A 144,179-nucleotide genomic window follows, 5' to 3' on the forward strand; every position below is an offset into this window, starting at 1 on the left:
TAATATAATAGATGCTTCAGGGATATTAGAAAGACTTTTTTTCACTTGTTTCTGTTCTTTTATGTATTTTTATTTTTTAATTTTTTACATCATTGTTCATTTTTAAACAGTATTTGCTTTCCCCCACTCCCTCAAGTGTAGTGCCCATAGAGTTTCCTTCACCAATGCACCCGTGCAACATCACCTCAGTTCCCTGTGCTCCTCACTACCTCCCTCTGATCCCTCCCCCTCCTGCTCTCCTTCAATATGTCTCTGATTTATAATTGTCTGTTTTTGCTTTGTTGTGCTATGTACTGTTATTTTTTTACACTGATGTCTTTTTTGGTTCCCCTATATTCCTGCTATAAGTGAAATCATGCGATATTTTTCTTTTTCCTTCTGGCTTATTTCACTGAGCATAATTCCTTCTAGCTCCATCTACATTGCTGTGAATGACATGAGTTTATCTTTTTTGATTGCTGAATAAAATTCCATTGTGTATATATACCACATCTTTTTGATCCAGTCATCTATTTTTGGGCATTTGGGTTGTTTCCAGGTTTTATCTATTGTAAATAGTGCTGCAATAAACATAGGTGTGCAGGTGTTTTTTTGAATCAATGTTTTTGTGTCCTTTGGGTAGATCCCTAGGAGTGGAATTGCCAGGTTGTATGGTAGCTCCATTTTTAGTAGACTGAGGAACCTCCACACTGCTTTCCATAGTGGTTGGACCAGTTTGCACTCCCATCAGCAATGAAGGAGAGTTCCTTTTCATCACATCCTTACTAACATTTGTTATTGCTTGTTTTTTTGATATGCGCCATTCTTGCTGGTATAAAAAACTGTGTTTTTTTTTTTTATATGTGCCATTCTTACCACATTGGTATCTCTCAATGTGGTTTTGATTTTCATTTCCCTGATGATAAGGGATGTTGAACATTTTTCATATGCCTGTTGGCCATTTGCATTTCCTCTTTGGAGAAATGTCTTTTAAGTTCTGCCCATTTCTTGACTGGATTGTTTACTTTGTTTCTGTTGAGTCATGTGAGTTTTTTGTATATCTTTGTAATTAGTCCCTTATCAGTTGCATGGAGTGCAAAGATTTTTTCCCAATCAGTGGGGTGTCTCTTTGTTTTGGTAAATGTCTCTTTTGTTGTATAGTGGTTTTTAGTTTGATGTAATCCAAGGTATTTATCTTTTCCTTGACTATCTTTGCTTTGGGTGATGATTCTTTAAATATGTTTTTGAGATGTATGTGTTGTAGTGTTTTACCTATATTTTCTTCTATATATTTTATGGATTCAGGTCTTTTGTCCAGTTATTTTATCCATTTTGAGTTGATTTTTGTGCACAGTGAGAGATAGTGGTCTAGTTTCATTTTTTGCATGTGGTGGTCCAGTATTCCCAGAACTATTTATTGAACAAACTGTCCATGTTCCATTGCATATTCTTTGCTTCTTTGTCAAAGATCAGTTGTCCATATAAGTGTGGCTTTATTTCTGGGCTCTCTATTCAGTTCCATTGGCCTGTGTGTCTGTTTTTGTTTCAATACCAAACTGTTTTAATTATTATGGCTTTGTAGTATAGCTTGAAGTTTGGAAGTGTGACACCTCCTTTCTCCTTTGTTTTCATCAGTAGGGCTTTGGCTATCGGTGGTTTTTTTTGTGGTTCCATATGAATTTCATTAGTATTTGTTCTATTTCTTTGAAGAATGTCATTGAGATTTTTATTGGAATAGCATTGAATCTATATATAGCTTTTGGTAGGATGGCCATTTTAATAATGTTAATTCTTCCAATCCATGAGCAGGGGATGTCTTTCCATTTTTTTGTGTTTTTTTCTATTTATTTTAACAGTGTTTTATAATTTTATTTGTATAGGGCCTTCACCTCTTTTGTTAGGTTTATTCCCAAGTATTTGAATTTTTTTGTTTCAATCATAAAAGGCATAGTTTTCTTGATTTCTTCTTCTTCAGGTTGTTTGTGTATAGGAAGGCTACTGACTTGTGTGTTGATTTTGTATCTAATCAACTTGTGTGTTGATTTTGTATCTAATTTACTAAACTGGTTGATGATCTCAAGTAGTTTTTCTGTGGAGTTTTTAGGGTTGTCTATGTATATCATCATGTCATTTTCAAATAGTGATAGTTTTAGTTCTTCTTTCCCTATTTGGATTCCTTGTATGTCTTTCTCTTGTCTTATTGCCCTGGCTAGGACCTACAGTATTATATTGAAGAGCAGTGGTGTAGAGGACATCCTTATCTTGTTCCTGATCTTAAAGGAAAGGCCTTCAGCTTTTCGCCATTGAGAATAATGTTGGCAGTGGGTTTGTCGTATACAGCTTTTATCATGTTAAGGTATGTTCCTTCTATCCCGAGAATTTCAAGGGCTTTATCATAAATGGATGATGGACTTTGTCGAATGCTTTTAGAAAGAAAAAATTAATGGGAAAAGAAATCTATCATTTGTGCTATATTTATAAAACGTTGACAGAAACATTTACATATCCAAAAAAAGAAAAAAAAAGCTCTGAATAAAAACATAGAACCACATTTGTTCAAATAGTGAAAATATTCTTAAATTTTACATTCCCTTGTCCTCTGTACTTTGAAATTATGAAGTGTTGTTTGGTAAGTTTCACTCTATTTCAGAGATATTCATGAAGGGTATTCAGAAAGACTCCAAATGTGGGGAAGTCTATAAAGAGACAAGACACCTTCAACTTCAAAATTAGTTCTTTGAAGATGTCTCTCTATTGCAATTCTGAAGGTAAATGCCTGGAATAAAAGTTGAATCTTAAATTCTAATTCAACTGGTAGGTGGCAGTTGAGGAAGGACATAGAGCTGTTTCATTTATGCTTAAATAGAATTGATTTTTTATGCTTACTCACTATTCCAAAAACTTAGAACTATAAATGTAAGATCTGGACGGTATTGTAGAGAATATCCAGAACAAGTCTTCATTATAAAGATTTACTGTAGCACAATATAGAAGAGCCTGATTACACCTTCATAACCAGACAATAGCAGCCCTAAAAAATCAGGGTGTTCACTGATGCCACAGGTCTTTCCTCTGGATAATTAAGATTCATCAGAGAAGAAGCATTTGATCTCTCAGGGATGGAGATAATACATTACAGCAGGCCATTTTGTCTCAGAGAAATAAAAATGGGAAAGACAGAGGGTCCATAGTCCTGCTTGTAGATTTCTACTGTATTTCTCCTATTTCACTACCTGCTTCACTCCTGCTGCTTCTATGTCCAGTGCCTATGCACTGAGAACAACTCTGTTCTAATTTCTCCAAAGAATAAAGCTCCTCTCTCAGCCAAGGCAGAAGGAAGGGGTTGTCACTGGGGGAGGGCAGTGGAGATCTAAGGTTTCTGTGTACAGATATCTGAGCAGTCACCTTTTATCAGTGCTGCCCTCTGCACACTGGCACCTCCAGAACAGAGTCATCAAGAATTCTGCAGCAACACTTCCCCCACCTGCAGAATCTTGTCTCAACCCTGATCTGGATGTGTTTACTTCATTCAAATACCATTACCCAATCCTTTCAGAAAATATTGTCGAAATTTAATCTCTTTGATTTCTTTTCTGTTGCTTATAACCATGTTGGTTAAAACCATTTTTGTTTCCTTATCATTTTCACTGCAGTGAGACTTTAATAAGGCACAACATATACACACACAGGATCCATTATAAAATCTCTTAAATAGCTGTGTGTTGCATGGGCATATGTGGACTAGGATGAAAGCCCCATGAAGATTTTGTCTGTTCTTGGGTCCGCTGTTTCTCAGTCATCTAGAAAAAGGCTTGATCAATGATTATCTGTGCATAAATGCACACACATGGATTTACAAAATCAGGCACCATATGTGGGTGAAGTGTTTTCCTACTACAATATTGTATCATGTTCTTTTTATTGATAGTTCACTTTAAGTTGCTATTGAAACATACCACCATGGGTATCCCACTGCATGGGGTGTCTCTAAATACAGACTCACATCATTGCTAAAAGAAAATGTACATTCTACAGAGGAATCTGAAATTAGAAATAACTGAGAAAGTATTTGTATGTATGTATATATACTACAGCCTCTGATTTAAATGATTAAGTTTCTCCTTATATTTATCCTTAGCAGTTGCGCACAAATATCTCTGAGCCACAAATAAAATCAGCCCTAGAGTTTAAAAAAAAAAAACAAAACAACAACAGGGCTTCCCCTGGTGGCACAGCACAGCCTCTACAGCGCCAGTTCGATCCCCGGCTGCCAGTGAGGGTTCCACATGGCACGACAGACCTCTCCTGCTGCTCCAGCTGCTCCCCTCAGCAGTGCATTTCGTCAGTCTGCCTGTTCTGTTCCCCGCTCTGGTGAATTCTCTCACCTCCCGCACTTCTGACTGTACCCAGTGCTTGTATAAATAAATAAATCTTAAAAAAAAAAACAACACTTGAGCAATACTTGTATAAAGCAATACCTTATATGTAAAAAGTATATCTTATCTTTAGTTATACAGTTCACCCTCTCTCTGTGGTAGAGAAACTACTATGAGCAATATAGAAATAGCATGCATATACTTTGACTGCATAGACACTAGCCTATCACATAAAACATGACCAAAGTAACACTCAACAGGAAAATATTGTTAAGCATGTCTCTTTACTTCTTTGAGTAGCTCAATAGCATTCATCTTTGTTCAAAAGTTTTAAAAGTCCTCAAAACATTGCATTTATTTTCATTCCAAATATTTAATTTACGATAGCTATAAAATACAATCTAAACCAGTCTAATTCTCTCTTTTTAGTATTCTTTTCATTTAATTCATAACTTTCTTCTCCTTTCTTTCATTTTCCAATCTTGATTCCTTATCACCCTGGTATTTAAAATATTTCTTCCTTTTTCTTTTTCTTCTGTCCTTTTTTTTTTTTTTTGCATTCTATTCTGTTACCTTTCAGTAACAAGTCTTTTGAAAAAAAATAGATTAAATAGGCCAGTTTGAGATTCATGCTCCAAAAAATGATATTCCTTTTGTAGTTTGTATATAATGACTAATTTATTGAGGCTTTATTACTCTGAGTGGAAAAGGTACTAAGATAGTACTCTTTCATCTTAATAACGTGGCTACTCTGTGACTAACACTTTGAGAGAATGCGACAGAAGGAAGAGAGAATGAATGAGTGAGAAACATTTAAGGCAGAATAATGGGAAAACTATAATCAAATATATGTGATTAATTTTAATGCCAATCATTTCATACTATATATTGTTATCTACCGTGGGCAAAAAATCAAATGGAAAATTTCATGTCTCTCTCCCTCTTACTCTCCATATGCCATCACAGAGCTTTTCCCTCTGTACGTTTCTCACTAAGGGTTTAGTGTGTGGGTGTGTTTCTGTGTGACACTGTGGTGATGATCAGAGAGTATTTAACTATGAAGAATTAATTTGAATCTTGATACTGCTATTGGTCACATGTGTGAACCTTGAGCAAGTTCTGAATTCCTCTGAACTTAGCGCTCCTTCCCATGACACACACTTGAGTCTCAGGCTGTTGTCACAGTAGTTAAATGATATCACATATCTACTTGTTGGTTTGGCATAGAGTTTGGTAAGTACTCAGTGAAGACAAAAACTGCTCACTGTTCACTAAACTCCAAGTTCTGTCTTCTCTCAGGTCAGATCAGCACCTTCTGCCTGAAGAAAAGAGTTATGTGATGAAACTGCTGTGAGCAGAGTGAGTAGCACAATCCCAGCCACATCAGCCTCACACATCTTGTTCTCCCTGCTCTTTCCCCTTAGCTGGTGATGAAGCGCCACCTCAGAAAATTCATTCTCTACCTTTTAGAAATGGTCATGAATCTTCTCCAGTTCTCCAGTTTTATGACTCAGAAAGTATTTTTCTCAAGGCCATAGGAATCATATCTTTGAAATATAAAGTCTGAAGGAAATAACAAACTTCCTTCCTACTAGTCTCTGTGAGAGGGTAGCACTAACTTCAATGGAAGGCCAATTAGCAAACACACATGGATTTGAGAGAAAACCATCTGCAAACTCAGGAATACCTCAATTGTTCCCACAGGGCATTGATCACCCTCTCTGTAATATCCTCCAATACATTCTAACTCACCCCATGGCTTAAAACCTCTCCCACCAGTTGTTTCAGCAGAGGGGAGAGTTCAATCTCTCTCTCCTCCCCCAGTACTCTTTAATAAAAGACTTCCTGGTATGATGACACATTGCATTAAATTGTACAATATAAATTATCTAGCAAAATTATCAATGATTTTTTTTATTCACAAATGTTTCATATTATTTTGTGGAATAAATGGTAATAATGTGGAAATAATGTGGAAACTTGAATCAGGCTGCCACAAATAGCAAAAACCTGACAAATACAGACACAGCTGCTGAGAGGTAATAGATTGAGGTTTGTAAGAAAATGGATTCAGTCACGGTAAGGTTAGAAAGCACTGATAAACTGTGTCAAAACATTAGGCAAAACTTTGATAGATGAATACAGGCCAATTACTTTGGGAGGTGTTTAGAGCAAGAATATCATGTGCTGAGTTTAATCCTTGCTCTTATATTCAGGTATCACAAGAAAGAGACGAGCTCAGAAAAGAGTCTGTGGTTTGACAGAGGAGATGCAACTGAATAGAGTTCAGAATCTTAACTCTTTAGAGTTGAAAAGTAAAATTCTTCTGTAACAAAATAGCTAATAAGCCTGAAAAGTACTTTCATGTAAACAATTCCTTTGATTTTTCAGTTTATCAGAGGACTGCATCCATAAGGCATGGTCTGTTTTCCAATGGCATCAACCATCATTTATAGGGGGGGAAGAACATGAATAAATGAGACAGAGAGAAAGAGACAGAGACATAGAAAGCAGGAGGGTAAGGAAAAGGAATGAAGGGAAGGGGAGGGAAAGGGAGGCATAGGGCCGGTAGGGGGGAGGGGAGGCGTGGGGAAGGGAATAGAAGAACTTTCTATTGTGCCTCAGTCACTGTGTATTCATGGAGCCCAGGTACCAGATGTCCTAGGCCAACAACATTAGGCAAATCACATGAACATGATGAGAACCAGCCAGAAAGATGTACATGTTTCTGAGTGCGTATAGTACCAGGGAAGGGTCATAAGGTTTGGATCTAAGTTCTTAGCCTATCTCTGCATTGTATCCTTCGGTGATTCACTTGACTATTTTTGCCTCAATTTCCACATTTGTAAAGAATGTCTGAACTGTCCCTTAAGCTTCAGCATTTTTGTACTGCCACATATAGTCTGTTAATGACCAAAAGAAACATGACTACTCCTAACTAGGAACTCTGGTTATATAATTGACTCTCTTGGTCAATTATTTTAGTCCAGTTCACTTGAAAAGTAATGGACCTCTGTTCCCTGGCCTTTCTCTGCCAGATGAGAAAACATTCCAATTCACACAGCAGTTGAGCTCCTTGTGAAACTAAGGGAATAGGAAATTCTCAGTTACGCAGGCCTCCAAAACGGCATATTCTATACTTTTAAAAAAATCTTGAAATAATTTTTTTAAAGCAAAATGGTATAGCAAAATAGTTTGCCTTTGTAGAACAAACCAGTAAGAACAAACAGTATTTCTTTGTTCATTATAGCATGATATTTGTGTACAGATCTTTGCAATTGATTGGAGTAATGCAAAATTTCGAAGAGCTGCAATCTAGTTCTTATATAGTTGAGTGGCCTAGATATTAATAAGGATATACATACTAATGATGATGAACCAGCTGTCCATGGAAAAGCTGATTTAGAGCATATTCAGTTTTATCATTCTGACAGCTCGCATGGGAAAACATACCATATTCATTCCCTTTCCTTGTGCTGGAGTCAAATTAGAATTTCATTTAAAGATAAGGAGCCAATATCATAGCATTTTACATTCTCATCTTTATGACCTACTTATTTTTAATACTTGCTGTTAAGAGATGAGCATTCTTCAATGTCAGATAGGAGTTTCATTCCTTTCTCTATTTTCTGTTATTGTGATTGTTTAAAGATTTCTTGCCCTTCCTCCATTTTAAATGCACTTTCTTTAATGTAGCTGAGATCATCTAGATTTTTTTTTCATTTAAACATTATTTGAGAAAGGACTTCTTTTGCATTTTCTTATTTCCCATTTAATGTGACTTTCATTATATGTAAACCCGCATTTAATAGTGTGTCACTCATTTATAATAAGAGGCAGATAATTTATAATTAGAAATAGATGACAATAATATATGCCTTTGTATGTAATACTTTAAATGTCCATAACATTTTGATCAAAAGAACTAACTATTAAGACAACTTTTTCATGCCCTTTTAGAGCAGCAACTGAACTAAAGGATAGAAAACAGCAGATTTCATCAGGGCACAGAGAACAGAGGAAGAAAGAAAAAAGTGAGTTAAGAGTTTATATATCAATTTTCTTTTAAAAATGCTACTGCTTTATTACTAATATTACTTGTAACAAGGGTAAAACTAGGAAATTTAGGCTGAGTTAATAACTTGCCTTTTCTAACCCTGAGTCCGTCCCATTCACTACTCTTTAGACTACAGAGTATGATGTCCTCAAATTACCCAAGAACCTGTATTTCCTCCCTTAATGAGAAATCTCCCCCCTCCCAACCTGTTCGGTGAAGAGCCCATGGATCTACCCACCAATGCCATGTGATTCAATTACAGGGTTTGGGGGGCAAAAGTTAGAAGCAGAGAGAGAGGAGCAAGTGTGCTGCCCCAGGTTCTCAGGAGGGCACAGCTGGTGTGCATAAGCACACTGTAGAGAGAAGCTCCTGTGATGATGTATTTATAGGAACAGATGAGGGGGTGGTGGGTGAGGATATACTACAAAGTAGCTATAGGACATGACTATTCAAAGGTGGGCCATGAACCTCCTCCTCCATGAACCTCCAGGGCTGGAATTAGTCTATGACTCTTTGTTGAGTTGAACTAACACATTCTATTGAGTCAGCTGTTAGCTTACCTAGCAAAGTGGTAAGAAAACCAACATCCAGAGCTATACAAATCAGTCTTCCTATAGATAGTCTCATGAAATTTATCTCCTCTTTCTCAGGGCCCCAGTGTATGCCAGAAGTCAAAATTAACAATTGTTTGCATTAAATTGTTATAAAATTGTTACCATATACAGGAAAAATAATAATCATAGCCATAATAATACTCATAATAGAAAAAAACAAACTAGAGCTTATAGATCTTTAGTATATACCAAGTATGGTGCTAAGCACTTTGTAGGCATTAAGTCATTCAATTTTATCTTTTCAAAAATCTCATAGGATAAATGTTATTAGTCACAAAATATATGGACATTAGAGGCTGCATTGTTATATCATTACTTAAATATTTGACTTAAAGACAGAAAATTTAAAAATCATTACATTCTGAATGGGAAAAATATTGGAGTGAGATATACACCTTTTAGTGTACCCAAAACAGATGAAATTCTGAATAGCGTTTACCCCTTGAAAAGGGACAACAGTTAGCTTTCCAGAAATACCCTAAAATATTTGGAAATGAAGGTGTGAAGAACAAATTTCTGTGCCCTGGAGATTAAACAGAGAGTTGGCAGCCCTCATAAATTAACCACAGCCAATTTAAGCCAATATCCACTGTAGGGAAAAAAAAAAAAAAACAAAAAAAAACACAGTAATATAAAATAAGCATTCTCTTCTTCAATTTCAAGCAGCTCTGTCTCCTGAAAATACATAATTCATGTTTCTATCAGGTCACTTTCTTGTCAGCATCACAAAGGAAAGTGGGGAGGAAGGGGCATTTTCATACTAATCAGTCAAAGAATATTTACATTGCAGCCAACTGCTGTTCCTTAAATGTGCACTCGCTGCAAAAGTCTAAATGTCTTATGAGATATTAAAGCATCAAGTCTGGATTGGAACATTGGCGTTTTTAAGAGTACACTATAAAAAATTATCATTCAATTCCTTTTGCTCTTTTCTCCCTACCGTTAGTTCCCCATTTAACAACTGAAGTCTCTTTAATAGGCCTTTGATTCCTGTATTCTTTGCCACTTTTGCAGTAACCACTTTGGAATCATGAGCCTAGAGCCGTCACCCTCATTTGCCCTTTTCTTATCCAGGAACAGATCACTACTTAATCCCCATCTATTTTTAAAAGGGGTTCAAGGAGACATTTTAGATGGAAGAAAAGAATACTAAACAGTCTAATTGCCCTAAAAGAACTATTTCCATTGTCAGTTTCACCTCAGAGGTATAGGAAAAACCTCAAAGCCTTGGGCTGAGATGGATGCAGGTTTGTGAACAGCTATACAGCAAATGCTTTGGTTTCCAGAGGCACACAAATCAGTAAGGTCATGCACAGCAAATAACAAGAGTTAAGAACAGAGACCCTGGTACTTGATTCTCCTCTAAGCCTCCAATTCAAAGAAACACATAAAATCAGTAATACAGACCTATCAAGGCTTCTAGAGCATTCCATTCTGGTTTTTATTTTTTCTTTCTTTTTTTTTTTTTTTTGACACTATGAGGTGTTCTTTTTGCAGCCTGGTTTCATTTATTCTGTGTGCTTCAGGGAACAGCCGCCTCCCAGCTGCTTTGGAGAGCGATGCCATGGTTTAATAGATGTCACTAGCACAGAGGAACTTTCGTGATGTTGTGACTAAATTTTTCTTTTCTTAATTGCATACCATTATTCCTAATTATGTTTACTGGTATGGTGCTAAGTAATTATGCTCCTTTCTTCCTGTTAACACCCTTCAGATATTAGTAGCATTTATGTCCCTCATTAATTTTAGCTGAGAAGGCCATGTATATTTAATTTGGGATTATTTTCCAGATTTGTGGCAGTTTCCTCCTCTTCTATTTTGCACCCCTACATACAAAGTGCTTCTGTAACTTTTAAAGTATATAGTCTTCACACCTCCTGATCCCTTTAACCCCCAATTTTAATGGTGACTGGCATTTTTTTCTTTTTTATCTGATAGCTAGCAAAATTTTGTCTCTGTCTTCACAGTTTATCCTTAATTCATCCTGACCTCCCCTTTGCTGCAAGTGGATTGTTTTAACAAATTGTCCTAGTCTGGTAAGGCTATGATAACAAAACACCAAAGACTGGAAGGAATATAAATAACAGAAATTTATTTTTCACAGTACTGGTTGCTGAAAATCAAAGATCGAGGCATGGGGAGATTTGGTGTCCAGTGAGAACTGCCCTCCTAGTTCAGAGATTACTATTTTCTCACTGTGTGCAAACAAGGCATCAAGGCAATACAGCAATCAGGGTCTCTTTTTCAAGGGCACTAATCTCATTCATGAGGACTACACCCTTATGATCTGTTAGTGGGCAGGGTAAGGGTCACTCAGTGACCCCAAAACCTGACTGCTTTAAATAGGTTCTTCCATCCACTGCATAAAGACAAACATACTCCAGTGCATAAGACCTTCAATAAAAAAGATCTTTAATAAATTAATGTACAACAATTACTGTGCAATAAACAGAAGAGCAGAGAAAGAATAGAGTTAAAATAGTTTCCACATAAAGCACCCAAAGTTGCCCATCCCCTCATGGTAAATGCCCAACCAAATATCGTTGCGCCAAAGCAATCACTGTGGCCCAAAAGCCTGCCACAAGTCTAAGGTACCTACTGGTGGGGACCCATAGGAAAGGAGTAGATGGGGCCAGACAAGCTTGGAAAGAAAAAGGGAAAAATCAAAAGACAAGTCAAGATAAAGGCTGCCACATGTCTCTCAACCACATCTGTTTCAAGTGTCTACTTCCATGCCCCCCAAGTTCATGGTACAAGTCCAAGGCTAAGAAGCAAGCATGGCATCTTCTCCAGCTTCTCCTCACTGCTCAACTCCATCCTTCCTTGTGTGGGGCAGGGAACCTGGAACCTCCCCTTTCCATGTCTATCACACTGTTAGATAATCAACCCTCAATGACCCCACATCCAAATATCATCATATTGGGGATTAGGTTACAACATGAATTTTGAACAGACACAAATAGTCTATATCCATTTTCGAGAAATTGTCTTCCTAAATTCAGTTTATCTCTCTATCTCAGAGTGTTTTATTATGCTCATAGTCCTCTCTGTACTTCTTCAGCCCAAGGTGAAGACAAGGCAAGCTCACTGCATGGTTTCTGACTGTCCTCATTCAGGTGCCACTGAAGAGTTCCTGATATCATGCCCAAGCTTCAGATCACCTCTCACCTCCAATTAAGAGGCTTCCTTGTTGGTGCCCACAGGATTCCAAGGGACTCACACATGTGAAAGCAGATGCACATGTGAGTTAAAGCACTACTAAACAAAAACTTGGTGGATGGAAAAGGAATAGATAAACTCTTCCTCCCTTGTCCCTGCAAACTTCTGGCCTTAAACTAAAAATCAGGTTATGTCACTTAGTGGGGACCATTTCACTAATATACCTTCAGCTGGCTCCCCTCTCATTCACCCCTGTTTCTCGAATCATAGCCCAAAAGAAAGTATCACCATGTAAGCCTTTGCTTTAGGCTTAGTTTACCAGTGAGTGTGGACTAGGACAAAAAAAATTGTTATAAAATTGCTTCAAGAAAAAAGAAACCATTTCTTCAATCTCAACACCCTCTCTATTATATCACTCTTTAGGCAAATCAGTCATTCAAGGACATAGCGCAAAAAAGCAAAAAAAAAATAAATAAATAAAGATATGAGATAGTTCTAAGGTACAAACATAGATCAGCATCTATGTCTAACATGACTAGTAAGTTATATATGCATTTTTCCTGTGTCCATGGTTCCTTTTCTTCCTACCAAATCAAGTGACTTCCTAGAGGCAGAGCATTCCATTAAATGAGCATTGTTAGAGAAGCCTATGGAGGAAGCTGAAATCCTTGACTGCAGTTTAGAAAGTTTGTATTTGACTTCATTTAGGCTTTTGGCAGTTGCCAAAATCTTTGGTTTAAAGTTGGGACTACATCAAATTAAAGAGCTTCTGCACAGCAAAAGAGACAATAACCAAAACAAAGAGAAATCCCACCAACTGGGAGAACATTTTTGCACACAACACTAAGATAAAGGACTGATCACAAAAATCTACAAAGAGCTGATGAGACTCAACAAAAACAAAGAAAATAATCCAGTCAAAAAATGGGCAGAAGAGCTAAAAAGAAACTTCTCTGAAGAGGAAATGCAAATGGCCAACAGGCATATGAAAAAATGTTCAACATCACTTGTAATCAGGGAAATGCAAATCAAAACTACCATGAGATACCATCTCACACCAGTGAGAATGGCACATATTAAAAAAAACTAGCAACAGCAAATGTTGGTGAGGATGTGGAGAAAAAGGAACTCTCCTGCACTGTTGGTGGGAGTGCAAACTGGTCCAACCACTATAGAGAGCTGTGTGGAGATTTCTTGACCTACTAAACATAGAGCTTCCATATGATCCAGCAATTCCACTCCTAGGTATTTACCCAAAGGACACAGAAACATCAATTCCAAAGAGCACCTGCACCCCAATGTTTATAGCAGCACTGTTTACAATAGCTAAGCTTTGGAAACAACCCAAATGGCCAAAAATAGATGACTGGATCAAGAAGATGTGGTATATATACATCATGGAATATTACTCATCATTCAAAAAAGATAAACACATGCAATTTTGCAGCAACATGGATGGCGCTGGAAGGGATCATGCTCAGTGAAATAAGCCAGAAAGAAAAAGAAAAATACCAGATGGTCTCACTCATAGCAGGAATCTAGAAAACTTAAATTAGGGACCAGGAAAAAGAATAACTATAAGAAAGTAAAAATCAAAATCAACAAACAACTATGAACCAGAGACACTCTATGGGGGGTGGGGGGGCAGGGAAGGGAGGGATTGAGGTCAAAATAAGGGGTTTGCAATTGTCTGGGGAATATAAAAATAAAATTTATAACAAAAAAATTTAAAAAAATAAAGTTGGTGTACTCTCAAGAGATATGGCAGAATGCTAGCAGACTCCATCCATTTGCTGTCATTATACTTTATGCAATGTGATTTTGCTGTATTACCTCTTGAAAGTTGGAGCCTTGAATATGGGTTGGCCTTTTGACTTGTAGCCAATAAAATGCAAAGTGAGTGTCAGCACACTTGTTCTGAGCTATACTTCAAGCAGATTTTCTCGTGTTCACTGTCTTTCTTGGAACCCTGATACCCTGATGAGAATAATCTATTTTAGACTTTCAGAGAGAGAGAAACAACAGTGAGCAAAGCTAAGTAAGCCCAATGGCCCAGATGAGAAAACTTATATGTTATCAAGTCCAGGAAAGATCAAGATGCTCCCAAACTGATCCTCAGCTGATCACATGAACAGGAGTAATTCTTTCTCAGACCAACCAGATAAATAGAAAATTTTGGCAACTGGTGAACTCAGGAGAAGCAGTAAATAATTTTTTTTAGCCACTCATTTTGGGGTGATTTGTTCTGTAGTAATATTTAAATGCCAATGTAAGGTAGTTATAGAGAAAGTCAAATTAGGAATGAAAAAAATGAAGACATTACTAAAAATCCAATCATGTGAAATACAGAGGCCCTGGGCTACATAGTAGCCACAGTTAGATGACACCCAAAGTTAAAGAGGTTGGGTTTTAAATATATTCTCTGAAATTAAGTTTAGAAACTACTGAGTATGCTGAGGAACAGAAATTTATAATCTAACAGAAAATTTTGCAGAAGACTTAATTCAGAGAGATTATCTTACTTTCCTAGTCTCATTTTATACTTTTAGTATATAATTATGCAAATGAAAGACAATTGCATTTTTTTATGGCCTTAGAGATGTCCTTGGGGACTCAACTCCAAGGCAAGGTAAATAAAAGCAAAAACAAACAAATGGGACTATCTCAAAGTAAAAAGCTTCTTCACAGAAAAAAAAAAATTGCCTCGAAGTCAAGACACCCCCCTCCCCCGTAGAAGATATTTGCACGTCATATATCTGACAAGGAGTTTATATCCAAGTCCTACAAAGAACTCATGCATCTCAGCAACAACAAAATAAATAACACAATCAAAACATGGGCAGAATTGCTGACTGGACACTTCTCAAAAGAAGATATACAGATAACCAATAGGCTCATCACCATTTACTATTATTAGGAAAATGTAAATCAAAACCACAAATCTCCCAGTTGTGAGAATGCCCCATATCTAAAAGACCAGAAACAACATGTGTTGATGAGGGTATGGAGAAAATGGAGTCCTTATGCACAGTTGGTGGGAAATGTATTTTAGAAAATACATAATAGTAAAGCCACAAATAAGACACATTTCTCACATAATCTGAAAGGAGACTCACTGTTATATAGGAAGGAAACCATCACTATGTATATGAATTTTTGTGTGTGTGTTTTTATACAGTAAGACTTACAATTGAAAGATAGCATCCAACAGGAATCTCAAAACCAGGATGGTCCAGGAATCCATTTCAAATATAGGAGGGATTTGAAGGACCCTTTAATAGAATAGATTTCCTGGATGGCATCTCTCAGTAAGTGTGAAAACTTTCACAGGCTAGCTCATTTGATTTGGACTCTAAATGTTAGTTCTTCCTTATAGTTAAAATCCATCTTCTCATAACACCTGTTCATTGATTATTGACCTTTCCTCCAGAATTGCAATATCTTCTCTGTCACATCTTTCAAATATCTGAAGGGTGATAATACAGCCTTTCTCCTATTAAAGAATTACCTACAACCCCATTTTCTTCTCTATCTCCTATTTGACCAATTTTAAGTCCTCTCCATATTGTAGAAGATATCTTATAAATAAATTCAAATTAAAACAAAACATGTTTTAATGCATTAATATATGCACCAAGACAGTTGGCACAGTTCATATTGAACTTTAGTCAACCCATATCCCATGTTTTTATTTTATACGTAGCCCCATAATACCTTCCAGGTTCACATTGTTCAACCTATGTCTCTACAACTTGAGGAAAATTAGAAAATCAGATCATATATGAAATGGTACAGTGTCAAGAATACAAACTGGTTACGTACATGAAGTCCTATGTCTAGTCTAGTTCCTCATACAAATGTACTATTTCTGTGTAATTCTGTTGGTCAAGTTTGGCCCCAAGTGCCAAATGTTCAATCCATATTTTCAATCTCCCCTTGCTTGCAGATAATTACAAACTTTCTTTCAAGATTCTCAAGTCACTAAAGAAATGTTAGCAAGCACAAAGACTATGAAGGAGAGTTCTATAAGGTCTCTACAATCATCCACTCAGGCTGGCAATGATTCATCAGTAAGAAATTTAGGTATAGCTTATTATGTATTATGAAATCACCTAGCTGTGCTATCATTCTCATCATTTATCTCAACCTCACACACAATAATGTTATGCTAGACTTAATGTGAACCACATCTACCACACTTCTGTGACAGACCATACCTTGTCCTATATGAAAAAACTTAAGAATGGCAGGTCCCGATTTTAGTCTCTCACAGTGCAAAAGTTAAAACTTTGTTACTCTATTACAGCAATTATGTAACCTTCAATATTATTGTTTCTTAAAAAAAATCTGATATTTTCAATTGTCAGTTGGATCATTTATGAATTTTTCAAGTGCCTTTCATTGTTATTAATCATATGACCTCATAACCATCTTCTCACCTCTCCTTTCCTTTGTTACATGGTCCAACTACACTGAGAAACTCTACTATTGTTAATATTCTGATCCTACATTCATTAATGTTACTTTCCTCAGGATAATGTCATTTATAGATGGGATAAATACAAATAGAACAATCTCTTTGAGGTACCAGATTAGTTACCCACAACCCTGAGTAAAATAAAAAAGATGCAAAATGATAAATATGAATTTCTACAAGTTTTAATAAAACAGAAACCAAATCAAATCAATAGATCCTTACTAAACGTCTGCATTTCAAAGCCATGAGCTAGGAAATGTGCAGAATATAAAATATATATGTACTGTTTTATTAGGAAAGGGAATATATAGGCATGTGAAATAAGAAAAAAATCAAAATATTTAAATAACAGCACTAGACAATTATCACCACGACCAAGTTGGATTCATTCCAGGGGCACAAGGATGGTTTAACATCCGAAAATCAATCAACGTTATCCAACACATCAACAAAAAGAAATATAAAAACCATATGATAATATCAATAGATGCTGAGAAAGCTTTCGACAAAGTGCAACACCCATTCATGATAAAAGCCCTTGAAATTCTTGGGATACAAGGAACATACCTCAACATCATAAAGGCCATCTATGACAAGCCAACAGCCAGTATCATTCTCAATGGTGAAAAGCTGAAAGCAATTCCATTAAGATCTGGAACAAGACAAGGATGTCCACTCTCACCACTGCTTTTCAATATAATACTGGAAGTCCTAGCCAGAGCAATAAGACAAGAGAAAGACATCCAAGGAATCCAAATAGGAAAAGAAGAAGTCAAACTATCACTATTTGCAGATGATATGATAATATACATAGAGAACCCCAAAATCTCCACAGAAAAACTAATTCAACTCATCAATCAATTCAGTAAAGTGGCAGGATACAAAATCAACACGCAAAAGTCAGTGGCCTTCCTATACACAAACAATAAATCTGAAGAAGAAGAAATCAAAAAAACCACCCCTTTTATTATCGAAACAAAAAAAATCAAATATTTGGGAATAAATCTAACAAAAGAGGTAAAGGACCTATACAAAGAAAACTATAAAACACTGTTAAAAGAAATAGAAGAAGACACAAAGAAATGGAAAGACATCCCCTGCTCATGGATTGGAAGAATAAACATTATTAAAATGGCCATCCTACCAAAAGCAATATACAGATTCAACGCTATTCCAATCAAAATCTCAATGGCATTCTTCAAAGAAATAGAACAATTATTGATGAAATTCATATGGAATCACCAAAAACCCCGAATAGCCAAAGCTCTACTGAAAAAAAAAGAAGGAAATGGAGGCATCACACTCCCAGACTTCAAACTATACTACAAAGCCATAATCATCAAAACTGCATGGTATTGGAACAAGAACAGACATACAGACCAATGGAATCGAATAGAAAATCCAGAAATAAACCCACAGATTTATGGTCAACTAATCTTTGGCAAAGGAGCAAAGACTATGCATTGGAGCAAAGAAAGTTTGTTCAATAAATGGTGCTGGGAAAACTGGGTCGCTACATGCAAAAGAATGAAGCTTGACCACTACCTCACACCATACACAAAAATCAACTCAAAATGGATTAAAGAACTAGACATAAGACCTGAAACCATAAAATACATAGAAGGAAATATAGGCGAAACACTACGGGATTTGCACATCAAAGACATCTTTACAGACACATCACCCAAAGCAGTGATAGTGAAGAGAAAGATAAACAGCTGGGACTACATCAAATTAAAGAGCTTCTGCACAGCAAAAGAGACAATAACAAAAACAAAGAGAAACCCCACCAACTGGGAGAACATTTTTGCACCCAACACTAATGATAAAGGACTGATCACAAAAATCTGCAAAGAGCTGATGAGACTCAGCAACAACAAAGAAAATAATCCAGTCAAAAAATGGGCAGAAGAGCTAAAAAGAAACTTCTCTGAAGAGGAAATGCAAATGGCCAACAGACATATGAAAAAATGTTCAACATCACTTGTCATCAGGGAAATGCAAATCAAAACTACCATGAGATACCATCTCACACCAGTGAGAATGGCACATATTAAAAAAACTAGCAACAACAAATGTTGGCGAGGATGTGGAGAAAAAGGAACTCTCCTGCACTGTTGGTGGGAGTGCAAACTGGTCCAACCACTATGGAGAGCTGTGTGGAGATTTCTGGACCTACTAAACATAGAGCTTCCATATGATCCAGCAATTCCACTCCTAGGTATTTACCCAAAGGACACAGAAACATCAATTCCAAAGAGCACCTGCACTCCTATGTTTATAGCAGCACTGTTTACAATAGCTAAGCTTTGGAAACAACCCAAATGCCCAAAAATAGATGACTGGATCAAGAAGATGTGGTACATATATACCATGGAATATTACTCAGCATTCAAAAAAGATAAACACATGCAATTTGCAGCAACATGGATGGCACTGGAAGGGATCATGCTCAGCGAAATAAGCCAAAAAGAAAAAGAAAAATACCGGATGGTCTCACTCATAGCAGGAATCTAGAAAACTTAAATAAGGGACCAGGAAAATGAATATAAGAAAGTGAAAATCAAAATCAACAAAAAAACTATGAACCAGAGACACTTTTTGGGGGTGGGGGGCGGGAGGGGAAGGATTGGGGTCAGAATGGGGCGTTTGCAATTGTATGGGGGAATATAAAAACAAAATTTAATATTTAAAAAAAAAAAAAAAAAAAAAAAAAGATATGCCACACAGCAGAATATGATTCATTGCCAGATGAATTATTCAGACAATAAATTTTACAAGAATTCAGGATGGGGAGGGATCACTTCAGGCTGGGGTGCTCAGGCCCAGGAAGATAGATGTGAGTTAGGATTGAAGCTAGATAATTGGATCTTGGGGCAAAAGAGAAGATGCTGTGGGAATCTGGCACAGCATTGGTCAAGTATTCACTGGAATGAATGGAGTGTTCATCAAAGTTTTTTTGGAAAGGTTTTTAGAAACTGTCAGAAAGAAAGAGGAGTAGTCAGTACGTTCTTAGAGGAGTTAGTGACATTTTTTTGGAAAGAAGACTGAGAAAGATATTTGGAGAGACGTGATGATTTGTGAAATGGCTTGGAATGGGAGCAGGCAGAGAACATGGGCTATGGTAAGTAGGTGGTCTTGTCAGCAGTGTAGTTTGGAGTAGCAGATGAGAGAATGGAAAATAAAACAGAAGCAGAGGAAGCTTCTGAGCCAGCATTAAGAAATGGCAATGGATTTGTCTATGCTTCATCCTTTGTCTTGTAAAAAATGCAGAAATAAAGATTGAATGAGATGAATAATTCCTTACTTATCTGGTTATTTATAGTTATAGACACATAAGACTGAATAGATTATCACTTGTGTGCCTGATATTATGGATTCCTTTCCCGTGGAATCATTTAGAGAAAAATCTGTGAGCCAGCAAGGTTTCTTATTATCCAATCCTTGCAGGATGCAGACATAGGAGAGAATTTAACTCAAACACAGACAGTAGCAAGGACCAGATTTTAGGACACCAAACCTAGAGCACAGAGAAGAAGGACATGAGAGCTGGAAAACCATTCAACAATCCAGCTTATACACAGGAGCTCCAAAGGAAAATTTGCAAAAGGTACTGTGGTTCACAGCTACTTCAATGGGCCACCATGGTGCATTTAAAGAATGGAGAGGGGGAAGACAGTGTTGCTGGCAGGGTCACCAGATGACACTATACTGGACCACAGTAAGTCCCCAGCTCACCCCTACAACATATGCTATCCCCTTGCTCAAACACATAGCTTCACTCATGCGCTTGAGCTCATCCCCACAGCCATAACAAAGTAAGAACATTTTAGTGCTTCTTCCTTTCTCTAATTTCCCAGATGCTAAGAATTCCTTCAGACCTAATGCAGTCTCCCTTCTAACTTCACCCCATGGCTTTACCCTACAATGAAATCTGTTCTTGTCAAGCTTTTGCACAATTTTATCCACACCACAAATTTGTCCTAGGGCACCTTATACCCCTATTAGCCATTAGACTATATGTAGATTGCACATATATTTGCATTTTAAATTTCTTGTATTTCCTTTTTTTACATATCTGTATAGAACCTAACGTGTTTTTTTCATACATACACACAAACATATGTAAAAGTATATACTACATAATCTCTGTGAATGTGTCCTCTTCAGATTATTTTTTCAAGCTAATGTGCATTATTCAGACTTCTTCCCCTCACTTCAGCAGTTCAATCACAAATAATTATTTATGTAGTGAGGCACATGAGCCACAACACTAAGTGTTCATGAAATCACTTCCTTTACCTGGTGTTTTCTACAATAGCACTCCTGTTGTTCTTCCCCTAAGACACTCCACAAACACATTTTAGTTACTAGATTCCAGCTAAGAAAATAGGCAGGCTTTCAATCAAGACTCTTAGAAGAATGTCTCCCACTGGTGAATAAATTAGTGGAGAAGACAATAACAATTAAATTCCCCACAGTGTACAGAAGTTACTTATAGAAGAAGGACTTCAAATTGCTGGTAAAGACTGTGTGTGAATAGTTCCATAGACCCTAAGCATCAATAAATAGTATGTCTAATAATGCCTACCATATATATATTTTATAACACATGAAGATACAGTTTCCCACTCTGCTTTTATTTTTTTATTATTTTTATTGATGCAACATTGGTTTATGTTGTTGTTTGTATCTTAGAAGTTTAGGACCCTTCCCTTCGGTGATGTTACCATAATGCTCCCACCACCCAAACACCCATAGTTCATCACCTAGTTCCTGCTCCCTCCATGAGCATTTTTTTTATTTTAAAACTTTTATTAACTAAAATTGCTCACCTTAGTCTCTTACATGCTACACCACACAACCTTTTGGGGTTTTTTTATTATTTTTTAATTTCATATATTTTTACATCATTTTTCATTTTTCACAATGTATACATTTTCATCTTGGTTATAGTCCCCGTACAATGCCACCCCCCTTATTTGACCGTAATCCCTCCTAACCGCCCCCCCTCCTGTAGTGTGTCTCTGGTTTATAGTTGTTGATTTTGATTTTTTACTTTATTTTAATTAGTCTTTTTCCTGATCCCTTATTTAGGTTTTCTAAATTCCTGCTGTGAGACCATCCGGTATTTTTCTTTTTCTTTCTGGCTTATTTCACTGAGCATGATCCCTTCCAGCTCCATCCATGTTGCTGCAAATTGCATGAGTTTATCTTTTTTTGATTGCTGAGTAATATTCCATGGTGTATATGTTCCACATCTTCTTGATCCAGTCATCTATTTTGGGCATTTGTGTTGTTTCCATAGCTTAGCTATTGTAAATAGTGCTGCTATAAACATAGGGGTGCAGGTGACCTTTTGAATTAATGTTTCTGTGTCCTCTGGCTAAACACCTAGCAGTGACATTGCTGGATCATATGGGAGCTCCATCTTTAGCAGGTTGAGGAATCTCCACACAGCTTTCCATAGTGGTTGGACCAGTTTGCACTCCCACCAGCAGTGCAGGAGAGTTCCTTTTTCTCCACATCCTTGCCAACATTTATTGTTGCTTTTTTTTTTTTTAATATGTGCCATTCTTACTGGTGTAAGATGGTATCTCATTGTAGCTTTGATTTGCATTTCCCTGATTACAACAAGAGGGCATCCCTGGTGGAGCAAGGGATTAAATACAGCACTGTGAAGCTATCCACAGCCTCTGCAGCATGAGTTTAATGCTGGCCAGGGAACTATCCACATGGCGCAGCTGCCCTCTCCTGACTCCCCCACTGCTCCCCTCAGCATTGTATTTCAGTAGATACGCCTGTTCTGCTCCCCATTCTGTTTCTGGTGAATCCTCTCACCCCCACACCACTGGCCTACACCCCAGTTCTTGTATGCATAAATAAATATTTAAAAATAAATAAATAAATAAATCTAAACCAAGAGAAAACAAGCATAAAAACTGAAATAAATGAAAGTCCTTGTGTTAAAATGGATGTGACTGAAAGAAGCACAGGACGATCCTGACAGAGAAGACGTCAGGCTTTCTCATCATCACAGACACAGAATAGATGGAATATATTTGATGGTAATGAGGATACGGCCACTCATTTCTTAAATGAATATTTTTCTACATCTACAAAACACTAAAAAAAGCTGATTATTTAAATCAAGAATATAATTGCTATGTAAATGTTATATCTAATTACCTAAATTATAACCAAACAAGTAAAATTAGAACCATTTTTATATTTGAGGATAACTGAAGCAATGTAGTGTCTGGAGAAATCCTTAGTGTGATGATAAACAAAAACATTTATTATTAAAAATTTATTTTACAATAATAAACATATTTTATTATAATGGATAATATTTTCAAAATATTTAAAGAGCATTTTCAGGTATAAAATATCATTTTTGGTCATAAATTGGGTTATCTTTCACAATACATAGCATGTGAAAGATAAGACAATTACTGTAATTGCTTAAAAATGAAATTATTCAAGAGATACTAAATCAGACAAAGGAATTTAAATTGACAATCCTAGATTTTAACAGAACAGCAGCTATCCTACAGTAGATCTCACTTGTACTATTTGATAAAATGTTTGCTTTTTCTTACTGCTGTGATTTTTGGGAGAACCAAATTTAGTATGCTTTCATATATGTAATAAATATTTATCATTAATAATTTTAGTATCTTTCAGTGTTGTTGACATAATGATAGAGCAAAAGTTCTCCTCATCTCCTGTTCCTCTGTATCGTCTTCTTTTTCATGGGAATAATATTTTTTCTCTATCAATAATCACTATCCTGGACCCTATGGAAGGGACAGTGAATAATACATATGTCTTGCTTCAAAGACCTATCAGACTATTGGAAAGACAGACAGTATGCTATTTAAAAAAATTATATTTTCCTCTCCATGGTTGGGAACTAGCACTGGAGGAATTTGTCCAGGGGGGAACTGCATTTCCCAGTTCACACTTCATACTGTACAGGGCAAGGTCTAGAGGGAGCCAAAGATGCTATCTCAACACAAAATTGAAGGAGGTCTTGAAATTGATGACCCTGTACTTATACAATCTTGAGAGTGAGTGCCTCCTTAAATTTTGTGCCTTAGATAATTCAGTTACCTCATGTGATTAGTTCTTACCAGTAGAACGTGAACAGGATGTGCTATATGTTACTTTCCCATCAGAGTATTTAAGAAGTGGGTGTGCTTTCTCCACTGTCTATGCAGTAAGTACGCATTTAACTTATATAATCCTCAAACTCTTCTCCATTGTCTGCCATTTTACCCCTCCACCAGCAGTGTAGTCAAGTTTGTTTTTCTACGTGTTTATTGAAACTTGGTAAAATCTTTTTAAATCAGCCATTCTAGCAGCTGCACCCTATCTCCTAGTGGTTTGCATTTGCATTATCCCAGTGACTATGAGATCACCATTCCTTTCATATGATTTTCTAGGCCCATATTTGACTTCAACAGTGATTTGTTTCTTCTTGTTACTCATATGAAAGTTAAGACTCCAGGGAGTCTTCATGTATTTTAAGCTTTTCATTTTTAATTCTACAATTCTTCATTTTTAGGTTTCACCCCTATATCCTTTGCATATTTGTTGAGGGCTTTCTCTATCTGAAACACTCTGCTTTTCCCTCTTTCTAGTTACTGGACATTTCTAGTGTATTGTGATTTTATTTTGTCTGATTAAAATTATTGTGTAGGTACAGCTTCGGAGACACTGGCAGCAGCATCCTGGTGAGAAGAGCATGCTCTGGGCTCTGTCCTTGTGGGCAGCAGAGATAGCAGCGGGCAAAATGTCATCCTCCCCACCAGGCACCAAAGGAGACAATATTGCTTGCATGTCTCTGAACTTTCCCAAAGTCTATGGCAGAGACACTCAGTTCACCTATTTGGTGCCACCTCAGGTCCTTACCCCAGTAAGAGCAGACCCATCTTCCACTTATACCATCAATGAGTCCATATTGTACACTTTCCCCATCTCTCTTTCTCTCTTGGCCATGATTTCAAGATTTCCCCACTTTGTTTTAAACCAGATACAAGATTAGGGCCTCCCCAGGGACGCAGCAGTTGAGTGCTGTGCTGCGAAGCTGCCCTCAGCCTCTGCAGCGCTGGTTCAATCCCCGGCCACCGGCGAGGGTCCCACATGGTGCGCAGACCTCTCCTGCCGCCACCGCTGCTCCCCTCAGCAGTGTATTTCATCACTCTGCCTGTTCTTCTCTGGTGAATCCTCTCACCCTCCCGCGCTTCTGACTGTACCCAGTGCTTGTATAAATAAATAAATCCTTTAAAAAAATTTTTAAAAAAGTATAAAAAAAAAGATGCATGATTTATTTAGCCAATGTGCTAATTTTTTAAGACATTTTTGTATCGATTTTCTTTTGGTTAAACTATTTATTTTGAGTAGTTTTCAGCAAATGTATACTTGGTAAAAACTCGTAGCATGTGTATTTCTAAATGACCTTACATTTGCTTCTCTCAAATCCTTGAGGACCATATTTTCCCCTTGTTATGCTGTCGAGTTGGAAAACCATCTTCTGGTTTCCATTGCAGCAAAGAAAAATGTCCACAGTGGGTGTGATTCTATTTTCTATTGAAATGTGTCCCTTTCTTCTTATAATGTACTTAGAATATAGAAAAGCAGAATAATATATATCTTTGTCAGTTTCTGCATTAATTCCTTTTATCATCTAATGAGAACTTTTATTCTGACAGGTCATCTCAGAATCATTTCCCCTCATAATTCTTTGATGAATGAGCTGTTCCCATCTTTCATTTCTTGTCTTATTATTACATTTACTTCCTAGCATATAGCCCCCAGAAGCTATCTTTTCAATTTGTAATACATTATTTATTCATGTTAAATATTTTTGATACTTTTTTTTTTTGGAGGGCAAGGAGATAACTCTGGATGTTATTCTCCTAAATAATCATTTAGTTTGTTGTCATTTCTAGCCTAATTTTCACATCCTTTTAATTATTCTCTTTTATTCATGACACATTAAAATCACTGGGTGTATTAAATCCTTTTTCATGGAACTATTTGACTTTTTGTCTTAATTCTTCACTTTATTCCTTTACCCATGTATATAAGTCCTTCATGAATATATTTATATTTTAGTGTCCCTGTATTTTATTGTTTTGCATATATTTAACTCACATAATGAAGTTTGTACAGTATATCTTACTACTTTCCTTCTTTCCTAGTGCTCTATGTTTTCAAGAAACATCCATAGCATTAATATTTTGTGAGCATCTAGTCAGTTAACTCCAATATTATATTTGTCAGCACCACCACAGGTAGACACCACTAATGCTTTCTTCTATATTTTTGTTTTAGATTTACATTTTTTCTTCATTATGTATTTAAATATTATTTTTTTAATTGAGATAATGTTGGTTTATAGGCTTAAATTTCGGAAGTACAGGACTCCTCCTTAAAATGTAAACTATGTTCAAATCTCTGTAATAATCTTTTTAGGGTGCAAGATATTAAGATACCAGTCAAGATTTTCCTTTGTTTTCCATGGATGCCCAGTTTTTTTTCTCACACTCACTACCTATGCATAGTTCTACTTTAGGATGTGTCAATACATGCTCCAGACTGTGATTTTACTGATTACTAGAGTCCAAAAGCTTTAAAAATCATCCAAAAAGCTTTAAAAGTCATCCAACTCTGTTGTCTTTCAAGATTATTTTAGCTATTTTAGCTATTTCCATATAAATTATAAATTCCGATATTTATTTTAAATATTAATTTGAAATAAATTTTCACATATTTTTTAAAGTTTCCAGAATACTTATAATTGAATTCAGGTGTTTATATTTTTTATCTCTTCCATCAACTATATAATGTTGAAATCCATAATCACAATTCTGTATCTGTTTATTTGCCCTTTAAGTTCTATCAGTTTTTCCTTCAATTATTTTAAGTTCTCTATGATCTTTATATCTCCTTATAAATTGTCCTTTTTATCATTACGTAATGCCCTTCATTATTCCTGCCAATATTACCTTGTTGAAATCTGCACTGATTTTAATGAATCACCTCCAACATTTTCCTGAAAAGCATTAGCATGTATTTATTTACCTTATCAATATGCCTTATATTTATGCCTTATATTTACAGAGGCTTTCTTAGTTAAGTTTGCTTAGTCATTTTCTCAATGCTTTCTTTTAATAGATGGATTTAAATCTTATAAATTTGGCGCAGCAGACCTTTCCTGTCTCGCCCACTGCTCCCCTCAACAGTGTATTTCACTCAGTCTGCCTGGTCTGTTCCCCACTCTGTCGCTGGTGAATCCTTTCCCCTCACCCCTGCATCTCTGGCCTGTACCCCAACTCTTATATGCATAAATAAATAAATCTCAAAAAAAATTTAAAAATCTCAAAAATAAATCTCAAAAAAAAATGTTAGAATTTTCATATGGTTGTATATAAGTTCTAGTTATTTTCTGTTTGTTCACCCTTCTTATTTATGATCAAAAGTCATCATTATGCAGTGGATGACACTAATGTTTTGGCCCTTCCCTCAGCAACTTTCTTCTTTCAGAGAGATAGGTACAAAGATTATTTAAATAAAAGCAACAACAGGGCCTCCCCGGTGGTGCAGAGGTTGAGCACTGGGTTGCGAAGCTGCCCGCAGCCTCTGCAGTGCCGGTTCGATTCCCGGCCACCGGGTGAGAGTCCTACATGGCCCGCAGACCTCTCCTGCCGCCTGCTGCTCCCCTCAGCAGTGGATTTCCTCAGTCTGCCTGTTCTGTTCCCCACTCTGGCTCTGGTGAATTCTCTCACCCTCCCGTGCTTCTGACTGTAGGCAGTGCTTGTATAAATAAATAAATAAATAAATCTTTAAAAAAATCCTATCAAAAAAATAAAAATAAATTAAAAAAGGCAACAACATGCCCAGCAAGACATAATATTTAATCTAGTCATAGTTTCAGCTTCTCCCCAAAGTGGAATTCTAAACCGATTACTCTAGAATTTTCTGGTCAGCATCAGTGAGGTCATCTGCATTAGGAGACCCCATTCTCCCCCTGAGGAAAGGTGGAAATCATCTTCCCTTTCTTTTACTAATAGCCTTGCCCCAGCCTCTTTCTGACTATAAAATCCTTCCATTTTGAAAAACTTCTTTAAGTTCATTCCTACTTGCTAGAATGGGATGCTACCCAATTGATGAATCCTTGGTTAAAGTCAACTATATCTCTAAATTTATTCAATGCATTTTTTAACAGGTTATAGATGTGATTTCTTGCTTTTATTACAGTGGCTACAGCGTGCACCATTAAGGAAACCTCCACAGAACTTTTGCCAATCCTTCTTGTGCACATACCATGATCTCTGAGAAAGAGTCTTACTAAATGCAAATTCCCTTGTTTATGTGGCTCCAGGGATTTCACATTCTTTCATAAGTTGCCTTTGGTCTCTATTGTTAGTAAAACGTTTTAGTTAATTCATTTAGTTGATTCATCCTGACTATTGTCGAAGAGCATCTAATCTTAAACTAGAGACTGCATCCCATTTCTGCCTAGAATTACATGTCAACCTTAGATTTTCTTAGCTGCACTCTCAATTCTCAGACAGATTAAGAAAAATTGTGATTTTCAGAATACCCAGTATTTCTCATTATTTAAACTTTGTAATAGACTACTAATTTTCTTTATCCTAAAGCGAAGTCTAGTACCCAATCCATTTCTTCTCCCTTGTAGTCAGAGCATATTTTTTATATAACATATCTAAATTCTCTTTTTGATTAAATCTTTCTAAGATTTCTTACTGCCTTTAGGATTACAAGGAAACATTTCAACATGACCTATAATTCCCTATTGGCCCACATTTGTGTACTATAGTTTATCACGTTCCTTCCATTCCTCCCACAAGCCTTTAATTGTCAAGATATCCATCTTGAAAAAAACATTACCAGCTGTATGACACCAGTACTGGCAAAATGACTGCATTTAGGACCAGACCACCCCCACTCATGAAGTTTCCTTCTACAAAGTCCAGGATAGTCCTTATAACTGTCCACTTCCTGTAACCTAATTCTTGCCATTAAGCTCAAAGTTACCAAAACAAGTGAACCCAGGAAACCTTAGGCACACTACCCCAGACCTTAAAAAGACAGAGCTGAGATCCATGCTCCCTCCCTCTCTATCTGGGACCTCTCTGTGTCCAATGGGTGTGCCTTATGAAAATAAGATCTGTAAGTGATAGCTCTTGTTCTTCAGCATTCTCTAATGGTTTTGCAGAGGTGAGTCCTACAGTTACAAAAAACCACAAACACCAGCACTGCCCTCTATGGTGTAGTGGAGGGAAGAATATCTGTGTGTCTTGTTTGATCGCCTCCAGCATTCCTAGCTGAGAACATCACTATCAATGGGCTCACACCAGTACAACATGCTCTTTCTCTCCTGCCCACAGATCACGCATTGTTTCCGATCTTTTACATGTATTGTCCCATCTGCTTCAAAACTACCCTACAGCTACCAATAGTCCCTTTTATTATTAGTTGGTACCTGATTTCAACAATTTTAGAGAAATTATGCATTCTTTCCATCTTAAAATCCTGATCATTCAGAACTATTCCTCTTTCTACCTCACCCTTATAATTTCTTAATTCAATGCTTACTTTGTTTGTATATTATCCCTTCCCAAAATTTTCTCTTATGAGAATTAGTTTTACTAGGACATTTAACTTTAACTCATATACCAGATAATGTTTTGATTATTTTCTCTTTTTTCATATCTGTTGATGTGTAGCCATACCATTTTATTTTAGAGACACATTATGAGATATAGAAAATCAGATTCCACGGTTACTTAGTGTCCTCCATTGTCATTAAACACTGTAAACATACAGAGTATATTATATAAAAGCAACCTTAATATGGATGCAACTAAAGAGTCTGTCTTAAAACAGATAAGGTAAGAATTGAGTCTAGAAGCTTAATTGTAAGACCAAATTACTAATATCTTAGAACATATAATATTCACAATTTTTGCAAGGATGGTGCCTATGTTTAGTGTGTCTTTTAGGTTCTAATTTGTTACAAGAGGTAAGTACTTACAACTGAAGGCAACAGGAAATTCTTATTTGAAACAAATTTATAATTGGTTTCATATGTACACATTTTAAAACTTTTATATTTATTGTATGTCTATGAATTTGATATATAAAATGTTCTTTTATAAATACTGTCACATATCTCTATGGGAACTACTGGAAATTGTTGAAATTTTAAAAATCATTCATGAACATTAGAATTATTAACTCAGCATGGAGCCAAATAAAATATTTCTCCAAAACTTTTAAAATATTGCTTTTCTCTGCCTTTCACTTAGTTTAAAATTTTTGGTAAGTTTCAATATATTTTTAGCTGACTTCCATTAACTAAGCATAAGTCACAGGAAACATATTTGCACTTCCCACATCCCTCTTCCTGAATATGTTTGGGAGGTGCTGAACAACATCCAGAATATACCAGGGTTATTCCAGCATACAGATGCAGCATATAAACTCAGTTAATAATGAAGAGTCTACAAGCCATAAACCAGAACTTGAAATTCCTATGTCTAAACTATGACCCCAAGAAAATACAGTTAGCCTCTCCAAACCCTCATTTTATCTCTTCATAAAATGGACATAATACTAACCATATCAAAATAATGTCCAGATTACAGTTTTTAAAACCAGGAATGGTAAAACCTTAAGATGGTGCTTTATATTTTTCCAACAGATTTTACCAACTGTAATTATTAACGATTTTTATTATTTCATGAAAGATTATTTGTCACAATAATGGGTGCCACATATCTTACAAAATGAAAATAATCTGTTAAGCATGGGAGCCTATTTTTAAATTATTCATAACCATACCCAACCTTCTAAATTTTTCCTTGGAAAACAATTCTATGTGATTGCCAAAGAAAAATTGTAGCAGATGGAGTTAAATAAGCAAGGAAGACTTTATTCAACACTATTGCAACAGGGGAGAAATTGAACTTAACTCTGCAGAAAAGAAGGCTGGAGAGATTTTAGCCCTGCAGTGAAGTAGTGGCAATGTACTGGAGAATATTATTGGGAAAGCTGATCAATGTGATTAAGCCATCAGTATTTGCTAATTAGTGTGTGTCAAAGTCAGACTCCTATCCTCCCAAGGAGATTGGGAGGTAGGGGCCCATGCTCCTTGTCAATTGCATTTCAAAGTGATGGCTCTCAGGTCCTGCAAAAGACATTCCTGGTTGTAATACTGCAAGAAGTTGTGAGAATGTATGACAAAAGGGCATGGAAAGTATTCATAATGGAAAGTTTTCTAACTATATTCTCTATGAAATGGTCATCAGAAAGAAATCTGTCTAAAGTTTATTAAGTTGAGAAAAAAATTGGGTCTGTCTTAATTGGTATTAAATCAAATGACCTACTCCCAAACAGTTCATATTTAAAATAGTATGTTTTTGTTTATTATAATTAAAAAATAGTATGTTTTAGTTTATGAAATGAGAGCTGTAATAATTCATTGTTGCTATGTGATCTACCATCCCCATACACAGTGCCTAAAACAACTTTTTATTACTCATGTGTCACCTGGATTATACCCAGGCTGAAGGAGCAGCAGCTTATGCAAAAAAAAAAAAAAAAAAAAAAAAAAAAAGTCATCTACATGGCATTGATAGAGGTGCAAAGATCAGTAAGCACAATTCAAGTATCTGCTTATACTACCAAGTGTACAATCCTTTCAAACAAAGCAAGCAATGTGGCTGACCTTAAAGTCAAGGACCCAGAAGTGTACTCAGGCAACAGAGGGAGAGAGAGTGGAGTAAATTTTGCTATATATTAATCAAAAGTATAATAAAAAGTTTCTTTCTGACTCCATTATATCTAAGGTCATATCCTTTCAGAATACATAGCTATGACTGTATCCTGAATTTCCATATTAATAGTTTGATTCATTAATCATTATTTGTTTTCATTTCCTAAATAGTTATTAATCTATTTGCCTATGACAGATACTGCTTTAGTAGCTGAGAATAAAGTGGTGAACAAAACCAGGCATAGAATATGCCCTTACAAAAAATACAATTAGTAGATACTATAGGCTGAAAATGTATGTCCCCTCAAAATTCATATGTTGAAACTTAACTCCCATTTAGAGGTAGAGCCTTTGGAAGGTGATTAGGCCATGAGGATAGAACCCTCATAAATGACATTAATTCCCTTGTAACAGAGGCCCTATTCCCCTTATATGATACGATGTGTACAGATAGCAGTAAGATGACAAATTATAAACCAGAAAATGGGCCCTCACTACACATCAAAGCTGTTGCAATCTTAATCATGAACTTTCAGCCTCTAGAACTATAAGATCAAAATTTCTGTTATTTATGAGACCCAGTCTATGGTGTTTCTGCTACAGCAGCCCTAACAGATTAAGACAATGGACAAAACTCAAACAAAGAACATACAGAAATCCATTAAGATTCTTTGAGAGAGAGATCTGTGTCATGACAGCTTATAATACAGGAATTTATCTATGTTCAAGATATAGAGAGAATATTTCCTGAATATGTGATAATGTAACTGAGATCTCAAGAAATTTTGGCATATAGATTGAAAAGAAAATTGCATAGATAGAGAGAAATATAAATGTTCCAGAGAGAATAAACAGTACATTAAAAATGTCAAGAGTAGCACCTTATAGGACCCGAAAAAAGCACAGTAAAGGAGAGTAGAAAGCAAGTAATACCATTCTTCGAGTTTAGACTGATGATGCCTAATAAAAACATGGCAGGATTTTGTGTAGAATTTCCTCACAAGCACATTAAAAAGATAAACAGAAACAGATATAATTAACTTAACATACATTTAATCCAAATTTTCAAAAATAGTACCATTTTAGCGTGTAATCAGTATAAAATGTTAAAGGTTTATCATATAACCTCTTTTGTTCATGGAAGTCTTCAAATTTTGGTGTATATTTTATACTTACACTACATCTCAGTCTGGACTAGCTCTATTTCCAACCAATATGAACAGCAGTCACCATATCAGACAATGCAAGCCTAGCCCATGAAGTGTCTTTTAGAGAGCTGAAAGGACGGTGAGCTTTGGTAACATTGGCATGACACTGAATGTGTGTGGCATAGGTGATGGCAGTAACCAGATCAGCTTTCCAATGACTATAGCTACCATGAGGACAGAGAGAGATATATTGGTGGTAAATTTGAGCTATACTAGATTAAAATGGGGGTGTAGCACAGTGACGCCTAATTCCATGAATTTACAAAAATAAATGGAGATAGTCAGCAGAAAAGGGTAGAAATCATTTCAATTTCAGACATGCTAAATTTGGATTAATTTTAAAATACTTTAAAAGAACAGCCCAGGCTTATCCAGGCCTGTCTTTTCTTTTTTCTTTTTTTCTTATTTTTAAAATCGTGTAAGTGTTCCTTACCCCACACAAATTAGGAAACAATTCAAGTGCATCTTATATTTTGTTTCAAAAAAGTGCTAACATTAGTGACTAGCTATACCACTTTGATACATAAAGGAGAACATTTGCCTAGAGAAAAAAAATTATAAATCATTTCTCAATGACTGGCATGAGCATTTATAAAGTAGCCTGAGGCAAAAAAGTATAGAGAAAGAAATGAAGCAATGGAAGCAGACTCTTTAAAAAGAGTCTGAGTGTTTTGTATTGGGCTTTTTTTTTTTTTTTTTTTTTTGTCTTCAACTGCTTAATTGTAAGCATTCTCTTGAATTATCATTCTCATTAAATCTCCAAGGTTGAAAGCAAATAATGCTGAGATGGAGGAAAGAAAGAAGACTCCAGCATGCCATTCTTTCCCCTTTCTAATGGGGAGATACTGAATAGTTTGCATATAGTTACATCATCCAATTCATTCAAGAATGATTGCTTATAGCTAGTCTCAAAATATTTTAAAACAAATACAGAATAAACCTCTAACTGAGTACTTTTATGCAGGCAGTGTTAGAATAAAATATGAAAGGATTTAAAATAATGGAATTAAGAAGGAAAAGAGTAGTGTTTATGAAAAGCAAGAAATTAAATTAAATATTACTTATATATTAAAATTATATATTATAACATGTATTCATTCTCATTGTATTTACACATGTATTTATAAATATGTATCTATATATTTATACTTGAATATGCAATATTTAATTATATTACATAATAAGATCAAATTATTATTAATACTAAAACTGAAAAATCCGTAGAGCCTTAGTGATACCTTTAGGGATTCATCCCCAACAGCCAGGAAAACAAAAGAAAACAAACTTCTGCATTAAGAAAGAAATCATAATGAAAACAAAAGACACCCTATTGAGGAAATATTTGCATACCATACATCTGACAAAGGACTGATATCTAAGATATACAAAAAACTCATAAAATGCTACAAAAACAAATAGCCCAATCAAAAATGGGCAGAAGGGGCCTCCCCGGTGGCGCAGCGGTTGAGTGCTGGGTTGCGAAGCTGCCCGCAGCCTCTGCGGCGCCGGTTCGATCCCCGGCTGCTCCCCGGCCACCAGAGGAGGGTCCCACATGGCGCGCAGACCTCTCCTGCTGCCCGCTGCTCCCCTCAGCAGTGTACTTCGGTCCTTCTGCCTGCTCTGCTACCCGCTCTGGCTCTAGTGAATTCTCTCACCCTCCTGTGCTTCTGACTGTACCCAGTGCATGTATAAACGAAACAAACAAACAAATAAATAAATAAAACATGCCTCTATTAAAAAAGAAAAAAAAAAAAAAAAAAGATTTAAAAAAAAAAAAAAAAATGGGCAGAAGAACTAAAGGGACACCTCTCCAAAGAAGAAATGCACACTACAAAAAGGCACATGAAAAAACATTCACCATCACCTGTCAGTACGAAAATGCAAATCAAGACCGCAATGACAAACCATCTCACACTTGCAAGAATGGCCCAGAAATCAAAAGTGCTGGTGAGGATGTGGCAAAAAGGGAACACCGCCACAGTGCCAGTAGGGCTGCAGACTGTTTCAGGCCTTATGGAAAGCAGTAAAAGGTATCTGAAAACATTATAAATTAACTTGTCATTTGATCCAGTAAGCTCACTCCTAAGCATCTACTCAAATAATTAAAAACATTAATTCAAAAGAAAACATGTACACCCATGTTTATTACAGTGCTATTTACTATAGCTAAATTATGGAAAAAAGCTAAATATCCCAAAATAGATGAATGGATCAAGAAGCTGTGGTACATCTACACAACAGAATATTAGTCAGTGATCATGGATGGAGCTGGAAGGGCTAATGCTAAGTGAAATAAGCTAGGAGGAGAAAGATAAATACCAGATGGTGTCACTAATATATGGAAAAGAAAGTAACTATAGTAAGACTAAGACAGACAAGCTTAAAAACTAACCTTTGAAAGCTGACTGAAGCACCAAGGTGGGAAGGGGTACATGAGGGATACGAACAAGACGGAGGGAAACACAATGCACTATGGTAGTAGACTATGGGTGATTTGGTGGTGGCTGCATTCTAGTGGTAACACCTAATGGAGATATCCAACTATTACCTCAATGGAAAATAAATAAAACATCTGAATGGAAATGTTCATACATTTATTTCTTGGCAAAATACAGTAAGTATGCAGAACTTAGGTTGCTTAACTTCCATAAAATATATCAAATGTGATTCATTTATGCTTCTGAAATTTTGTCTTCTCAATCTCCTTGGCCAGTATACACTGTCATGAGAAGGCAGGAATACCATCTTAGTCCCATCCACCTAGATACCACTGCTCAATTAAACTCAGACTGATAAAGGACACATCTGTAGGCTCCTCTGAAGGATGAAGCCAAGGGCACTCATAATTCCTTTCCAATTTCTCCTCAGGCACTGATGTCCCTCATCTTTCATGCCCCATTCAAAGATCCCAGTTTAGAGACTTATATAAATCAGACAATCTTGGTAATTTACCCATTGCCTGAATTGCAATGAAGTCTCCACATGTTATTTCCCTCTGGCAAGGAATCTTGCATCACCTATTGTATTTTTCATATTATTATAAGTCACTTTCCAATATAAGGGGTAGTAAGGTTAACCTTCCCATACTGAAAGTAACTTACTGATTATGCCATTTGACCCTCATCTTAGCAGAATCAAAATAAGAGAAAATCTCTTCTTCCTTTCTCCAAGAATGGATTTCATGCCCATTTTCAAAAAAATAACTGCAACAACAAATCAGCTACTCCTTTGTTCTTTAGGTTAGCAAATTCAGATGATGACACACACATACATTCACATATGAGTGTGTATACATACATACATTCTCTTTTAATATACCTAACTTTTTTTCAAATAACTATTCTAAGTAGTACAGGAAAGTACGTGGTTGAAATTCCAGTATATAAAACTGGAATTCTGAAGTTCAAATCCAAAGCTGTTTGGTTTCAAAGTTGATGTTTCCTATTAAAAGTGCAGACTTTTCAAAGAAAATGCACAATTTATTGAGTCACTTGCCCTCCCAACCCTTTTTGGAAATAAACTGATGACACACTAGCTAGGAGTAAGATCTGACCCAAGGCACAGAGAATCTGTTACACTAAAAGTCTCCAGTCATATCAACTTCAGTAGGTGGATGTCTCTGAAATGAGCCCTATGTGTCAACTGGGGAGGCCTGGGAAATTGAATAATGGTCTGGTCTATACAACCTGGTAATGTACTCTTCCAGCTGTACAGAAAATTCTGCTTAGACTACTTGGCAGTTAAACCTTTCTGCCCTTAAAAATCTGCCAGGGTGGGCCTGCCTGATGGTGCAGGGGTGAAGTCTCGGCACTATGAAGCTATCAGCAGCCACTGCAGCATGATCCTGGCCAGAGAGTTAACCCTGTGTCGGGAGAGGTGCAGTAGAACTCTCTTGCCCGCTGCTCCCCTCAGCAGTATATTTCAGTAGATCTGTCTGTTCTGCTCCCCACTCTGCCTCTGGTGAATCCTATCACCACCATCACCCCCCACACACACACATACACACCTCTGTCTACACCCTAGCACTTGTATACATATAAATAAAATAAATCTTAAAAAAAACAGCTAAGGTTTTTCAAATTGATGTAATTCTCAAACAACCCTTCATGATTTTGCCATATTTTGACTTACCTGTATTATTATATAAATAATATCCTTATTTAAATAACTTTACATTTGAACAATTTTGCTGTTAAGAAAAATTAAAAATCAGTGCCTCAAAAGGAGAACTGGGAGCACTTAGAATAAATAGAAAAAGAAAACCATAAATATAAACACTGAAAACAAAATACTATTGCACTAAAAGCTTAAGAACAAAGCACTATTAAGTAATAAGGCAATTTAAATTTTTTTTCAATAAGTGCAGCTGTTTATAATCAGCAATATATTAATATTTGTTTGGACATTCTCAGTGTTAAAGATATGACATAATGCTATATTGCTAAAAATATTTTACTTTTAAAGTGTGATGTTAACTGTCTAATCTAGAGAATTACTGGATTTGAGCTGGAAGTCTGATCTTTCCATAATCTTTTCCTACATACCTATTAACTCCTTTACCAAACCACTTAAATCTTTAAAACCCTGCATTGAGAGACTGTTGGAGATGTGATTTCATATCTACAGTGAGGATCTTTCTCCTCCATGTGGGCACACTTCTCACCACCCAGATCACATATACACACCACAAGATGCTACCTGCTCCATGAGCACAACTTCTATCTGACTGCCTCACTCTTGCCATTACTACATAGTAGAGTAGATAGAGAGGACGGATTCTTGGTTAGATAAGAAAAAGGAACTCTCTTGCACTGACAGTGGGAATGCAAACTGGTCCAACCACTATGGAAAGCTATGTGGAGATTCCTCAACCTACTAAAGATAGAGCTTCCATATGATCTAGCAATTCCACTCCTAGGTATTTACCCAAAGGACACAGAAACATTAATTCCAAAGGGCACCTGCACCCCTATGTTTATAGCAACACTATTTACAATAGCTAAGCTTTGGAAACAATCTTAATGCCCAAAATAGATGACTGGATCAAGAAGATGTGGTACATATATACAATGGAATATTACTCAGCAATCAAAAAAGATAAACCCGTGCAATTTGCAGCAACATGGATAGAGCTGGAAGGGACCATGCTCAGTGAAATAAGCCAGAAAGAAAAAGAAAAATACCAGATGGTCTTGCTCATAGCAGGAATCTAGAAAACCTAAATAAGGGACCAGGAAAAAGAATAACTATAAGAAAGAAAAAAAAATCAAATTCAACAAACAACTATAAACCAGAGACACACTATGGGGGGGGCAGGGAAAGGAGGGATTGGGGTCAAAATAAAGGGGGTGCAATTGTTGGGGAATATAAAAATAAAGAAAAAAAATAGCACACTAGATAGGTCTGGAGCACAGTATACTTAAGCTATATACATTCTGAATAAATAGACACAAACAGTGCCTCCCCGGTGGCGCAGCGGTTGAGCACTGGGTTGCGAAGCTGCCCGCGGCCTCTGCGACGCCGTTTCGATCCCTGGCTGCTCCCCGGCCACCAGAGGAGGGTCCCACATGGCACGCAGATCTCTCCTGCTGCCCCCTGCTCCCCTCAGCAGTGTACTTCGGTCCTTCTGCCTGCTCTGCTCCCTGCTCTGGCTCTGGTGAATTCTCTCACCCTCCCGCGCTTCTGACTGTACCCAGTACATGTATAAACAAAACAAACAAACAAATAAATAAATAAATAAAGCATGTCTCTATAAAAGAAAAAAAAAACTTAAAAATAAATAAATAAATAGACACAAACACACATTCATGTATGTATGTACATATGTATGTATGTATGCCATTTTACCATATATCCATTATTACATGTTTACTATATACACAAGCATATACACGTGAACTGTTCCTCTGGCAGGATAAATGTGTTAGTTCTTAAATTAATTAACCTTTATTTCCTGTCTCTAACTTGATACATTCTGTTTGGTCTTTACATCTTGTAAACAAGAAAAGGTCTGTGTGGACTGCAGCAAAATGTACTAGCTTCTAGTATGAGGCTGCTAATTAAGAAGAGAAGTCCTTCAAATCCACTCAAGATTGCCAGACATTTTCACATCTGACTTGAATTCTCAGAGGTGAGAGAGATTCAAGATAATGCATCATAAGAAAAGAATAAAAGTGATCTGCTGATGAATTTTTTAATAAACTTTTAATTCAGTATTTAGAGTACATTTACTTTTACCAAACTTCAGTGAGAAATTAACCCAATATATCATTATAATGAATGTATGACTCTAATTATATATATATATATATATATGCTGTCTACTAACTATAAGTTTAATAAGTAGGATGCAATATAAATGTAATGTGGAAATTCAATTTTCAGTATAAGGTTATTTGGTTAGTGCAACAACAACTAAATTCCTGCGATAGCAATAGTACAAACTGTTCCACTAAGCATTTTATTTTTCTTTGCCATCAGTTGTTGGAGTCCAAAGGAGTAGCAAGTGAACCATGAATAAATTTCATAATAAACTTTTGATTTATAATTTTAAGTACTAAATTTCCCTGGGAAAAAATGAAAGATTCAGTCATTAAACAAGAATCTTTATATACAGTACTATTAGCAGTGTATGAAAATATGCATCAAGATGTCTATACAGGCAATATATATAAATGCATCCTTTCACTTATGACCTAAACCTGTTCACCTATAACCATAAGATTTTCTGAACAACTTAATCTGCTCGGCTCACTTCCCCTTAATCAAGAAGAGGACATCTGCTTTGTGAGGCATCAAAAATTCTACTCTATGGGAACAAGTATGTAAGATCGACACCACTTTGAAACAATTCCAAAAGGCTTCAAGGCCCTTGCAAGGAAGAGTAGAAGATATGGACTGTTCTACCTTTGTCATAATCAGGGAGGAAAAAGCAGTCACAATGACATCAGAGAAGAAAAATAAAAAATAAAAAAAATTATAAAAGCCAAATCTAGGCTACAATGAGAATTTAGGATTCCCAGAGGTCCAGACATAAGAGGTGTCTGGAGATTCTTCGGCTCTTCCAAAGGTTTCACTAATGGTCATGGGAAAGACAAGACTCAGGACAGAAACTTAAGAGCACCTCTCTCCTTTCATAATACAAAAACACTAAATCAGCATTTCATGGTCCTTATCTACATACCAAACTTTTACCAAACTTCAGTAAGAAATTAACCCAATATATCATTATAATGAATGTATGACTAATTATATATATATGCACATATATACAGTTTATAGCGTATATATATAGTGTATATATGTATTATATATTTATGTACTATATATTTATAGTATATATGTATACATACTTTAGTGTATATATAATGTGTATATATACACTTTATATTAAATATTACATATATATTACACATACACACACACACACACACATATATATATACACACTTTAACTATTAAAGGCAGGAAAGCGCACATCAGATGGTCCCAAGAGAATAACCCCATGTCTCGTACAAAGAAGCAAGTTTTCTAGTGTTCGGAGTGGAGGAGCAGTGGACCCAGGCCAGTGACTGCTGCCACTGGGGGAAAAGGGGAAAGCAAAAACTGCCTCAGACAGGGAGAAAATATTTGCAAAACACATACCTGATCAAAAAAGATCTATCCAAGAATATAAAGAATGCTGCTAAATCTTTTCAATAATACCATCTACCCAATTAAAATAATGATGAAATAGGTGAACAGATGTTTGATCAGATACATGAGTGGCAAATAAGCACATGATAAGAAGCTCATCATCATTAGTCATAAAAAAGTACCATAAGTCCCAATGCGTGCTTACTAGAATATTTTTTTTAAAATATATCATCAGGACAAGGATTTCAGCACATGAGATTTCGCACACTGCTGGTGAGAATTTTAAGTAGAGGGACCTTTTTGAACATTTTTACAGCTCCTTAGAATATTAAACATATTCTTACTACAGAATGTGGAATCCCACTCTTACATTTTAATCCTAGAAACTGACAACACATCCATATTGAAAGACCAGTAGCAATGTTTAGAATAAAATCATTTGTACTTGTCCTAAACTGTAAACAATACATATGTCTATCAACTAACCAATGGATGGAACACATTGTGGTTTATCCATGACATAATATTTACTTGGCAATAAAATGGAACAAACTAATGATAAAGTGAAGTATGTGGATGGATATCAAAAGCATTATGCTAACTGGGAAAACAGAAACAAAACACCATAACCTACAAGATACCACAAAAAGGCAGAACCGCAGAGACACAATTGAGTGGCACCCAGTAATGAGGGGCAAGCTCAGCAGAGGGGCGTGGGGTATCTGGAATGGTGCTCCTCATGGGACATTTGTAGTGGGTGAGATATTCTGATTGTGGTAGGAACATGTAACTATATATTTGTTAGACTTCACTGAACTATGTACTTTAAAAGGATCATTTTATTTTATATAAATTATACCTCAATAAACCTGAAACAAGAATAAAATTTAGGAAGAAATACATGGGACTAGAAAAGTAAACAGTCTTCGAGGCATCAGGAAGAGCACAAACAAATTTCCACAAGTGAGAAAGATGGCATGTTTTGATGCTTTATTAATCTAGTGTAGCTGGCAAGCACAGTGTGAAGGTGGGAGTGGAGAGAGAAAACTTGAAGATGTGCACAGAAAACAATTAATGATGGACTTTATGGGCCACATTAAGAAACTTGGACTTTTATATATGGCAATAGGGGCTATAAGTAAAGAATATCAAATAATCTAAATTTTAGAACAGTCACTTAGATTGAAACTTAGGAAGAGATATAGAAGATCAGCATTGAGTTCTAAGGGCCAGTGTCCTAAAATATCTAAAGTATCTGGCTCCATTCATGATATGTGAACACTGACAACTTAAGTCCACCTTTCCCTCTTCACCTTTTCTCTCATGTCTGGGCACCTGACAACCTAAGTGTCCCACAACTGGGTAACTGGATAAAGAAGGTGTGATACATACACACAAATAGAATACTACTCTGCTATAAAAAGAGATGAAATCTTTCCATTTGCAACAACACGAATGGGACTTGGAAGGGATTATGCTATATAAAATAAGTACAAAGGAGAAGGACAAATAGAGGATGATTTTACTTGGAAGTAGTACATAAAGAAACAAAACCCAGGAACAGACAAACTAAAGCAAAATAAACCCTAGCAATGTGACTGCAGAAGCAAGGCTATCGAGGGGGAGAGCTAAGACGGCGTGGCCTGACAGTCTATGGTGAGGTCTATGGTGGTGGATGGAGTATGGTAACATGTTTAAAGAGGTGTGAAGATTTTCCCCTAAGTCATATTCAGTATTGTAAGCCAAAGCTATCTCAATAAAAAATAAAGAACAAATTAGAAAAAAAAGAAAAACTTTTTTTTAAAAAAAGTAAAAAACAAAGTCCACATTCACTCCCCCGGTGCCAGCAAAAAGGGCAAACCTAAGCCAGCGCTTCCTCTCTGTGCCAGCCTTTGTCCCTCCACCCCCCAAGGACAAGAATATCCATCTGAGTTTCTCCTTTCATTTATCTCTGAAGCCATTTTTCTATTCATTTGGGAACATGCACGGCTCTCCTTAGAAGTCCTCATTATGCGAGTTCTCTTTTACAGCCTGTTGGTGCATGTGTGACATCATCAGGTCACATTCACACCAAATTTTGAGTGAGTTAGGGATTCTTCCCTTCACCAGATGAACAATAGTTGAGACTGTTACTTTTCAAGTGACTGCAATGAAGGTGGACAGGGTAAGTAAAGGACAGATGCTACAGATCCTCAGGAAGTAGACAGAGTGAATCTCAATGGGATATGACAGATTTTCCAAGAATGTGTTGGGCTGAGCATGATTTTATTCACATAAACTTATAGAAGAGGTAAATGGCAACATTTAGTTCATTTTCAGATATTTTGAGCTTCAGGGGCAACATGGAACATCAAAGGGAGGTATGTAGGGAATTACATTTAAGAATCTGTAACTCCTAGGTCTAGCCAGCCTTTGTCCACCCATCTCCACATCCCATTTCCAGGCACTGAGACCCTCAGGCGTATGCTCCAGGGCCCTGCCACTGTCTGATTTTGGGTCCTCATGACGCTTTTATTCCTTATGCCTCTGGAGTTCTCACGCCCATTCTTGTTTCTCATCATTCATACCTCACATTAAATAGAATCTCACAAGGAAATGTCCTCTGTTAAATCCTGTTAATAATATCTTTCATCATCCTTTTCATTTCCTTTACAAGTTACCATATTTTTAATTGCCTCACTTCACTTAGGCATGGTAACTTCAGAAGTTTTCCTAGCTGTGTTCTCAGCATGGCCACAATGTCTACAATCAACTGGAAGGCTTTTAATAAATATGTGCTCATTGCATTAATACTAAATTTATACAGTACCTAGTTCATACACAGGATATTTCTTAAATATAATTAATTTTTTAATTTATAAGATAAAATGAAGATTAACTTGTTTCTTTTAGTACAAAGTATAATGTGATATTCAGAAGGAGTTATATACCCTACAATTTGCATATAGAAACCCAACAATTTGACGATCTTTTAATTGATAATTTCTGGTCTGATCATTAATTAGTATGAGCTTCTTAATTAAATCACTATCATGATTCTTTCAATTTTAAAAGCAAATCTTGGTCTATAACTCTCAGTCCATGGCTATATACAAACTTCTCGAAATCAGCCAACTGCAACATTCTGAGACAGTAAGCGACCTAGGAAGAATAATGCCTACTTCTTATCTAGCACCAAGATAAATCTCCTCACCTAGAAGCAGTAAATTTGATCACAAAAGGGTGATTTTTGAGAGTGCCTTCACTTTTTTTTTTTTTTTTTTTAAGATTTATTCACCATGCATACAAGAGCTGGGACACAGACCAGAGGTGTGTGGGGAGGGGGGTGGGGGAGGGAGGAGAGGAGGATTCACCAGAGACAGAGCTGGGAGCAGAACAGGCAGACTGACTGAAGTATACTGCTGAGAGGAGCAGAGGGCGAGTCAGGAGAGGTCTGCTACGCCATGTAGGTAGCTCCCTGGCTGGCCAGGGATCGAACTCATGCTGTAGAGGCTGCGGATAGCTCCATAGGTTGCATTTTAACTCCTTGCACCACCAGGGAGACCCCAAGCCTTCACTTTTTTATAGCAAAAATTCATTCCCCAAAATCTCAAAATACATTGTTTTTCAAATAGTATACTAATTATTTTGTGACGCCTTGTATAACATTCTCTGCTACTTTCTCTTTTCCAGACAGAAATCTAATTAGTAGTTATTTCTGAGAGGTCTAAAGTAAGAAATTTTATTAAATACTTTCAAACTTATTCCTGAGCTTATAGAATAGCAAGCCAAGTGAATTTCAAACAACATCAAAAATAATCACACTAAAAGGCTTGAGAAAAGGAGATGACATAGTCAGCTTTAAATATGTATATTCTTACAACATGCTAATCATACTTGCAAAAATTGTGGAGTTGCTTATTTGGTTTCATTACTTGCTTGAACTGCTCACTACATTATTGAAGGTAATTAGACTTAGTAACTACAACTTCCACATATTTTTCTATTTTAAGAAAAACAGGTGGATTACAACTTTATACCTAGAATTAAGATTTACAGAGAACTATCTCGATAAGAATGATGAACCAGATACAGAATGATTACTGTATCCTACAGTATGTTCACATCATTTTTAATGAGTAACAATGCAAGAAAGGGTATATAACAAGAAATTACTAAAAATAATCATGTCAGACCTTAGTGCTCGAAAGAGGGTTAAGTATTTTACGTAACTATAGGTCTTGTTGCCTTTGAAGACACATCAATTCGCTGATGGCTCATAGTGGTCCTGTGTTTACTTGTCCATCAATTTGAGTGTTTTCATTTAAGTCTTTATTAGAGTCATCAATTGTTATTATCAAAAAACCACTTAAATTCCTCTACTCAGTTCTATTTTTTTTTTAAGATTTATTTATTTATACAACAACTAGGGTACAGGTCAGAGGCACGGGAAAGTGAGAGAATTCACCACAGGCAGAGCAGGGAGTAGAACAGGCAGAAGGACCAAAAAACACTGCTGAGGGGAGCAGTGGGGGAGACAGGAGAGATCTGCCCCACCATGTGGGAATCTCTCTGGCTGGCCGGGAATTGAACCCACACTGCAGAGGCTATGGACAGCTTCACAGTACTGTGCTCAACCTGCTGTGCCACCGGGGAGGCCCTCCTGAGTTCTGTTTTTGCCCACTAACATACTACTTACAAATGCCTTATTTCTGAAATAATTTACCACATAATAAATCTTATTACACACTAAACATTAATCTGTGAGCACATGTTCTTTACATTCAAAGAACTATCTCACAAAAGCAAATACAGAACAATCTTAACACTAAAGTGAAAAGTTAATGAAATAAAAAATATGTTCAGGCCCTGGTGAACACAGGCCCCTGGTGGCGCAGAGGTTGAGCACTGGGCTGTGAAGCTGCCCGCAGCCACTGTAGCGCTGGTTCCATCCCTGGCCACCGGCGAGGGTCCCACACAGTGCGCAGACCTCTCCTGCCGAGCCCGCTGCTCCCCTCAGCAGTGTACTTCATCAGTCTGCCTGTTTTATTCCCCGCTCTGGCTCTGGTGAATTCTCTCACTTTCCCATGCTTCTGACTGTACCCAGTGCTTGTATAAATAAATTAATTAAAAATAAATACATAAATTCGTTAAAAATATATTTTCAAAGGTTAGAAAGGATTTAGGAATTGCAAAGGAAAAAGCATAGGTGAATAGCAATGAATTATTTCCTTAGCAGTTTTCTTTGACAAATATAATTGAGTCTTGGAATCCTTATAGATTTGCAAGGAAATCGTTAAAAATTAGTATGAAAACAGAAGCCAAGAGTGTAGCTCACTATCATTTAGAATGTATCAATGAGTCAGAATTTTTTCCTAAAAATGCCTCAAGGATTCAACAGTTCTTAGCTATATTGATTATTATTTCCTTTTTCACTGGTTCCTTAAATTTTGAAAGGATAAACAAACATTACAAGTAAAAACAGGATTAAATAAAATACTTGACTGCTTATTTGGAAAAGTTTCTTTTTATGACTCAATTGTATTTTCCATCTTAATTCTATTTTTTATGTCCTGGCAAATAAATGAGCTAATGAGTTTTTCTTTAAAATATATTATAATTATTTCCCTACACATTCTGTATTTTTTTCTTTACCTTAACTATTTTTTATAGTTCACATAATCTTACTTTCTTAAGCAATTTGAGTTTAAATATTGTTTGAACAGATGTGTCAGGTAGAATGTTCTCATTTCGTCTATAGTGAATACATAGCTATTCTCTCCTAGACAGCTCTAGGAGAGGTAGTTTTTGTGAATTATTTGTCACCCACAATATTTCTCCTTTATTTTTTTTCTCCTTAATCTTAAATTCTTCATACAGTTCCTTCCAGTAACATTCATACCCATCTTAAAAGAATGGAACTCCGCGCTACATCATCTATTAAGTATCTAATACTCTCATGAAAGTATAGGTAAAAATGCCTACTAGACAAAATGTGTTATTTTCCCAGTGATACCTACTTAGTAAGTAAGAATAAAGGAAGTAACTAAGGTACTACATACACTCAATTATTAATCTTTACAAATCAGTGAAACAGCTGGGAGATGTGGGTTTGTTTCAGGTATGTGGTAGGATAAGAGACATAAACATGGCAGTTCAGCCTTTCAGGTGATGCAGAAACAGGACAGTACTCTACCCCAATCAATCTGCTTAGAAGATAATACCTTCTTCAGATTTGTTCATTTGTTTCAGTATAATTAACAAAGCAAGCAATGACCCATATTATCATTCCCATACCAGATTATCCTATATACTTGCTCCGTTGTGAGCAGGTGAACATATTTTGTTTGTTGGTTGGTGGTGTTCTTCCCTAAAGAATCATTGTCAAGTGTCTGATATTTCAGAGTGAGAAAAGACTGATTGATATTGTTGCAGGAAAATCACTGAAATGCCTCTCTGACTTTAGTTATAAAGTCTTAATTTTATTTGTAGGGTATATAAACTCTTATTTCCAACTCTTCAAAATCGAGGTAAAAGAAAATATTCCAAAATTAAAAATTTACAATGGATCATCAACCTTCTCCATGCTTTGAATATCCAAGTGAGAGTGCAATGCAACCAGAATTCAAATGAGTAAAGCAAGCCTCCCCAACACCTGTTACATATCACCATGTTCAAACATAAAAATCCTTTGTTTTCCATTAAAAGTCTTGAACTTCTCTGGATAAGATTAAACTTGCATCAATAACAAGAAATTCAGTGCCAATGTTTACAGATTTTTTCAAAATTATTTGTCATCATACCAATTCAGAATGTCTGGCTTTAAGCATTATTTTTTAATAGATGGTATATTTTCCTGTACAGTTTCATGGCAATAACTGTGTTGTGGTTTTTTTTTTAAAGATTTATTTATTTATTTATACAAGCACTGGGTACAGTCAGAAGCGTGGGAGGGTGAGAGAAGTCACCAGAGCCAGAGCGGGGAGCAGAGCAGGCAGAAGGACTGAAGCACACTGCTGAGGGGAGCAGCGGGCGGCAGGAGAGGTCTGCGCGCCATGTGGGACCCGCCTCCAGTGGCCGGGAGCAGCCGGGGATCGAACCGGCACTGCAGAGGCTGCGGGCAGCTTCGCAACCCAGAGCTCAAGCGCTGCGCCACTGGGGAGGCCCAATAACTGTGTTTTTTAAAAGCACTTTATAATGAAGTGAGATATTGCACTTTACGTTGCAATTAATCACTGCCTGAAAGACATCAGTTTTTTGACCACTCTGATCATTTTACTACAACGCATCATTCACATTTTAGCAACATGAAAACATTAACATGCTTCTGAATGGTCCTCTGTTATGCAGATGCATGATATAGAAGTGTATACGTTTTAGTGCAGCATCACCAAATGTATTTTTTTTTTTTGAAAATAGCATCACTCAGATTAAAGCTAAAAATTCAAATGTGGGATTGAGAAGTAAACGTAACCACTGTTGTTTCTAGGTGTTACCTCCAGTGGCATAGCAGGTTGAGTGCAGTACTGCGAAGCTGTCCGCAGCCTCTGCAGTGCAGGTACAATTCCCAGATAGCCAGGGAGATCCCCACATGGCACGGCAGACCTCTCCTGTCTCTCCTGCTGTTTCCCTCAGCAGTGTACTTCGGTCCTTCTGCCTGTTCTGCTCCCTGCTCTGTCTCTGGTGAATTCTCTCACCCTCCGGTGCCTCTGGCTTGTACCCCAGTGCTTGTGTAAGTACATAAATCTTTAAAAATATATAAAAATACCTTGTAAATTTATGAATACATACACCAGTACTGTTACTTGAACCTGATATTTGCCCACAATTTTATGTTCTATATTTTCCCTTTTTACATAGTATACTAATGGTTACAGTAACATTTTTGCAAAGTTAGAGCTTGGAACACAGGAAAAGCTCTTATCAAATCATCATGGAATAGAACAATGCAGAAATAAGCACAGAATTCTATTACCACACTTCTATCTTATTATCACGATTTTCTAGCAATGATGAGTGCAATTCTTATTAATGGAGCTTTTATGTCATATCCTCACGCTCTTAAAAACATTGTTAGTGGGAAATGAATTCAGTTTTTTCTTGATACTTTATGAACAAAAAAGATTTAACAATCATATTTCCTAGGATATAAAATAAGATGATCTAAATGAAAATAATTAAATAAAACATTTTTAATTCCAAAGAATGTAATTCTGAGAACAGAACATTTTATTTCTAAGATGTTCCTAAACTGAAAATTAAATAGATCTCAGTAATGGAGTAATGTCTAGCACTATGGCAGCTTCTGAATATTAGATAATGACTTGAAATATCTAGGTAATAATTTAATCAATTTATAGGGGATGTTTGTCATTCAAGCTGAAAATATCCAGAAACTCAGTATTTTTAACCCTTCAATAATAGTAGAAACAAAAGTAGATGCAAATGCTCTATAGTTGCTTACTTCTAGAGTCCAGCCACATCTTAACTAGGTACACAGAACAATCTTTACACACAGCATGAATTAAGAAGGAGGCACCTATGTGGAAACCTAAGTTTTTCTCCAATTATGGTAAAAGTCATAGATAGGCATGTCCTCCATTTTTAGCATTATTATAATTACCAAATAAAATATGTGAAAAACTCAAGAAATGTTGAAATTGTATACAACATAATACATTACTATTTTCCTGTGATTACAAAAATGAATATCAAAATTGCTGCATTTATGCACTTTAGAACCATTTGACATAAAATTTATGAAAAAATAAAGCATTCACACACACTTCTGTTATCTGTATTTTCCAATTAAATCTAAAATAATTCATAGTTTAGGGTGACCTAGAAATATGTTTTTTTTCGGATTATTGATTAGTATCTACAGTGTCAAACAAGAGCATCTAATATGCAGAGAGTTATCTATGAAGATTTATCAAGTATTTCACAGATCTCTAAGAGGGCCAGAATGGGACTGTTATACAAAACACCACAGCTCCATCCCTGCTGCTTTGGACCTATGAGATCTGGATCTGGTAAGAAAAATTCATCCAAGCTACCCCAGAAAACAGGATGCAACAACTATGTTGATTCCAGAAAATTAGATTTCCCCTCGCACATCTCCCCTCAAGTCTTCTTACTGGATCTGGACACTTTCTCTGCACAGAAGTTCATGCCATTCATTCCTCTGGCAGATTTACCACTCGTATGTGTCAGTATAATGCTAGGCATTGGTAGTAACCTGTGAAGAGCTCAAAATCCTTCTGCTTTTAAACTTATTATTGCAAAAACACAACAATAAAGTCTAAAAGGAAACTTCACATGTGGGTAAAACATAAGGGACAGAAAAAGTATGTGAGGGGAGGGAGGGAGGGAGAGAGAGAGGCGTTGTGAGGGTGTGTATGTGTGCACATGCAAGCACTTGCACCAGCCCACATGTAGAGATGTATCTGCAACACAAAGTACTTTGTTGACTGAAATAATTGATCCTAAAAACACAGGCAGACACACTTTAAATATTAACATGACCTATTTTAATATTAGACATTTTATATGTGTGTGCCATATAAACAGGCATACAACTATAACTAGTAATATCTCAAGAGATTTATTACAAATTTAACTAGATATTTAATATTTAATGCTTTAGGATATTTTTTAAAAATAAACTTTTTCAAAGAAAATCACCAGAATTATCCTAACATATTTCAGTTTTAAAGATGGGAAGTTATGATACTAACTGGGAAATTATTGAGCAAGATCACCAGGGAGCAAATCAAAGAGTGAGCAATCAAATTAAAATAGCCTATCAATTTTCTTATAAAATCAGATCTTACTACATATGAATAGTCTTCTATAGAGAGACACAATTTGCTAATGTAATGAATCTCCAATTTTGGGAAAATACAAAAAGGATTTTCTAATAATGTAGCTGATATGAATTTAACAAGCTACAGTATTTGTACTGTATAAAAACTGATGAACTGATTAAAAGTCAAAGAGAAAAGAGAGGTGAAGAGAGGAGGATGGAGAACAGAAAAAAAGATCAGCCTTCTAACTTCCAAAATCATGAGAAGTGGATTTTTGTTTACCTCTGCTTCCTCTTGTGCTTTCCATCTGGTTGTATTTTAATGGATTCTCCTCTAAATAGAAAAGTCTCCCAGAGCACTGACATGTTATAGCAAGTTGAATAAAACTCTCCCTTTCAATGCACTCTTTGCTCCAATACCCATTGCACTTAGATGAAATATCTTTTACATCTCCGGGAAAAAGCTGATATTCGGTGATTTGTAAAGTGAGACAAACTTTTTTTTTTTTTGCAAAGTAGATTCTTTTCCCTTGTGTTCCCTTGACATAAAAATAAAGTCTTTATCTTTTCTGATAAACCTGGAGATACAGGTTCATTTAAATTTCTCTTTATTTTTTTAAATAATAAATTTTATTTTTATATTCCCCATACAATTGCAACCCCCCCATTCTGACCCCAATCCCTCCCCTTAAATTTCTCTTTAACTGGAGCCATTTTCCAGTTGTGGCAAAAGGATCCCTTTACTTCACTCTGTAGAGCTGACTATGAATGAAGCACTTTACATGTCAATTAAACACCTTATAATGTTTTCGGAGACCAAGATGGATGGTCTTTGTTGCTTTGCTATCCCCAGTGAGTCAAAAAGTATATGAAAATATATCTACATGACTGTGCAATAGTTCAGGCACTGAAGATCTTACATTGGTTAGGAAGGTGCACCCCTAATCAAAATATATTAGCTATGAGTTTAGTTCCTACTCAGTGATAGCTCTTACATAAGTAACATATTTCTTACTTCACTCTTACATAAACAATATAACAATATCATTATAGAAGATCAAGGGACTTTTAGGAAATCTAGTATGTTTTACCTCAGATTGCATCTCAGAAACATGTTAGAAAAATTAAACTCATCCTTAAGTTATAGTTTCTATGTAAAGTTTTTAAATTTTAGTTAAATGGATAAATAAAAATTTATGGAATTTAAAATACTCAGACTTCAGCTTTATTAAGGAATTTTAATAAATTAATATTTTACCTGTCATCTTCCTCACTCAACTTCTTGAATAGTCAAAGTTTGTCTTAATCATTACTTTTCTTTCCTTTTTCTCCACATACACCAATTATGATAGCCTATTCCTTGTAAAAAGGTAAAGAGGCAGACTGATGACTAAACTGCACTATAAAATACAGGAAGCACTGACCCTAAAAAGAACTGTCTTTATTACTCCAAGAGCACTCACCAAAAGAGTTTAAAAACCAGACTCAAGTTTCCTTCGCTCCAAAGATAAATTCTCTCCGTTAGTGTAGCTCTTTTAAAGTGTGTAAGATATATCGTGTTCTTGATTCCAGAACGTCAATAGTAACTTGAGATAAGAAGATAATCTTAAAGCGCTCATCAATTCCCTATGGCCATTGAACTATATTCCTGGTACTATTTTGTTGCAAGGGTATATATGAATCTTAAACTTACAAGGATTTATTCAAAGCAACAATTTTTTTTTTTAAAAAAAAGACACATGTGAGCCTGGTTCTAAGTAAATTAATTTGGGTGCCCAGAAAACCACCATTATTAAGGAGAAGAACAAGCAGGGAAATACAGAGGGGTCACTTGGCAGATCATACTCTTCACTCTAATTCCAGCAGATCATCAGCCCTTACCACTACCTCTGCTTCCAGCTTGGCATCCAAAGTAATTTTTTTTAAAGATTTATTTATTTATGCATACAAGAGCTGGGGCACAGGCCAGAGATGCAGGGGGTGACAGGATTCACCAGAGAAAGAGTGGGAGCAGAACAGGTAGACTGACTAAAGTACACTGCTGAGGGGAGCAGCGGGTGAGACAAGAGAGATCTGCCTTGCCATGTGGAATCACCCTGGCCGGCCAGGGATTGAACTCATGCTGCAGAGGCTGCGGATTGCTTCGTAGTGCTTGCTTTACCCTTTGCACCACCAGGGAGGCCCAGCATCCAAAGTATTTTAAAACAGAAAATTATTTAATACAGGGTATTCCCTGAATATAAAGCTTTTAGAAGAACGGGGCAATAAGACTCTAGGAAAATCCTTGTTTCTTTCTCTGGTTTGAACTTACTAAAAATGTAAATTGAGACCCATTTTCCCGCAGATCCCCCCATTCTCAACACACACACTGGATGACTGATAACATATAAACTATGAATAATGCTTGAGAAAAGCTGAAGCAAGTCAAGTTTCCAGACAGAGAAGCAAGGAATGGCAGTAGAATCCAGAATAAATGAATTTTTCCAGCAGAGAAAGCTTTTTAAAACACTAATTCCTCCTTTGTAACACTGAGGATGCATGTATTTCCTGGGCAATATTACATGATAAGCACTAGAAATACGAAGATCCAAAGTACAGTTCATGAAGTAAAAGAATTAATTGTCTTTTGAAGGAGACAAATAATCCAATAATTACACTGAACTGTATAAAGGACGTAGTCAAAGGGTATTAAAGTGGTACAGGAAGGACTAATTTATTATTCCGAATAAAGTTTCTGCTGGTATATCCCTTGCCTTTTAGCTATCCAACTGTTAGTAAATTACATCATCATCACTTGATTATTTCCTTATCACTCTTGTAGGCATAACTCTCATTTCCATGATAACCATTCCTGCCACTCTCTAAATCTAGCCCTGCTCTTCTAGATATAAAGGAGGTAGAGGGGGTTCTGATCATACAGTATCACATCACCACAGAGGCTCTGCCTGCTTGATGGGTCGATCATCATGGCCTCAGATGAACTTGAAGGAAGCAGTATAGCTAAGGATACATGAAGGTCTACATGGGGCAATCCAGAATAACTGGGTCTGATCAGGAGACAAGTGTGTAGACTACAGAAGACGACTGAGTAATCTAAAGAGGGGATTGTCAGGAGCAGTTACTTAAAATCAGGGGAAAGTTTGTCAAGGTATAACTTTGTTTTCTTTGGAAGTTGCCACCACAACGTGCTATTATTTCTGAGGTTATTAACATTTATTTTTAAATGCAAGGCACCTTAAACAAAATCCTCATCTACTCACTGTGTGTTTTGAGAGGCAAGCAGATAACCTACAGCCTGAAATTTTCCCTAGTAACCTACTGTTATTATCATTTCATAGTATAAATTACAATTAAAATGGGAATGTATCATCTGATATAATATATTACCACATAATTATCTTTATTTGACTGCTCAGTAAGTCACCTGAAACTATCAGAAGGGAATTCAGAAAGAATCAACAGAGATTTGAGCTACAAAGGGAGAAAGGACCATGGCAGAGATGGACCTTAACCACTAGAAGTTAAAAGCTCTAAAAATCTACAAAACTAGTTGGGGGGATGGTATTTTTTGCTGCAAGATAATCTGAGATTGTTTCTACATACCACAGTACCATCACTTCACCTAGAGGTATAGGATAAAAGCCATACCAAGTCATATTTAGCTCTATGACTTTTCACACAGTGAGTAATTGTCTAGAAAGTCCCTACAATCTTTTCTTTATTTCTTTTCTTCCCTTGCCCCTTCCACAGCTAGAAAGACATGGCAAGGATATGACCTCCTGGGCACGAATACACTTTTAAAAAGAGCCCAAAATTCATTTCATTGTAACTAAACGAATTTCTAGGTCTTAATTATAAATACTTAATGTTGCCCATCATTCTTCCTATTAAAACATAGTTTAGCTTTCAAATACAGAATATTTTCAAGATACTTTAACGTATGAAAAATACTTGCATAAGAATGATCAATTTGTTTACTGCTTCGAATTTAATTTAAGATTCTATGGTAATGTCAGTGATTAGCTATGGGAAGTGCTATTAAGTATAAGGAGTTTGATACGAATACTTTCTAAAGGATAGAAGCAGGAATGCTTAAATACATTTTCAAGTTAAGAATTACAAAGAGAGGGAAGGAGAGTTCCTTGTGATCACCAGCTGGTAGAAGTATTTTCTCCATTTTACTTCTCTCCCACTTTCCCCCCAGAAAAATGTTCCAAGATATTGGCTGCAGAATTGTTCTGTATGCAATGAGAATTAAATTAAGAAAGGAAATAATTTAATGCAAATGCAGGTTTAAATCTCTGTAGGAAGCGGTACTCAAATATAGGAAATTCTTTAGGGGTTATTTTTGGCAAGGATACTACTTTAGGACCAGAATTCTCTGACAGAAGAATCACCAATTTCAATTTGCAAAAAGCCACTCAGGTGTGAAATGTGTCTTTCTCCCAGAAGCCTCCATTTCTTTGGTGCAGAGCTCAGCCTGGCCCATGTACCCTGCATCACCTCAAGTAAAACAATGAACCTGAGCATGTTTCCTGCTTTATTGTATTCTCATGACCATGTTGTGAAGCTTCAGTGACTTTATTTTCACTTTGATAATAAAGACTCTACTTTCTTAAATTATCCACTTGGGTGTTTTCATTTGGCATTTTCTTATTATAGATATACTGAGGCATAAATCAATGAGAAATGTTACATTCAGGGAGAAAATGGCATGAATACCTCACATATTTACTCAGCAGCCAATTGACAGGACCAGTAATTTCATCAGTATTTACTATACATTCTTCTGCAACAGACAAAATAAATTTGTTTTCTTCATTACAAGAATAAAGTCATATGAAATATCGCAGAACAATTTATGGCAAAAAAAAAGGAAAGTCCCCTTTCTTTACTCGAGCATATTAACTCTACCATACAAGGTAAAGAGCAGATAAGATCTTATATTCAAGAAGAGGATGAAAGAAGAAAATAATCAAGAGTGTAAATTGTCTCAAATTGGTGGGTGAACAACAGAAAAACAATCAACCTAGTATGTCTTTCCATTTTACAATAAAGCATAACGTAGCAAAATAAAAGTGGTGGCGCAAATCAAAAAGCCCAGGTCTGGATAAAAGCTTCACCACTATTTACAGGGTCTTGTGAAAGTCATATAACTTCAGTAGGATTCATTGTCATCATTCATAAAATATTATAGTGCTTGCATTTTAAAGATGGTAAAAAGCTTAAAGAATACCTAACACTACAGGGGCCTTCCTGGTGGTATAAGAAGTTAAGTCTTAGTGCTGTCATGGCGACAACTGGATTTGATCCCTGGCTAGGGAGCTGACCCACATGGGGCAGGAGACCTCTCCTGTCCCCCCGCTGCTCCCCGTAGCAGTGTACTTCAGCAGATCTGCCTGTTCAGTTTCCCAATCTGTCTCTGGTGAATCCTCTCACACTTTCCCTAGCCCCACACCTCTGGCCTACACCACAGTTCTTCCATGCATAAATAAATAAATAAATAAATAAATAAATAAATCTTTAGTGGGGAAAAAAGTATCTAATATACAGCCTAAAATATAGTAGACTCTCAATAAAACATGCTATGTAAGTATTTTACTTCAAGTTTTCTGCTTTTATTTTCCTTCCCTCCTTTCCATCTAGGGTAATACATTTCTTCACCAATACACTTAAGAGTAATAACTATATAAATAAAACAGCTACAAACAAAAAGTCCTTATATTTTGTCTTCTCTAATCATTTTTTCCTTAGAGTCCTCTAATGATTTGCAGTCACTCATTCCTGTCAGTTACTTAGGTCTTAAATAGTTTTTGCACATTCGTAAACCTTTGCAATTATCTAGACTGACAACACGGCATTTGACTACTACAGATGGTAAAAATGCTGATGTATGTTTAAAAAAGGTAACTAACAGTTGCCCCTGTACTACTAGTGAGCCATATCAGATAACATATCTGAAGGCACAGGGCTGTTGGAGAGGGAATGAAACATGAAACAAGGGATCATGCGTAGGACTCCCCTAAGAGGATATTTGCAGAATAAAACAATTAATTGGCTACCTACAATGAATAGTTACTTTTTAATTGCTGTAATTATCCTGGTATGGTAATGCACCGTGGAAGGAGCATGGATTTAGAGCTAGGAGATTCGTTTGAGTCCAATAGCTTCAACTATCTGCATATAAACTTGGTCAATTCTCTTAATGTTTTGCAACCTAAATGCTGCCATATTTAAAATGGTAATAATTACCTCTCAGAGTTGTTATATCATTTAAGATAAAGTATCTGAAAGTTATGTGAAATGATGCATAAATAGTAAGCAGAATGGAACTATAAACAATTATATTATCGGTGTTGGTGATGCTGAAGTTCTTTCCTAAAGGAAAGAGAGAGTGCAGCAGTCTCTTATCCTTTAGCAAGTGGAATTCTGTAAGTAGAAGAACCACAAAAATGGAAAAATGAATCATCTGAGGGACCTCTTTCCACCACCACAATGTGTACAAGTCTCTCAGTCTCATTTTCAAAGTAGGGATTATATCAAGGTTAGTTAATAAGGTCATCGGTTGTAATTGAAACATTGCAGGTTAAGAGTCCAGCAGAGGGCCTCCCTGGTGGTGCAGGCAGTTGAGCGTAGCACTGTGAAGTTGTCCGCAGCCTCTGCAGTGCCGGTTCGATCCTGGCCTGCTTGGAGATATACCCACATGGCGCAGCAGACCTCTCCTGTCTTGCCTACTGCCCCCCTCAGCAGTGTACTTCAGTCAGTCTGCCTGTTCTGTTCCATGCTCTGTCTGGTGAATTCTCTCACCCACCCGCCCATCTGGCCTGTACCCCGGTTCTTATATGCATGAATAAATAAAATAAAATCTTTAGGGAAAAAAAAAAGTGTCCAGCAGAGCACAAGACACCCACTGCACTGTTCAGTGCTAAAGCTGTGCTGACCTCACGCCAAACCATGAAGCTATTGCCTTCAACGGCCCGTGGCTCTGTCCACTCCAGGTGAACAAGCTCTATGTCATTCCTCATGCTGACTCTCTGGTAATCACTCAGCCTCCCTGCTTTCAAAGTCTATTTGGTCATCACTCAACATTTATGGAACACACAGAGCCAAACACAAAAATGATCAAAATATCCCCTATCCTTGATATGCTCACAATAAAAGCAGAAAGGTACCTACATGTTCAAGGCGAAAGTTACCAAAATGGAAGATGTGTCAGGTATGACAGAGTTTCCACAACTCATACAAAACCAAGCCTCTACTTCTCTAGTTTGCCTTCACATCCATTAACCATTTGCCTTCTTATCAAAAAGTGTGTTTTTCTTTGTACATTTAATGAATTTTCAAAACTAGGTCATACTTTAAGACAGAAAAATATATTCCTGCAATTAAAAAAAATCTTTTTGGATACCACCGAGGAAAAGATTCACACAGCTAGAAAAGTCTAAAATGATATTTAAATGACCGACAGTGATAATATAGGTTCTTTTCTCAGTCACTAGAAAGAAAGTCTGAAAGGGGGGAAAAAAGCACTTATTTTAACTATGTGCTTTAGGGATAGATTTTGATTATTTACAATTTGTAAATTTAAAATTTTTAATGATGCTGATTCCATTAATTTTCTGTATATAGGACACAGGTGAAAGAATTTTGAAGTATATAATATTTTTAGTTATCATTTCACCAATTCTGGATTTTAATTCAGCTACTGATTTAAATGGCAAAATTTTGAAAACATTTATATTAAGTGAGAGAAACACAGAAAAGGAGACATTTGACTGTGACTCTCTCAAGGACTTATTATACTGGAAACGTTGCATATTAATGGATAAATGTGAGAAATTAGGGGTGGAGACCATGTGACAATGATTTAAGAGAACACTGAGCTGTCTTAAAGCTTCATAAACTAAATAATAGCAAGAAATAAATGCACTAAATCTTCGGGGAATTAATCTAGGATGACGTGAAGAGAATTTTAGCATTAAAGGACATATAAACAGCTAATTTCTCATTTTTAATAAAGAAAAGTTACCATGGAATTCAAACTGTTCTATAGACTAATTAAGGACTGTTAATATTAATGTCACTATGTTAGTGTACATTAGATTTTTTAATATAAAATAATAACGTCTCAAAATATTGATAAATGGCCCACACCTATTAAGGCAAAACTTAAATGCATTGTATGGTAACACAGACTTTTGGAAATTAGTTTATCTTCCAATATACATAGAGGTAGACAGAAAGAGGAGAGGAGACCTACAAATGCAAATATTGAAAGCAGGATTAATAAAATATTACCTTCAAAACTTCTGGCATAATTCCAACAGAATCATGAGACGTGACTAATAAATCCCTCAAATAACTGTTTTCTCTACATTTGTTTATTCAACCTTCCTAATTTTATCACTGGTAGTCTTTGCAAAAATGGAAACACAGCCATTCTCTCATTTTACTTCCTCATTACAAATAAATCAAGGGATAAGATTTTGGTGTCAACACAGGTTCACATAACCAAAACTAAAAAAGGTAACAAGGAAAGATTGAATACTGCTATGAATTATAACAGTGTTAAGGTGCAGCTAACAAAAAGGCTCTCTTCTAAATATATCAATAGGGATCTTTTTGGATGCTTGTTAATTTGGTTTTGCTTTTTTGTTTTGCTTTTTTTTTTGCTCTGTTTTCCAATTCCTTGAGATCAAAAGATTGGTAATATGCACAAAGTTTACATTCAATTGTCAACAGAAAAAAGTCTTTGTCTCTCTATATGGAATTCAGTTCAGGGAAAATGTAAGTGGTTTTATCTGTCTGGTTTCTAAAGAACCCACTGAGGGTTATTTTAAAAATCCAAATGTCAACACTGGATTCTCTGCCTCCTCTCCAAGTTGGAAAGGGATGGTCACACAGACCATCATGCATGATGGAGATGAGATGACCCTGAGGCTCATATGGTCTGTAGCTGTCTGCACTCTAGGCCCTGGCTGATTACACCTGTACTCCTTTCTGGCTGGCTCTGAGGCTGGTTCTGATGAATGGCAGTCACTTCTATAATCACATCTTTAGGTTTCTCACAGACCCCTCAAAACAACTGTCACTGATGTTGCAGCTGTGCACATGTGTAAATGGCACACATCTGGGTAGTCCATCCTCCTGCTACCATCCTCCCATTACTTTTGCACAGGGAAACACTCATTTCTAATCCATCCTGTTTGCTTATTCCCCCATTTTACATTTTCTGGAAATGTCTACACACATTCTATTTTAAACTCTAGCCAAGAAGCAAATCTCAGGATCTTGTAGTCCCTCATTCCCATCAAGGTAAAAGACATCTCTTTACTAGTCCTCCATTGTCTTCCTGCCACTCCCAGGGTTGAGAGACAGGAAAAGAAGTCAACTTCTTTCTTTTTCAAAAATTGTCTTCCAAATTGCTTCCTTCCCAATTTTAACTTTATCTTGTGTGGAAACCTGGGGTGCATCTTTTTTATATTTTTATAGATCCCAAACTTTTTAACAATACTTAGTGGTGGTGTAGTTTTTTTGAGGTGTAAGTGAAGTACACTAAAATGCACATATTTGAGGTATATAACTGGATACATTTTGATAAAGAGGACATCCATGAAATCTAATGATTCAACAAGCAAGACCAGTCAACAAATACAACCATCCACAATGAAGTATCTGTACTGCACTGTTAACCTGAGAGTCATCCTGAGACTGGAATTCACCACTGATTGTCTCAAGTACTAAATCTTCATGATATTAACTCTCCACATATCATCTCATCTAGACTGTGTGATAAACTGGAAATCAATAAAATTCTAAACTTTACAACTGCTTGTGTCTTACCCATTAGGCAAATAATCCTCAATGTAAACATTATCAAATAATCTTTGAATTCTGAATTAACATATTCTACAATCACAGCACAACTTTGTGTTTTTTGCCATATTAAAGAAATATCATTAAGAGAGAAAATCCACTCAATATCTTTGTGATCAAAGGATAAAGTCAAATGGTTCAAAAATTTTCTTCTGTGTAAAATTATTTCATGACCAGTTCCAAAAAGGTTAAGCACAAGTTCTTAATATCCAAGATTGGGGTCATTATTTTTTGCTTTTGTTATTCTACTAAATTCCTTATTATCAAAAATTTGGAAAATTAATTTTATTTCCTCAAAATAGCATTACTAATTGTGATAATTAGCTCTGAAAATACCTTTCAGTTAACGTGGCCAGTGTGCCAGAAGGGACACTTCAGAAACACACCACGGTTTTTTGTTTTTGTTCTAAATATCTAACATATCACAACTATTGTTTGAATAGCATGTAGACACATTTTTCTCAAAATTGTATTGCTTGAGTTCAAAAACCTTTATACAATGAAAAGAAATGTATATGAATTCCAATCAGAATTAGCTACAAAATAAGATCTGTCTTCATTTTACTAAAGCTGCTGTTTTGGGGACTGGAAATCCACACAGCAGGAGAGTAGTTAGTGACCAGTCACTTCTGGTCACTAAAACCTCCAATGCATAAGATAAAAAGGAGGATGTTCGCCTCACCTAAAAATGGAGATGGAGAATTTTTTTTTTAACTTTGAAATGTCAATTTGTTTTCAAGACTTTATAGAATCTAATACAATTGCTCTTTCTGTTACTACTTTTCCCAACAGTCATAATTTAAACGATTGCTCAATGTTCTTTAAGCTTTTCTTAGCCTTACTACCTAAAATTACTCAAACACAGTTCTCCAGACAACTACTGCTTAACCTTTATTCTCTGAACATTTCTTCCTTTGGAATTGAACAGTAATTATTCTCAACATGGGGAAGAGAGTGAGAGAGAGTTGGTAGGGGGATAACAAACAGACATAACTCAGAATCTTATTCTTGGTGAATCTTTTAAATAATAATAGTAATGGTAAATGCATTTATTCATTTCACCAATTCATATTCACCACTATCTAATGTATTGATCTCATTCCACTTACCTTACATACAAAATGCTTAAAGGAAAAAATGCTTAATTGCGTTGTTTGTGTGAGTTTGTATTATACATAACTGAGACTTTAAACCCAGACCTACCAGGTTGCAGCTGTTTGTAGTCCTGTTATTGGTTCTGAACATCCTCCTTCAAACACCATATGGATGCCAATGCATTCACTAGGGAGCAAAAAATCAAAATTAATTAACATATTATTAATCCATTAGCTCAAAAACACAAAGAACTCACCAAATCTGTGCTTTTACTTGAAAGAATATGCATTTGCCATTTGGAGATGGCAAAACGCAAGGGTGTTTCTCCCTAGTTTTCAGTAAACGAATGATATCTGTTCAGTATTATTTCCCTGCCCTGCATACCACCACATATATTCTGAGTCAGTCTAATTGGAACCCTGGTGGACATGCTTTAAAGCACAACCTGCCTCACATTTGGAGCCAATGGGCCCCAGGTCTCATTGACATAACCTTCGCCTCCTGTGAGCAGTGACATGAATGATACAGACGCTACCAAGAACACTCAATGAGAGACAGTTGGCACATTTACTCCTTGGAATTGAAGGTCTGTAACATGAGGGAATACAGAATTGTGAAAGGATCCATAAAATTTCTGGTGCTCTTCTGTAGTGAGAATTTTGTTTTTCAGATAAATCTAATAATGAAAACTTTCATACTAGAAAACATTTCTATTTTCTTTCCTAATACACAAAGTGTTAGTTCCTACAAATGTATGCATGAGAAATGAACTTTCCTCCATTTTTTTAATGCAGCTCAAATCAAATAAAGGAAACTTCTTATAAAGAGAGATTTGCTAAAGAGAAGAATGATCACCACAGCCAGTTCCTGTCTTAGTGGAGTAATGAAAAGGAAAGTTTTATTCCTCCAGAATTTGCAGGAACAAAAGGAAGCATGTTTTTCATACGGGTTATGAGAAAATGAGGGCAAGAAAAGAGAAATAACAAGTTAGCCTAACATTCCATCACAGTCAAAAGGGCTGGCTTGTGGGGGAAAAATACATCTCAAAGAAAAGCCAGCGGAGTCCACGGAGAGGTCTCAGGACTGAGAGCTGTATTAGGAGACCCAGCTAAAGTAATCCTCCCAAAGGAGCTGTAGACATGAGAGCTCAAGCAAAGATGTGTGTGTATTTTTGTTTTGTGAGAGGAAGGAAGTAGAAGAAAAAGAGTAACTGCTGTAGCCACAGAAAACCAACCATAACACTGAATTTCCAAATACACTGGGACAGAGCAGTAAAAATGCAGTTGGGAACATGAATGGGAAGTCTACTCCACTTACCTGTCCCACTAGCTTCCAGCCTGCAACTGCTGACAGACAGAAGAAATTTTAACTTTAAATGAGTAGTTTATTCTTATACTGAACTGCAGTATAACAATGACTATGGTGAAATAATTTTATAACAATGACTATGGTGAAATAATTTTTATAGAACTACAAGTAATCAAGAAGTTGTTGATTATCTATGAACGAGCTTTCCCCACACACATAACACACACCACACACACACAATAGCATTGGGTCTATCTGAGAACCACTCACAAACTGGGTTAAAATGGAGCAAAAGAAAATGAAAGTATTTTCTATCCATATACCACATCTGACCTGTTTATACTTGTAATTCTAGAAATTCCTTTAGGATATCCTTAAGGTAGTTGATACTCCATCTTTCCATGAAACCTCTGTCATATACGGCTGGAGCAAAACCCCGAGAGCTTCCAAAATGCAATCAGAAATTGTTCCATCCCTAAATGGAGGACAAAGAAAGACCTAAAATAGAGACCATTCCAGATTCACAGGTGGTTTTGTTAATAAGCAATGGAACTTACTTATGAGACTTATTTTAGTGACTGCAATACAAACAGATCTCTGTGCTTGTCCACTAGAATCTCAAGAGTTTACAAAGAGATCTTAATGGAGTTAAGTCTTGTACATTGTCTAGATGGTCTCAACAAGCCTTATTCTCTCAAAGCTGTACCTCTGAAGCAGCTGCTAGTCTGGGAATAGTAGAAAGAACTTGCATTCCAAGAACAAGAATGAAGCAAAGCGCCCCAATTGCCTGGGTCCAGCTCAGGGGTGAAGCAGCAATCACTTTTTCTCAATGGCCCCTGCCAACACCCACGAGTTATCTTTACATTGAGGAAATTTCTGCCTACAATGAGATGCCTACTTTAAACTGAGACTCCGTTTGCTTCTTTTATATGTCCCACGCCATGGCTGCTACCTAAAAGAGTACCTCACAGAACAGGTAACACAAATTAACTATGTTACTGAGTTACCGATCTTGTTTTCCTACTTAGTGATCTGCAGACCTACTAGGTTACACTGAGTGCCAGATAATGAAAGAAAACTTCCACCCTCAATCAAAGAAAGATACTTAAAAACCTGTTTTAGGGACTGGATATAGTTATTTCATACTGTATTTGCACCATATCTTTGCCTTTGCACCATGAAGTTGTATGCTATGTAGTAACACAAGGGTCTTGCTGAGATAAGATTTGTCATTTGAAATTATTGTCCCTATTGGGAAAAACTGTCTGAATTCTTTTAAGTCAATAGATACAATTTTAAGGGGAAAACTACTTGTAGATATGTGGGAATATGATCTTCACTAATTTACATCCAAGCAATATACTTTTGTGTTTTGTTGTTTGTTTTTTTTTTTTCAATTTCATCTAAAAGGAAACTATTAATGTTGAATTAAGGAGATCTGGTCCAAAAATATTTTTCAATTATTTATTGGGATCAAAGAATAAAAATGAGACCATTTTGTCAATCTACTTTATCAAAATTAGCTTACACAACTTTTCTTATGATTTTAGGAATAAAGACAGTGATATCCTTTGAGACTTGTCTATCTACAGGAGGATCATGGTAGAGCAAAAAGTTTAAACTAACTCAAGGCACCCGAGGCCTTGCCCTAGGTTTGTCACTAATTAATTTTGCAACACTGAAAAATCATACAATGTAGCTTTGACTCTTGTTTTATTGACTGTTTTTATAAAATTACTCATATCTTCTAGAAATAAATCGTACAGTTCTCATTCCCAAATTTGGATAGGTGTATCAATTTTATGCACTTTATAAAGCTATTAAGATGGTCAAAATATATATGTACTTACTGAAGCATAAAGTGCAACATAAATGCTAGTAAAGGCTACATTCTCAATACCACACTGAATATATTTGGGTAACACTCTGTACATGGATTATTTTACCAATCTTCATATAATGTAGGTCAAATAAATACTTTTGCAACCCCTATTACACAGGGATATAAACTCTACAAAGGCCACAAAAACAATAACTGCAAGGTCTCTACCCAGTCCAAAAAATGTATAGAATAAAATAGCATGCTCAAATTTTTAAACTAAAATGATAACCATAAATTTGAAATAGGTAATAAACATATTATTCCTGAGACTTAGGAGATTTATGACCTGTTTGTTTTTTCCGTCTGCTATGTGAGTCAGGAACAGTAGGACCACCATGTTCCTCTAATTCAAAGCTGAGGTAGTGACCTGCAAATAAATAATTTCATTATTCTCCTGGGCTTGGGGTTCTACTGTCAGTGTCTTTGCTACTTATTGAGCCTCCTTGGGGTTTCTACTGAGATGCTGCAAGGCTTGCATCCAACTCCATGAGGATTTACAAAATTCCCCCAGCTACAGCTAGAGGGACTACATGGTTTTCTATGGTAAATTATTATTTCCTTGAAAGTACCACTCATGGACCTCCCCGGTGGCACAGCGGTTGAGCGCTGGGCTGAGAAGCTGCTCGCAGCCTCTGCAGCGCCGGTTCAATCCCCAGCCATCAGCGAGGGTCCCACATGGCGCGCAGACCTCTCCTGCCGCCCGCTGCTCCCCTCAGCAGTGTACTTCGTCAGTCTGCTTGTTCTGCTTCCGCTCTGGCTCTGGTGAATTCTCTCTCACCCTCCCACGCTTCTGACTATACCCAGTGCTTATATAAATAAATAAATAAATCTTTAAAAAAAAAAGTACCACTCAAACTACACAAAATTGTCTCTAAGTGGAAAATTATCACTAAATTTACTGCTTAAAAGCCTATAACCTAAAATTAAAAATGCCAGTATATCTACCAATGGAGAACTAATGGTCAAAGCATGAACACGTTTGATATAGAGAAATGTGGGAGAGAGTTACATCCAACATTTTCACAATTGGAGGCCAAAGAAATGACATGAAATTAGGAACTGAAAATTAATTCATTTTGATACTTTTCACTGCTGCTGCTATTGTCCTTCATTATCAACTTGATACACATATGTGTATATATGTGTATTTTTTTTCCTGGAATTTGTTCTTTTTTTCTTTTTTAATGTCAAAATCAAGGTAGTCTTTCAAAATGGAAACACAAATGGGGTGAAAATCCCTCTCTGGTTACATAAACTTCTTTATAGAATTACGTGATAAGTTACTACTATACTTCCTCAAGCTTAGTTTAGCCATTTTCACAAAATCTTCCAAAGAGTCTCAGCAAACTACTAAATCAATCCCCCAAATAACTCTTACATAACATTTTGCAAATAGCCTGACTAAACTCCTTCATTTCCTTTCCTTACCATTTGTACCAATTACAAGAAATTAACTTCAAAAGATTTTTCACATTTTCAGGAAGAGGAAAATGATTGTATTTCCCATCCTGATGAAGTGTGCACAGTTCTGTAAGAACTGAAATCTGAGAACCCAGACCTGATGTTTTGAAAATTGTGTATGAACCCCAAACACGGAGGGTCTCCTGATCTGTCACTGAAGAGCAAGTCTGCTTAGCTATGATGTAGTCCCAGAGTTCCCAAGTAACCTTTCTTTGGGCTTTACAACATTGATTAATACCTTGCATTCATTCCTATGCTGTCCCTCTAGGCACAGCTGGGGGAATTTCATAAACCCTCATGGAACTGAATGCAAGCCTTGCAACCTCTCAGTAGAAACACCAATGACACTCAATAAATAGCAATGACACTGATAGTAAAACACCAGGCCCAGGAGAATAATGGAATTATCTATTTTGCAGGTCAATATCTAAGCCTTGAATTAGAGGAACATGGTGATCTTGCTGATCCTGACTCACTCAGAAGACAGAAAAAAATGAACAGAGAGCACAGAAACTGAATTGACTTTTTGTAAATCAACTTAGCATTTCCTCACTAAAATGTCAAATACACTGTGCACAAGTTCTGAGAATCCTGTTATTTTTTATGGATTTCACTTCAACTGTATTACTAGTTTCAGGCTCTTAATAATACTGCAACAGTGGGAGATGGGATATTATCACCCAATATACATTTCAAAAAACCTCTATGAAAGTCATTTGTTGCTGGAGGCTTATGATCTGGCTCTTACTGGTTTTATTATCACTCTGAAGGGAAAAGTAATATGTTTCATAAAAACATTACAATTTCTATTTCAAAAGAGAGTTTTTAAAATGTACAAATCTAAATTAACAGAACTCTTCCAACTAGCGTTTAAGAAAACTTGGCTGCCTCTGTCCTATATACACTGCAGTTATGGGTATAACAAAGGTAAGGATGCAGGATACTATAAACATCCCACCAAAATAACTCTGGTATTAATCTAATGTGCTAAATCATAAAATCACAGTAAATATTGCGACAAGGTATTATAAGATCGATTTAATTGGGTAAATTAACACAATCTCTCTCTACGTATATGCATCTGGTGGGAAGGATAAGAGTGGATCCAATGTACACAGCATGCAGTAGGATGCTTTATTCAGAGGATCTGAGCTTCTCCCCTACTTGTGAGCATAAAGGAAGCGTTCTGCATCTGAAGGTATACAAGTGAACTGGCAAGACACGAGGTTATTCGGCTCACTGAATGTATCTATTCAGATCCCAGCCCCTTATACCCATTCCTGGTCTTCACAGCTCAGCTATCTTTGTGTTGTAGAATAAAGTCAACAAGAGAAACAGATAATGGGTAAAAAAAGTCATACAGTAGGAGGCACAAAAAATCACTTTCACAACATAGTTATCAACAAGTGTGTTATATTAAGTCACTGTCCTTTGGAGTGGTTTTATTTTTTATATATATCGTTACATCATTTTTCATTTTTGCACAATGCATGCATTTTCACCCTGGTTATAGTCCCCATACAATTCCCACCCCACCCTTATTTTGACCACAATCCTTTCTACCTACCCCACCCCCTGTAGTGTCTCTGGTTTATAGTAGCTTGTTGATTTTGATTTCTACTTTATTAAAATTAGTCTTTTTCCTTGTCCCTTATTTAGGATTTTTAAATTCCAGCTATGAGTGAGACCATCTGGTATTTTTCTTTTTTCTTTCTGGTTTATTTTGCTGAACATGATCCCTTCCAGCTCCATCCATGTTGCTGCAAATTGCATGAGTTTATATTTTTTGATAGTTGAGTAATATTCCATTGTGTATATGTACCAAAGCTTCTTGATCCAGACATCTATTTTTGGGCATTTGCATTGTTTCCATAGCTTAACTATTGTAAATAGTGCTGCTATAAACATAGGGGTGCAGGTGCCCTTTTGAATTAATGATTCTGTGTTCTTTGGGTTAATACCTAGGAGTGGAATTGCTGGATCATACGGAAGCTCCAATCTTTAGCAGGTTGAGGAATCTCCACACAGCTTTCCATAGTGGTTGGACCAGTTTGCACTCCCACCAGCAATGCAGGAGAGTTCCTTCTTTCTCCACATCCTCGCCAATATTTGTTGTTGCTAGTTTTTTTTTTTTTTTTTTAGTAATGTGCCATTCTCACTGGTGTAAGATGGTATCTCATGGTAGTTTTGATCTGCATTTCCCTTATTACAAGTGATGCTGAACATTTTTTCATATGCTGGTTGGCCATTTGCATTTCCTCTTTGGAGAAGTTCCTTTTTAGCTCTTCTGCCCATTTTTTGACTGGATTATTTATTTTGTTTTTGTTGAGACTCCAGCTCTTTGTAGATTTTTGTGATCAATCCTTTATTATTAGTGTTGTGTGCAAAAATTTTCTCCCAGTCAGTGGGGTATCTGTTTGTTTTGGTTACTGTCTCTCTTGCTGTACAGAAGCTCTTTAATTTGATGTAGTCCCAGCTGTTTATCTTTGTCTTCACTATCACTGCTTTGGGAGACAAGTCTTTAAAGATATTACTGAGGTGTATGTCATGTAGTGTTTCGACTATATTTCCTTCTATATATTTTATGGTTTCAGGTCTTATGTCTAGTTCTTTAATCCATTCTGAGTTGGTTTTGTGCATGGTGTGAGGTTGTAGTCAAGCTTCATTCTTTTGCATGTAGTGACCCAGTTTTCCCAGCACCATTTATTGAACAAACTTTCTTTGCTCCAGTGCATATTCTTTGCTCCTTTGTCAAAGATTAGTTGACTATAAAGATGTGTTTATTTCTGGATTTTCTATTCGGTTCCATTGGTCTGTGTGTCTGTTCTTGTTTCAATACAATGAAGTTTTGATTATTATGGCTTTGTAGTATAGTTTAAGTCTGGAAGTGTGATGCCTCCATTTGCCTTCATTTTTTTTTTTCAGGAGAGCTTAGGCTTTTCAGGGTTTTTGGTGGCTCCATATGAATTTCATCAATGTTTGTTCTATTTCTTTTTTTTAAAGATTTATTTATTTATACAAGCACTGGGTACAGTCAGAAGCATGGAAGGGTGAGAGAATTCACCAGAGCCAGAGCGGGGAGCAGAGCAGGCAGAAGGACCAAAGTATACTGCTGAGGGGAGCAGCAGGTGTGGCAGGAGAGGTCTGCACACCTGTTTGTTCTTTTTCTTTGAAGAATGTCATTGAAATTTTTATTGGAATAGCATTGAATTTGTAAATTGCTGTTGGTAGGATGGCCATTTTGATAATGTTAATTCTTCCAATCCATGAGCAGGGGATGTCTTTCCATTTCTTTGTGTCTTCTTCTATTTCTTTAACAGTGTTTTATAGTTTTCTTTGTATAGGTCATTTACCTCTTTTGTTAGGTTCATTCCCAAGTATTTGATTTTTTTCCAATAATAAAAGGGGTGGTTTTCTCAATTTCTTCTTCTTCAGATTTATTGTTTGTGTATAGGAAGGCTACTGATTTTTGTGTGTTGATTTTGTATCCTTTACTAAACTAAACTGATTAGTTACTACTAATAGCTACTTTACTAAACTGACTGATTAGTTTGATTAGTTTTTCTGTAGAGTTTTTGGGGTTCTCTATGCATATTATATCATCTGCGAATAGTGATAGTTTGACTTCTTCCTTGCCTATATGGATTCCTTCTATGTCTTTCTCTTGTGTAATAAGACAAGAATCTGGCTAGGACTTCCAGTATTATATTGAAAAGCAGTGGTGAGAGTGGACATCCTTGTCTTGTTTCAGATCTTAATGGATATGCTTTCAACTTTTCACCATTGAGAATGATATTAACTATGGGCTTGTCATATATGGCCTTTCTGATGTTGAGGTATGTTCCTTGTATCCTAAGAATTTCAAGGGCCTTTATCATCACTTTATCATAAATGGGTGTTGTACTTTGTCAAAAGCTTTCTCAGTATCTATTGATATTACCATATGGTTTTTATATTTCTTTTTGTTGATGTGTTGGATTATACTGATTGATTTTCAGATGTTGAAACATCCTTGAGTGGTTTTAAAGGCAAGATTATTATGAAATGGAGGCAGCATGTGAGAATAAAATAGAAGTGAGAATAAAAGAAATAAAGGCATCAAGATGACTCCAAGGTTTGAGTAAGCTAAAGAGCCCACTTTTGGAAATTATCCATGTGTTGGTTTGCTTTTGTGTCTGCTTGTTAATCATGATGAAGGAATGAAATCACTTTCTGCCTTCCATTCTTTCTTACTTCTTTCCTTCCTACCTTCTCTTTTTTCATTTACATCACCAACTTTTGTTTTGAAAACACATTATTACATCCTGAAACTCTGTAGCATCACCTAAATAAAATTGATGAATAGAATCAAGTGATGTAGGCAAATGCCTTTCATGTGCAAATAAATCATAACTGAAATAAGCCCATCTACCAGTAGCCTGTCACATTATTTCATTAGGGGCATTTTGTATACTAAGAAATACTTCTATATTTGGGAAACAACAGTACTTCATATGTGTATTTCCATTTGTCCTATAAAATTTTGTCATATATTGTAATTCCTACATATAATCTTATTTTTCACAATGATCTTCAAAAATAACTATTATTTGTTATTAGTGAACAATTGAAACTAGAGATTTTGTATTCAGCCATAAAAGGTAACAGTTTGTTGAACTTAAATTTTCTTTTAGGTTTATAAAATATTTTCTATGTTAAAATAAGCAACAATTGAGCCTCCCCTGGTGGTGCAGATGGTTGAGCGCAGTGCTGTGAAGCTGTCTGCAGCCCTGCAGTGCCGCGATGCCAGCTGGCCAACGAGGGTCCCACATGGCAAAGCAGACCTCTCCAGTTTCACCCACTGCTTCCCTCAGCAGTGTATTTCTTCAGTCTGCCTGTTCTGTTCCCCACTCTGTCTCCGGTGAATCCTCTCACCCTCCTGCATATCTGGCCTGTACCCCGGTTCTTGTATAAATAAATATTTAAAAAAATATTTAAAAAATAAGCAACAATCACAAGTATACACATCCTTTTTCCATCTCTTACTCATCCCTTTCTCTGTACAAATTATATTTAATTTCCATTAATTAGGACACTCCCTTGTTCCAGAACATGTGCATTCCCTGTTACATTGGTTCACTTGTGAATGATGTAACTTCATTTTCCATTGTAGTTATTTCATTTGTTTATAGAGATATTTTGCCACTTCATATATATAATAATTTCAGTGTACATATGTAAACAGAACCCATCAAGCAAAAGCATTTCATTTGTGTATGTGTGTAAAAATGCATGTGTAGCTATGAAGATGAAGATTTAGACATGTTCCAAATTTTCACAGCTTAGCAGAAATAGTGATATTTTTCCCCAAAGAATCTCTTTTTTTTAAGACTATTTTTCAACAACCATAACAAACTTACCCTTAAACCTCTTTTGTTGTTATTGTGCTACTCTATCTTCACATAAAAACAATCATCGCTTCAAGACTTATGTGTTCTATACTGAAGATGATGCCACATCAATAATTCTATTGCAAAAATGCACTGTTCTACTGCCAGTGGCTTTTTGATAATTATGTTTTTAATGCGAATAAGCACAACAACCCATTCCACAAAATAGAAAAGGGAATATTTACATCAGTGGTGCTTTGAAACTAACATTTTCCTTCAGGGATACATAGCCATACAGTCTCTCATCTTTTCTTTTGACAGGTTATAAATATTCTCAGAAGTAACTGTTTTGATGTTGCCTTAAAAGCGGGGAAAAGAAGTAACGAATACCGGGGCTGCACGCACTTTCACATAAATTTCTCTATCACATTTGACAGGTTAATTATATCGCTGTTATTTGCATTTCTCATGTTACTCCATACTTTAGAATTCTAGCTAATGGCTTTCCATAAAGTGATACTTGATAGCCTTCTTTGCCGAATGAAATCTTAGTTGCTTGTTGTGCTAGATTAATTCAATCAACAACAACCATATGTTAAAAACTTTGAAGTTTGTTAGAACCAACAACTTCTGAAAGCCTCTATTCTTGATGATACTACGTGTCTGCAAATCAGTTTTGTAGTGAAAAAGGAATTGAGAGGATGGCTAGGGAAATATATTGGGGTGGGGGAGAAAATGTGTTTGGATTTTAACACCATTTGGAAAAGTTTGTATACATCCACACCCCCCCTTAACAACAATGACCTAAGAATTCGAAAATTTTCTACCATGTCTCAAACTTTTCCATGTTGGAATTTGAAGATAACATTATAGAGATGCTAATTATTGCAATATTTTTGTGCTCTTTAATAAAAATTGACTGCCATTACACTTTCATTGAAATGGCAATGTACTATTTCTAGTCTTGTTAAGAGATCAGCAGAATCACCCCCCAAGCATACTGTAGAATAAATAGAAGTATTTGGTTTGAATTGGCAAAACTGCATGATTTAGTTTCCTTCAATGATCTGACCATACCAGTTACATTTCTACTATAATTTTACTGCCTTTTATATGATTGAGAAAAATAGTAGAAACCTTAGAGTGAGACCTTCCTTTTATTCCAGGTCCTTTATTCTGCTAAGAAAAAAAATGTATTAGCCTCTAAAGTTGAGCATGCATTCATCACTGCCTGGAAGACTTGTGAAAACAGATTCCTGAGTTCCATTCTGAGTTTCTGAATCAGCAACTCTGGGTTGATGTTCAAGAATGTTTATTTATAGTAAGTTTCCAGGAAATGATCATGATGATGGTCTGGCATCTTTCATTTGTGATGAGTGAATGAGAGAAATCCTGTGAGGGGTATTGGGCTCTTCCCAAAAGCAATCTGACTAGCTGCCTGATTCCAAATAACTAATTAGATCATTTTGATCCATATACCCTTCATATGACTCCAAAGAAAATTGACAGAATTTAAATTTGGTCCTGTTTTACAGAGAAGGATGAGAAGAACACCAGGACCCCACAAACCTGCCTGCTTTCAATAGGTTCTGCCATACACTGCATCGACACAAAATATACTGTAGTGCATAAGACCTTCAATGGAAAGGAAATTTAATATAATTACTGTGAGATAGAGAGGAGATTAGGGAAAGAATATAGTTAAAATAGTTTTCAAACAACATATCCAAAGTTACTCACACCTTTGTGAGTAAATGCCCAGGCAAACAGGGCTGGCCGAAAGCAGGACCATTTAGGCCCAAATGCCTGTCACACATCTAAGGCATCTTCTGGTGGGGACCCATAGGAAAAGGGCAGAAAGACCACACTGTCACGCTATTAATGTAAAAGCTGTAGATGAGTAAAGAATTCTCTTCTGGACAGAGGATCAGAATAACTTATAAAATGTGGGAAGGAAGGAAGGGCAGAGAGAAGGAACAAAAAAATTAGTTTCAAGTGCTTTAGAAATATGTCTCAAATAGTAGTAGCAAGATAAATGCAACTTTGCCTAAAAAGAGGATTCAGGGAGAAGGCCTCAGAATCTGTCAATTCTAATGATTTCATAAATTGTATCTATTATCCTCAAATAATTTTTCTTTATTTCTCAGCTGCCACAGATAAGTGGTCAATTAGTATAATTTGTTGATAGGCTCATTAGTAATTTTATTTGGGGGCCTCTGATAGAGTTCCTTACTCTGATTAAAACAAGAAATTTCTACAAATCTTGTTATTTCATATGAATGTTCTAATCAATGAACAATTACCAAATGAATCAATTTTAAACAGACTATCTTGGTAAGTTTAAAACATTTTTCAGAACACTTTGCTGATTACTAATCTTGTTTCCTTTATGGCAGAATAATTGGAATAAAGGTTCTCTACAGCAAATACATAGTTGCCTGTTCCAAAGATTAATTTCACCTTAAAATTTTATTTCAGACCTTTTTAGAAATATGTAGATATTTGAAACAGATTGCCACAGGATCTATGTGATGTCTACTTGTGCGCTTTTTTCCAAGCCACAATACCTTTTCTGTGCACTAATAAAATGGAATGTTGTCTCAACTGCCTGTTGGCTTTTTATAATATGCCCAGAATTTTCTAGATTTGGCACCATGCAAAGAATGTCAGATGAAATCTGGCACCTAAGAAGCTGACAATCTAAATAGGGAGATGATGAGATGACTACATGAACACAGGAGGGATAAATGAGTTTGTGTCATAGAAAATAGAAAAAGAATGATCCAATGGTTAGGAAGAAAGAAAACCTGAGGAAGGAGCACTATGGACACAGCTGGCAGAGAGTGAAGGTGTAGGGGGGACATATCCTGCAGGCCCAGACTCATGCAGGGCTAGGGACCTTGGCTACTTCATCATTCACGGCTATGGCCATGCTTTTCCCAGCCCAGAACCTTATTGGAATATAGAATACTGGAATATTCCAGCTAGAGAGTGTTATTCTAAATGTGGTATTGTACAGGCTAGAAGGTATAAAAACATCGTAAAAAAATTATTTAAGTTCCAGATAGAATTGCACATATATCAGACGTATAGCTAGGTCTTAAAGAAAATTCAACCATTTCTTTGTAGTTGAAAATAAAAACCACATTTCGACATGAATAACAATCCCTATCTAGTTTAAAGAAAATGTTTCTGTGTCTGTCTTATTAAAGTTAATTTTTCTGGTACCTCCCTCTCAAAAATCTGTCCTTATGGAGTTTATAGGCCTGTTCAGTATTTTCTGGTTAAGTATGTTGTTTTGTTATTGTTAGTTTGGTTTTAATCACAGTGTCAACTATTCACTTAAGTTGTAAATGTTAGAACAGATCTATATAAAACATGTAGCCAGGTCAAACTTTATTTCCAGGTATATTTCTTGTAAGTCATCAAAATGCAAGTAAGTTATTAAATTCATGGTGTGTGTGTGTGTGTGTGTGTGTGTGTGTGTGTGTTGTGGTGAGTAAGCAAGGGGAGGGGAGGAGAGGAGGCCAATGTGATTGACTTTCAATGATGGTAAACAACTGTCAGTCAGTCTGGCTGAAATCCTGGCAGTTTCTATACAAGATGAATAACCACTGGATATTTTTTATTGAAGTGTTCTGCAGATGTTGGCAAAGTGACAGAGTCCCTTGAAAGGGACAAATGTGCATTTTAAAGTATATGTAAAAAGATGAGACCTCAGGCAGGCATAGCAATGAAACAGTCTTTCAAAGGAATAACACTACTATTCATTTTGCCAAATCCAAAGAAAAAATGAAAACACTCGGTAAATAAAAATTTAGCTCCTGAACTGATAGTCCTTAGACATCTTTTCTATATGATATATACTTTGAATGTTTAGAAAAAAATAAACAATAGCCTGAAAAGAAATAATATGTTCCTATACAGTGTTAGATCAAAAACCAAATTTATACTTTAAAATAAATTAGGCAACTGCTACACTGCCAAATAACTCATCACAGACGAGATATTTTGGATATTGGAAATTTCCAAATAAACATTTCTAAGGTACAGGAAGACAGCACAAAATTTATTTTATAGTACAGACAAAAACATTTATTACTAAATAATTGCTGCAAATTTTAGTCATATAAATAGTTGTAATACTATACAACCCATTAAAATTTAGTTAATACAAATTGCTGTGTATTATAAAAATAAGAGAAGGTGCCTAAATATGAGATAATTTCACCGTGATAGATTAAAACAGTTTGGAATAATAAGAAAACATGGACTTTTAAGACTTTTAAGATACATTGATTGATTTCTATTCTCTTTCACTGCCTGTGAGATTATTTGGATAATCACAGTTCAGTTATCTGAAATGAAATTTCTTCATGATTACATAATAGCTCCCATCAGCACTTTTCTTTCAAATAACATTTGAGAAAATACACACAAAAGTAATTCATAAAGTGTAATACACTAGTCTAGTAAGAAAAACAAGTCTGTGACTTAAGTTAGAATGCTGGTTTCAAGTTCCAGCTATTTTGTCTGTGTGAATTTGAAAAGATTATTATTACATCTCAAGCCTATGAGCCTCTTTGATCCTCCACATATTCACTTCCCCATGTGTGGTCCCCAACATTAAGCAGGTTGCATTATAGTCCATATTATCTGCTTGTTTTAAATGTATTTCTACTTGCATCTTTATATAATATTGATGTCCCAGTATTATGTGCCTGGCTTGTTGGGTGCCTTTCATCACCTTGCAGGGAAGGTGGCAACTTGTTAAAAATGAAAATTCTTAGGCCCTATCCCAGATCTTCTAAATCGGAAACTCTGGGAGTGAGTCTACCAATTTGTATTTTACTAAGCCCACCAGATGGTTCACCTGCATGCTAAATTTCGAGAACTGTTGAACAAAGGAAACAATACCAGTTCCAATGCTGTGTGAGGTTCATCATTAGAATAACCTGGGATATATATGTAAGTACCTGTGCGTGTATACATACAAGCCTACAGAGGCATAATCTGCCAACCCAGGATAAGAAAATCAGAATCTTTGTAAGCCCAAGCATCTAGATTTTTTTTAAAGTTTAAAGTATTGTTAGTGCACATTCAGGTGGTACAAACTATTTAGATATTACAGGTATTTGCACATGTAGAACTTCTCTCCAGTTACCTTCATCCTGTTACTGCAATTATGGCCACTGTCCAGAGTTATGGATTCCCTAGATTTTCTATGATTTCATTACTCCTCTGCCAAAGTAGCAAAGAAAAGGAGGGTAGGGGATCTGAGAATCCTAGAACTTAGAGGATAGAACTCTGAAGTGCACTGCATTCTTCTGATCCCCATCAAGTTTAGCCAATGACTTAGAACCATGAAAAGAAACGGTGGGTTCTTCTCTGGAAAATCTATAGCTGCTTCCTCTTTTCTTCAGGAGCTCAGGCCTTGGGAATTTAAAGATCAATTAATTCAATAAGTCTCTACTCTCTGTTTTGGGACAAAACTCCACTTAGACAAAGATGTACAAAACCTGGTAAAGGTGCGTCCTTTGCACTCATTATCAACGCCATACAAGAACTTGAAGTACTGGTAGAGAGGATCATTTTAAGGCAAATATCTAGGGAAACTGACCAGATATTGCATTTTTGTTCTCCACTTAAATGTGCAAAATTTGACCAATGCATAATTGCACAGATTGAATGTTATATTGGGCTTCAAAATATCCTTAATCAAATCAATTGTGTTTGATTTAATTACTTGGTAAGAAAACAATGTTAGCTCTATACCCTATAAGGCTTTGATTAAATCAATTAAATCAGTCAATGAATTGTCCATTTAACTCACCAAACACAATGTGGACTATGTACCTAGCACTTCTTAGACTATAGATGGCTTATATGTGGCAAACTGATGAAAATTCTGACACATAATACTAGAGCATCAATATTATGCAATGATGTGAGTGAAAACATATTTAAAACAAGTAGGTAATATGGAATATAATGCAAGATTTACATCACTTAGACAAACCTCATATTTGTTCAGACCCTTGAACTTTACCACAGATCCGTTCTTCATATGCCACCCCCTGTTGTGTTTATTCATATTAAGCTTCTTTTATCAACAGACATACAGAGAAAATTTTGAGTTCTCTACCTTATGGCCAAAGAGAAATAAAGTAAGGGAGAGATTAAATTATAGAGCTTATCCAGGCTATAAACAGCAATATATTTGAACTATTAACATAACTGAGGTCAAAGAATTATAGTTAATAAAAGCTTAAAACTTTTATCTCATATATGTGTAAACATCAATTTTATGAATGCCAACTCCAATCTTTTGGTAGAATAGCATTATTAGACTAAAATGCTGTCATGAAAATATAGGTGATACTGTGGTTTCTATCATTTAAATTAGGAAGCTAAGCATATGATGTAAATTGTGTTCAACACACACACACACACACACAGAGCTACAACTGCACTGCAATGGAAAAGCAAAAAAAAAAAAAAAAAAAAGCTTGCTTTTTAACAAATGACAAATACAAATGAGCAACCCATGAAAGCCAAATTTCCATCCTGCAAAATTGAAACAGATAAACATTCAAAAATATACTCAAATATCTCAAGTATAAACCCAGATAATATACTCTATACTGTGTTTAATCTTCTGTAAATGAAGTTAGGAACATTTTTACAGTTGAGGAGTAATTAAGCCATCTGATGCTATACCAAAACAACCCTGCCATTTCAATATTGTGATGTTTTGAGGGTATCTGGAGAGCTATATTTACCTAAACGATATAAACCATTAAGTCTCCAAAATCATGCAATGATATTAAGCAGGTGTTATTTTTAAGTTGTTATAGCTTACACAAAATTAAGCATGAAAACAATTTACTATTTTTGTTGGTGTTGACATTGTTGTCTCCATAGATGTCTACTAACTTTAATCGGTTTATTCAGCATTCTAAACTTAAAAACACATATCTATTAGATGGGGAAAAAAAAACTCAGTGTACAGAATTGGCAGGGAAAAATATAAACAGGAGAGACTATGAAATTTAACAACTTCTATTAACACAATTCAGCAAAATCTGTCAAAATTTAAAATATACCCTTAAAAATAGTAACATTGCTATAGTTATTTATCCTATAGCTTTCTATATATGTACATACATATTTGCATATGCATAACATGAAATATGTACAAGGCCACTCACTGCAAAGCAGTGATAATGGAGCAGGGCTGTGGAAAAATACTTACTGTCCATCCATAAGAATTACTTATTTAAAAGAAATAATACACAGAGCATGATCCCTTCTAGCTCCATCCATGTTGCTGAAAATTGTATGTGTTTATCTTTTTTGAATGCTGAGTAATATTCCATTGTGTATATATACCACAGCTTCTTGATCCAGTCATCTATTTTTGGGTATTTGGGTTGTTTCCATAGCTTAGCTATTGTAAATAGTGTTGCTATAAACATAGGCGTGCAGGTGCCCCTTGGAATTACTGTTTCTGTGTCCTTTGGGTAAATACCCAGGAGTGGAATTGCTGGATCATATGGAAGCTCTATGTTTAGTAGGTCAAGAAATCTCCACACAGCTCTCCATAGTGGTTGGACCAGTTTGCACTCCCACCAGCGGTGCAGGAGATTTCCTTTTTCTCCACAACCTCATCAACATTTGTTGTTGCTAGTTTTTTAATATGTGCCATTCTCACTGGTGTAAGATGGTATCTCATTGTAGTTTTGATTTGCATTTCCCTGATTACAAGTGCGTAATAAGTCAGAAAGAAAAAGAAAAATACCGGATGGTCTCACTCATAGCAGGAATTTAGAAAACCTAAATAAGAGACCAGGAAAAAGACTAATCAATACAAAGTAATAATCAAAATCAACAAGCAACTATAAACTAGGGGCAGGGAGAGGAAGAACTAGAGTCAAAATAAGGCAGGGTGGGGCGAGGGGGTGCAATTGTATGGGGAATATAACCAAAATGAAAATGCATACGTTGTGCAAACATGATAAATGATGTAAGAATTATATAAAATAAAATATTTTAAAAAGAATAATACAGTTATAGTAAAAAGAATAGCTCTAAACATACTTACATGAAATGATATCTAATTTATGAAACTGAGAAACCTTAGGACAACGTCTATTAGAGAAGACAATTGTGTTTACCTACCAAGTACATAAATAATGTGTTTGTAAATTCATAGGTAAATTTGGAAGTACACAAGAAGTTTTGAGGTTCTTCTTGTAACATGTCTAGTAACTTGAGAAAAAGCAAAAGAAGTAAATAAATAGTTGATGCTATACTTTATAAAATTTAATTTTTATACCACTTACACCAACTACACAATTTTTTTAAATTATATATATAAAAAAAAACTCCAGTTGATTTTTCCAGATGCATCACTCATGGAAAAGTAATACATTTGTGATGAAAACCTGGAATTCTTCATATCTATATGTTTACCCATATTTTAACTGAGTTAGATCTTGTCTCTACTTTTACACATGAGGAAAATGAAATTCAGATGGAGTCACTAATTTTCTCCAAGTAGTTGTTAGCATCTAAGCAGCAGGACCTGAAACAAAGCCATGGCCTTACCACATCTCTCACAGATTAGTTATAACTTAAGTGTCTCTTAAATGTTAGTTTTTGAACCTTTAAATGAATATTCAATGCTAACTTGTCAAATCTAACCTTTCCATCTCAAAACACACTGTTTTCAAATAGTTGATGTTTTTTATAGTAAACACCCTCCATTGTAAAAATTCAACTATACTGGCATCAAGTAAAAACTTATGTTGTTACCAGACGTATTTAGCTAACCATTTTGAAGCACTGATCTTTTTACTTTGAATTATGCCACTTTTATTTAAAAAACCCTCAAAACAGCAAGTCAGTTATTGTGATTATTAACACACAGCAATAATTTGATAGTGATGGAAATGGACAATTACAAATTCTGAAATCAGTCCATCCATCCATATCTTCACAATTGCTTTTAAAGTGTGACTTTCACAAATCCTCTTCACCCCTGGAAATTTCATCTTTAAACAGTTAGCTGCAAAATGTACCATCCTCCCTAGTATATTATGAGCTGTCATTAATTAATGTTTAGTGGAGTACTTTGAGATTTGGTTTGAATGGTGCTACATCAATGCAAAGTATCAGTAAGCCACTTAACAATCAAACTATCACCTGCTCCAGGGACGCAGGCAAAGCCTGTAGTTTGCTGATAATGAAGTTGGTTCTTTTGCTTTTTTTTTTTTTTTTTTTGGAGCAATCGGGGTGGAGTTTTTTAAGAGCAACATTTTAGTAAGGCTATTTGGGAGATGCACAGATAAATAGAGGTACATAAACACTGTCAATGTTCAATGATTCCAGCAGGTTAATTGATTTATGAATCACAGTGGTTAAAGTGGGCCTCTTTACCTACCCAGAGCAGCTTGTTGGCTAGGTGGTGGCTGGTTGATGGTCTAAGGCAGAAAGGAAGTAGAAGAGGGGTGGAGCCATATAAGGACCATCCCATGGCAGCTAGGAGCTCTGGGCTATCTTGTGATCACTTTTTCCATATATCTCTCCTTTCTGGGAGAAGACAATGCCAGAAGCTTAGCTTTAATATTTCTTAAATATACAAGAGGAAAGGAAAGTGAGCAATTTACTGATCTCAGTTTCTGTGAGTCACTACCAATTCTGAACTTCTCCAAAGAGAAAATAACAGAATTCTGCTGTGCCTCATTTGAAATCAGTCCACAAATTTGTTAATCCACCCAACCATGTGCTCAGAAAATACTGTTGAATTTATTCTTAGCCATTCTTCCATAGCATGCAATCTTCTCATACCTACCCATTAAATAAGATTTCAGTTTTTTATTGAGTAATACAGAAGAACAAATCCAGCACATTTTGAGAAAACAAATTTAAGGCAGTATTTTTTCAGTATTATTCAATTAAAATATTCAATTTCAATTAAAAATATTGAATTATGATCTCCAGTCCATGGCTTTTGCCCTGGTATTTGTTATTGTTTTTGGCATAATTGTCATACAGTTAATTTCCCTGCAAAATCAGGCAACATTGTCATAGTTCAGGTACTTATAGATTCAAATTTACTACCACAGCTGTCTAGTGTACAATTATACTTATTAATAAATTTTAAAAGATGAATTTAATTTAGGAATATTATGACACAAAACATTAAAAAAATAATTCAAATCATAAAATCAACAGTTTTCCAATATCTTATAAATCCTTCCGAAAACAGTTTGTTTAAAACTTCTGGCAAAATTTAAAATGGAGTAGTACATAAGGGGGAAAAGTTCAACTTCAAAATTAGTAGCTCATTTTAAATGAGTCAAATAAATATTGAGGAGACATTTCTGGTAAAATAACTGAAAATAACTGATTACTTTTTAAATAATGACATACTATTGAAAACACTGTGCGTATACTTAATGTCTAGTAATAAAATATTAAATGAAATTGACTTTTAGAAATTTAGGAATTTCTACTGAGACTAATTTTAAAATTCTACTGACTCTAGTACTGAGGTTAGTATTAAAAATAGTATGAGTCTTGTTGGAAATAACTGTCAGTTAACATCAAACAAAAACTTCCAGTTGTTTCCTAGATAAAAAAGAAATTCTGTAATACTACTTAAGAATACACTTATCTACATTTTCATATACTTTTTACTACAGCAAGGATGTTGGCTCAATCTCAGAATGAAATTGACATTTATCTTGCAATTATGCACAAACCAGTGACAGATTTGAAATACCAGTGATCTAAGCAACAGACATATAACATGTTATGTATAAGAAAAATATAATGTTTCAACATTCAAGCTCACACAGGAAAGACATTAAACTTTTTAAATATAAGACAATGTGAAAAACATTTTTAAATGAATTTATAAAGCTAAGCCATATGCTATTTAAAGCAGAAGGAAAAAGACTGAAGTTTAAACCATCAAACACAGATGAAGAAAATATTAACTAAATTTTGTATAAAGCTGACTCACTTTAGTATCAGACAAGGTAGACTTTAAAACAAAAAACCTGCAAGCAATGGTAGACTGAAAATATCTTCATATTTTGCAACTCCTCACATTAAGAGATATTTCACACACACCCCCTGACACTGGGCAGCAGTTGTCTTACTTTGACCAATAATCTATTGTAAGTGATGCTGAGGGGGCTGAAGAACCTGGATGGTTACTGAAATCTGAGATTTAACTCTGTATTAAAACCTAGCCTGGTTTCCTAAAGGACCCAAGCTGCCCCAGGAAACAGCCACCCCCAATTGTCAGACAGGTATGGATCCTTCAGGTTCACTGAAACCATCATTTGACTAGAGCCTCATAAATGATCCCAGGCTGAAAAGCAGAAAGACTGAGCAGACTGCCAACAACAGGATTCACAGGAAATAGTAAATCATTAATATTATATTAAGTTTGAAGAGGTTTATTTATGTAACAATAGAAAAGTTAAACAAATATTTTGACAGACTGGACTGAGCTAGATGGCATCTACATGCCCATCTCTTAAATCCACACTGGTCTCTTACCTTACTTGTGACCAACAGAACATCTGAGGCAAAGATGAGAAATTAAGAGACCTGGTATCTTTCATTCTCACCTTCTTAGAACCCTCAGAGTACCATGCTGTGCAAAAAGTCCAATCTAATCTTCTGGAAGAAGAGAAAACACATGGAGGGTTACAGATTCACCTGAGCCAGCGTCAACTGCCAGACAGCATGAGACTACCTCACACCTTCAAGACCCCAGTCAAAACATCAACTGACTGCTACTATTGAAAATATATTACAGATCCCCAAAATTGTATGGATCAGGAGAAAGAATTCACCAGTTTCAGCTAAATCAGGCAAGGTTTTTATTAAAGATAAGTGCACGAGTGAGTTAGAGTCAGCAAAGGGGAATTTCAGCCTGGCTCCCTGAAGGAAACTAGGAGGGAGCTTTTTTGGGGTACTCCATGAGGCGGGGGCGGGGGGCATCATTGCAACATTTCTGGACTGAGTTTTGCATATGCAGACAGGTTACATACTACTTCAGATGCAGCATATTTCATTAAACGCATAATTACCAACTGCACCAACAAGTCACTGGGCCTCCCTCCTCCAGGAAATTGAGACTAAATTATTAGTCAGCATCTAACTACCTTTTGTCTATCATGGCACCTTTGATCTGGCTGGTAGTTCAATTTGCTTGAACAGGATGTAAAGCAGGACCTGCCACCACCTGTTCAAACAGGACATTGTGTAACAACCTACTATTCAATTCCCCTCTTCATAGAGGATGCTGGGCAAAGTTATCACAACCCTTATCCTATCACTTCGAAAGTTCCTTTACCTAGGCTGCCTCACTACCATAGGAGTTTCCCCAAACTAGGCCAACAGACAAATCCTCTAAAGAAGTTTGTGTATGGGTACCTCTAGAAGACAAGCAAGACAATATCCGTAGCTGCACTGTTCAAAAACAGCAAAAGTTCAAGGAAGATACTTTTTTTTTTTAATATAAAGGTGGGCATGCAGGCGCAGATATATAAACATGTTTTTGTATTTCTGTGTGTCTATATATTACATAAATATATGACAGAAATAAATGTGAATATAAATACATATATTTTTGTTCAGACTAAATGGCTGTTAGAAATATTTTGTTATTTAAAAATTCAGTTTTGCCTTGGGACTTCTACCAAGAAAGTCCAAGCGAGAAGGTCTAGAATGAGAAGAGGGACTGTCCAACAAGCTCAAGTTTACTTATTTTTTGTTTTTGTTTTTGTTTTTTGTTGCAAAAAAGATAAACTCAAGGAATATACTTATCACAGAATGAATAAATAACTGTAGCCATAATCAAATGTCGGCATACTCCATATAGCAAAACGAAATGAACTGCAAACATTCTATTAAAGTCTACAAAATGGTATAATAAGAGATCTCAACCTCATCCCTCCACAAAAGAAAAAAAAAAAATCAAACAGCTTTCCATGACTGAAAATGGCCCTGGGAGCATTTTGAAATGTATCTTAGAGAAGTGGGGAGGAAATTTCAGTGCAGTGAATGGGCAACATTCTCCCCACCACCACTGACAAGCAGCAGCCTTGGACTACAACTCTCAGGAAGCCATTAACTAAAGTTTCTGAGCAGTGAAGTTATGCTGTGAAACTAAATCTTTTCTAAAATATTAAAGTCAAATTTTTTAATGGAGTATAGGAGCTAAATACTTCTCAAAAGAAGAAATTCAAATAGTTAACAATATGCAGTTATTCAACATCTCTATTCATCAGAGATACAGAAATCAAAGCGTAATGAGTATCACTTCACAACAATCAGGATGGCCAGTATCAAAAAAGACAACAGATAACAAATGTCCACAAAGGTGTGGAGAAAAGGAAACCTTGGGCCTCCCTGGTGGCGCAAGGGTTAAGATGCAGGCTATGAAGCAATCCACAGCCACTGCAGCAAGAGTTCCATTCCCGGCCAGCCAGGGAGCAACCCACATGGTGCTGCAGACCTCTCCTAACTCACCCGCTGCTTCCCTCAGCAGTGTACTTCGGACGATCTGCCTGTTCTGTTCCCCACTCTGTCTCTGGTGAATCCTCTCACCCTCTGCACCTCTGGCCTGTACCCCAGCTCTTGTGTGTGTAAATAAATAAATTTAAAAAAAAAAAAAAAAAGAAAAGGAAACCTTGTGCACTGCTGGTGGGAATGTAAATCAATATAGTGATTATAAAAAAAAAAAAAAACAATACTGAGAATTCTAAAAAATATATAATAGTATTATATAACCCAAGAACTCCATTTCTGGGTATATTTACAAAATAATTGATCAGTATCTTGATGTATGTGAACCCCGTGCTCATTGTAGCATTATTCAGAATAATCAAATTATGGAAACAACAAGAGCCCATTGATGGATAAAGAAAACATAATTACATGGTAGGTAGACGGATATCAGGTAAAAAATGATAGACAGACTGACAGACAATGTATATACAGTCATGTACCATATGACAACATTTTGGTCAAGGACAGACTGCGTATATCTAACAGTGTTCCTGTATAGCATATGTTCATAGTAGGTTATAGCATCTAATTTATATAAGTACACTCTTTGTCACTCACACAGTGACACATCTCCTAACAAATTTCTCAGAATGTTTCTCATCGTTAAGCAACACATGACTAGATATACAATGGAATATCATTCAGCATTTAAAAAGAAATAAGTCCTCTCTTTTGTGACCACATGAATGGAGCTAGAGGACATTATGCTAAGTAGAATAAGTCAAACAGAAAGATAAATATTTTGTGATCTTACTTGTATGTGGAAGGTGAAACAGTCAAAGACTTAGAGTAGAACAGGGAATGGCAGGGACTGGAGAAGTGGTAATATTGCTCAGTTTACAAAGTCTCAGCTATGCAAGGCATACAGTTTATAGAGCTCTAATGTATAGCTTGTTAAAGATAAGTTTTTTTTATATCTGATTTTTGCAAATGTGATAGATCTTAAATTCCAACACATACACTATGGTAACTGCAGCTGTGATGGATATAGCTTTGTTAAATTAGCTTGACTGTGGTGATCTTTTCACAATATATACAGATATCAAAACATCACATTGTAAACTTAAAATATTTACATTTTTGTATGTCAAAGCTAACTCAGGAATGCTGTTTTTCAAAAAGAATGTTCTGCTAATTAGAAAAAGATTCATCATTAAAACCCTCACCAAAGCAACATATAAAATTATCCACTTAAAATCAATCTTTTGAGGCTCTCACTTTACAAAAGAAAAAAATGACAAAGTAAATGACATAGATCATATATTGTATCATTATTTCTTAGAAACAACTCATTATTTCTATTTTTTCTTAACATATGTTCATTATAAAAGTGCCAAAAGGAAGAAAATAGACATACAGCTAAATCCCCACCCAGAAATTACTTAACATTAGGTATTAGAGCATGTTCTAGCTTATGAAGAAAAGGGCGATGACTAAATGGATTGAGTTATGGCTAAATGTGTAACTACAGATGAATATCAAAACCTAATTGTTTTCAAGTTAGAGAAAAAATATATGATTTGACAAAATCTTTCAAAACATTCAAGTCTAATATATTACATTGGATTTAGATACATTATTTTTCACTTATTACATTATATATTATAGGTATGTTTTATGTGCATATTTCACAACAGTAATAATTTAAAAAGAAAATCTCCTATTACCTTCAATATGAACTCACTTACTTTGATGTAACAAAAAGTAGTAGTCCGCTCTAATATTATCTACTTGGAAGGATATTACAGCTTCAACAATAATTCAAAAAAGTTCCATAAATAGTATTAATAATATTTAATGTATTTTTATTAAAAATTTTCTTAAATTCAAAATGTGTCATTTTATATTGCTAATACTGATGCACCAAAGGGTTTAATACTTATTTTTTGTGTAAATATATAGCTTTATCAAATTTGAATCTGTAGGAATGAATGATTTCTGGACCGTGATTGTGAACATATTGTAAAATGTTCTGGAAACTCTCTCTCTCTTATCTTGTAGACAAGAGAGCAAAGCTAGGTACATAAACTTGAAGACTGTGAAGCAATAACATAAAAGTCTATTCTCTGTGGTGAAACCAGCCTTTCAACCTCCACTAATGACCAGAGTGGTAGATAAGAAGATAAACAGTGAATATTCAGACCGGGAATCTCCACAGTGCATTCTTCAGCAAGGAAGAGATTAAACTTCCTTTCCAAATAGACAGTGTCCCTCTATCCTTAGGTCAAAACAATTTAGGACTAGAAGCACAACTGTCAGGAATTACATTTTTTCATGTCAGTGACTCACTGATCTATCTATCTAAACTAAACTCAAACTTGTGATTATTGGACCAGTTCTCACAAAATAAAATGTATCCCACTGCTTCCTGGGTTCTAATCCTTTCTCTGATTATCTAATCATCTCGGACTTTCATTCCAGTTAACAAGATCAATAAACTATTGAATTTGTATTAGAACAGATTTAATATATAAAAATAAGATATTCTACATTATAATAGTCAGTGAGCCACATTATCACAGAGGAAAAAAATTTTAGTCCTGTAATTTAATTGAGTAATCAATTTTAATTTCTCCATTTAAATTGCTGTGAATTTTTCCATTGGTTTGTAGGAGTTCATTGTACACTCTTGATAGATTTCTTCATCATTTACTTTTTATAGTGTTTGCAATGAACAGAAATTTTAATTTTATGTAGTAAATATACTGCTTTTTTATACTTAGGCCTTTTTTTGTTTGTTTGCTTGCTTAAGAATCGTTCCACTTCCCCGAAGTCATATTTTTACTTTACCCTTCCTAACAGCATGTAGCATCGGCCTTTATATTTTATTCTTCAGTTCATTCAGACGTGTTCTTTATATGTGGTAGTACTGAGATGAAGCCCTTTTGTTTTCGATATGGCTGCTCAATTGTGATAGCATTATTCAAAGGTCCATCCAAAACTCCCATGACCTGTGATTCACCTTTGTCACAAAATAACTTGTCCCTATAATAGTGATTCTGATTTTGAACTCTGTGTTTTCTTATTAAGATCTATTCCAATGTTTCACTATCTTTATTATAACAAACTAATAGTACATCTGCTGGAGCAAGTATTCCTGTATTGTTTGAATTCAGACTGTCCTGATGGATGTGTGTGTGTGTGTGTGTGTGCGTGTAACTTTGTCAAGACATGTTGCATAATTATACTGCTGGAATTCTGACAGGAATTTGCATGAACGCTAAGACTCAATTAGATCAGAATTTGCATATTTTAAACATTGATTTGAACCTATAACCAGGATGTGCCTCTCCATTTATGTCTTCATTACTGTATCTCAACATAGTTTCATACTTTGCTCAGGAAAGTCATGACATGTCTTCAGAGATTGATTATCAGGAATTTGTGTTTCCAATGACATTTTTAATTATATTTATTTTTATAATATTTTCTAAAGGTGATGCTTGAGTAAAGGGTAATTTTTTATTTTTATGTTTTTAATCCATATATATATATATATATAACCATTGTATTTCTCTATATAATCTATTTTATCATTTGTGAGAAATGAAGTATTGCTTTTCTTCCAATCTTTCTACTTATTTCTTATTTTTTATCCTACTGAATTGCTAGGATCTTTCATTCATCCATTCTAGAAACATTTCTGAACATTTTCTACATACCAGAAACTGTTCTAGGCAGTTGAAAATGATCTGAGAAAGAGAACATATTTTAAAGTATCAAGAATTTGAAGATAAAATGATCTGGAAAGGAGTACAGGTAAGAAGGATCGCCTTGGTTCAGAAGAAGAGATGGAGTGGGGGGTGGGGAGATGTTGGGGTGGGGGAAAAGAACAGATTACATTTTTAACAGAAGTGGCACAGTCAGGGCTGACCAAGAAGGTAGCAAGCAATCTATTCAACAATGGAAGGCACAAGTGTACTGCAGGTCAAGGATCAGCAGGGCAAAAGTCCAGGTGCAACAGAATGACACCAAGAAATTATTTTAAAGTAGGGAGGAAATGGGAGGCACACTGCTCTTGTGAGCCTTTGTAAGTCCTTCTAAAGACTGAACTTTAAACTCTAAGTGATTGAAGAGTCAGAGTGGGATTTGAACAGATACATAAGCAAATTCCTACAGATCACAAGGTCCATTCTAGATCCTATGTTGAGATTACCTAAGGCTGACAAAGACAGAAATAGGGAGAGCAGTCAGGAGACATTCCTATTGGGTCCCTTAAATATGGTGCTAATGATAGACCCGAACATGGCAGAGCCCAGGCCTCAGAATATGGAGCTGCTGAGTCAGTAGTGGGACTATGTCTGGGGAGCCCACTATCAAGTGTGGGCCTGCCATCTCAAAATGCCTCTCTCGGTAGACTCTGCTAGGGTTTCACAACTTCTAACCTGAATCCCAAATTCCCACAAAAATGCCTGATTCTTGGCCTCCCTGGTGGTGCAAGAGATTAAGATGCAACCTGTGAAATTAGCCTCAGCCACTGCAGCATGAGTTTGATCCCTGGCCAGGGAGCTACCCACATAGTGCGGCAGACCTCTCCTAACTCACCCGCTGCTCCCCTCAGCAGTGTATTTCAGTCAATCTGCCTGTTCTGTTGCCCACTCTGCCTTTGGTGAATCCTCTCATCCCCCACACTTCTGGCCTGTACCCCAGTTCTTGTATGCATAAGTATTTTTTTAAAAAAGTACCTGGTTTCACAGATTGTTGTTAAATTATTTTTGTTGAGGAGGGATATGAGTGGAGATGTTTTATTTGGCCATCTTGCTGACATCATGCTCTATTTATTTAAATATAAATTATATTAAACTCCCTTTCTAAATGACCTAAGTTCTCAAATAAGGTTGAAATCACATGCTTACAAGAAAACCAATGTTAAAAATTTACAGATCAAAATTATGTAAAGTGTAAACAAGTATATATATTTATATAAAGTATATACTAAATATATGTTTGTATATATAGATACACATATAGAGAGCAGGATATAAATACATTAGCTAAAGAAGGATTCAAAATTAAAACCAATAAATTCTTTAAAATATTAAGTTTAAAGGACTCATTTTCTGTTGATAAAGTTCAACCTCTAGGTGTTTATATAAAATTAACATTTTATATAACAAAAATGAATAAAATATATAAAAATTATCTTTGATTTTCAGATGTTGGACTTTCATAAAATTCTACTAATTTTCATACACTGATATCCTGTGTCCATTATTTTCCTCTTTCACATAGCAGCTATCCCAAAGAGGCAGTGCCTGCCAGCCAAGGCAGTAGGGATTCCCATCTTTGCCAAGACAGCTTGAGAGCTGATAGGTGAGCATTGAAATGGCACCAGTTTCTGGCAGAGAAGAGAAAGCTCCCTTGCCACTTGTGGCATTTTCTAATTACCTAGTCAGTATCCCATGTGAACTACAAAGTAGCCATGAGAATGAAGAAAAGCTGCACAAAACGTATTTATGAACAAAACTGTATTTTAATCTATAGATTTTTGAATGCTACTTTTATTTTAATTAAAATCAAAAATGTGCTAAATATTAAGTTTGGTACTTGGGGAATACAACCTTATAGGTTCATGTTTAAGTAAAAAATATTCTCTTTATAGAAGCAGTCATTTAGGATGTAAGTGCTAAGTTGGCACTGTGAACAGCCCAATGTGGAGATCATACTCTGCTCCAGTTCTTCCACCTGCAGGAGGCTTAAACTGTGATATGTATCTCAGATACAGCTGTGTGAATTGCTGTGGTTACAGAAGACAGAAAATACTGTGTTTTTCCTAGCAGATACTTTGTTAGCGCATGCTCTGAACATTTCTTTTCTCCCTTAGTTGTAGTTATACCAATGTCAGATAGTAGCTGATACATTATTCTGGATCCTACTGTGAGGATTATGATGAAAAGAGACAAGAACCCCAGGCTAGCTCATATATACATATGGCATGGGCAAGAAATAAATTCTGGTTCATTTTTTAAATCTGTCAAGACAGCATAGCTTCTATTTTCAGTAATAAACCAAACTTGGAATATTGGCCCCCAGTTCAGACCACTGCAGCTGACTGACCCTTTCAGGCATTCTGCATTATTCAGAGCAAGAAGGAAAGCCAAAAGGCACTTCACTTTGTAGACAGCTTTAATTGACATGGCACTGCTTAGAGTGGCTTTGACCTTTGAGAGAGCCCTAGAAAGCATTTTTGAGACACTAGGGGAAATATACACATTCACATCGTATGCTTCACTTAGCCTGTGGTTCAAAAAAATTACAGTTTGCTGTGCCCAGAATGTAAATTCACTTTAAATGACACTTTTATTGACCTTTTATTAAATTTTTATCTTCAAAAAAGGAAACTCCATACATCCAGAGAAGTGTGAAATGTACCCCTAAATCGTATACATTGTTGTAACTATTTCCATATTTAAAAAATTTCACTTTATTCTTAATTACTTATTTGATATTCCACAATGAAAATTTAATATAAATCTGGAGAGACAGTTGTCTCGTTTTTCTCTCTACCTTAGGTGTTGTACACTGTTTCAGCTGAAACTTTCCAAAAAGAAAGAGATGTGTTTTGTTTAAATGCTCAGTGTTCAAACTGTAAAATAATTAGTTAAACATATCTTACAGGATCAAAACAAGGTGACTATTCTAACAAGCTGAACAAATCTTGGCACCTAGGCAATGATAGAAATTTGCATTATATATATGCTTGATAAATACAACAGACCTGATTTCTTATACAACTCAGATTTTCTTTCCCACCCTATAACATTTTCAAAGAATTTTCCCTTCAGTTATACTCTCAAAATGCATTCTGAAATGGTTAATTGAGAAATTAACACATTTTTGCCATTAAAGAATTATCTGACAAAAGATAAAAATTTTTTATCACAACAATGGAACTATATATTGGGGCATAAAAGATAGCACTACGGATTTCTAGTGTGAACATACTGTAAAAATTTTCTGGAGGACTCCCATGTTCCCCTCCCCTGGCCTAGCAGGCAAGAGAGCAGAGTCAAATTCATAGAAAAGTGTGACAGACTCCATCCTGTAGCCTAAAAAGAATTCTACTGCCTGAAGAAAAAAAGCCAGTTTTTTCACACCCACAGATGACCAAGAGGCAGATAAAAAGCATTTTAACAGCATTTAACAATGGATAGCCCACCTTTGCAACTCTGCAGGGCATTCTTTAGAAAGAGATTAAATCCTGCATTGCCTTCCTGTAGCATCAACATAGCTTAAAGTTGGGATTTATTCAAAACTAGAAATCCCTCTTCTCAGGAATAATTACATTCTCAATGTCTATCACTCACTGTTCCTACCTATTTAAACTAAATTCAAACCTGTATTTATTGGAACAGCTCTCACAGAATAAAATCTGTGGGCCTGGTACCCCAGGTTTTAAAATCTTCAGTTTGATTATTTAATAAAGCCTTCCACTATCTCAAAACTATTTCCAGTTAACAGTAGTACAGAGACTAGATGTTACAACCTCATCATGTCATAGTTAATCTCTCCTTATTTGATTACCTAATTTCATATCTTTGTTTTCAAAAATTTCAGACTCACAAGATAACAGCCACTTTATTTTCCTATATGTGTAAACTAAACAATACACTTTTCTAAACAGTCAAAAAGAATGTTTTTAAGAATGTATGGAAATACTTGGGTACCCAAGCATTTCTTGGACTTAGTCACTGACTCTTCTTTTTGAAAGCATAACTCTTCCAAAAATTTTAACAGGTTTCATATTCACCGCATACCAATCTTTTTAAAATGTCTATCACCACATTCAGAAATCTAGTTTTTTGATATAGGTATCAAAACAGCTGTATTTCTTTGTTATCTTACTTTCCTATTTCTCTCTCAATTTTATGGTCAGGCACTGAACTCTGGACTCAGTAGGAAAACCACAATCTTGAGCTTTTGCCCTTAAGTCATTTTATCTAACTAAGAACTTTCATTTGGTCCCATTCTCTTAACTTGAACTTTGCCTTAAGGCACAATAATTCCTGAGGATAATTAACAATAAGTGTGTGGAAATCATACCTTAATTTCATCTTCAACAAAAGGCTCATGTTTAATAAGAAAAGGTCACTCAAAGTTTTCACAAATGTTTCTCATACTCTCTTGCTATTTATGCAGAAGCAGTTGTCTTTTTTCAGACTCTACTTCTGAACATTCTATATTCCTTCTTATACTTCCTTGCCAACTGGTCACTTCTTTATAATTTTATTTTCTTTTACTAAGTTAAACATGGTCAAAAGCAAGCAAAATGACTAAACAATATTCTGCTTGCTAACATCGCCACCAAAACCAGAAATTCATTTTATTCTTGACCTATCTCCATATTGCCAGAGGTTAACTATTTCACCATTTGATTCCCCATGGAATAACATGAGTTAACATCAATGAAGCCTCTGATACATGTTATCCTAAAGAATCCTTCTAAGCTAATAGTCCATATTTTCATTGTTTCTGTTATAACAACCTTCAAATCCGGGTACTAATTTTCTTGATGGGAGTGTTTTAAAGAATTATAATATTCTTAATGATTTTAGAATATGAATCTATTATGTAACTTGTCATTTATACTTTTTAATGGTAATTTAGATGAAGTGACGCTTTTGATATCAGTGTATAATAGCAATACCAATGTACTTGTAACTTAGGCCAATAAACTATTATAAATTATATAAATCTAGAAATCTGAGAGTAGAGCTAGTAATTGCTTTACAGAAATTGGTTAATGAATGTATTCAGACAACAAAGCAACTATACTTGCAAGACTTTTTTCATTCAACACTGATTCTTTAAAAAAAAAAATCTATTGTATAAACAGTAGATGTAGAGTCTGCCGATCAGAAGTACAAAATCAGTTCCAATGGGCCAAAAATAAGAGCCATATTCTCTGGAATGCTGTAAGTGCTAAATTTCTACAGAAGCTATGGGCAAGAATCTGTTCACTGGCCCTTCCAGCTTCCACTTGTTGACCATATTCATTGGCTGTGACAGGAACTCCAATCTCTGTTCACATCTGCAAACAAATTTACTTCCTCATCTCCGATTTGGATATTTTTTCCTCTTCTTGATTTCATTATTAATTTGCATATAAGTCATAAGGGCAGGTACCATTTTCTTGTTCCTGATCTTAGATAAAGAATGTTCTGCTTCTAACCATTAAGTATGAAATTAGTGTTAGGCTTGTCAAAGATGATATACACATGTTGAGAAACATAATTCTATACTTAATATGAGTTTTTATCATGTAAGGATTTTGTATTTTATCTAATACTCTTTCTGTACCTGTTGACAAATTGAATTGTTTTTATATTTATTCTACTAATGTGGTGTACCATCTTTATTGATTTCATATATTCAGTCATCCTTACATCCTAGCGACAAATCCCACTAGGTCTGAGTACACAATCTTTTAATATGATAGGGAATTTAGTTTGCTAGTATTTTTCTTGAGGATTTTGGTAGCTATAATCATAAGGGACATTGAGCTCTAACTTCTTTTATAGTGTCCTTGTCTGACTTGCATGTCACGTCAGGGTAATGCGGGCCTTGTAAAGTGAATTTAGAAGTAATCCCTCCTAGTCAAATTTTGGAAAAGTTTGGGAAGGATTACTAGTCATTCTTCTTTAAATGTTTGGCAGTATTTATCAGTGAATTCTTCATCTGGTCCTCAATTTTTCTTTGTTGGAAGATTTTTGATTACTGATTCAACATCCTAATTTGTTATTGCTCTGTTCAGATGTTCTACCACTTCATGATTCCATCTTGGTAGGTTTATGTTTCTAATAATTTATCCATTTCTTCTAGGCTATCAAATTTGATGGCATATAATTATTCACAGTATCATTTATGATATTTTCTATTTCTGTACCAGGTGCATGAGACATCAGCCATGAGGTGACAGGGTGTGAGGCTCAGAGACTGGGCCATTCAGGGGTTCTACAAGACAGATACCATAACTTGATTAAGACTGTGAAGCCTTTGTGGTCTTCTGATGAATTCCAATCCCTGATTGCTTTGCCCTAGACTCTCCCATCCTCTCAGATGTGCCAGTTACCTCAATATTCCAGGAAGGGTACAAAAGAAATGGGTCTCCAGGGAAATCTTTTGGTAAGCTAGGTATTTACCCACTTTCCCTTACTAGAGAAACCGTGAGCTGAGAGGTTTTCTCCTGCATTCAGCTATTTTGTCTTGAAGAAGGACAAAGTAGTTAAAGTGAAACTGTTCTTCTTACCTTCTGCATTGTGTCTTTTCTTGGACATTTTATTCTAGCAATGGGCTATAACTTCTTCACTGGACCCCTGGACTTCCACAGAAATACTCTTGTGCATGAGTGGTTATCAAAATCAGTGTTCTATGGGGGAATAATGGGTGGAAAACTCTGATTCCACCATCGTGCTGACACCACTGAAAATAATCCTAATATTAAAAATACAGAATGCTTAGATATATGTGTGTATACACACACATACACACAAACACACACACATAATGGGTATAAAGCAATGGATTTATAATTCAACACCATTAATAATAAGATTATAGCTTTTTACGCTCTCATTATTTTTAATATTACACGTAAATATGCTGAATTATGTTTAAAACATTAAATGCACTTTTCATCTGCCAGTTTCTAAATCCTTATTTCTTTAAACTGAATTAAAGTACTTCAAAGCTGTGACAGACATCAAAATCAATATTTAGACATTATCCAGTTCCTATCAGGCACTGTTGTCACATTAACAGGCAACTTCATTAAAGATTTTGAAAATAAAATATCTGGGTTCAAACTTGCCAAAGGACCTGCTCTAAGATTCAGAAATAATAATTGGACATAAAATATACAAACAAACAGTAGTTGGATAAAAGCATAATGGCAATTATGTGCATAAAATCTGACTTCAGGCTGAGTAAGAGGACAAAATTAAATAACTGAGTTCATGGCAAATAAGTGAAATTCACATATTTTTAAAATAACATTTTACTTTCCCCGTCATAAAATTCACCTTCACCAAGCTTGAAATTGTTCTCTCTAAACTTCTCATTAAATTCTTACCATGAACTTGAAACTGTCTTTAAACCTGTATTGATTTAATTCTAATAGAAATTACTCTTTTTTCTTTAACTCTTTAATGGAATAAAATATATGATATACAAATACCTGTGACAACTGCACAGCATAGAAAAAAAAATTCATTTCAAGTATTTTCCTCAATACTGTACACAATATTTAAAAAATAATACACTTAAATGTTGAAATCTCAAAGAATCATTAGAAAATAAAATAATTTGCACTAAACAAAGTATTTAATAGGAAAGTAGAAAAATATTCTTATGTCCTATTTCTATTTGAAGTGTTTTTTGAAAGTCATTTGCCTAAAGTTAGGAGGGGATAATACATATTTTAGTAAAAGAACAATTTAGTTCCTATTTCCACATTTTCAAGTAACTAGTTTGGATAGTTGATTTGCTTTCCATTCTGTTTGGTTATAGGTGGAAGAACTCATTTTAAAATGACTAAACACTGGGCCTCCCAGGTGGCGCAGCGGTTGAGCGCTGGGTTGCGAAGCTGCCCACAGCCTCTGCGGCGCCGGTTCGATCCCCGGCTGCTCCCTGGCCACCAGAGGAGGGTCCCACATGGCGCGCAGACCTCTCCTGCCGCCCGCTGCTCCCCTCAGCAGTGTACTTCGGTCCTTCTGCCTGCTCTGCTCCCCGCTCTGGCTCTGGTGAATTCTCTCACCCTCCCGCGCTTCTGACTGTACCCAGTGCATGTATAAACAAAACAAACAAACAAACAAATAAATAAAATAAAACATGCCTCTAAAAAAAAAAAAAAATGACTAAACACTACTTTTTATTTTAAGCTTTATAGGTTCAAAATACTTGAAACTTAAATTCAAAGGTATTTGGGTATAATGTTAAATGTGTAAATATTTTAAAATGTCAGATCTTATAGAAGAAAATCAAAGCAATATAAATTAATCCATGAAAGCAGGAGAAAAAGAGGAGGTGGAAGAGAAGTGAAAAGGAGGAAGGCCATAAAGGACAGAAGGAAGAAAAGCAAGAGACATGGCAGAAGAAGAGAAAGAGAAAGGAGCGAGTCGAGTAGAAGGCAGAGTGGCTAGAAGGAAAAGCAGTTGGCTTACCATGGTGCACACCCACCATTAAAGAGATAATTGTCTTCTAAAATATGTCACTAATTCTAAAGTACATCAAATAAGAAATTTAATCCTCTTAGCATAAAATTTAAACTTTGCATTATCTGACTCCTGCTCAATTTCTAGCCTCATCTCTTATCACATCCCAATATAACCCTCCACTCAAACCATGACAAATTAGCTACAATTGATAACTATACCAACTTTTGTCAGACCACTGGGCAGATCCAATTTCATCTTCCCTTTTCTTCCCCCTGTTCCTTATCCACACTCCTTTCTCTAATCTTCTAGTCACACAATGCTTCACTATCTACTCCAATCTTGACTTCTCTATAAGTGTTTGCTGATCCGCCTCCCCTTCTCAGTGGTCACTTAGCAATTCTTGAACAGCTCTGTTCTAGTACCTAATTCTTAGACTGTGCTGGCCACAAGTATAAAATTCATGAGGATTGGATCTAAATCTTAATTACTCTGTACCTTCAGTGATTAATACACTTTTATTAAACTCTTAGGAAGTAATACATGCTTGTTTTTAAGAGTTTGTAAATGGTAAATAGCATGAGATTGAGTGAATAAGTATAATTATGAGTTAAATTCCCCTTTTTAAAAAGTCATAAATTAATTATGCAATTTATTCATACTGGTTCAACTTTTCTGTTAAATTTCCAATACTTGATTATAGTTTGTTGATTATAGACCTAGACTAACATTTAATTACTGCAAAATGAACTGTGCATGAAGTAGCCAGAATGTTGTGAATAAGTCTACAGAGAGTTCACAAAGTTCAAAAACATGCCAATTCTGTATAAAATAAGGTCTGTGGCTCTCAGGGTGCCTCTGCTGCTGAGCTTGCAGGAGCATTTGGTAATTAATCTGAGCTTTGGGGAATTTCAAATGTTGGCAAACATGTTTTAAATTTTAAATCTGTTGTTTGAAGGGTTACTCCCAAGTACAAGTCCTTTATAGGGAAAAAAAAAAGATGTCTGAGCTTAACTTGCACTTTTAACTTGGTCAAATGAGCACAACAAATATTTAGAGCAATACTGTTTGATTTCAAATAAAAGTTGCTTGAGAATTCCAATGGATACAATACAAAATCATTCTGGTTACTGATTTATAGTTATGCACAAGCTAGTGATTTTAATTTCTATTTTTAAATTCTTATATTGGGCATTACTTGGCATTATAATAATAACTTCACTACAAGTGAAGGTTTAGTTAGGTAACATCTGCCTTAAAGGTGTCCATCAATCTGTGGATTCTGACTGGACAGCTACATAACACTTTCTGCAATCAAGACCAAATCTAAGATAAGCAATTTTTTTTTTTGTGGGACCCTTGCTTCGCAACCCAGCACTCAACCGCTGTGCCACCAGGGGAGGTCCAAGAAAAGCAATTTTTACAGGGTAGAGACCACTATGCAAAAGCACAGTACATGTAAATGAGTAGAAATACATTCCACTGGGCATCACAAAATCAGGAAGTTGGAAGAATTTCAGAGGCACAAAAAATGACTTTGGGAAAAATGAGTAATTTATAAGTGAGATTAAATCCTTAAATATGTACAGCTTTAATGAAAAAACTAAAATTGTGACAATCTATTACAAATAATTGAGAAGCATAAACATCAAGAAGAAAGGGAAAAGTTATAGTCATAAAATGAAACATAAAATACATAATGGCAGGACAATGAAACTTTAGCAAAAGTTAGGAGAAGGTGGGCGAAACAATATTTTGAAATAAATGATGAAATCTAAGGTAGACAATGTGAATTGAACATTCTAAAAATCAATATATAATTCTAATTTAATGTATAGAAGGGGATTTGAAAAGAATTTTTTTTTCAGTGTCATATCTGATGTTTAGTATGTTTACAAACACAGCTTGAAAGATAAAAGGCTGATCTATAAATTGTACTTAAATGGTGGTAGGGGTTTCTAATTATTACTACCACTAATCTGCTAGCAATATTAAAATAGGCACATAACGAAAAGGTTATAATGAGAAAACTCCCACTTGCCCTTCAGGATGCAAAACTTCTCTGGCACCACTATACTGGATCACACCCTATCTGCCAAGAACACACACAAAAGTTAAGTGCTATTTGTCCCTCTACAAATAGCCCTGTGCTTATTTCTATCACAGTGCTCCCCACATGACTGTGCGATTCTTGATTGCCTCATTAGTGTGCCCCTCTGAACTTAAGCTGTTTGAAGACTGTGTTTTCATCTTTCTATTTGTAGCACCCAACACAAAGCTTGACAAACCATTAGCTAAGCAATAAATGTTTATTTAGACTACAAATCAGTGGGAGTGTGGGAAACTGAGCTCATTCAGGAAAAGTATTAAGGAAATACTAGTGTTTATACAGTTCACAAGCAATAAGAAGACTTTAGGGTTTTTTGTTGTTATTTAATTGCATTATTTTTTATTGAGTTAACAGTTGGTATGCAATACTCTATAATACTCAAGACACAGCTTCATACCTCTTCAAATGCATGTTATAATACCATGTCCACCACCAAGCTACCCACAGTCCTCAGCATAGTCCACTGGGCCCCCTCTACACTTTGATCCCTGCTCTTACCCTTCGCATCTTGTAGCCTGAGTTAGTCAGATTTCTAGGGTTTGTTTTGGTTCAGGAAATATTAGTGTTTATAGAGGTTCATGGCAATTGTTAGATTTTGGATAGTTAGAAGTGAATAAGGAGGGCATTCTACATGAAGAAATTACAATAAAAAATAGATGTTTCTGCATTAATTATGGCATATTTTACCTTTAGCTACTATTAATATGGGTAACTAAATTTGAGACATTTCATTAATCTTTCAATGACTGCAAACACAAAATTTGACAGTTTAGAAGGATAGACTACAACATAGTAAGCACAACTAAAATTAGAACTTGACAGGATATTTTCTGTGTCCCTCTCTTAAAAATATGAGGAAAAAAGATTAACATAGGTAACCAATTCTATAGCTGCTTATGCTAATACTATTTAGTGAATAGCTTATTAGTAAACTACTGTACATAACTGACACACACACAAAATAAAAAAATTATAAAACTAGTAGCAAAACCCACTAAAAGGGCAACCGAGCCCCTATAATAGAATCCATCATAGGTACCATGTATCAGATTTGCTGGAACCTGAGCTCTAAGAAACCCCCATGAGTTGGCCCTCACAGTCATCAACTTTGAGCTTGTACTTTTGTTGAATTCAAGGTATTCTCTATAATTTCCCACTGAGAATAAAGAAAGAAATGTTGCAATTGTAAAATGCCCATTGAGAAATATAAGTATATTAGGAAGAAATCAGGTCAGGTAAGAGAAAGATGAAAGAAATTGGGAGAAAAATTTCATCAGTTATTTGAATCACCATGATGCATGTTTGGGATAATGATAAAAAAATTTCTAATAATTGGAGCTATTCAAGATGAAACAGTCTCAGAGAGTAATGAACTCTGCTGATGGGAGGTGCTCAAGCAAGAGCTGAATGGCCATCTGTCGGGGATGTTGAGGAAAGGAGCCTTTCATTGAATGGGAGGTTATGCTAAATCATCTCTAAGGCTATTTCCAGCTTCTAAGATTCTATAATTTAATGAAATAGAGCTTGAAGAAAACCCCAAAGAACTATTAAATAACTCTGTATACCCAACATATATATCAGCAGTTAATTTCAAACCAACCATTAACTTTATCTAAGCATTTAATTTGTCTTAGAAATTTGAAGGAACTGGTCATAAAAGAGGAAACACAGAAATCCCCTATCTGCAAGGATGATCTCCTTAAATCATTTTTGAATTGTGCTTTTTAGTTCCCTTGGGAAAAAGAGAAAAACCTTGGCACGAATTCAGATGCAGCCTCAAGGCAGGAAGGATTGGAGGGCAGAAAAGGGAAACTAAGCAGGTGAGATTCATGGCTTATGAATTTTCATCAGCCCTGACAGTTCACTCAAGAACAATACAACTTCTGGTAAAAATCAACATTTAAAAAATAACAAAGAAAACAGTTTTGCTTCAGGGCCAAATAATTTAAATATGCTAGCTAAGTGGCTAATTCAATAATTAACATTTTGGCACCCTACAATTTATCAGTCATAGGTATGTGAGTGTACTAGCAATTATGTACTTTGTCCATTAACATACTCCCTGCTATAGAAATTTATTCCAAATACTTGATACAGATAGTGATCATTAAAGTATATTGAGGGTATCCTTCATGGGCAGGGGTTAAGTCTCAGCACTATCACCCCTAAGGCCTGAAGGCGATCATCCACCAGGGAGCTAACAGACCTCTCCTTTCTTGCTCTCTGCTCCCCTTCGCAGTGTACTTCAGTAGATCCTCCTATTCTGCTCCCCACACTGTCACTGGTGAATCCTTTCACTCACCCCGCCCCTGCACCTCTGGCATACACCTTAGTTCTATGGGGGAAAAAAAAGTATATTGAACTATTTTTTTAATAAGTATTTTCTCAATGTATTCTGTTTTAAAATATTACAATGAGAGTTTCATACTTAGATAGAATTTAGAAATTCACAAAATTACTCCTACCTTAATTTTTAGAAAACAGTAGATATAATTAAATATTACATATTTCTTTAAAACCACTGAAAAACTGTAGTACAAAGAATATCAGAGAGGAGTGAGACACCCTTGAAAAGTAGTCACTTCTAAGCATGAAATATTAGCTAATTCAGAAGGCACATCAAGAAGTTAGACTTAAGAGAAAAATTTTACTGGTAAAAGAAGCAGCTAGCAGAATTTTAATAGCCATGCATGTGCTGGTATGGTAGATATGAATCTGAAGAGTTTGCCCTTTCTGCACACATATTTTACAGGATATGTAGAATAACTGATATCCCTGGCTACTGAGGGAAGGGTGGGCAGAGAACACTCTTAAGAGTCTAAATATGCAAATAAAAAAGGCTAATCCCACCCTAAGGCTTTTGAAACCAAAGGTAAAAGATCAGCCCCTCACACTAGCTATCTGACAAAGAAAAAGAATAAGATCTTTCTGAACGAAAACTTAATCTGCTTCAGTCTCTACTTTTTTATACACAACAGCACACACAAAAAAAATTATAAGACCTATAAGGGAATAGGGAATTTGACTCATAATCAAAAGGAGAAACTGCTAAAAAAAAATCCAGCAAATGACCCAGAAGAAGTTGGAGTTAGCTGGTAATGAATTGTCTCTGGGTGTGTGTATTGCAGATTAAATATTTCTCAAAATAAATTACAAGAATCCCACAAATTCTAAAAATAGCAAATAAAAATATGACTAAAAAGGAATTCTAGCATCAAAAAAAATTGCACATTTGAAGGGAAGCATTATGTGAGTTTATAACCAATTAGAAATAGTGGAAAGAAATAGTATAATCAAAGAGGGATAAACAGAAATTATTCAAATGGAAGCACAAAAAAAAAATCAGTTCAGAACCTCAGAAAACTGTGGAATTATATATATAATCCAATATCCAATATATGTTTAGACTGGAACCCCAGATTGAAAGAACATAAGACATTTTTTTATGAAAAATCATAACCATGATTTTTTCCAATTTTCAAAAATTAAAGTAATTGATAAACTCACACATTCAAGCTCAATAAACTTTAAAGAACAAACAACAACAAATACATGGGTACCATTGTTTGAAAATGAAAATAAAAAAGTTTAAGAATAACTAGGGGAGGAATAGAAAAGATTTATAACTTAAAAGTCCTGAGAGAAAATCAAATTGTTCATCTTAAATTTTATGCCCAATGAAAATGTTCTTGAGACAAGAGAGCAATTAACAAAATTTCAACCAAATGTTGAAATAATTTACTTCCAGAAAGTTACTCTTAGAAATCTTAAAGAATGTTATGCCAAAGGGAAACATCCAAGATAAGCACCCATATCATGTATAATGAAAATCAGAAAGGAATAATAAATATGTAAATGTAAAATGTTAAAAATTGCTTTAAAATTGATTTAGGGTTACTTCAACCTTCTTGATGAGTATATCAAGATGATGTAGTATATATACACAAAGGAATACTATTTAGCTATCAAAAAAGATAAACTCATGCCACATGAGTTGCAGCAACTTGGACAGAGCTGAAGGGATTATACTAAGCAAGATAATCCAAAAAAAGAAATAAAATTAACAGATGGACTCACTTATATGTGGAACACAAAGAAACCAAACAGAGGGCCAAAGAGAAACTTAAAAACCAATCTTTGACAAAGATGACCATAGAACTGAGGCATCCAGAGTAGTATGTATGCTATGGAGACTGAATGGGGAGATCCTGTACTTCCAAATTACAAGCAATGATGCAAACCAATGGGACAATAAAAAAATTAAATAACTGATTTACAAGAAAATAAACTATAAAACAAAGATAATATGTTGTGGTATATACAGCACCTATAGGAGTAAACTACATTATCAGTAACAGCACAAAGAACAGAAATTGCAGAGCTGCATAGTTGTAAAAGCATAATTTCGTGGCATGACAGACCTCTCCCGCCGCAACCGCTGCTCCCCTCAGCAGTGTATTTCATCAGTCTGCCTGTTCTGTTCCCCACTCTGGCTCTGGTGAATTCTCTCACCCTCCCACACATCTGACTGTACCCAGTGCTTGTATAAACAAATAAATCTTCAAAAAAAAGTATAATTTGATATGGTATTTTATATTAAAATGATATTAATATGTAGTGATATTAATATTACTTCAAAGTGAACTGTGGTATGTAGATGATCACCTGCATAATTTCTAAGATAGAATACAAAGATGAATAGCAAGAGCCAATGAATAGATACAATGAAATATAAACAAATCTGATTAATCTTAAAGAAGGGAGAAAAGGAGACACAAGTAAATATAATAAAATTACACAATCAGAGAACAAATAGAAAGGGGATAAACTTTAAAACCAAATACATGAGTAAAAAATTGATTAAACACTCCAGTTAAAATACAGAGATTATGAGATTGCTGTTTAAAGTATAAGCTTTTTGCAGGAAACATACTTAAATACAGGGTAGGAATGAAAGGAATGCAAAAGATGAACTATGCAAGTACTAAGTATAAAAAATAAAGCATGGTCATATTAAAAACACACAAACTAAACTTCAGTATAGGACATATTGCTCAATAAGCAGAGATACTTCATAATATATCAACTAAGAAGGAGGGATTGCACTATTTTTCCTCTCATGTTGGGGATTTCCCCATATCACTTCTCTGTTCTGAGAACAATGGGTGTGCGCTTCAGCGCTGCTTCAACCTTCAAGCAAATCTGCTACTCAAGATCCAGGACCACAACAAGAAATTTGAGACACTTTTACCAATCTTCAAAAATATCTGTTTCTAAAAAAACTAAGAAACTGCCCTTCTCTGGTTCTTAAATGTTTCCCCAAATTAAAGCTTTTGTTGAATTCTAATTCTCATGATCATATTTTTAAGCAAACTAGCTTTAAATTTTAAGAAAGAAGTCATTTGATAGGCCAGTTAACTGACTTTGCCATGGGGAGTTGAAAGATAAATAACACCTGTCACTGTGCAGCCCACAGTTTAGCTGCAAAGATAAATAAGGGAGTAATTGCAAAGCTTTATGAAAGGTGTGCAAGGATTGCTCATGGAAGCTATGGGAGTATAGTCAAAGCACCCACTTATTTTACATTCTGAGAGGAACAGTGGTCAAAGAACGTGCAGGGTTATGTAAGAATGCTCCAGGACTTGCAAGGTACATGGGAAAAGATCATCAATAACAGCTAGTTTTGTTTCACCTTGGAAGTAACATATGATGATTTTTCATCAAGTGAAGCACAAAATTTGAATTTCTGGTCTGAATTCAACATGCAATAATAGCAAGTAGAGAGATAGTAACTGAGATAAAACACAATCCACTAAAATTCTATTTAGCTTGCTGAATATATGCTTTCTGTTTTTGGTACATACTTCCTCATCTTTCATTGGACGAGCCATCCTTTTACTTGAAAATTACTATGAAAATCAAATTGTACACATTCTATTAACCTTGAACCAGTGAGATATGCTGTATTTATATATTTTTCTTTTCAAAGTGATAATGACTACAAAATTTTAAATAATGGTCCACTTTTATACATAACAACAGAAAAATATTAAATCACATAGTATAGACAAATGTGTAATTCAAAATAGCTTGGTCAACAAATTCAATCTCTATAACAACTAAACATGATAACAGTTATTTGAATGTTTACTTCCCTTTGTACATCCCATCCTTTTTGAGAGGAGAGAAATAACACCAAAAAAGACAAAAATATGGAGTGTAACAAAATGAGAAAAGTACTAAGCATGTACATAAATAATGTATTCAATGACATTTTAAATCCAACATAAATGCATTCCTTATATTTAACTCGTTAAAGACATTGCTCCCTCCGTTCCAAGTCTGTATAAATAATGGTGCTCTTAGATGTTATGTAAGTTTGTTCTGTAGTTCTCATGAAAATTTTCTAGAGCTGAGACCAAGTCTGGCATGTCTTTGTACATGTCTTTCTACTCTCAAGGATATTACATTAGACCCAGTGAAATGGCCCCAGATAAGTTTGGTTAATAATTAAGCTCAGGTAATTAGTGATCTTAATTCATCTTTGCCAGACAGCAGTGGAGTCATTGGTTTCAGGAATTAGTACATGGATATTTTTGAGTAGGGTCTCTGTTGTTATCACAAAGAGAACAAATAGAAAGGGGATAGACTTTAAATCTTAATGTGTCAATATTAGACTAAACACTGCAATTAAAATATGAAGATTACTAGATTGTTATTACAAAGTGTCTCTTAGAAGTTTGTTCTTGAGTGGATATTTTCTCTCTTGTGCTCCAAGTCCTGAAAATCATGAAGAAGGAAGTTCAACTTCACATTCTCTCAAAGGCTTCAAGTTCAAAACTTGCTTTAGTGCTAGGCTGACCATTCCAGGCTCTTTGACTTAATATTTATTTGGATTATGCAAATATCTTACATTATGTTTAGAGTCCATTAATGTCTTTAACAATGTACTCTTTTATAGATTTCCTTAATTTTAGGTGTTTTGGAGAAAATGTTGGCCAGCATAACTTGTCTACTACACCACCACAGTGGATAACAGAATAGTTTGTGACTTAAAAGACTCGTATCTGTTAATTGCAGGTAAAATGAAACTAACTAAAACTAAACTAGAATGGAAAAACATACACAATAGAGAAAGTTTTCTATCTTGTTTCATGCAAAAATGTAGATTTTCAGCTTCAATTTTTCATGTACAGGGGTTAATGAAAAGACAACTGTGTCTTCCAACTATTTCCGGCTAGCCCAGGATTTGCTAAACTGCCACCACATAACCAAACTGTCCTGACTTGTATCTTGACATATAGAAGGAGCTCTGGTTTCTTCAATTTCATTCAATCTCACAAATTTTTCATGAGTACCTTTCTATGCAATTAATTTATTACGACCGAAAAAAGATAAACTACATAGAACATCACCCCTACCCTCAAGGAACTCTGAACCTAGTCAGCAAAACAGCATAATCAACTTAATAGGCTACGGTATCATACATGCAATACATAAAAGACATTTGTTACTTGGTAAAATGGTAACACAAAAATATTTTGGTATGACAGGAAAAAAATCATGCAGAAAAAAATCTCATGTTGAATCTTTAAAACGTATTAAAAGTTTGCCAAATGAGAGAAGAAAATCACATTAAGGAAAAGCTAGAGGGTGAAAAAAATCAAAAATCTGAATTTCAAGCAGCTCAACATAACTTGAAGACATATTGCATTTTATGGAGTAGGGAACAATGAGGTTAGAAAGGACAGAGAGGTAAGCAAAAGATTCATATCTTAAAAGGTATTAACTATACAAAAAAAGACATTTCGTAAAGATTTTTTTCAGTAGTGGTTCCCAAACCTGGCTGCTCATAATTTCCTGTGGATATTGTTATGTAGATAGATTGCTGAGCCTAATCTCCAAATTTATTGAGTTGGAATCACCTTGGGGTAAACAATTTTAACAAGCTTCCAGGTAAACCTGATATAAATTTTATCAGTTAGGAAGCTTAGGGATACCAGCAATAGAAAACTTAACAAGAATAGCTTTAAAAGATATATTATCTCATATATTAAGTACTCTTGAGACACGATCGCTCCACTGTTGAATAATTTAGTAATTCAATGATGTCAACAATAATTCAGATTATTTCTCTTTCTCTGCTTTGAATGTTAAAGTGTGTTAGCTGCTCTACTCTGCTCTGAAGTGGATTTGGTAGCCTTAGTCTCTACATCTTCATTAAAAAAAAAAGAAAAGAAAAGAAATTCTCTTTTGTTCTCTGCATTTCTCTTCTTATGGACAAGGAAAACCATCACAGACATGCCCCTGCCAACAGATATTTCTTCATGTTTCACTATCAAAATTTCTGTATGTAGCCAATTTTAAACCAATGACTGGCAAGGGCAATTCAGAACTACTGCTAAACAATACCCCTCTCTTTTTGCTGAGGAGGAGCCTTGTCTTCCATAAAATGCGTAGGCGCCCAACTTCTGAATAAAGAAAGATCAAGATTGTGATATAATAAAGGACAACAGTGTCTGTTATAGGGCAAAAAAAAAAAAAAAAAAGGTCATGGGATTGGTAAGGGGGACCAACAGCATAATTGATGTTAGTGGCTTAAATTAAGAGATAAACATTATTAGGTTGGTATTTTTGATTTTTTTTTAATAGGTTTGTTTTGGGGCCTCTCCGGTAGTGCAGCAGGTCAAACACAGAGCTGTGAAGCTGTCTGCAGCCTCTGCAGGGTGGGTTCAATTCCTGGCCAGCCAGGGAGATAACCACATGGCGCGGCAGACCTCTGTCTCACCCGCTGCTTCCCTCAGCAGTGTTTTCAGTCCATCTGCCTATTCTGCTCCCTGCTCGGTCCTGCTGAATTCTCTCACCCTCCTGCACCTCTGGCCTGTACCTCAGTTCTTGTATAAATAAAATTTTAAAAATCTTTTAAAAAATAAATAGGTTTGTTTTATTTCATTAATTGGGGTAATGATTTACATCACATTATATGCCTTTGGAATATAGGTTTACACCTCTACAAATGTGTATTATTTTACCAAATCCACCACCAAAATACCAACAATTGTCCACTTGACACCCCTCTTCCCTTTGCCCCCACCTAACCAAACTCCCCTTCGGGTAGCCTTAGATATTGTGCTCTTTCCCCTCCTGTTTTTACCTCCCCTCCCCTTCCTCTCTTGGATGTCTCAGATCTATGGTCAGTTTTCAAGGTTTGTCCTCTTCTGACCTTTTCTTTGATTTCTCTATATTCTAAATATAAGTGAAACCATCTGTTATTTATCTTTTTCCTTCTGACTTATTTTGCTTAGCATAATCCCTTCCAGCTCCATCCAGCAAGCATCTGGAGAAGGACATTATTAGAAGTCAGGTCCTTTCAATTTTTTTCAAATGGAAAAATAGTAGAATATTTTAGTTTGCTAACAAAGAAGATAGTAATATTTTTACTTAAGAGAATGATATTGTTAGTGAACAGGAGGCAAGGTATATGAAAGATTTGATACTACAGTATAACTAGTTGCAGCTAGGATTCCATTGAATTCTGATGGCAAAAGAGAGAAAAGAATTGAGCATTTTTACCAGGTTCTGCACTGGCTGGAGAGCTGGAGCATTAACCAAAGGAGGATAAACAGCTTTTAAAATGAAACCCATTTTTATAAGAAGATCATGACCATAAGGCCAGATGCCATGAGTAGGTCAGGTTAGGTAAGGAGTTATGGGGCCTCCCAGTGGCGCAGCAGGTTGAGCGCCACGCCGTGAAGCTGTCCACAGCCTCTGTAGTGTGGGTTCGATCCTGGCTGGATGGCAAGAAGCCCACATGGCACAGAAGACCTCTCCTGTTGCGTCCGCTGCTCCCCTCAGCAGTGTATTTCTGCCGTCTGCCTGTTCTGCTCCCTGCTCTGCCTCTGGTGAATCCTCTTACCCTCCCGCGCCTCTGGCCTGTATCCCAGCTCTTGTATAAAAGTAAATAAATCTTTAAAAAAAAAAGGAAGAAGTGGTTATGAGCAAGTCACTACTAGCACTGCAAGAACAATTTTAATGCAGCAATAAAATCAGAAATCAAATTAGAGTAATTGAAATGGATCCTGAAAAAAACAGATGATGAGATAGACTGTCTCTTCAAGTTACTTGATTGTGAAGGGAAGACCACTAGATTGATAAGTAGAGTTGGTAGCTTTCAGAGGGCTGTATCAGATGGTAGCTACTTGAGTTGCTCAAGGAAAAATGCCCACAGAAATATCTTAAAACGTAGAAGAGACTAGATCATTCATTGAGCAAAAGTCTCTGAGGATGTAGATGGCATGTGAACTAGAATGAGATTATTCTTATACATTAGAAGGGCTCTCATCCATAATAACTGAATAGAGGAGGCAGGATGAGCAATAATAAAGACAATTTGGAAGTAAAAGTGATATAAACTTAGGTGATTAGAGAAGTTCTTCATGAAATACAAGAATATGCTGCTAGAGGGAACCATTGGGAGAGCGATCATGATAAAAGCGAGAGAAGTTGGAATGTTCTCCATGGACAACAGCAGAGAAAGCTGGCTGCATTGTTGAGATTGGAAACCACAAAATTTTCCCACTTTTTGGAAATGTTCACAAGTTTGGAGGAATCCAAATAAAGTAGTAAGGGATTGACAACAGACTGAACATGTCCAATTTGGATAAGGAAGGGCCAGCAAGTGAGGACACTGAGGGTATTTTTAAGTGTTTGGGGGAAGAATCATAGCAAAGAATGAAAGAAAATGGTGCAGAGAAGAAAGTGGAGGCAGATTTTTAAAATGATGGTGAGTGAGCAGTCAAGGAGACTGGGAAATAAGCAGTGGTTGAAGAAAAAGTTTTGATGAATAGGAAAGTGAAAGATCTGAAGTGATGGGAATCCGTGGTTATAAACTATCTCCTTTCCCACTAAAACATGCCATTCTTCATTTCATTTACTCAAGGCATTGCTTGCTATAGCAGCTAATCTGAGAAATTTCATATACAGCATTAATGGCTCAGAGTAGCTTTAAATGTAATCCTTTTTAGTGTAATATATTTTAGAGTTGAACAAGGTTTTTTTAAAGCTTTAATTCAAAGGAGAAACTAATGTGAAGTTCCCAAGCCTAGTGTAGCAGAGACATTCTTGGTCTGGATAATAAAACTAACCCTTACTGAAAACCAGTAGTGGTTCACATCTGTCAAGGTGTCACTCTTCTTTTGTGTCTTCCACTTCCACGAAACAGCAGGAGAACTGCTGTGCTCAACAACTTAATTAAAGGAATACTACTATATGAGAGGAACTCCAAGATCAAGACATGACTTTCGATACAATTTAGGAAAATTTCTGAATTTTTGGTGTACATGACAGAAAAGCTCACTTAGAGTTTTGATAGTCATACCAGAAATAAATCTTATCAGTCATCGAAGTCATTCCATTTCCAACCTGGAATCCAAATGCTACACTTGTGCATGTTATTTGCTTATTACCCAATTCTCTGATGGATTTCTCTTGCCTTTGAAAATAACACACCTCAACAAAGTCATCCCAGTAGCTGCTGTTTTGGTTAGAGCTTATTTTTGCACATCCAGACGACACTGATTCATATTTTCCCAAGTACCACACAATTTTCTGCATTCAACTTGCTTTCATATTCATCGTGCTCTGGTACACAAAGAAAGAGTAATATGTTTATAAATGTTCTCAGTGAGATCTAAACACGCTAAAATACATAAGCAGACAATAACAATGACAACCAAAAAACCTCTAAATCCTACTTTAAATAATCAAACGAGTCTACTTCAATAAAAAGAGCAACATATCATGGGTCAACACCCCTCCCTCCAGGGTCTACAATAAAGAAAGCATCAACTACCTTTACAAAATTATTTAAAGGCATACTGCAGATTTATTATGAAATTATGGATGCAGGGCCTCCCCAGTGGTGCAGCGGTTGAGCGCTGGGTTGCAAAGCTGCCCACAGCCTCTGCAGCACCGGTTCGATCCCCGGCCACCGGGTGAGGGCCCCACGTGGCGCACAGATCGCTCCTGCCACCCGCTGCTCCCCTCAGCAGTGTATTTCGTCAGTCTGCCTGCTCTGCTCTCCACTCTGACTCTGGTAAATTCTCTTACCCTCCCGCACTTCTGACTGTACCCAGTGCTTGTGTAAATAAATAAATAAATCTAAAAAAAAAAAAAAAAAAAGAAATTATGGATGCATCTGAATGTATTTTAAAAGTGGACATATTGTGATCAAAATTCAGTTGTCAGAACTAGGATAAATGTTTTTAAGTATCCTCATTTCTTCCTTTTATGCTTGAATTCACCCTTGTTTCACTTATTATATAAATTACCCATTTACTAGAGTGGACACAGACCCAAACATATATGAAGGCATACACCAAATGAGAATGTCTTCTGTGATGGCAGAGCAAAATAAAGGTTGTCAAATCATGAAATTACAAATCTCCATCTGAATCAGACATCCAAAGGTAAAGTGAAACGGGCCTCTCCTGGTGGTGAAGCAGTTGAGCGCTGGGCTGTGAAGCAGCCCACAGCCTCTGCAGCGCCAGTTCCATCCCTGGCCACCTGCAAGGGATCCCACATGGCTCGCAGACCTCTCCTGCCGTGCCCACTGCTCCCCTCAGCAGTGTATTTAGTCAGTCTGCCTGTTCTGTTCTCCGCTCTGGTGAATTCTCTCACCCTCCTGCACTTCTGACTATACCCAGTGCTTGTATAAATAAATAAATCTTAAAAAAAAAAAATTCAAAGGTAAAGTGAAACAACTCTGAGCATTAGTTTGATTTACAAAATCTCCATCTCCAGGGAATTTGGGGTGCAAAAATCAAAAAAGACTACAATGGAGTATCTTAACTGTGACAAATACAACTTTATTCTAATTCTTGAACATTATTTGAAAAACAATGTACTCATTTTGTTACACTCAGCAATCTTAAAGGTCAGAGTTACTTTTTTAATTTATCATTTGGAATAATTGCAAGTGTAAAAATTATATCTGAAATCATTCATGAATTTATTCAAGACACACAGTAAAAATGTCAATACATATTTCAAAGAAATGCACATAAAATTCATAAATATATAGAATTGTTAATAATTATAGGCAGAAATACTTTAATATACATGGGCAAATGTGATTTTGGCATGCTGTCATATTTGAAAACCTTTCCTGATTTTTTAATGTTAATCAAATTTCAAACTCTCTTAAAAACCTTTTTTGCAACAATTTGACTAATCAATCTAAAGAAAATCAAGTTTTCTGTCAACCAGACTTGATTTGTTATTACTAATATTTTGCATTTACACAATAAAGTCAGTTAACTACTTAAAGTAATTTGGTCAGTAAACTAGATATAATTTCAGTTCACTTTTTGTGGCTGTTAAACATAGAGCAAATTGATGGATTTCAACTCACAGCTGAATAAAACTACAAATATCTAGTATTAAAAAGAAATCTTACCTGAGGAAAATGACAAATAAAATGCATTTTATTAAGTAGAAAAAAAACACAGATTTTGAAGTAAAACTTGTGCCTTCATTTGAATTCTTACTCTGGTATTTATAAACATATACCCTTAAGTAAGATACTGAAACTCAGTGTCAACTTCCCCACATGGAAAACAGTGAAAATGACAGGCACAGTACGGGATGGTCATAGGATAGATGTCACGTCAAGAAACACAGGACATCACATCTGACATGTAGTAGGCAAATGGAAATTGTTATGTGAGTATAACTGTGTGTCTAAGTAACCCACATTTATCAATTGTTGTAAACAAATGTGCCAAAGCTTAATGAATTAGCAGTGATGACATTTGCCCTGATAGATCTGCCAAATTACCCTGGAAAATAATTAATCTTAATGATAAAAAGAAAGGTAGAAGAGTGAGGGGAGGATGAATCTAGTGCCAAGACCTGGGGTAAAAATCCAGGTCACAAGAAGGACTGAAGAATTTCTGGTGGGACAGGGAAGGGGTCCAGAGAACTCTTGGTGGAAACAGGCCAGGACAAGGCATAAGAGACAAGGGTAGGTCAGGATTTACACAGTTACTGGAAGATGCAGAACTTTTGCCCATTTGGAGCAAAGCACTGTCATCCCATTAAGACTGATGCCTGCACCCCTATGTTTATAGCAGCACTATTTACAATAGCTAAGCTATGGAAACAACCCAAATGCCCAAAAATAGATGAGTGGATCAAGAAGATGTGGTACATATACACCATGGAATATTACTCAGCAATCAAAAAGATAAACACATGCATTTTGCAGCAACATGGGTGGAGCTAGAAGGGATCATGCTCAGCAAAATAAGTCAGAAAGAAAAAGAAAAATACTGGATGGTCTCACTCATAGCAGGAATTTAGAAAACCTAAATAAGGGACCAGGAAAAAGTAAAAGTCAAAATCAACAAGCAACTGTAAACCAGTGACACTATGGGGGGTGGGGGAGAGGGTAGGGGAGACGAAGGACTAGGGTCAAAATAAGGGGGGGGTACAATTGTATGGGGAATATAACCAAAACGATAATGCATACATTGTGCAAAAATGAAAAATGATGTAAGAATTATATGAAACAAAATATTAATTTAAAAAAAGACTGGTGGGGCAACAGGGGAGTCCAGGTAGGAGAAGAACAAAATTAAGTGTGAGCCGCAGGTAACACAGAGATGGCCAGTTTCTGATACTGTTATAACAGGGCCCTGGTGCCTCCATCCCCACAAAACACACACAGGAATTTTGTTTCTCCAAGTGAATGGCAAGAGAAATGAGGAAAAGACTGGATATTTATGATGATTATTAGGTAGAACAGGAGAATGGCTGATCATATAACTGAACAAAGGCCCAAATTTTTAAGTATTTTTGAAAGTTAGGAAACTTAGGGACATGTGACGAATAAGAGGTATAACTTGAATTTAACTCCAATTCTATCTCCAAGTATTTTACTCTAAGTTATTACATAATCCTGCAAGTGAAAATAAAGTCACACCTGCTTCAATACTCAATTACAATGGCTATACTAGGAGAGGGGCCATAACATTTTTGGGAATCCTTTACACAAAAAAATTCATGAAAAATGCTCACTCCAACACTAAGTACATTGCTAACTCCTTCAGAACTTCTCACACACAGATGTAAACCCAGCTACACTCACTCTCCATTCAGGTCCAAATAATTGTGCTTGCTACTATGTGACTTTTGAGGATCACTGCTTTATATTTGGTGCCACTGCCATGATCAGTCCCTACCCTTCCAGAACACTGGTCAAACAGGGGTTAAAACTGACTAGTGCACCTGATGGATGCTGCTGTCCCATCCCTGGCCTCTGAAGACTTATCACTGGCCTCTGATGATTCACCCAGGCCCTCCCTTCAGTACTATAGCCAAACTGAGAGACTGCTGGGTCTCAGGTGTTAGAGCTCTTGGTCTTACAACCTTTTCAGCCCACATTTGTGTGATGTTTGTTTCAAGAAGCCCAGAGCATCACAGCACCTAACTCAGGGGCCGCATGTACTGTAAGAGCAGTGTACTAGGATAAGCCACGCCCTGGGTTGAATACTGGGAATTCAACAAACTTCATTTTCTTATATACAAGTTCTATGATGTCATTTGGAAAATAAAAAGTATATTCTGCTGTACCAAATTAAGTAGAGAGCCTATCAGTTGCTGTAGGTCAACCGATTATGCAGTAAATGGTGGTGGTAGGGAGGGGACAAAGTCCCTGTTCCTGATTGACATAAAGTTGCATGTTTAACACAAACTACATCACTTTAATCATGATATATGTTTATATTATATATGTTTATATATATGATGAAATGTAATTATTTGTTTAGATTAAATGTCAGTGTTTAGATTACCTTGTAAATGATCTGAGAAAAATATTCCAGGTGGAATCTTCTTCAGCCATTTGGCAAATAACACAGCTACAGTCTCCAACATTTGGTACATGATCTAGAAATATACAATGAAAATCATAATGAGGAAATCAATTAGGATATAGACTTCTAAAGATACTGCTTAAGTTTTTTATTTTAATGTATCATTAATTTCTTATACAAAAATCTAAGGTGTACTTTTCTGCCCTCACCACTACTAATGAAAACGCCACACTACAGTTTGAGTTTGAGATTTGATTGGACGTAATTGAGTTTCTCTGCCTTGCATAATCACTACCGGAGAGGGCACTGACAGTTTTATCACTCTCAATTCTCTTCTAAATTATGCAGATGCTATTGGCTCTTTTAAATAGTCCTCTGCATCATCCCTTATAAATTGCTTAGAAACCCAAGACTGATTAACCATCAGAATGAGTGAATATGCCGGGAATGGTGTTAGTTAACCATTATGCTCAGCTGCTTCTCAATTAGCCTAAGATAGACTCCAGCCCACTCAGCTGTGTAGTCTTGGATAAATTCTTAATTGCTCTATGCTTCATTTTCCTCATCTGTAATATGGGAATGATAATAATAGTGTCTACCTCATATGATTGTTGTGAGAATTGAGTATATTAATATTTGTAGAACATTTAGAAAAGGGCCTTGCACACATTGAGTACTATATTAATCTGTTACCTAATTGAATTTATCTTCAATATCCTGTATCTTCTATTTGCTTCACCCATGTTACTCCTCACCCCATCCCCATGTGCTTCAGTATTCTCAAATGTCACATTTTATCTCAAAAAAGATTGTGATGTTTTTAAAATGTGAATGTCCTATAAGCCTACTCATATTGAGCCTTGCATGGTAAACGTTGAAAGAGGGAATAAAAAAAATTATTCTCTGATGTCTAATTAAAATGTTTAGAGAGGGGCCTCCTCTGGTGGCGTAGTAGTTGAGTGCTGGGCTGCGAAGCTGCCTGCAGCCTCTGCAGCGCCGGTTCGATCCCAGCCGCAGGTGAGGGTCCCACATGGCACACAGACCTCTCCTGCTGCCCGCTGCTCCCCTCAGCAGTGCACTTCAGTCCTTTTGCCTGTTCTGCTCCCCGCTCTGGTGAATTCTCTTTGATGAATTCTCTCACCCTCCCGCGCTTCTGACTGTACCCAGTGCTTGTATAAATAAATAAATTTAAAAAAAGATAACTTAGAGAGTGAGGTAGCTAAAAAGCAGGGCGTGGGCAATTTCAAGCATTTCTAAAACCCTATCAAAAAAAGCAGCTGCCAATGACAAGTCCCAATAATTAAATACAAAGTTTGGAGGCAGAAGTTCAATTTCTACCACTTATAAAATTCAAAAGAGCATATATGGGGATCAAAATATATATTTTAAAAAACTTCCCGAGAAGCAGTTCTGCTCTTCCAACACCTGGTGAAAATTAAGGACCCCACTCAAGTATGTGAAACCCTACACACAGTCTTTCCTGAGACCAGATCCTAACACGTAAGACAGGATGTCTCTGCAGAGAGACCTGCATCTTCAAATATAGTGGTTCCTTCCAACATAAACTGAGAAAAGGGAGAAGCAAATTGTAAAGGGTCAGGACTGGCCACTGAGCAGGTTTTCTATGATCCAGCAGACCGGGTAAAGGAGGAGTCAGAGTCCTCAGTGTTTTTTGCAGGTCTTTTATTGGGATTTACCCAGTACAGAGCAGGCAAGGGTGCTGGGGGGACAGGAGGCTGACAGGCCTCCCAGTCCCCAGCAAGTCTTCACTCTATGTGGACTCTCTGGCGTTCTCTGCTTCTCGCTCCGCTTCTCTTTCAGCTTCTGCTTCGGCTTCTCCTTCGACTTCTGCCGCTGCTGCTGGCGTCCCCGTGACACCACCCTTAAAAGCCCAGTCTTAGCCCAGGTGAATCCCATCTACCTATGCCCACACCCTATTCCAGGTGCCCGCCATCAGGCATGCATTCAGGACCGCAGGGTTCCGTCATCTATCCTGATGGCAGGAGGGCAGAAAAGCCTGACATTTTCTTTACCCTACACAAATAATCCCACAACCTAACTATCTAGACCTGATCTAGAATTCCTCCGAAACTTAATCTCATTAGATAATACCTTACCTGCAATGCTGAAGTCTCCTCTCCCTTCTCCAAACTCTATTCCCCATATTCGGTTAAGGAGCAGGGGATTGTGAAGATTAATTACTTAGGAACCCCCATGACAAATGTCATTTTTGAGCATCTGTGCTGTAATCTAACTCCCCAAAACTATTGTACCTTTTCTCCTTTAAATTCTCATTGCTTGGGGCCTCCCTGGTGACACAGCAGTTGAGCGCTGGGTTGCGAAGCTGCCCGCGGCCTCTGCGGCACCGGTTCGATCCCCGGCTGCTCCCTGGCCACCAGAGGAGGGTCCCACATGGTGCACAGACCTCTCCTGCTGCCCGCTGCTCCCCTCAGCAGTGTACTTCGGTCCTTCTGCCTGCTCTGCTCCCCGCTCTGGCGAATTCTCTCACCCTCCCGCGCTTCTGACTGTACCCAGTACATGTATAAACAAAACAAACAAACAAATAAATAAATAAATAAATACATGCCTCTATTAAAAAAAAAAGTTAAAAAAAAAATTCTCATTGCTACCTCCTCTTTCAGATCTTCCTGTGGTGTCCAGTGAATCCCTCAGTTGTTAGTAACCAGTTTTCACCACACACTTCCTTACCTCTACCTCCTTAGTACATAATTGAAAGCTGGCAATTCGTTTCAGCCATCTCAAATAAAAGCTGTTTACCTACTAAATCCTGTATGCTGAAGGAAATGGTTCAAGAACATTTTATCTCTATTTTTAGTTAAAATTCCTTTTACTTTCAATCTCATGCCTTCTTGGCAAATGTTTGGTCAAGGTTATCTCTTAACCCCCTCACTGTGAGTCACTCACTTTCATCAAGCTCTAGATTCCCTTGCTTCATAATTGTCAGATAGTCTTTTCTCTGTTTGGTTATCCTTATAATCCACCCTATCAGCCCTATCCAGGTAATCGCTTAAATTCCATTTTTCTTCTGGCCTACTCCAGGCAAAAACCCAACCAGGACACATTGCTCAATCAAAATGGTGAATGCAATTGAGAAAATAACTAAAGCAGGCAGATACGAGCCTTCACAAATTCACCAACTTCCCCTGGGCATGCCAGAAAATCTTGCTTCCATAGTCACCTCTTATAATCCTTTCTCTTTAGTAAAAGAGATTACATAAGAATTTCTCCACACTCCTCTCTATTTCCCCTCATTCTCCAAAAATAATCATGACATCTTTAGTCACATAGTAAACAGGAGATAAATAGAGCAAATCTCTTATTCACCTTCTCCTAAACACACATAACCAAGACTTAACTTTTATACTGTGCTATTTTCAAGAAGAGACACAACTCTGTTCATCCCTGGTGACCTTGATTTGCCTATTTAACTATATTTTCAGTCCTCACCATGTAGAAGATAACTGGTTTTTTTTGCTTACCAAGGAAAAAAGAAATTTGGAGTAAATTAGCATACAGACATTGAAGACATTCGTAAGTCTTCACAATTAGCCTTTATGTTACAAGAAAGGGACAAGATGGACACCTGAAATGTTACGTCTACCAAGCTCTGTGTGGATTCTGGGAACCAGAGAATAGGCACAAATATAACAGATATTTTGGAGATCACAATATGATTCCTTTCCAGTATTCTGAGGAAATGGCTGTGAATATCTTGATTCAGACAAATAATCTAGTAGTGTGAAAAGAAAGCTGACATAAACAGAGACTGAGGGACCAGAAACTCCTTTCTCAAGAAGTAAAATTTGGCCAATTCCTCTTTTCAGGACAGCATAAATATCTGGTATTTTTAGTCATGTGTCTACAAAATGGCTGAGCCTGACTTCCCACTAGCATTGACAACAACATTTATAACTAATTTAATGAAATTGAGTATGATAAAATGTCATGACCTGCATTCTGTGTATCAGAAACGCTCCATTCTTACTCTGCCTCTCATTTCTTACTAATTCTTCAAAGTTTCATTCATTATTTCTTGTTTTTAATATTTTCAATCTCTCCTTTTTACCATCTTTAAGCCAGCAGCGTTTACATTTGTCATCACTCAATCTTAAAAAAAAATAGGTTATCCCTCAAAATTACAGCTCCTTTCAGCTATTTGTCCTATTTCTCTTCAGCCTTCATGGATAAACTTCTTCAAAGAATGACCTTCCTCATGGTTTCCACTTTTGGAAAATCATTCATTGAACTGTGGTTTCTTTCCCCTGCTGCACTGACAATGCTCTCACAAAGAGCTCAGGTTTGTCACAAACTTCAGCAATCTATTCCAGGTCTCACCTCACTGATGGCGGCACTGTTTTATGTAATGCTGGCCATTCCTTTTACATCTGAAAATCCTTGCCCTTCTTATCTTCACTAAAGCCAGATCCCCTTCTTTCCCCTCAACTTGTCTAACTTTTCCCACTTTTATGTATCTCTCTTCCTTACAACATTTCATCCCTTAAATATTGGTGTTGCTCAGGTAATTTCTCATGAGCTCTTTTCTCACTTTACACTTCCCTGGGTAATTCATCACTTCCCATGGCTTCCATTACCCTCTGTTTCTGAGTGACTCCCCAACACCAATCTTCAGGTCAGCTCTGTCTCCTGGGTCTGGAGGGGTGGGGTGTGTGTGTGTGTGTACGCACCCACAAGCACCCTGAAGGGAAATTACTTGGTTCAGAAGCCTGTATCACTAACCCTGCAGAAGGAAATGACTTAATTTTCTACATCTCATTGTCATCGGTAAAATGTTAATAGTAGTGTCTAAAGGAAGAGAGAGAATTAAATGAAGTATATATACTTCTGTACTTAATGTCTTTGTAATTTTATTCTGAATAGAATGGGAACATATCTGAATGTATCTTGTGTGTGTATATTTTGACATCTCAAAAAAACCTTTTCTAGCTAGGGAGAGGTGCCTTCTCAGCGCTATGACCAGTTCTTGGACATAGTAGAGAACCAAACTGGGAATATGTCTGTGATATGCACAGCAACCAATGCAAGGAAAATTCCTTCGTCTGGCCCAGGCAGCAGATAAGACAATATTCACTTGCCTCAATCATCCCAAAGCCAGAAACCATACAACTAAGAACCATCTGTATCTTATATCCCACTGAAATTAAACTAGCCAATGTCAAACTGTATACACAGCCCTGCTATGTCTTTCTGTAGAGCCTGCAGGGTAAACTCTTCTGACTCCTGCCCCTTTTGTCCCTTGACTAACATTAGGGTCTTCCCACAGCCTTGTATGTTATGTAGTGACCCCCAAATCACATGGGACCTATGAGTATGGGGTATACTTCCTTCCAAGCTTCATTCTCATTCCCTACTTGACCACAAGTGATTTTACCACGGCATGCCCAATATTTATGTCCTCAGAATACCTAGCATGGAGAAAGTGTGAACAGACATATTTAGGAATAACAATGACTGCTTTCTGATGGAGAGAGTATAGAAGAACATGGGAGGTAGCAGAGAGAGGAGTTAAAAGGTACTTGCCATGACCTACTTAAGATAAAAGCAACCAGCTACCCAAAGGTTAATGTTCAAAGAATGGGTTAAGGCTAAAAAAGAACGACCAAATTTGGCAAGATGGAGGTCACCAGTGAATGTGTAAAGAGTAACATCAAGGAAAAGAGAGGGCATATCTCAGAATGGAGTAGAGCTATTGAAGACTGAGTGGAAAAATGAGAGTTGTTAAGCTAACTCTTAGGTTTTGATGGGAGGGAAGGGAACGGTAAATTGACTTTAGCTTTATTGCAGGAAGTTGTTGTGTAAAGGAGTATTATGTTTCAGTGGGAAATTGTAGTGTGTGTGTATGCTGATTAGGATAATCCAGGAGAAAAGAAGTCAGTGACAATGTCTGCAGAGGAGCAAAGATCTTGAGGAACAAAGACCTTGAACAGGAGGAAGTGCAAGAAATCCAAAGCACAATGGAGAGTCCAGCTGTGGCAGCAAGGAAAGACAGGTCCACCAGGGCAACAGGAGGGAAGCTGGTCTATGGGGTATATGCAAGAGGAGGTAGATTGGTAGATTTGATAGTTTAAGAATATGCAAGTTTTCAAGTTGCTTCTGTTTTCTCAGTGAAGAAGGCAAGACATCATGTGAGTGTGAGGAAGAGGCAGAACTGTTATAGACCTGGGGAGAAAGAAGGAAAGTATAGTTTTATTCAATGTACCCTGGCGCTGGCCCCTTTGAGCTCAAGAGAGTCAAATGCACACAGCTCTTTCCAGCTCCACTTCAGTGATATCACACAGGAAACCTGAAATCAGTCTGTTTACATCACAGAAATCAGAAAATGTTACAAATCAAGGCTTGTTTTCCTGGAGAGCAGTATCCAAACATCTGCCAGCACACCACTGGAATCAATCACCTGGGTCAGTAGCAAAATGAGCTCATTAGGGAAATACAGCATGTTAGGGTTGCCAAGTAGTACCAAGGGCTTACTTGAAATTCATTGTCATAGATTTAAGGTGACATGGGTCAGCATAGGGGTGAGTATGTGTGTGTTTCTCCAACTCCTTGGGTAAGGCCCCTTGGATTGATTCATTTAGTCAGAGTTCAGGTGAGTACAGACAAAGAAGGTATAGGGAAATGAGGGAGTGATTATAATAATGAACCACAAACTGTAAACTGGGTAAGGATGGAAAGAGGACTTGAAAAACATTGCATCATAAAACAATGGATAAACTCCATCAGCTAGAAGTTCTAGCAGGAGGATCAGGGAGAAAGAACTGACTGCCAGAATCAGAAGTTGGGAGAATCCATCATATTCTCTGTATCTAGGAATATGATCACAGTGCCTGGAACACAGTCAGTTCTCAAAATATATTTATTCTTTGAAGGAGTAAATCAATATCATGAAGAATAAGATGCCGGTCTTGCTTGTAATTTATATATATAAACACGCTGCAGTGGACCTGGTGATACTTTGTCTAGAATCTCCTTCAAGGAAGGATTGGTTCCTCCAACTGCTGAGACTACTGGCAACAGACGTTTTCAGTTGTAGCACCCTCAGGGAGGGTCTCAGCATCTGAGAGCCACTTCACCCAAAATCACACCCCTTGCAGGGCAAGCCAAATCCAATGAGCATTTGACACCGGCATAAAAAGGTTCGGCCTAGTTCCCTGGGGTCAACTGACAGTGTTGTCAGAATTGCATCTGAGCTCGAGTTCTGCCTCTATCAAACCTTATATCCTTCATTCCTTTCCCAAGGGCATTCCCTACAGTGAACTGTCTCAGATGGCTTCCACCCTGAGAAGCTAATCTAATCCCTCGCAATTTAATAGACAAAGGCATTTTGCTAAAATGAGAGCATGCATATACTGTGGCATTTTTTAAAACCAGAGTTGGACCCTGTTAATATATTTGATTCTAGTTTACATGCGCTGACAACTTCAATGATCAATAGATGCCAGAGGGATCACATTCATTATATTTTTTTGCTAAAAAGTGAAAGAATAGGAAATAAGCAAACAAGTAGGGTTAGAAGGGAACTTAATGGAAACATTTTTCTTCCAAATACTTTAGTTCATCTAATTGTTTCAATTTATCATCTTGATTTTTTTCCTTCGAGTAATGACATTGAATAAGCAGTGAAATTCACATTATGCAGGCATGAGCTTAGCCCATGCAATATTCTTTTTATTATTAGCCACTTAGGAAATCTTTTAACTGTCTCTGAATTTTATAACCAGAGGGAATATAATCTGTTGATGTTTTTTTTTTTCCCCTCACTGCACAGGCTACTAAGCATTAAATGAATGTCTTAATCACAAATCTTTGTTAACTAACATCTACCAAAAATTAAAAGAAAGGCTTTGCTCATAAGAAAATTATGCCACATGTTTATTTTTACTTTGGCCTACAAAGAAACCAACCTTTCTTATTAATGGTTCAAATATAAATTTAGGAAGACAAGTTTAATATAGTAGGTTTTTGTAATATTTGGCTGTCATTGCAACTAGTACCTGACATTAATCCTGAGGCATGTATAATAACATTAAGTGAAAACTTTTCCTTTCTGCATGGTACAACAACTTCAAATTGCAGAAATAATATTGATACCTCTTTTATTCATCTATGCAAGTGGTATTGCACCACAGAAGAAATATTATTTTAAAAAAATACTCCTGTTTGGAAAAGATCTTTACTAAAATACTCTCCAGATAGGTAAACTATTCCAGAACAAGAAGACAAACAATCAAGTAGAATAAAACATGATTTAAGTAAAAACTATCTTTCTCCAAGTTGCAAGGACATGCAGTTGGACTTAAAATAGAATCATGACAATGGGAAACAAAGGATCCCAGAAAGAAACCAGATATGTGTACTTAGGATGCCAAGGCCAAAGACCTTGTTGGGGCAAATATGTCACTAGTTTCCAAACCAGTAATGTCCAAGAGAAACATAACACAAGTCACTGGCATGATTTATAATTTTCTTATACCCACAATAAAGTGAAAAGAAATATAAAAATTTTAGGAATATATTTTACATTACTCAATATATTTGAAACACTATTTAATTATGGCATTAATGTAGCATAAGAAATTGGGTGTTTTTCTTTTAATAATATTATATCTTCCACCTACTGAATGGGAGAACACATTCGCACATCATACATTCAATAAGATATTAATATTCAAGAACTAATAAAACTCAACAATTAAAAAAACTATTACAAAAATTGGGCAGTTTTTGAGTAGTTACTTCTCCAAAGACAAAGAACACAGATAACAAATAGGCAAATGAAATGATTATCATCTCTTACTAGAAAATCCCTTATCAAAATAATCTCACACCTGCAAGAATGACTATTAGCCAAAAAGACAAGAAATAGCAAGTGTTAAAAAGGATCTGGAAAGGATGTGAGGAGAAAGGAAACCATTAACCATGTTAGTGTGAATGTAAATTGTGTGATCATTATGGGAGGCCATGTGGAGATTCTGCAAATTAAAATAGAAATTCAATCCAATCCAATTATCCCTTTCTGGCTACTAATACCCCAAAATATAAAAACACTAGTTTGAAAAGAGATGAGAGCCCCATGTTTATTGTCTCACTATTTACAATGATCAAAAACTGTAAACTACTTAAGAACTCAGCAATATACAAGTGAATAAAGAAGATGTGGCATATACACAATGGAGTAACAATTGGCAGTTTTGTAAAAATGAGGAAATCTTGCCATTTATAACAACATGGACAGACCCAGAGGGTATTATGCCTAGAGAATAAAGTGAGAAAAAAACAAACATCTCATGATTTCACTTATATGTGGCATACATAGAAAACACAGAGGAACTAAATAGAACAGAAAAGCTTTGGGGCTATAAGACCAATTAGTGGTGACCATGAGGGAAGGGGGAGAGTGGAAATGGGGAAAAGAGGGACAATGGTATGGTGAAGGATACATTTGGACTCTGTGGTGTACTGAATATAGTATACACATGTTGATTCTCAACGTGAACATCTGAAACTTACATGATGTTATAATGCAATGTTACTTTGGTTAAAAAAACAAATAATGAATAAAAGTAGAAATTAGAAATCATGATGTTCAATGCTGGCCCAATGCTGTACTCAGAAGTACAAAATGTGGAAAAAAATGCATAATTAAGGAAAAACCTATTTCCAATAGATATTCTTTAACAAATTCAAGCTTCAGCCTTCTTTGAATTGCCATTACATTTAAATAAAGCATCTTCCAGCATGTGTTTTTAAAAAGATCTGCTTTTTTTCCCAAATGAGAATGCATTTCTTCACGCAGTATGCTGTAACACAATGAAACTCAATAAAAGTACATTCCAGAATGGCTTAGTGAGATTACAGGCAATTGTACTTTACAAGCTTCATTTTACTTTAATGCAAATTACTCTTCATTTAAAAATGCACATCTTCACCTTATTAAGCATATGATTCATTTGGGAAAAAAAGTGTGTTCATACCAAGTAAAACTAAGTATGTAATGAAATGTGATTTCTACATTCTAGCAAAAACATAAATAAGTTTTTGCGTGGACACTTCCAATCTAGCATAATAAACTCTAATATGCAGGGTAGAGCGACTCCCTCCCACACAGGATTGCTCTTCCCTTCCTCTTTGCCTGGCTGGTTCTTCCTCAGCCTTCAGGCCTTGGCTTAGTGAGAAATGACAACGCTATCAGATTAGGCCTCTTCATCATACTTAACCACAAAATCATGTTTCTTTTAATGAGAGCATTTATATAACTTGTAATTATGCCATCTTCCTGCCACTAGAATGCAGGTTCTCAGGAAGATAGGAAACTTCAGGATCCCTCAACAGAGAATTCTTGTCTAGCCCTGAGTACACATTTGGGAATGAATTAACTGTGAGACAGAAATCTCCTTTAATTATTTTCAGGGAAACACTATCAAAAATGATAGACATTGTTCAAACTGTTTTTCTTTATTTTCTATAATATTTCAAAAGGGTATTTTAAATATATAGTAGTCTCAAAGAGGTATTTTAAATATATGTTCATGTTCTTATTTGTCAGTCATTAGACATTAGTATCCAAATGCATTTATCTTCCACATAAGAGAGTCTAGTTTTAAATTTTATGTTCTCACTTTGTGGGCTAGATGTTAGTTTTTTAAATAGTTTTAAATTTGATTTTAAAAATCATTTAATAAAATGACCTATAATAAAGGTACTTATTTTTCTTAAACATTTTTTTAGCTCTCCACAAGTTTATTGTAATTAAACACCTTCCCTTTTTTTGTGACTCCAAGTGAAGAACATATTTTCTTCTATTTTTAAGTAAATGCAAGTATCTCTTCAATATATTTACTTTCCTGGAAAACAAGAAAACACTGAAGATGGTAGGTATAGTAACAACAAATGATAATTAGGGCAAAGCACATAGAAACCAACTAATAGGAATATTGATTTTAGGAATAATAACATGTAGGACATATGTTAATGAATTTAGATTATTTAAAAGTTTTTTAGTGTAATAGTCCTCATGAAAGTATTTTTGAAACATCTAGCCCATGTATAAACTCTCTGGTAACAGCCTTTGTCGACCTGGCATATTAGACCATGAACTCCCAGACAATAGGAGCCATGCATTGCACTCATTTCTATTTCTCCCTTGGTATATACACAGCACATTAGTGGAAACAAAGTGGACATTCAGAAAATGATTTCAAGAGAATAAATACAAGTTTAGGTTAGGAAATAAAACCTTTCATTAAGATACCATTTAGAAATATCATGTAATAAACAAGGTATCAACAAGTAAACTAATAATCTTTGGAAATCGTATTGCTAGCAATTAGTGAAATCTCTCAGCAGAATTATTACAATAATTAGCCACAAGTTAAATTCTTATATAAGCCAATTTGTTTCACTCTGCTTCAATCAAGGTTCTTGATTTGCTTCATTAAACAAGGCCAGTAATATGATCAAAGAGTTCTTGGCAAGAGAGAAGATATAGTTTTATTATTAATCTATTTCCTTTGTTAGAAAAATGAACAACCATAACAGTTTTGTGTCAGTAGATTTATCTTTGTATAAGAATTATAAAATACAAGCATAATAGCAAATTGTCACTCTCTTAACTCCAAAAACATTTATCACGCATCTCCCCTATGCAATGCAAGGTTCTAAATACAAAGGAGATCCAAAATTCCATGTGACCAATTCCTTCACTTAGCTCTTACAGTCTAGCTGGTAGGACAGACATGGAGAATAGCAACGATAACAGACATAAGAATGAAATAAACTAAATATAAAAGGGTCATTCTGTGAAAACACAGTAAATGGAGCAACAAATTTCAAAACTGTATCTGAGATAACAATACATAAGACATCTTCCAGATAAATCAATAAAGACAGAGGAAAGAAAGGAAATTCTAAACTGAAAAATAAAATGACCAAGGGCATATAGATGTGAATTTTGGTGGGAAATTTTATGGGACAGCAATAACTTTCTATGGCTATGAGTGAAGTTCAGACAGAAAACCTGAAGAGGCCATTTGAGTTAGAATCATGGAAGGTTTTGAAGGTGATACCATGGCATCTGAAGTTTATTTCCTAATAGCGGAAGCAAATTTATGAACACAAACCAATTTCAATACAGTTTTCAAGTCAACTCTCTTCCATTCCTCATATGACCCACTTCAAGGCTTATGCTAACTACACTGAAATTTGTAAACTTCTTAGATGAGGCTGGTAAACCTAATTCTCACACACACACACACACAAAAAAAAAAACAAGCAGAAATCATGAGAACACAACACAACTTCCCACCAACATAGCTACTCTTGTGATTACTCATCATTCTCTCATTTTCTGTCAATACAAAGGAAATTTTCAAGGGTTGAATAGTGTCCCCTAAATTCATATATATATATATACACATACATACACACACACATATATACACACACACATGAAATTTCCTAGGACCCAATAATGTGTGATTTCTACTTTCCAACATAAACATAAATATATTTCCTTCTTTGGAAATAATCTTTGCAGTTATCATTAGTTATGGTTCTTGCAATGAAAACATCATGATCAAGAGATGGATCCTAAATCCTAAATCCACAGAGGAGAGGATACAGACAGACACACCAAAGAGAGAGAAAAAGGGATGTGAAGATGCAGACACACAAAGAAGTTAATGTGAAATGGAGACAAAGTTTGGAATGATTCATCTATAAGCCAAGGAACACCAAGCATTGGCAGCCACTTAGGAGCATCAAAGAAGTTCCCCCTTCGAGCTTCTAGAAGGAACCAGAACTGTCAACAACTTGATTCAGACCACTGGCCTCCTGAACGATGAACAAACAAGTGTTGCACTGTGTTAAGTTACCCAGTTTGTAGTCATTTGTACATGGCAGCCCTGGGAAAATGATACACATTGTTAACACCATAACTGGACTATTGCTACACTAATACCAAAAAAAAAAAGTGTAAATAGCATAGAATTGGGCAATGAGCAGATGTTTGGTAAATTTTGAGATGCAACCTAAGAATGCCAAGGAAGCCAGGAGCCACCTGAAGCTAAGACAGAAAATGGGATGCAATCTCCCTCCAAGTCGCCAAAAAGAACCAACTTGACTGTCACTGTGTTTTCAGCCTTCAGGCCTCCCAGATTATTTTATGTCACCCAGCTTATGAGAATTCAAAATATACATTTCCTATAGAGGTTACGTGTACAAAGCACAGTGGATACACAGACCACATTAGAATAAAGGCTCATACTCATAGGGTTAAATAGGCCAACACGTAGACAAGGTTAGCACTTTAAACATTAAATAGTCTAGTAACAGAAATGCCTCATGAGATTTTTTTTATTATACATTTTATTTTTATATTCCCCAGACAATTGCGACCCCCTTATTTTGACCTCAATCCCTCCCCGCCCCGCCCCCCACTCCCCATAGAGTGTCTCTGGTTCATAGTTGTTTGTTGATTTTGATTTTCACTTTCTTATAGTTATTCTTTTTCCTGGTCCCTTATTTAAGTTTTTTAGATTCCTGCTATGAGTGAGACCATCCGGTATTTTTCTTTTTCTTTCGGGCTTATTTCGCTGAGCATGATCCCTTCCAGCGCCATCCATGTTGCTGCAAATTGCATGTGTTTATCTTCTTTGAATGCTGAGTAATATTCCATGGTGTATATGTACCACATCTTCTTGATCCAGTCATCTATTTTTGGGCATTTGGGTTGTTTCCAAAGCTTAGCTATTGTAAACAGTGCTGCTATAAACATTGGGGTGCAGGTGCTCTTTGGAATTGATGTTTCTGTGTCCTTTGGGTAAATACCTAGGAGTGGAATTGCTGGATCATATGGAAGTTCTATGTTTAGTAGGTCAAGAAATCTCCACACAGCTCTCCATAGTGGTTGGACCAGTTTGCACTCCCACCAACAGTGCAGGAGAGATCCTTTTTCTCCACAACCTCGCCAACATTTGTTGTTGCTAGTTTTTTTAATATGTGCCATTCTCACTGGTGTAAGATGGTATCTCATGGTAGTTTTGATTGCATTTCCCTGATTACAAGTGATATTAAACATTTTTTCATATGCCTGTTGGCCATTTGCATATCCTCTTCAGAGAAATTTCTTTTTAGCTCTTCTTCCCATTTTTGACTGGATTATTTTCTTTGTTTTTGTTGAGTCTCATCAGCTCTTTGTAGATTTTTGTGATCAGTCCTTTATCATTAGTGTTGTGTGCAAATTTGATGCATTTTTACTCAATGCTGTGAGAAGTATTTAGCAGCAGCAACTTATTTTCCAAGTAAAATATTTTCAGATATAGCATTCATGTTTAGAGAAAAATTCAATATCATGAAGTGTGATTATTTTGTATATTCCATAATGTCTTTTTAAGGAAATAGTCAATGTACTTTGTATGACTTGTTTGATATTTTCCCATTTTGCCATAAATTTAACAGTCATTTAATCTTGAAATCTCCTTTGAGTAACTGCAGCCTATAGTAACACTTTCTCTGACAACCTGCATGCTTGATGTTGGCATATGTGTGGGTTGGAGGCTAAAGTACCATCCAAGCATACTGAAATAAAGCTAATAACTTTATCATGTAGAATCAAAATATCCATGAAAAGCTAATCAAAATATTGTTGCAAAATAAACAAAGTCTCTCAACAAAATCACGTAACTGTAACATTGCTGAAATTTTATTAATACTGTTAAACACTCCTTTGGTGTTTAATATGTACAGGCATTATTCAAAACTTTTTTAGACATATTTAATCACTGAATCATTAAAACAAGACTGAGAGTTGGCACAATTATGTTTTGTATAGATGTATATTGCAACAGCAATAGAAAGGTTAAGCACTTTGTCTGAGAAACTTTAGTAATGCTAGAATATGAATCAGAAGGTACACAATCTGAATCTCATTCCAGGAAGCCAGGAAAAAGAATAACTGGATGAGATGCACAGGCTGTTCCAGTAAAAGCAGACCAAGGTAAAGGGTAATAATACAAGAAGAAGACCTGCCAGGTGGCAGCTGATACTCCTAATGCAGAGAAGGATGCATCAAGCTCTGATGGCTTGATATTATCAAACATTAAATTTCCAGAGTTATCGCAAGTTGTTCTTATCACTTATCACATTCTCAAACAATAGGCTGATTTTAATTTGACTTTTAATATAATGTGCATACAAGGAAATGGTTTGGCCAGCAGAACGGAATATATATTCCATTAGCAGGTTTATTTCTCATTGCAAATGAATAAATTGACATTCTGATTTGAAACAGTCATGTAAACTTCATTAGAGTGTGTAAGCTTTCCTGAGTCTGATAAACACTGGCAGAGTGATAAAATCACATTTCTGCTAGGCAGAGAGGAGATTTCTAGTGGGATGAATGCCAAAGGTAATGTGTGATCAGGAGGCTCTGTTCTGCTAAGCACTAGCAACTTCCACTAGCAATGCCCACTATCTTCATCCGGGCTGTGCCTGCCTCTCCACAGCACTCTACACTCTATCATGTCATCTAAGCCCCAGACTTAAAAGGTTAAAACGTTCAGGGTTGCAAGTAATGCCAGAGATTTCTTAGTGGTTGTCTAGCACTTGAATGTTCTCCAAAATGTATCTTACACACAGTTCCTCCATCACTGCTAAAAAAAAAAAAAAAAAAAGCCTCTGAAGGTTTTTCACCATCTCCCAAGGATACCCTTCCCATTAAATAAAGTTGAGTCAAAGCTGCTTCCTTGAAACATGCAAATATAGTGAGGAGCTGTTAAACAAGGCCCATTCTTCTCCAGCATACAGAACATACAATATCAAAAGAAAATTCTAATATCCCCATGAGTTTACCCTTCTCAAAGCTAAGAACCTACAGCTTTTTCTAATAATCTTCAAATACCAAAGATTCTATCTTATCATTACCCAAGTCACTTTCTTTAAACCCCATTTTAGTTTAACCAAACATCTTTAGCACATACCCCCCAGGAGATTAGCAAAACTAACTACTCTCAACTGACTGACACAAAGAATGTTTTCTAGGTTTATCTACTAACAATGGGCTAAAAGTGTATCAGCATTAAGAATTCAAAATTGAAATAAACTGAAACATCTACATTTTTTTCTCACAATGCTTTTTCTAAACCCCATCTTTTTTTTTGTTTGTCTTTTTTTTTAAAGATTTATTTATGCATACAAGAGCTGGGGTATAGGCCAGAGATGTGGAGGTGAGAGGATTCACCAGAGACAGAGTGGGGAGCAGAACAGGTAGATTGAAATACACTGCTGAGGGGAGCAGCAGGCGAGTCAGGAGAGGTCTGCTGCACCATGTGGGTAGCTCCCTGGCTGGCGAGGGATTGAACTTATGCTGCAGAGGCTGCAGATTGTTTCATAATGCAGTGCCTAACCCCTTGCACCACCGGGGAGGCCCTAAACCCCATTTTTCTTATAAAGAGAAACACTTAACAGTTAAGTTTTTTTTTTAAATCATAGCTCAGAGAAAATAATACCCCCCAGTGTTCATAACTATCAATTCTCTGTATCCTCTCTTCTCATGAAAAAAAGCTAATCAATCCCTTAAAATTTCCACAAATGTTGAACTGTTCAGTATTTGTACACATTCAGTATTTTTTCTCACTCTTCATTTAACAGATAGTTTTTTTCTTTTTCACACTAAAATCTGTTATTCTTTATTAAACCTCACAAATCACTTTAAGAATTATAATAGCAGCTCACCGAATGTCATGCACTTTCTCTGCAGATTTGTCAAAAAACAGCTCCTGTTAGAAAAAAAATGAGCCCACATAAAGCACCAAGGAGTCCTCAGCCTCTCCTCAACTACTCTGGACTTTATTTTACTCTTGTCAACAATACTCTTAGGCATAACAATCTGGCAATCAGTGTCCACAACAGAGAGAACTGAAGCAATAGAAGAGTTTCACAGTTATGCATTCACATTGTCAACAGCTCATATTAGATCTTTAGTCATAGGCTTTGTTCATCCTATTCTTGCATTTGCAAGGTAGAAATTTTTAAATTATTTTTATTGTTATTATTACTTTTGGAAGCCTCTTCCCATTTAGGGATTCTTAGAATGTGGATTACAGCACAGTGCCACTGAGATGCTCCCTCTCCATTCAAATAGTGCTCATATCTTTGTCATCATTCTTCAATGCATTTATTGATTAAATTAGTTTGTGGTTTATTTATCAAATTTACATTTTTGAGGGCCTCCCCGGTGCTGCAGCAGTTGAGTGCTGGGTTGCGAAGCTGCCTGAAGCCTCTGCAGCGCCAGTTCAATCCCCGGCCACCAGCGAGGGTCCCACAGAGCGCGCAGACCTCTCCTGCCCCCCATTGTTCCCCTCAGCAGTGTATTTCGTCAGTCTGCCTGTTCTGTTCCCTGCTCTGGCTCTGGTGAATTCTCTCACCCTGCCATGCTTTTGACTGTACCCAGTGCTTGTATAAATAAATAAATCTTTAAAAAAACAAGAATTTACATTCTTTTAAAAAAAAGAAAAAAATTATATTTTTGAGGATTTATCTATAGTACTTAGCAACATTTTCCTACCACTATCAAATGTTTTTTTTAATTAATTTTTTTAAAGTACAATTTTTTTCTTTTTTTTTTTTTTTTTTTTTTTTTTTTGGTAATACCAGCACTGTCAGAAGCACAGGAGGGTGAGAGAATTCACCAGAGTCAAAGCGGAGAGCAGAGCAGGCAGACTGATGATGTACACTGTTGAGGGGAGCAGCAGGTGGCAGGAGAGGTCTGCGTGCCATGTGGAGCCCTCACCGGGTGGCTGGGTATTAATTAAACCTGCGCTGCAGAGGCTGAGGGCAGCTTCGCAACCCAGCGCTCAACCGCTGCGCCACCGGGGAGGCCCTCAAAATGTTTTTTTTAATGAAATATATTTACCAAATAACTTCATGCACATAGGTGTATATGTTGATTTCACATTTTTGTTTATTGTAAAATGATTGTCATAGTAGCAATAGTTATCACTTCTATCAAGTTCCACAATTAGCATTTATTTTTATTTTTATGGTTGGAATAATTAAGATCTAGTATCTTAGCATTGTCTATATCCATGATACTGTGCATTATTAGTTCTCCAGGACTTAGTTACTACTCATTTTAAGTGTATACTCTTAACAGATCTCCCTCTCCCCCAAATAGGCTGTTGACTTACATATGTGCACACACACACTTAAATATATATTTATATATACATATGATATATATGAGTGAATGAAACATGTTAAAATGGCTGTAATGAAGAAGATAAGAGATGACAAATGTTGGCAAGGAAGTGGAGAAAAGGAATCCCTGTTGGTAGGAATATAGGTTGGTTCAGCCACCAAGAAAAACAGTATTGAGTTTCCTCAAAAAATGAAATACAGATCTACCATGTGGTCCAGCAATCTACCTCTGGGTATATTCTCATAGGAAATGAAAGTGGTAATATCAGAAAGGTACCTCTACTCTCATCTTTATTGCAACATTCTCCATAGAAGCTACAATATGGAAACAATCTAAGTGCCTGTCAATAGGCCAGTGAATAAAATTTGCTCTCTATAATCTGCAACCCTAACTCTAACCTGTGTTCCTCCCTCAGAATATCAGAAATTTTCAGGTAATTTGTCACTTTTGCATGTCTAGTCATTCTCTTACTGTTCATCACAGTAAAATTCAAAATGCTTTCTGAAAGATGAGGCATTTGATTACCTACTTCTTTGTCTCACAAATAATTTACAGTATGAATGAAACCCTTCATAGCAAGGCCTACACGTGAAGAAACAGCTTCAGAGATGTTGGGACTTTCCCTTTGGAACTGAAGTCAATCATCAGCATCAATTGAACATTGTTTCCCTTCTTAAATTGTAAGCTTCTACAGAACAGAAGCAATGAGATTTTTTATTTTATCATGTCCTTAACAAATTATCAGGTCTATTGTAGGCATCTAATTTTTTATAAATAGACAATATTTCTTGAACAGGAAAAACTAATTTACAGTTCCCTCTTCTATATTTATATTTAACTCTAATATTTCTTATTGACTTTTAATTTATTACAGCTTATTAGCGTTACTTAATTACCTAACTTTTAGTTGCATGGTAAAGAGGTAAACACAAGTGCATCTTTGTCAAATGTCACATAAAAAAGTATTTTCTCCATTTCCTCAAAGTGAGGAAATGATGCTCCAGAATTTTATTTACCTCTCCATTTCGGTTCCTTTTCTAAAACCAAAAGAGATATGGAAGATAAAAGCAGAGTTGGAAAAGTAAGAAAGCTCATCCACAGTTCTTTCATGACATTTCTTTTCCTTCTGAATTCTTAAAGTATCATCTGAGTTATATTTATAGAACAAAACCTTTCCATTACAACCTCCAGAATAAGAGCATCAGCTCAGAGGGCTAAGTTGTAACTACCAACCTTCTTATTCACCCCCAGTCTTTGCATCAAAATTAAACTGATGTTCTGAAAACTGGTGACATTACTTGACTTCCTTATCTACCCATAATTTTTGGCTGTTGTTATGTAATTTTCTCTGAGGCCCTAATATCACTTTAAGAATCCATCTGACATGTGAGTTCTGACATGCCCACTGGGCTTGCCCATACTGATCCTAGCCTCCGCCATGTCCTAGGAGGTGAATGTCGAGGTTTTCTGTCATGTCATCCACTGAAAAACATGGCCCTGTTGCCACTGACACATTTCACTGGGCTTATTGAAGACTCTGATACAAAATGCTGAAAGACCAGTCACCTCTATGTAAATATATTGGTGACATAAGTACTTTTGCAGAGACCTAGCAAGAAGGGCTTTTGCTGGAAATTTTTGAGAAATCATTTCTTTATTTCTTCCTCTATACCTAGATTCATTAAGACACTCTCCTCCCCTTCTCATTTATACTCTGGTCAAAACATTCCAATGTATAAACAGAAAATCAAATTAAAGAAAATAATTGATCTACATTTGAAGATCACAGCAAAAAATTAAGGCACATTTCAATGGTTTAAAAAAGTGATTTTTTGGGAAGCCTCCCAGTGGTACAGCAGGTTGAGCGCAGCACGGTGAAGCTTTCCACAGCCTCAGCAATGCAGATTCAATTCCTGGCCAGCCAGGGAGATACCCACATGGCATGGCAGACCACTCCTGCCTCGCCTGCTGCTCCCGTCAGCAGTGTATTTCAGTCAATCTGCCTGTTCTGCAACCTGCTCTGTCTCTGGTGAATTCTCTCACCCTCCCATGCCTCTGGCCTGTACCCCAGTTGCTGTAAAATGAAAATAAATCTTTTTGAAAAAGTTATTTTTTTTTCATTTAAGATTTTTTTTTTTTAAGATTTATTTTTATACAAGAACCTGGGTATAGGCCAGATGTGCAGGAGGGTGAGAGGATTCACTGGAGACAGAGTGGGGAACAGAACAGGCAAACTGAAGAAATACACTGCTGAGGGGAGCAGTGGGCAAGGCAGGAGAGGTCTGCTTTGACATGTGGAATTCTCACCAGCCGGCCAGGATCAAACCCGCACTGCAGAGGCTGAGGACAGCTTCACAGTGCGGCGCTCAACTGCCTATGCCACCAGGGAGGCCCTCATTTAAGATCTTAAAGGTCTTTAGGTCTTGATATTGATCTCAATTATTAACCTATTATAACCTTCGATTATGCCAGAAGCACAAAACACAATTCACCGAAATCATGAGTTGGCTTGATTTAGAGTTATAATACACATAAATATTACAGAAAGAAACTAAAGAAATAATAAATGAATACAATGAATACATATTTGTAAGTTCAGTACAGAAAATCCTGAGTATACTCTAGTTGCAGAAAAATGTGGTCTTACAATTTTCAGCTTTCAAGATAAATGATAAAAATAATGAGTAGGTACTTAAATTTGAAAAAAGAGATGAATAAATGCCTAAATAAAGAAATGGCAGCTGTGCCCATAAATCCCTTTGCTTTGTCAGCTTGAGTAGGATAATGTAAGATATGATTCATGTTATTTTGATATTGCCATTTGTATTCAGTGAACTCACAGTCTGATTCCATGAAAATTGCAATATGATGTCAATTTACATTGTCCTCAAAAGTGTATGTTTTATCCTTTTTTATTGGTACAACTCTCAAAATATTACACTTGATATTATTACAATAGAGAAAATACATGATAAAATTTCAATGGAATTTTTGATGACAAAAATCGAAGTTGTGACTATACTATTTTATCAGTCAACAAATGTTCAGAGGAAAAAAACAGTAAATTCAGTTGAATATATGTAAGGGCAAGGTGGTACTAAGAAATTTAAAAACAATTAAGTGATTAAAAAATGGCACACATTTCTGGGAAATATCTGTACTAGAAAAAAATTACCTGCAGGTTATTTGAAATTACAATTAAACTAGGTATCCTGTTATTTTTGTTTTGTTGATTTTGCTTTTACTAAATAAGACAATCAAGGCAACAACTTTAAAATTTTCAATTTCTCTTTCTTTGGCATCATTGTTACCACTTTTTGAAGTAGGTATGTTATGATAGTCAAATCATCATTGATTTTTTCCCTTTAGATACCAAGAATTAGAAATACATAGATGCATTAATCATGGTTTTTAACTGCAAGGAACATTCTCCCTATTATGAAGCAGAAATCACTGGACTCTGCTTCCCCAGCATGCATCTTAATATGGACAAGTTTGTGAGAATCATCATGCCTTAAGGACCCCACACCCTCTATTAGAAACCCAGGTGTATCCTCATTTGCAGTGTTCTCTACTCCTGTTCCCTGCAGTCCCATTCCTCCAGCCTTCAGGGATGCCAGGGTCTGTATGGTCACATTTTTTTGTCACCTGTTTTATTTATAGATCCAGCCCTATTGCTGGGGTTGCTCAAACTTTAATTCATAAAGATGTTGTATTTAAAGAAATTACATTTGTTGCACTTATTTTATCTCCATATTCCCCTTTCAAGCTCTGCCACACAACCAACCACAAGGAGTACTTTGATTGCCAACATTTCACAATTGCAAAGTCTTTTTCTGTTATTGCTGTGTTTGCATTTTCACAGAAGAAAAAATGTCAATAGATTTCTCAGAGAAACGTAACTCCAGAAAAGTCAAGATCACATTATGTGGAAAGGAAAAAAAAGGCACAAAAATGCAATTAATCAAGTTAAGCATCCATGCTTCTCAAATTGATACTGAAGCAGATTCACAGGTAAATTTTAGAATGTAAAGAAGGAAGAAGAGAGTGAGTAGAAAATTCTTTAAAAATAGGACTAGAGGTAATTTATATTTGTTGTCATTTAATGCAATCTCCTATTTTTTTCTTTTTATTTTGATACAACATTGACCTATAGCACCATTTATGATTCAGAGAAATAGGTTCACACCTCCTTAGATGTGAACCACCACACCTTACTTCACTCACCCCAGGACATTCATATCCCTCCCCACTGTTTCTAATGCCATTCTCACCCTCTAGCAACCTCAAATCTTTAGGCATATTTCTAGATTTTTATTTGGTTCTGTATTTTCAGCTCCATATATAACTGAAATCATCCATTATTTGTATTTTTCCCTGTGGCTTATTCTACTTATTATAAATCCATCCAAATCCACCTATATTGCCCAAATGGAAGTTCATCATTTATATAGCTGAATAGTATTCCATCCATTATATATAAAGCATCTTTTAATACAGGGATTTGTTGTAGAATACTTAGCTTGTTTCCCTAAATTGTCTGTTGTAAATAGTGCTACAATGAAGACAAGGGTGCATACACCTCTTTCAATTGTTTTGCATTATTATCTTTTGCAATTCTTGTTGCTCTATTAGTAGGAGTAAGAGTATCATTTATCTTACCACTGAGTATGATGCTAACTGAGGATTTATCACATTTGTTTATTATATTCATGTATGCTCCTTCTAATCCCTTCCTACTAAGAAGGCTTTTCTAACTTACCTGTTAGATTAGACTGTGGTTCTACTTACCCATATTTCCATCATGGTCCTTTCTATAACATGTCACAATTTATACATTTACCTATCCAATTTTAGCTAGGTTTGAAGTAGTTGGAAGCACAGCTAAACTTTTTTTCTCTGTCCCTAACACAATTGTTCTGGGATCAAAGAAATAATGCCTAAAACTGTAAATACTGAGTCAGCAAATAAATTAATGACTTAATAGTAGGATGTATCTGAAAGAGTTCATTGTACCATTATCCTAAGCATATAAGTAAATGCCACGTTATATTTAAACTGTGGTCAACTAATAGAAAATTATAGGGATGCAAAAATGCTATTTAAAAAATTGAACTTTGTTCCATTAGCATAAAGTTTATGAAGAACTGAGCTAAAAGGCTTTACAAAAGGCCTGACTAGAATAGCTAAACCTAGTTTTCCTGGAATTTGTTTCTTTCATGTAGGAAAAAAACACTAATCTTGTTAATCCCCCTCAATTTCAATTCTAATTTCTCAGACAATATGAGCCATTAATGATTAGTTAATTCAATTCAGACACCAGAGTAATAGGTGCACGCCACAGAATGCAATGGAACACAAGCACTCTAAGCAGATCAGAAAAGAGCTAAGATGTGCCAAGCTCAAATGAAGAAGAAAGCCTGGAGACATGTTTTATAGCCTTTTCTTTGGCTATAACACAAAATTTGAATCTTTGGTGTCTAAGAAAAAACAAAAAATGAACAGACTTACTTACCTTGGATTTAGCTAATAACAAAGATTGTTGTGAAAAATACATTATTTTTGATATCAAAGTTCTTAAGTGGAGTAAACTGCATGAATTTAAAACAATGACAGCATTGTAGGAAAGGCCAAATGTACTGTGCACATGGCAGACATGGAGGCTAGGTGGTTGGCAGCCACTGACTCATGTACACCTTGTCCTGATACACTTCTGGATAATAAAACCTCCATACACTTTACTTGGACTTTTCAGACAAAACTCTGCAATAAACAGACAAACCTCTACAGCATATTTCATGACAAAGATTTAGACTACTGTTTTCTCCCTCTAACTGGCATCATTCATTATTTAGGATGATTTAATATTTTATCAATGTGTATGTATCTGCAATATCTTTCCTCAACAACAGATATTACATGTATTTCTAAATGATTTAGGCTGCCATTTGAAGTTAGAGATCATCTTCTTTTTGGAACTTTATTCCATTAGGAAACTTTTATTTAAAAAGTAATGACTTACAAAAATGGCAGAACAATAATTTTATGAATAATTCCTTAAATCATTATTGCATATATTTTCTTCAGCTGATGCTGAAACATCAGTCATAGCTATGGTAGTTTAAATCCTCCAAGAAGATGATGTCAAAACAGAACTCTGTGTTTGTGTATGTTTCCCACTCTGGCTGTAACAGAAAAACATAAATTTAGTAACATAAAGCAACACAAATTTATTATCTTACAATTCTGGCCGTCAGAGAACTGAGATCTTACCAGCTAACATAGAAGGCTTTACTCCTTATGAAGACTCTATGGCAGAACCCATTTCATACCTTTCACTATTTCTAGAGACTGCGTGAATTCTTTGGTCCTGGCTGCTTTCCTCCAACCTTCCACCCCTCCAATCTTCCATCTTCTTTTCTCCTTGTCTCTTGCTTCTACTACTGGCTGGCTGATTTCTCTCTCTAAACCTTCTGCCTCCCTTTTCTAAGATCCTTGTGTCTAACTGGGTCTGCCCAGATTAACAAAGATAGTCACCCCACCACAAATCCTTAATTCAATCACTGCAAAATCTATTTTTCCATGTAAGAAAACATATCCACAAGTATTAGCATGTGGATCTCTTTTGAGAGGTCTTCATTGAATCTACAGACATGTGCAAGAACTTCATTTAGAGAAACATGTATGGGGGATGAAAAGAAGGAGCCAAAACAAAAATTTAAAAAAATCAAATTGTAGAAGCAGCCATTAGAATGTGACATGGATCTGATACTTGGGAAGGAAATGTGAGGAGGAGGAAGAATTGGGTAAAAAGAATGTGAGTTTGCCATGCTTTTGGGAAGTGCCTATTAAAGGAATGAATGAATATAAAAAACCAACTTGCTGGAAAACCATACATTTATACCCCCCATTGTCGTACACCCTTAAAATTCTGATCTATCCTTTTTCAGTAGCTACTTTTAGCTCCTACAGCTAGCAATTATATAGTGTGAGCAGTTATATAGAAAGCAATTCCTAGGTTGAGATAATACAGCCTGATTGTGATCATGAATAGGATAGCCTATTCCTCATAACAGGAATTATTTTATAAGTGAAAGGTTTATAAACTAGAGAAGAATAAAAAGAACACCTGCACCCCTATGTTTATAGCAGCACTGTTTACAATACCTAAGCTTTGGAAACAGCCCAAATGCCCAAAAATAGATGACTGAATCAAGAAGATGTGGTACATATACACCATGGAATATTACTCAGCATTCGAAAAAGATAAACACATGCAATTTGCAGCAACATGGATGGCGCTGGAAGGGATCATGCTCAGCGAAATAAGTCAGAAAGAAAAAGAAAAATACCGGATGGTCTCACTCATAGCAGGAATCTAGAAAACTTAAATAAGGGACCAGGAAAATGAATAACTATAAGAAAGTGAAAATCAAAATCAACAAAAAACTATGAACCAGAGACACTTTTTGGGGGGTTGGGGGCAGAAGGGGAGGGATTGGGATCAAAATGGGGGGTTGCAATTGTATGGGGAATATAAAAATAAAATTTATTATTAAATAAATAAATAAATAAAATGGAGGATGCTCAATATTTTTTAATCTCACTTCTGGGTATTTGCCTGAAGATTGCAGAGATGCTTATACTCTTAAGTTCATTGCAGCATTACTTACAACAGCTAAGAGTAGGAAGCGACCTGAGCATTCATCAACAACTAGAGAAGGTGTGGTATGTAAACATGATAGAAAACTACACAGTTATAAAAAGATGAAATCCTGCCAATTTAACAATATCGATGGATCTATAGTGTTTTATGCTAGATGAACTCAGTCAGATGCAAAAAGACAAACATGATTTCACTCGTGTGGTATATAGAAAAACAAAACAAAAACTGGTAAAACAGAAACTTTTACACTGTTAAACCAAATTAGTGGTTATCAAGAGGAAAAGGGGGAAAGAGTGAGTTTATCAGGTAGGTATCAAGTGTATGATGAAAGTCAGAATTGGATTCCTAGCATGATTGCAATGTATATACACAAGAACATGCTCAGTACTTTAGAAAGACAATTGTAAGTATTTTTATGTCTTTCTTTAGAATCTTACAGTATATATGTATACATTATATATTTATAGAAACTATAATCCTATTATTATTCTATATTATATTTAACAAAAAAGTTGTAATAATAGCATTGGCAGTTAAACGTCACAAATAGTCTTTTGGTGCACAAGAAAAAAATGGAGAGAACAATCAACTCGACTTTTAAAAGGTATCTTCTCTGGTGGAAATGAAGAAAAGACTCTTTCCTCCAACATATGATCTTCAAATGATTTCCTTGATGAAGATTACATATTCATATATTGTCCTCAACAAATTCACTGATTATTTACCTTTAAAAAGAACGCCTCTTTTGCAACAAACTGAAATTCCACTTGAAGATACTTGAGTTAGTGAACTATTGTTGGTTTGAGTGTAAAGTTTCAGAAACTATCAGAATATTTACACAACTGTCACAGAGCAGGAAGGTAAATATAACTGTATGTGTAAGACTAAGTTTTTTAAGTAACTTTTTTTATGTTTATATCTTGCATCAAGAGGGCAGTTCCTAGTAAATAGTAAGGAGGCAGGAAGCAGCATTAAATGAAAGAATACTACAACAACTAAGTAAATATACACAGACATACACTTATAAATATAACTGACATGGTCAGAATCACATAATAAGCAGTGTAAGAAAGGGGGTGTGTTATTTTCTGGGTGCTGCTATAATAAAGTATTACAAACTGGGAGGCTTGAACCATAGATAAGTTTTATCTCACAGTTCTGCAAACTGGAAGTCTGAAATCAAGGTGTGAGCAGGGTTAATTCCTTCTGAGAGCTAACAGAGAATTTCCATTCCTCTCTCCAAGCCTGTGGTAGTCCCAGTGTTTCTTAGCTTGAAAGGAGCATCTGCCTTCTCATTTTCATCCCTCTGCAGGCGTCTGTCTCTGTTGAAATTTCCCCTTTTCATAAGGGACACTAATCATCTTGAATGGGATCCAATCTAATGATCTCATTTTAATATAATCAACTACAAAGCCTCTGTTTCTGAATTAAGTCACATTCATAGACACTGCAGGTTAGGACTTGCACATTTGCAGGGGTGTGGGAATCACAGTTCAACCCAAAATGGGTGGAATGTATTTCTGTGGATATACAGTGAGATTAAGGAAGCCTATAAACAGAAAATGATGGTTACGAAAGCTCTCCCAGACCTCCCAGTGGCGCAGCGGTTGAGCGCTGGGCTGTGAAGCTGCCGCAGCCTCTGCAGCACCGGTTCTATCCCCAGCTGCTCCCCAGCCACTGGAGGAGGGTCCCACATGGCGCACAGACCTCTCCTGCCACCCGCTGCTCCCCTCAGCAGTGTATTTCGTCAGTCTGCCTGCTCTGCTCTCCGCTCTGGCTCTGGTGAATTCTCTCACCCTCCTGTACTTCTGACTGTACCCAGTGTTTGTATATAAATAAATAAATAAATCTTAAAAAAAAAAAAAAGCTCTCCCATTGTCTGAAAAAATTTCAGAAAAAAAAAGTTCTAAAAAACCTGGTATAGATCAGATTAGCAATAACGATCTTAAAAATCCTATTTAAACTAATGTCTTAAAGTAAATTGGGAATTTTGACTATTACCACCAGAATAACACCATTTTTCTAAAGGCATCTTTACGAAAGACATATTTAGTAAAGAAAACCCAAGCTTGTAAATGCAATTATAAAACTCTTAATTCCTCATATTCAAATTAGCCTCATACTTAAAGTCTAAATCTTATTAAAAATGATAATTTGACTTTTGTTCTCCTTGTTGTTTGAGCCATCTGTGTCTAGAAAATAACAACATGCAATAAAAATATCAACAAAAATATTACTCATGATACAGCTATAAACTCTCTGTAAAATGATATTTAGAATTTTAGCCTATTAAAACAATGAATCCAAATGCTCAGGTCCAGGGGACCTCCCTGGTGGCACAAGGGGTTTAGATGTCGCACTATGAAGCTATCCGCAGCCACTGCAGTACAAGTTCTATCCCCAGCCAGGGAGCTACCCACATGGCACAGCAGACCTCTCCTGTCTTGCCTGCTGCTCCCCTCAGCAGTGTATTTCAGTCAATTCACCTGTTCTGTTCCCCACTCTGTCTCTGGTGAATCCCCTCACCGCCCCCATACCCTGGTAAGTATAGATTAAAAAATCTTAAAAAAAAAAAAAAACACAAATGCTCAAGCATATCCTATAACAAGAAATAAATTTGACTTGATTTCCCTTCAATTCTTTGACATATTTTATGTATCTTCTCTGTGCTGTACTAAATTATATGCCCCCTAAAACATGTACAAGTCTTTAACTCTGTCCCTGTGAATAAAACCTTACTCTGAAATAGGAGTTTGCAGGTATAGTCAAGAAAAGTGGAGGTCCTACTGAGTCAGGGTGCTCCTACAACCCACAACTGAAATCTTTATAAGAGAAAGGAACAGGATATTTGGACACAAAAAACCAGATGACACACTCAAGAAGAAGACCATGTGAAGAGATGGAGCAGTACCGCTACAAGCCAAGGAACAGCAAGAATTGCTAGAAGCACCTTAACATCAGTTATAAGTGACATATTCCAGATGAACCTTTGATATCAGTTTCTAACAAAGGGGTTTTCATGCACACAGAGCAGTTCTCACGCAGTCTTGCACAAGTGATGGAGAGGGAAGCAGAGAGACTCCTGGTGCTGCAGTGCAGTCACGTGTCACTTAAGATACTGGTCAAGAGCAGACTCGTGTACTAATGTGGCCCCTGAAGACAGAGACAGTGTGTAGTACACTACAACATCGAGGTTTGTGACTGTATACACACACTCTATGGTGTTCATACAATGACAAAACTACCTGATGATGCATTTCTCAGGATGCATATCTGCTGGTAATCACTTCATGACTCCATCATCATCATCGTCTCATTCCTGTGGGACATTCCTCTAAGAACGCTTACAATGCTTATAAAAAATTTTATCTTTTGAGTGAATGACATTTCTCTAGAGAGCATGAACTTTTATTCTAAATGAAATTTTAGGAAATTTATAAATTTACTAAAAGATTT

This window comes from Talpa occidentalis, unplaced genomic scaffold (genome assembly GCF_014898055.3).
Source record: "Talpa occidentalis isolate TD23 unplaced genomic scaffold, MPIMG_talOcc4v2.1 talOcc4.8, whole genome shotgun sequence".
Classification (NCBI taxonomy): domain Eukaryota; kingdom Metazoa; phylum Chordata; class Mammalia; order Eulipotyphla; family Talpidae; genus Talpa; species Talpa occidentalis.